Source organism: Lemur catta, chromosome 4, assembly GCF_020740605.2.
Source record: "Lemur catta isolate mLemCat1 chromosome 4, mLemCat1.pri, whole genome shotgun sequence".
NCBI classification, from domain to species: Eukaryota; Metazoa; Chordata; class Mammalia; order Primates; family Lemuridae; genus Lemur; species Lemur catta.
Genome location: NC_059131.1, coordinates 95,452,891 through 95,574,786, shown reverse-complemented (window position 1 = coordinate 95,574,786; position 121,896 = coordinate 95,452,891). Strand labels below are relative to the sequence as shown.

At 38.5% G+C, this 121,896-nt stretch overlaps 1 protein-coding gene and 1 non-coding gene across 9 annotated transcripts; one reads left to right on the top strand and one right to left on the bottom strand.

Moving 5' to 3' along the window:
• Positions 1-22,355: 22,355 nt before the first annotated feature.
• RBPJ (recombination signal binding protein for immunoglobulin kappa J region) lies at positions 22,356-117,845 on the bottom strand. Of its 8 annotated transcripts, XM_045550476.1 has the most exons (13): positions 77,937-78,053; positions 72,624-72,688; positions 71,723-71,770; positions 65,807-65,845; positions 49,684-49,779; positions 42,740-42,905; positions 38,487-38,661; positions 34,615-34,752; positions 34,349-34,461; positions 28,369-28,509; positions 27,193-27,348; positions 26,756-26,859; positions 22,356-26,586 (listed from the first exon to the last, which is right to left on the bottom strand). In XM_045550476.1, exons 3-13 carry the CDS (start codon positions 71,746-71,748, stop codon positions 26,271-26,273), a joined length of 1,470 nt encoding a protein of 489 aa, XP_045406432.1. In that variant the 5' UTR covers positions 71,749-71,770; positions 72,624-72,688; positions 77,937-78,053; the 3' UTR covers positions 22,356-26,270. The 8 variants fall into 8 exon arrangements, with proteins under 8 accessions (XP_045406432.1, XP_045406436.1, XP_045406433.1 ...); XM_045550480.1 differs by lacking the exons at positions 71,723-71,770; positions 72,624-72,688; positions 77,937-78,053 and adding exons at positions 83,038-83,220; positions 117,446-117,540; XM_045550477.1 differs by lacking the exon at positions 77,937-78,053 and having other exon boundaries at positions 72,624-72,911.
• LOC123637654 lies at positions 56,464-56,567 on the top strand. The gene has a single exon (XR_006735003.1). It is a non-coding gene; the product is annotated as a small nucleolar RNA U13 (small nucleolar RNA).
• Positions 117,846-121,896: the final 4,051 nt, after the last annotated feature.

Below are 121,896 nucleotides of genomic sequence, written 5' to 3'. Positions count from 1 at the left end.
AGCAATCCATGTAACCAAAAACATTTGTACCTTCATAATATTTTGAAATTAAAAATATATATATTTATAAAAAAGAAGAAGAATGACAGACACATGGGGCAGATCTGGACCTTACCTGCAGCTTGGAGCCAAGCCCAGTGGAGCCTAGAACATGTCAGCTAAACCCAAATTGACCAATAGACACAGAAGGAAAAAATAAATGCTTAATATGTGTCACTCAGGTTTGGATAATTTGTTACACAATATTACTGTAGCAATAGTTGACTGATGCACTGCCCTTTCTTTATTTCCTACCTCTATCCTTCCTGCCTTTATTTCCTACCTCTTTATTTCCTCTCTCTATCTCCTAATCTTCCTCCTCTTCCTTCTCCCTGTCAAAATCTTTCAACCTAAAAGTCTGGAGTCAAGCCCTTACTTCTTAGTCTGAATTTCAATTACAGACTTTGCCCTCCCAAACGTATGTGCTTGTCAAGTCACTTGTCTCTTTGCGGAAAGACTTTGCAATTAGAATTTCAGGAATCAGCAAGCAGGTGAGAACAGCATTTACAGGCTGAGGATATCTTTCTTGGATCTCCTGATTTCACAGTCCTAGCAGCCTAGAGAGAGGGAGACGCCAGCATATACCTGATTTTTCAGGAAGGCTCAAAATCCTGCAAGAAGGGCTCAGTAAAAGCCACGCATCTGTTTCATTCTCTCATTTGCTCAGAGAAAGTAGAATCCTATTGGCAATTCTAGCTGGGCATATGAAGACTTCTCCTTCTCTCCACCCCTCCCTCAGAGTTTGGCCAGATCCCCAGTCCAAATGGCAGTATGTGTTCAGGAAGATGATTAATGCTAGCAGAAGGCTCCAGAGAATCTCGCAGGGCCCTTTTGTTTATTAAATATAAAAACCCATGTTTAAATATAATGTCAAAGGTATGACACAGACCAGCATGATCCAATACAGACTGTTGGCTTTAACCTTCAATAACAAGAGGTTCTTCAAGTTTTGACTTCCAGGCTCAAAGCCTCTAAAGATTTTCTGGGAAGGCTCAGACTACTCAAGGCATAGATCAGAAGGGACCAACAGAGTCCATCCATTTCTTTCCGTCATCTGTTCTTAATGGCAGAAGCTGGGGCTTTCAGGTTGGGGTACAGCAGCACGTAGTTGGGTCAATATCACCTACTGTAGAAGGAAGCTGTTCCCTGACTGCCCAGCTACAGAACACAGCTATGTTTGCCCATAATACCCCAATTTCTCATGTTCATTCATTCATTACTTTACCAAGCAGTTATTGAGAACCTACTATGTGCCAGGACCAGCCCCAGAAGCTGGTGCAGGACAATGCCCAGCTTTCCTGGCTTAGATTCTGGAGGTAGAGAAAGAGACAACACAGAAGTAAACACATGGGGGGTTTGATAACAAGGACTATAAAGAAAATCCAATGATGTGATGTGAAACGCCTCAATTAAAGGGGGTGCATCACGCGTAGACAGGAACAGCAGAAGCAGAAGTTTCCCTGCTGCTCACAGTTTGACAGACACTATTCTAAGTACTTCACATACATTAACTCACTTAATCCTCCTCTTTTACAGAGGAGCAAACTGATGCCCAGAGAAGTGCAGTAACTCACCCTGCCTCACACAGCTAATAAGGAAAGGAGCAGGAACGCAGCTTCACGGAGCAGGTGAGGCTGGGGTTACAGGAAGGATCCAGCCACGTGAAGATCTGAGGAAAAGTATTCTAGACAAGAGGATGAGAAGGTCATTGCAGTCCTCTAGGCAAGTGATGAGGGAGGCATGGACCAGGCAGCAGCGAAGGATGCAGTGAGAAGTGGTAGATCTGGGATCGGTTTCTGCTCTCTGGTGTCATTTCTTGTTTAAGTGTCCACTATTCCTGCTAAGCTGGCAGATGCACGAGGGCCAGGGCCTCATGCAGGCCTTTTGTTTGCTCTGGGTCCCAAATGCCTAGTAAGATGTTTAGTTTATAGATTTCTTTATTTTATTTCAGCGTGTTACGGGGGTACAAATGTTTGGGTTACATATATTGCCCTTGCCCCACCTGAGTCAGAGCTTCAAGTGTGTCCATCTCCTGGTTGGTGCACACCGCACCCATTAGTTGTGTATATACCCATTCCTCCTCCCTGCTCCCATCTGCCCGACACCTGATGAATGTTATTACTATATATGCACTTAAGTGTTGATATAGATGTCTTAAATAATTCATTTAGTATTAATTAGTTGGTTAAATAATTAATTAATGAGCCTTGGGCCAGTTGGTTTGAATCCCAAATCCTTCACCTGTTAAGCAAGTACTTAACCTCTCTGATGCTCCTCTCTTTGATTTTATGTCCAGTGGGGACAATCAGACAAGCACAAAGTTGGGTGTGGAGAGGATTAAATGAGATAGACTTTGTAAAAAGTCAATAGCAAGGCCTCCACAAGCCAGGTCCTGCAGAAATGTTGGGACCCAACTTTCTTTCCCTACTACATATAACATCAGAGTTGTTCCTGTGACATGAACCCACTGTAGAATCAAGAGTTGAAAGGGACTCTAAGCCCTTGTTACTCAAAATGTGGTCCAAGGACGAGGCCCATCGGCATCCTGTGGGAGCTGTTAGAAATAAACTCAGGGCTGGGTATGGTGGCTCATGCCTGTAATCCTAGCACTCTGGGTGGGAGGTTGAGGCAGGAGGATCTCTTGAGGCCAGGAGTTCAAGACCAGCCTGAGCAAGAGCGAGACCCCATCTCTACAAAAAATAGACAAATTAGCCGGGCATGGTAGCACATGCCTGTAGTCCCAGCTACTCAAGAGGTTGAGGTAGGAGGATCGCTTCAGCTCAGGAGTTTGAGGTTGTAGTGAGCTATGATGATGCCACTGCACTCTAGTCTGGTCAACAGAGCGAGACCCTGTCAAAAAAAAGAAAAAGAAGAAAAAAAATAAAGAAGAAGGAAGGAAGGAAAGAGAGAGAGAGGAAGGAAGGGAGGGAGGGAGGGAGCAAAGGAGAGAGGGAAGGGGGGAGGGAGAGAGGGAGGGAGGAAGGAAGGAGAAGCAAAATGAAACTCTGGCCCCACCCCAGACCCACTGAAGCAGAATTTCTGAGGGAGAGGCCTGGTTATCTGTATATTTAGGAAGCACTTCCTCCACCCCTGGGTGATTATCATCAAAAACAAAGTTGGGATAGGTTGAGGCTGTTCTAGTCCAGGGTCCCATGTTTTTTGTACTATCCTAAATACTTGCATCACAACCCTCTACCTCCTTGGTGCTTGGTGCCTGAGCCTCCACACGTTGCTGCCGATCCATCAGCAGCCACTCAGACACCTGCCACTCCCAGCTGGGCTTCCAATGACTTGACAGCCACTGTATCAGATGCCACCCCGGACCAATCAGCTGGGTTTGTGGGGATCCAATAGCATCACACACAAGGGGAGCCTGAGCCTGGCTGGCTCACTGACCAGTGTCACAGAGCCCAGGGAGTAGTGCCCGCTTTCCTTTGCAATCCTCCGGGCCCACCTGCCATACCTGAGAAACATCACAAAACAGGATTCTGACTGTGGAAGGCGTCCTCCTTTCTGAACCATCAACCACATAAAGAACCCCTAGAGGTAGAAGTATAAGAGGGACAAATTCTTCCTCACCTACTAAACATTTTCCAGGCATGTCTATGTCCATTTATCAACTCTGAACCCAGGGTGTCATAAAAATGTATTTATTTTTTATTTATAATATATGATCCCACCTTCTGGAAACTAAATTTTCTTCTCAATTGGTGAAGTCATTTTTGGCATGGAACCTGCTCTTCATTGTTGGTGACTGTACCCATATGGTATTATTAGGAGAGCTGAAATAAGAACATCCTGCACACCTCTCTGTAATGACTCTGCTTTGCACCTCAATACACCTGCTTGAAAACATCATCTAGAGACCATTTGTATTGGGATGATAAACTAAGCGATGGTGCTAAAATGTAACTTCCATAATGGCAGCAATCCCATCTGCTATGACCACCCTGCCTGGCACAAAGTGTCCATTCAATACATATATTTCTCAATAAATGCCATATAGCATAGAGGTGCAAACGGACTTTACAAAGATGCTCATCATGAATAGCTTTTACTAAAAAGTTCCAAAACAATAAATGTTGGCGTGGATGCGGAGAGATAGGAACACTCATACTCTGCTGGAGGGACTGCAAACTAGTGCAACCTCTGTGGAAAGTAATGTGGAGATACCTTGAAGAACTAAAAGTAGAACTACCATTTGATCCAGCAATCCCACTACTGGACATTTACCCAAAGTAAAAAAGACATTCTATAAAACAGACATCTGCACTCAAATGTTTGTAGCAGCACAATTCACAATTGCAAAGAGGTGGAAACAACCCAAGTGCCCATAAATATATGAGTGGATTAATAAAATGTGGTATATGTATGTCATGGAGTTCTACTCAGCCATAAAAAAATGGTGAACTAATACCTCCTGTATTAACCTTAATGGAACTGGAACCTGTTCTTCTAAGTGAAGTATCACAAGAATGGAAAAACAAACACTACATGTACTCACCATTAAATTGGAACTAATTGATCAACACTTATGTGCACATATGGAAATAACATTTATCAGAAATCAAACAGATGGAAGGGGGAGGGGGCAGGGTAAATTCACACCTAACGGGTACAATGCACACTATCTGGTGACTCAAATGATACATGCAATTTATGTAACCAAAACGTTTGTACCCCTGCAATATTCTGAAATTAAAAAAAAACAAAATGCTCATCATGATGACAGTTGGTGGCCACATTTCAGTTCATGTGTTAGTGTGTATTTTGCTAGGGCTGACTTTTGTGCTCTGTTACATCAAGCTAGAGAAAATCTATTTCCCAGGCCAAGTTCAAACTTGCTGCCATCTACTGGCCAACACTTACCTGCACACATTTAAACTACCCATGTGAAACGTAAAACATTTGCAGAAAATTACAGAAACATAATCTATAAAGACTTGACAGTAGTATTCCATTTTCAAAAGTATTAATAAAAACTATTGTTTTGGCTTAATAGTGTTTTTAAAGCCTAGATTATAAATGAGAGCTCAGTGAAATTTCTAATCAATAAATTATGTTATATTCTCATTTGATGGATGTGTTGTTTCTGCTGGGTTTTATGGCTACTTCTTCACAGGCTGTGAGTCTGGGAGCAATCAAATTGGGTCTGAAAAATGGAGGAGGCCTCCTGAAGATGTTCGGGCCTAGAATGGAGAGATTCAGAAAAGCCTGGCAGGCGGGGCTGCCCACTCAGTAGGATATGCCAGAAGTTCACCTTCCACTCTCCCCACCAAAAAAATGTGTGTGTGCATGTGTGTTTGCTATACTGTTTTTTTTTTTTAGTATCTGCAACTGTCATGGGGGTGCTTGCAGAGGAAAACAACAGCTCCCTTCACACTGCCCCCCACAGCTGCATATCAAGGGAAAATCTGATCCAATAAGTTCAACTGCAGCAGAAAGAGAACACAGATGCACAGGTGCATACACGCAGCTTTAGTTTCAGAGATTCTTCCAAGACTCAGTGTGGCTCAGGAATGGCTATCAAGAAGTTGATGGTTCTGGAATGGGCCCTGATTTTTATATGCTCAAAGTTTGGCTGGTGGTTCTTTAGAGCTGTCACTGCCTCACAGAATCACAAAAAGCCCACTCTGGCCAGGGGCAGGCAGGCAGACTATGCTGTAGTCCAAGAAATGTTCTCTTTCCTTGAAAGTAGATCGAGAGTTTCTGAGAAGTAATGTTTGTCCTTGAGAACAGGTGTGGGTGTGTGTGGGGGGGGGGGGGTTTGATTTAATAGTTGACCCTTGAACAACCTCTTGCCCAGAGTGACCTGCTGGGAAGTCCCCATAGAACTCATTAATTCTATAAATTCATCCAATAAATATGTATGGGGATTTTTTTCCATCACAGTGAAGAAGTCAGACAATGTTCCCCTTCTCTTGGGTCTTGCCTTCTGGTTGGAGGGAAAGGCAATAATCAGAAAATATGCAAATGCAAGAACAGTAAGTGCTACATAGAAAAAAAAAATAGGGAATGAGATAAAGAATGAATGAGGTGGGGACTGGAAGAGAGAGAACTATTAGGGTGGTCATCTTTGAGAGCCGATATTTGAACAGACACCTGAATGAAGCAAGGGGAACAGCCATGCAGACATCCTGGGAAGAGCAATACAGGTGAAGGAACAGTCAGTACCAAGGCTCTGACATGTTCAAGGGCCCAGAGGAAAGCACTTCACACACATGACCTCAATTTATCTTCAAAAAGCTCCTAAGAAGCAAATACTGGTGCTTTTTTTTTTTTTTTTAGACAGAGTCTCACTCTGTTGCCCAGGCTAGAGTGCCGTGACATCACCCTAGCTCACAGCAACCTCAAATTCCTGGGCTCAAGCGATCCTCCTGCCTCAGCCTCCCGAGTAGCTGGGACTACAGGCATGCACCACCATGCCCGGCTAATTTTTTCTATATATATTTTTACTGTCCATATAATTTCTTTCTATTTTTAGTAGAGATGGGGTCTCGCTCTTGCTCAGGCTGGTCTTGAACTCCTGAGTTCAAACAATCCACCCACCTTGGCCTCCCAGAGTGCTAGGATTACAGGCGTGAGCTACCATGCCCAGCCTAAATACTATTATTATCCCCATTTTATAGATGAAGAAGTAGAAATTCAGAGAGGTTAAGTAACTTGTTCAAGGTCATCCAACAGGCAAATGGCAGAGCCATCAAGAACCCCAAACAATGTGGCTGTGGAGTCCAGGCTATTAAAGATTTGAGTTGATATGGTAAGTAACAAGTACCATGTATTACCTGGAAGAGTTGGGTGGAAGGGCGGGGAGGGGATCCCAGGACCAAACCAGTCTTTGTGGATAAAGGGTGGCTTTCCTTCCAATTGTGGAGACGTAGGGGAGAGAATCTCTCAGAAGCAGGCGTACCAGCTGACAAGGAAAATGAGGACCTGGAGTGTGTCTGTATGGGTCCCCAGGGAAGAGTGTGAGTGTATGTGTGTGTGTTTTCTCTTGGACTACAGGGACGGTCATACTTAGCATATTAGTTTAAATTCCTCCCCACCAGAGACCCATGTGCCCTAATTATGCAGCCCCTCTGTAGGGTCTGAGGGCTTTGTGCATGTGGCTCCATGTGGCATTGTCATGGCAGAGTGGAGCCTCCCTGAACCGGTGACAAGGTGGTCATGGGTGGGCGTGGTTCTGGGGTTCCAGACAGAGGGTGAAGGGAAAGAGTGTCATGGCCAGGAAGGACGGGCACCCGCGGTGAAAGTGAGACAAGCCTTCCTTGCCCTAATGTCCCAAACAAGGGTACCCTCTAGGGCAGAGGGTGGGACAGGGGAAGGTTCCTGAGAACAACGACAGCTTCTGTCCCGCACACTGTCCTCCCCAGCACCTCGTGGGCCGGCAGCAGGCGCTCATAGGTGTCGTGTGGATCTGTCTATTGGAATCTTTGGTTGAAAGGGCAGAAAATTTCTGGTTCAAGCCAAGAAAATGTATTGACTTGGTAATGGTAGGTCTGGGAACTGGATTTGGCTTTTCACCCAACTAGATATGCGGCTGCCTTGGTGACTCGGGAACTCCGCGCGTCTCTGTGCCCGAGCTCAGGTTCGCAGGACATTGGTCCCCCTCTCAACCAGGAGAGCAGCAGCTTCCACCCGCAGCCTTCTGCACGCAGGGCAAAGAGACAGCCAACTGGGCTACTGCGGGGACTCTGGGGATCGCTCTGATTGGACCAGCTTAGTCACGTTACCAGCCCTGAACCAATCACGGTGGTTGGGCAAATGCAGTGTTTTGATTGGCTTGGACCTGGATCATGCTCAACCCACGCTCCACCCTGGATTGCTGAAGTCGAGCCCCGCACTAACTAGGAGGAAGGGCAGGGAGGGAGGAGGGACCTGGACCCGCAGTGAATCGCAGGGGTTGTGTGTAAAGAAGGAAGGAAGAATGCTGGGTGAAATACAAATGATCTGGACCGTCACATTTGCAGAGGGCTAATTTCTACCAGGTACTGTTCTAAGCACTTTGCGGTGTATATTAGTGCAATCCTCATTACAATCCTATGGAAAGAAAGGTAGTGTCCTTGGACACCACTTTACAGAGGAAGAAGCACCGAGAAGTTAAATAACTTGCCCAAGTTTACAGAATCAAAAAAAAAAAAAAAAGGTGGAGCCAGGAATCAAACCCAAGTATGCAGCTACAAACTCTGTGTTCCTAACTACAGCACATGCAAATGTGCAGAAGCCGGAGGGAAAACTAATTAGTGGACAGCATCCCGCACTTGACACCTAGTGCCAAGTAGAGCCCCGACACAGGGGGTGCTCACTAAATATTTGTCAAATCAGAGGATAAAACATTGGTTTCACCCGTGTGCATTTCATATGCTCAGATGGCAAGTGGTTTGATTTCCAGGAAAGTGCTTTATAGTAATTCTATATTCTTCCAGGCTGGAAGTTCATAGTGGGTGCTCACAATCTTATTTTTAAGGGAAAAAGAGTAAGTGATGGTGATTGGAAAAAATATCCACTCCTCCCCACCTCAGGGAGGATTCTTATTCTTTCATCTACCTTAAATATTTACCCTGGGCAACAGTCCAGAAACTACTTTTCTGGGTAGTCTCAATCATGTTTCCCGCCTCTCCTTTTCTGGGACAGCGGGAAAGCTTCCTCATGAGACCAAATCTATGCCACTTGCCAAACACTGGACAGGGGCTGCCGGATCCCACGTGCTGTAGACCTGCAGGTCTAAGCAGGCACCTGCCCAACTGTGTGCAGAGGAGGGCCCTGGATCCTGAGGACCGCAGAGACGAGAAAGCACGGTGGCTTTCTGGCCCAAGTCCTCCCCTGGCCAGGGTGTCTATTGGGCACCAGGTGGGAAATGCCCAGGCTAGAAATTAGAAGCTGTGCTGGTTGGTGCTTTTCCATTAAGTAAACGCTGTGCGTGGGCCTGAGCTGTACTGCCGAGGGTGAGAGTAATACACACAGCATTCATTCATTCATTCACTCATTCCCTTATTCATAATTTCCCTGATACTGATTTGAAGACTTACCAAGTACAAGTCACTCTTTCAGGGGCTGGGAATCTGAGAAGAGAAGGACCAAGATTCTTCCCCCACACCCTTCTCCCACAAGATACCTGCTCATTCTCTCATGAAGCTGAGACTCTCAGGCATTAACCAAATAATCCCATGCATAACTGAAGGGACAGGGAGGTAAGAGAGCATCGGATGAAAGAGCTGGTAGAGTTTGGGTGGCAGTGGCGTTGGGGTGGCAGCAAAGGGCTTGCAGCAGAAGTGATATCAGGGCCAAGCTCAGTAGAATACATGGGACTTTATAGGACTTGTTGGGAACTTTGTCTTTCACGCTAGAACACTGACAATGCAGTAAGGGGTAACGTGTTTAAGAAAAGGAGATGGGATGCATTTTTTATTTTAGAAGATTCCATTGGCTTGTGTTGAAAATCCAAGTGGACAAGGGGAGAACTGTTAAGAGGCCACTGCAGAAATCCGTACAGGAGACGATGGAGGCTTGGACAAGAGCAATGGCCTTGGGAAAGGATAGCAGTGGATAGAGGCAAGAAATGTTTAGGACGCAAGTAAACAAGGTGGCTGTGTGACCAGAGCAGATCCAGAAATGTGTCTTCTACTTACTCCCCTCCCACCCAGGACAACTGTAAGACTGTCGTAGGCCCCAGGCACTTGCACTTCCCGGAGGCCACTCCCTGCATTCATATAAAATACCTGTATCCCCCATTAAATATAGTTTTGTTTGTAATTAAAAAAATCAAAAGGATTTCTGTAGTTTTGCCTTTCAAATTATTTAGCTACATGTATATTTTAAACATTTAACTTACAAATGGTTACAGTTTCTTGGCAATCTTTAGGCATACCCCGAAATCCTAGGCCAGTGAGAAACTCTAACATACAAATTGTTTTCAAATATAATGAAAATCTTTGAGTGTTCCACAGGACGATCAATAAAGCCAAACAAAGTAATATGTTATAAACAGTTTGCATCAGGCACCCCTTGTGCCTTGTCTCCCCTTCTCTCTGGCCACCTCTCTCCTCTGGACGTCGCTGTAGGGAGCAGCTGGCGCAGGTGTGACCTGACTGCACCTGGCCTCGGTGGCACCGTCCATGTCTCACTTTCTGCCCTGGGGTTTTTCTGCGGCATCTTTTGCAAAACTGAAAATGTGAGGGAATTAATACCCCAAGAGGAACCCTTTGGCCAGTGGGGGACAGATGGGTGGATAAAGGCTGCCCCCTTCCATTCCTCATGGGGTCAATCCTAGTTGCATTATTCATGGCCCCCAAGATGGTTCCCAGTGGGGTTGAGCCCCAGTTGCCCACAGGAGCAACCAGCTTGATAATGCACCTTTATGTAGCCTTTCTCCTTCCTTTCTACCCTGCTCCCAGTCTCCCGCTGTGTTTCTGAGGACCATTTCCCAAAATAAACTGCCTAGAAGCTGTGTCTCAGGCTCTGGTTTTTGAGGGAAATCAGGTTAAGACCATTGGTACCAAAGCAGATACTGTGGATGAGATTAGGGAATCTTGGTGACAGGTTGATTTCCCCAGATCTCCTTTACCGTGGAAGCGGTTGCAATTTGTCCTTTCTGGAATCAACACTTACACGGGATGTGTTTGCTTTTGCTGCCTGCAGTACCACTGTCAGCACAGCCTCACAGGACATGGGATCCCGAATGTCATTGCTTCAGAGTAAGGGATCCCACACATGGCCCCAATGTAGGCCTTTGACACGACTTCCAAATAAGGCAATATGGTGTCATTGTTTTTATTCTGGGTGTGGCAAAAATGTTGATTTGTTAAACACTAACATTTAAAATGTACCACAATTTTTGAGAAACCTGTTTTGGCATTCCTTCACCTTTTAGAAAAAAATTGGTTTATTGAGGTACCGTTTACATCTAGTAAAATTAAATCATTTTAGGTATGTAATTCTATGGGTTAGACACACATATATAGTTGTCTCATCATGACCACATTCAAGATATGGAATATTCCCCTTACCCCAAAAAGTTCTCTGGAGGCCCTTTGTACTCAGTCCTCTCCCCACCCCCCCCGTCCCTAGCAACCACGCTCTGATGCCTGACCCTAGAGTTTTGCCTTTCCTGGGTCATATGATGGAATCACAGAATTTATAGCCTTGCGTGGGGGCTTTTTTCACTTAGCTCAGTGCACTTGAGATCAATCCAGTTGCTGCATGTATTAGGTTATTGAATATGAAATGTCCAATTTCAGAGCAAAAGTGTAGTTTATTATATCACAAACAAGAAGCAGTACAATAAATCAAAGTATGTGCTTAAATGATCCACACAGTTTTGTCATCTTAATGGTAGCTTGTTTTTGCCCCAGCGAAGAAGCCTGGAGAGAGAGTGACGATGAAATTGTGAAAGGTGTTTTCCACAGCTTGTTCAGAATTGAATATTTTTCCTTGCAAGAAGTGGTCCAAAGCAAGAAGTGTTAGTTGGTGCAAGGTCTGGTGAATACGGTGGATGACAGAGAGTTTCCAAGTCCAACCTCTGTCGTTTGAGCAGCATTGTTTGTGTGACATGTGGTTGAGCATTGTCTTACAAGAGGATTGGTCTGTCTCTACTGACCAAACTTGGCTGCTTAATCGCGACCATTCTCATCATTTCATCCAAATGGCTTCAGTAGACATCCACTGTAATCAATTGACAAGGTTTCATGAAGCTGTGGTGGATAATACCAGCGCTGGACCACCAAACAGACACCATTAGCTTTTTTTGATGAACATTCGGTTTTGGACTGTGTTTCTGAACTTCATCTCTATGCAACCATTGTGCCAAATGCTTGTGATTGTCAAAAAGAATTCATTTTTCTCCACATGTAACAACACGGCATAAAAACGGTTCGCCTTTATGTCATGACAACAAAGAAAGGCAAGCTTCAAGATGATTCCTCTTCTGACGCTCATTTAATTCATGTGGAGCCCATCTATCCAGCTTCTTTACCTTGCCCATTTGTTTCAAATGGTCCATGTTGTTGGAATAGTAATGTCAAACCTTGCTGCTAATTCAGGCATAGGTTGAGATAGATTTGCTTCCACTACAGCTTTCGGCTCATCATTATCCACCTTGGTCTCAGGTCACCCACATGGCTTATTTTCAACATTAAAATCACCAGAACAGAACTTCTCAAACCATCAATGTACTGTGCGTTCATTAGCCACATCCTTCCAAACACTTCATTGATATTTTGAGCTGTCTGTGCTGCATTACTTCCACAACGGAACTCATATTCGAAAATAACATGAAATTTTGAATTATCCATGGTTTCACAAAAATTGCTCTAAAAAAAATCTGAAAGATAATCACAAGCCAAAATGTGCCTTTGAAAGACTGAGGATGTACCTTCACAATAAACATGAAACAACAAGTGTCAAAGTGAAATGTCAGCGATATCAACTGTCAATACTTAAGGAAATTGGACATTTCATACTCAATAACCGACTATTAGTAGTTTATTCCTTTTTGTTGCTGAGTAGCATTACATTGTGTGATGTATTACCACAAATCTGGTGGCCTAAAACAACAAAAATTTATTCTCCCACAGTTTTGGAGGGCAGAAGTTTGAAATCAAGGTGTCAGCCATGCCGTGCTCTCTCCAGAGGCTGCAGGGGAGACCCAGCTCCTCATCTCTTCCAGCTTCTAGTGGCTCCAGGTGTCCCTTGGCTTGTGGTTGCAATCACTCCAGTCACTGCCTCTGTCTTCACATGGCCTTCTTATCCTCTTCTCCCTTTGTGTCTCTCTTACGAGGACACTTGTCCTTGGATTTGGGGCCCACCCAGATAATCCAGGATGATTTCATCTCAAGAGCTTTAATTATATCTGCAAAGATCCCTTTTCCAAAAAAGGTCACATTCACAGGTTCCAAGAATTAGCACGTGGCTATACCTTTGCGGGCCACCACTACTCATGGATAGACCACAGTTTGTTTATTCTTTTCCCAGTTGACATATATTTGAGTTGTTTCCAGTTTGGGGACATTATAAATACAGCTGCTTTAAATAGCCACCGGTCTTTGCATGGAGCCATATTTCCATTTCTCTTGGGTGTGGGACTAGGAGGGCATTCCTTCCCTGTGAAATATACAAGGGAGGCACTTCAAAAAATAAAAGTGGCCCGTCCCTTCCTGTCCATCCCTGGTGGCCCTGTCCTGGGGCCTTGGTCCCCCAGCTCTTAGCACACTTCCCCCTGCCCTGGTTTCAGGTGTGGCCAGGTGCAGTCCTCTGCCCGGCGCCCCCGCTCCTGCACCCACACCCTGCACGTCCACAGTCGAGCGCCGAGTGGGCTCACAGATAGGCTTCCGCAGAGGAGCCCGAGCAGGGAACAGAGACCCAGTCTCGTTCCCCAGGGCCTCTTCCTGGAGACAGGCTGCAGGCTCAGCGTGGCAGTTTCTCCCTCTCACAGGCTCTCTCATGAGCCCTCCTGGTCTTGGGCAGTGACAGGCAGAGGAGTGTCATGCTGCCACGCCTGCCCCTGGCAGCCCACCCTCTGAGCACAGCCAGGCTGGCCCAGACAGGCTGGTGGGAGACAAAAAAAAAATCAAGGCACACCCGCTGAGATGCAATTTTATAATCAACCTCTAACTTGATTATCTCAAAAATAAATGGACAATCAATACTGCTAACCTCTGCGCTCTCCTGCCGAGGCAGGGAACTCACGCTGAGCCTGGCTTGTGTTCCGCTTCACACGTCCTCCTGATGGTTCAAAAGAGCCTTCTGCGTAGTGTCAACATTTGCTTTTGAACCTTTTTTGTTTATTTATTTCTCATTATTTGCTTCTGTTTGTCCTTGCCTTGTGTGAGAACAACCCAATGCACGGGCGCTTGTATTCTCACTCATTCCTTATCTGTGAGATCCCGCACACCTGTGTGACCCTCAAACACTGGCTTATCTCCCGCTGATTACGACGCCTCCCAACTCCAGGGGATGAAGGAGCCAGTGAGGTTGTTCAGAAAAATGGCTCGCTGATGACCACACCTGTCTGTTCCCCAGGGAAGGCTGCCTCCTACCGGGTCCACCCTTGGTCCCCATTACTGACTCAGGGGCTCTTGAAATTCTATGTCCTTGACCTCCTGGCTATATCACCAGCCCTAACCCAGCGTGTCACTGTGCTGTGTATCCTTGGAGGCTCCACTTCATCATTTTCCCTGCAGGATTCATTCCCTCCATTAAAAAGCCCCCCTCTCTAGCCATCTGCGGCTTGAAATGCTTCAGTGTTTTGCAGGAATTCAAATTCCTACCACAATTTCCCTTGAGCAGAGCATCTGTTTCTACAGCAGAGACAGAGATCTCTATCCTAACTTCCAGCTCAACTTGTATATCCTCTGCTGCTGCAGGGGCTTCCTCAATTTTGTGTAGCTTAATTTATGATGACAAATATGGTTTCTGGGAGGCTGAGAACAGGGAGCCTTCACCCTTCTCACTAGAGAATTCAGATGGCTTCACAGACACTGAGGAAGCCCCCTCGCCTCCTCCACTAAGTGACAAGGTGGGGTGAGAATTCATTTGGCTTCACAGACACAGCAGGTCTGCCTTCCACTGAACACCGCGGCCGCATTTCCACATGGCCCAGATCAAACCTAGCATCACACGAGGGCCTGCTTCATGCCAGGTACTTTCTATATTCAGCGTCATTTTTATGTGTATCAACAATCTCAATCAAGCAGATAGCATGACCCTCATTTTACAGATGAGGAAACCGAGGTGTAGAGAAGTAAAGTGAGTTATTCAAGACCACAGAGCTAGTAGGTAGTCCGTGATGAAGCCTGAACTGGAGCCCAAGTCTTTGTGCCTCTCAGGTCCATGTGCTTTTTGTGCACCACGCTACAGATGCGCCTGCAACGCTACAGCTCTGACATGACTGACAATCTGCCCTTAGACACATCACTTAGCCTCTCCGGGCCTCACTTTCCTCACCTGTGAGTGGGAGTATATTATTGTATACTCTCAAGAGTCAATAATAAAACATAATTGTAATAATGTAAGCAATAACGAATGATTTAAACGAAAATCTTATAACTACAGGTATATTAGGAGAAAAGGGAGAAAGACAGGAATGGGAACAAGGGTGTAGGCAAGCAAAATCCTCATCTACTGTAGCAGGAGGATGACAGATAAATAGAAGCGGATGCACATTATTTAGAAACATAGAGGTAAACACCAGCAGAGATAACTGAGTTGAAATTACTTAGATCAGGGGTGGTGGGAAGGGATGAGGAAGGGAAATGTTTTTATTTTATGTTTTTTAGTAATATTTGATTTTTGTAACCTTATGGTTGCAGTATTTTGTTAAATTTATTTTTTTTTAAGTAGGGAAAGACTCTGACTTTATTGAGCTAGAAATACTGGGTTAAACCAAAGAAATAAATTCTTATCCACAAGTGGTCCTATGTAAGTGGGCGAATGCGGAGGATCCCAAACTTCGACTCACAGCACCCTTAGTGTCTTGGTAATTTTTTTGTAGCCCCCCTAAGCCAAAAAGAAAATAATACTCAATAGTTCCGTTGATTAGGTAATTACATGCAAACTTAGCAGTAGTTTACATACAGTCTGACAGATGTCACCCTGTGTCCCAATTTCAAAATATTCAGTGGTGCCATTTGATAAGAAGTTCAACTGTGGTTTTTCCTACTTATTGGCTGTGTGACCTCGGGCACCAAGCCTCAGTTTCTCACCTGAAAAATGGGAGTAACAGTACCTTTGTCTTTGTGTTGCGGTGAGGATTCAAGAATACACACAGAACACTTAGCTGAGTACCTGGTAGGTGGTAACAAACACTCAGTGCCCATCAGGTATATGAGGGATAGAAAATTCTTGATTCTGTCACAAAATGAGGCTATCTGGTCATCTTCCTTGAAAATATTTACAAATCCTACCCCTGTCCCACATGAATTGGAAATTGTCTAAGAAAGAACTGGGGAAATGGACTATCCCTCCAGTCAGTGGGAGGTCCTGTCCACTTCGTTTCACTTAATAATAGAGAACTTCATTGCAAAACCCACCAGAGTGATTTTTTTACGATCCCATATTCTTGGCTGCCAAGAATCCCTTCACTCCCAATGTTTATATTCTTGTCTCTGCATCGTGTCTCTGGTCTCAGGTAGTTGCTGTTACGTTTAGACACTTCTGTCACTGCAGTGTTCCACAGTGAATTGCTCTTTCCCAAGTTTCTGAGTTGAAGCATGTTGTCATGGTAGATTGCCCACACCATTGGAAACAGTCATCCATCTGGCAAATATTTATTGAACACCTATCATGTGCTAGGCACTGTGCTATGGTCTGGGGACACAGCAAGGAACAAAACAAAGTCCCCAGTCTCAAGCAGCTTTCATGCTGGTTAAAGGAGACAAATAAACAAGTGGCCAAGTAAAAACACAAAATTGTCAGGTGATATGTCAACTGCTATGAAGAAAAACAAAGTGAGTCAAGGGTACGTGGGTCAAGGGTACAGAAAGTGATGGGAATAGAAATACAACTTTGCACAAGGTATTTAGAGATGGTAGCCTGCGGGGAGTGAGGGCACCCATCTTGGGGACACCAGAGGAAGTGTGTTCCAGACAGGGTACAGCAAATGCAAAGGCCCTGAGCTGAGAGCCTGTTTAATGAGCTCAAAGAAGCCAGTGTGTCTAGAGGGCAGTGACCCCAGGGATAGGGCAGAAGGTGAGGACTGAGAAGTAGGAAGGTGGAGGCGAGGGACTTGAGGAAGACCTTGGTGAGCAGGATAAAAGGTCCATGGAGGGCTTGAAGCAGCAGAGTGACACATTTTCAAATAATGGCTCTGAATAGACTCCAAGAGGGTGAGGGAGGAAGCTGTGGGAACAGTTAGAAAGCTACTCTCGTAATCCACGTGAGAGATATGCCCACTTGGCCTGGTGGTAGTGGTGGAGGTGAGAAGTGGTCAGAGTCTGAATATATTTTGCAGGAGGCAGTGACTGGCTGTGGGATGTGAGAGAACAGAGCGGATCAAGGCTGCCCTCAGGGTTCTTCCCTGAGCAACCAGAAGAAAGGAGGCACCACCTTAGCCAAAGGAGAAGCCTGGCTGGGACAGTGGAGTAGGCTGGGGTGCGGGAAAGGAAACTGTGGGTTAGTTTTGGCCTTCAGGTGTCAAGCAAGGAGTGACATCTGCATTTCTGGAGTTCAGGCGAGAAGTCTGGGCAGGAAATACGACTTCAGGAGTCATTTCCATGCAGACGGTGTTTCAACGCGTGAGGCAGGAAGAGATCACGGGGCGGCATAGCTGGGAAAATGGAAGGGATGAGGCTTTGTCCTGGGGCTGTCCGAGGCTTAAGGGTTGGGGAGGTGAGAAGGAACCAGCAGAGCAGACTGGGAAAGGGCAGCCAGAAAGCTTGGCGTCCAGGAAGCCAAGTGAAAACAGTTGCAAAAATGAGGAGTGATCAGCTGTGTCAAGTATTAATAAATGAGTAGAATCCCCGGGATGTACGTTTCAGAGCGACACTATAACGGAGTACTCTGCATCTAGTTAACAAAGTGTAGGTTTGCCATTTTGTAAAACAAAGTATTTTGTGTTTTCACACAGTGCTTTCAATCTTTTTTTCTTTTTGAGACAGAGTCTCGCTTTGTTGCCCGGGCTAGAGTGCCATGACATCAGCCTAGCTCACAGCAACCTCAAACTCCTAGGCTCAAGCGATCCTCCTGCCTCAGCCTCCCGAGTAGCTGGAACTACAGGCATGTGACACCATGCCCGGCTAATTTTTTTCTATATATATTTTTAGCTGTCCAGATCATTTCTTTCTATTTTTAGTAGAGACGAGGGTCTCACTCTAGCTCAGGCTGGTCTCGAACTCCTGACCTCGAGCAATCCTCCCACCTCGGCCTCCCAGAGTGCTAGGATTATAGGCATGAGCCACCACGCCTGGCCTGCTTTCAATCTTTTTAGACATCTTCACATTTATTACAAACATGAAAAAGGAAAAAATACAAAACAAAGCCTCAGGTTGCCCTGGGATCCTGTGCCTATGAAATCAAGTCTTCCTCGCTCCTGTCCACGGTGAACCAAACTCCAGCAAATGTGCCCAGAGCTCTGTTCTTTGCACACACTGGCCAGTGCTCAAATCACATGAGAGAAAATGTTAAACATCACATTCCAAAAAGAGACTCTTTGGTTTTGTTGAAATGTTTTCAGAGCAGGATGTTTGCAATGGGGTGTGTTTTTCTCCAACTCTCTCCTCATTAATGAGGGAAGAGCGCATCTCAGTTTTCCAACGATACATCTTTGGGCCCTTCTCTCTTCTGAAATCTCTCCCTCTATTTTGCTTCCTGCTCACCTTGCATCTACAGTCTCAACCCCTAAAAGGCACTTGTGTATTTGTTGGTTTCATTTAGATCTCAAATCACAGTGTGGAGAAGAAAACATGGCCTCCCCATTGCCAGGCCACAGGAAGGTTTCTCTACAGAGAAGCCCGGCCTGTGTGAGGGAGGACGCAGGCCCTGCACAGCTCTGAGGACCATCTCTGTGAATCTCAGCGCAGACGCCACTTGTTTGGGTTTCTGTGATAATTTAGTCTCTGAATTTGCGGAACTCTCATGAGTAAGGGAACCCAATTAAAACTGAGGTTTTCCCCCTAAAACCAAAGATTTTTAAAACACAGGAGTTGTTCCATGTTCCTCTAACTTTTGGGTACAGCAATTTCATCTTGGATACTAAAAGGCTCTGGGGTTTATGACGCATCATTAAGTAATGCAGGCCTTGCGTTGTGACTATAATTAGTGCAGGTGAACACTGAGATTTTTAGACACGCTGTTATCTATCACATTCTTCGACTAGCCCATTTGTGATGTGGTATATGGGCCTTCTCAAGTGTAAATAGAAATTTTAACTTTGTGCTTAAAAAAACAGGCTCATTCTAAAACTACTATTAATGAGTTATTTGGAAAACAATGACGTTAAGTAAAAGTAAGGACTTCTATGGAGCGAACAAAGCTCTTTACTCTCTTTGTTGATCGCTCTCATTTCTGTCTGGAGATACGCTAGGCCCTTGCTATTCCAAGTGAGGTCTGGGGACCGGCAGCACGAGTGTCACCTGGGAGACAGGGGCTCTAACCTGAAGCTGGAATTGGCTGTTACATCTATTTACAGATGAAGCTCCATTACCTTCACCTGAAGATGGGAATGTTTTTCATCTTCCTAGCCTTGTGTAATCTAGCACAATATGTGTAAGACTTGGCCAGGGGGACACTGAGGACACTAAGAAAGAGGTCAGGGCACTAAAATTAAAAAAACATGGGACCAGGATACATTTTGGAGTTTACAGAGCATTTCTAATCTGTAGTCACACTTGGGTTATTCAGCTTCTCTAGCCCTCAGTTGTCCTCACCTGTAAAATGTGATGGTTGAAACAGAAAGGCTGGTCTCTGTAAAGTCCCTGAAGAAGACATGAACCGTCACAGAGCCACTCCCTAGCACCCCCAAGTCCCTCGCTCCTCTGATGGTTGGGAAACCTAGCATGGCACTTAGCAGCGTGACTTCGACCACCTGGGTCCAAATCTGAATCCCAGCTCTGCTAAATTTAACTTATGACCTCGGGCAAGTTCCCTTGAATGTCCTGAGCCTGTCTCGTCTCTAAAATAGGCATATTAGCTCATAGGATTGTAGTGAGGACTGAATTAGGGCCGTAAAACAATTTTCAAGTAGTCGTCAAAGTGACCTCTCCCTCAGACTTGCCTCTCCCCCTGACTCTCAGCCCAAGTTCATTTAACATCTCAGCTAACTATTGAGAAACCCCGACTAGGCCTTACAATGCAGGAAACCACAATACTGCCATACAGACAGACATTCACAATGTAAACTGTATCTGGAAGATTTTCAGGAGCAGCTCAGTGCGACTGTGTCTGGAGATGCCGTCTTTAGGAAGCAGTTAAGGTTAGCTGAGGTCATACGGTGGGGTCCTAAGCCAATAACACTGTGGCCTCACAAGAAAACAGATTGCTCTCTTTCTCTCTGCCACGAGAGGGCGCAGTGAGAAGGTGCACACACCAGGAAGAGAGACTTCACCAGAACCTGACTGTGCTGGCACCCTCATTTTGGATTTCCAACCTCCAGAACTGCGAGAAAACCAATTTGTGTGTGTGTGTTTTTGTGTGCATGCGTTTAGCCACCCAGTCAAGGATATTTGTTATGGCAGCTGGAGTTGACTAATATGAGCCCACAGAGAAAATTTTCTGGAAATGGCCACACCCTAATGGAGTTCAGAGGCTGGAAGGTTACTGGACATTTAAAAATTCCTCGTTAAGTCTTAACCAATTCGTCTTCTGACACTAGGAGGTAAATGTCAGGGTTGGATGATCTTCATGCTTTCAAGCTGATAGCTGCTTATTCTATTACCCTTTAGCGGAAGTTCTTCCCAAAGACCACACCATTTCTACCTTTGACCCTATCAGCTACTAGCGTATTCCCAGCTAGTAACTTAGAGCTACTCGCTTAGGACAATCAATCCCAGGATTCTAAATTCAGTGACTACACTGAGTGTACAACTGTCCTCAAAGTCACAATTTTTTTTCTAAAATTTTTCATTGTATCATCTAAATACCTGAACACCACATTAAGAACTTGGTTGTGAAGATTTAAGGAGCAGGAGAAAACCAGAATCACTGACTGAGTTGTATGATGACCAAGAACAAAGGAGAGAGCAGCCTTGCAGGGAGAAAAAGTTCTAGCAAAAACAAAAAGCTGTCAAAGTCATCTCACGAGGCCAGGCAGGAACAATCCAGTCACAATTCTAAGTCTTCTATATGATGAAGGTGAGGGTGGTTCTGGATCAACAGTCTGGGATTTAAGTAAATACCAGTGCCCCTACTCTGCCCAGCACCAGTAGACATTATTAAACAGGTAAAAGAGCAAGAAATGACTGACTGGTTTGTTCATCTGCACCAAATGACAGGACAGTGGGCAGAAGATGAAAAGCAGGAACTGCAATCACTATGCTGGAAAGAACCTGGTATACCTACAACTCGTACTTACCTTTTAAAAAATTTTTCATAGCCACCTCCTCAAAGCAAAACATTCTATTATAAATTCCAACTGTTATAACCTATTTACATTTAGTATGAATGTTTCTCGTAGTTAAAACCCAGAGAATGTTTACCTGCATTTTCTACAAACCAAGATTAGTCATGATCATTACATATGTGAACATGACAGCTTTAGCTAAACTCTTTGTTGGGCATCTACGTGCCGGGCACAAAAAACCATGGGCATGTTGTCTAGTCGTATAGGTCCCGACAGGGCTTGTGGCTTTCAGTTCTGTCTCTTGGCCTGATGCTGTAGACTCATAACCTGAAGTCAAGATGAATGATCTCATTTGTATAATACTTTGTACACAACAGCTTCATCTGTCTCCCTCAACTGTTTCCTAATACTAAATATTTTTAAATAAGATTTCCTTTTTAGTGTACACCTTTCCAGATTTGTTTCTTTGTTTGTTTGAGGGGTGAGAAGGAAACATCCTTTTGTGGTCACCACTTTACTAGATTTGGAAACTGATACAGCTCACCTTCTGAATCGTTGTAACTGGTGGCCATCTAGGGGTTCGATGACAAAAAAAGACAATATATTTAATCTATCTTTGCTGAGATTGCTTAGAAAATGACCGTATACTATTTATAGCAAGGAGTACAAGCTTATTACTGTAAATTTTAAAAATCAAGTGACTGTCAATCTCAACCAACCTTTAGAGGTCTCACAATTTGAATTCCAACTAAATTGTTTCTTATTTATTTAACAATCAGTATTTTTACAGCAAGGTATCTTTAGCAAAATCCTCTTAACTTTAGATTCTTTCTTTGGGAAGGCAGATAAGAACTGAACTTGGTATGATTTAAAAATTATATAACTTCCCCCTTTAAATTTGTTTCGTATTAAAGAATACTCTGTCCTCACTTCTTAGGAACCTCCCCCAAAGACACAAACCATTATGTGTTCTTGTGCATACCAGACCAAATGGCAACCTTATATTGGAAAAGCAAGCTACTGCTCAATAATACTTTCTAATTTCGGTGAGATCAGCTTTAAACAATCCTAAGTTGGGAGATATCCCACTTGAGTGACAAAGCCCATTTCCCCAATATGGGAGAGGAAAAACAAAAAATGTATCTCTCTTTAAAGCACTACACAGTTAAAAACATTGAAAAGAAAATTAAATTTGCAGTTATCACTTTGATGTGATATACATGGCAAGGTAAGATTGTAAATAAACTGTAATATAGAATTTTATCTTTATGAAGTATTCTGAAATCGAAGACGTTAATACATGCATCAGGCACATCCAACAGAAGACTTTTACAATGGTTTACATTTCCTTTTTATTTATTCCTTGAAACTGCCCGTATTGCAGGTTTTTCATGGATGAAATATGGAACTGAGCAGATTCTTTTTTCTACAAAATTATGGTATAAACTTGCTCAATTTTCTATCTTATTGCTAATTAACCTTACAGGCGCACAGTTTGTAAAATAAACCCCTTAAGGACTGAATGCTCAGAGCATGCTGCAAGGTACAAGAAATAAGCTAAAAATGAGCACATAAACCTACATCTGGACCAACACAGTACTGAATGCTGGCAAACATTTACCACAACACAGGGAAAAATTAATAAAAGGAGATACAGTTCAGTCCTGAAAGGGTTAAATAGAAACCCTAATATATTATTGTTTCTAACCATCCATCCCACATTACAGTGCTTGAAAACAAAGTCAAAAGTCTGGCACAGAAAATTACACACATTTGTTCAGTACTCATCAGAAACACAGCTGCTTTTGAAATCAAAGTAAATAACTTGGTTAATAATTGAATAGCATTCTGTTTCAAAAAGGAATCCCCCCTCCAAAGATTTTCTGGTTAACATGACTAGTTAGGTTAATTCTCAAAAATGGCACTGGAAATTTTCTGAGGCTTGCAGTAAGAGAAAACCGCAATAAATTGGATTTAAAGCACAGATGGTACCAGTTTCCTTAAAAACAAAAACAAAAAAACTGACCAGTTGTGATCGAAATTAAGTCTGTGCAGTAAGAGTGACACATATTTCACTAATTAATTCACGTATGAGGGTGCCTTTAGTTGCCATGGTTTAAGAGAAGTCAGCAGCGGGTTAAATATTATAATAGTGTTCAACTCTGAAATCATTCAAAATATAAAGGGCATTTCTACATGTAAAGCCTTTAGTTTGCCTTCCCAATCTATGTGATAGATTCAACAGAACAAATAACAATGTATTGGATCAGAGGCTCAGCTTCTATGCATATGTTTTAGAAATTGCATAGAATCATGAGAGCATAATGATATACTTCCGAAACAGAATTTTTAAAAAAATCAAACATACTATAACTGAAGCATTCATTCACCATTCTAAGAAGAGAGTCTCTATGAGCATACATGACCAGCATCTTTAATAATGCCATCATTGGGGGAGGGACTATTCTACTATAATTGGAGAACAAGGTTCCTATAAATTATATACTACAAATGATTCACAAATCCATGAAAAAGATTTTTTTTAAGCAGCTGACAAAAGAACTACTGATAAACAATAAGCTACAATAGACACTCTTTAGTCTGTGGTGTGAGAATGGCATACAATAGGTGGGGGAAATGCCTGTATAAGTACATTCTTGCAGTTTTAAAAAAAAAAAAAAAACAAAACAGGAAAAGGGTTTTAGTCTAATATTTCAATTACCTTATTCAAAGAAACAAAGAACCAAAGATATGAACATTAAAAAAGCAAAAGTTCACTTTAATAAAGCCATGAACTTGAAAAATTATTTTTGAGTTACAAAGCTGGGTAAGGAATAGCTTGTTCTTCAAAAGCATCTCATTTGTTATCGGTTAATTTAGTATGATTTCTCAACTAAATACCAAACCTAGGAAGTGGAAGAAACTTGTGGCCCGTTAAATGTAGAGCAGCACTAAAAACATTTCCACACTCTGAACAAAAGAACTGTGTAATGACTTCTGCCATGACTCAACAGAGAGAATAAATACTACTCAGAAACAAGCAGGTTGGCAAGTAAGAGCCAGTGAATAGTCAACAAAGAAAGATAAGGCCACAATGAGTTCTGCCCTTGATCACTGAAACAGGTTTAAGGTGTGAGGCAGGATTAGTTTATAAGAGAGAAGTGAGCGACTGGAGCAGATTTGAAGAGAAAAGGCTATACAGAGTAAAATGCAGCCTGGGGGTGATTAAAAAGGCTTGCAGTAAGAGAAAACCGCAATAACTTGGATTTAATCACCTAACATGCTTTACAAATTACTTTCCCCTTGAAAACTGAGGAAAAGGCTATTTAAAGATGTTAGGAAGAGTATTTACAGTGGCATAGTCTGAGAGAAAGAGTGAGCGATGAAGACAGCAAAGCCAGGGGAAAAATGCTACTAACAATGATTTCTAAAAAGTCTATTGATGGAAACGTTTTCAAAATAGCCCAGGACACCAGAAAGACAGTGTTCTGTATGGAAACGCTATAGGAAGTTACAGTTTTGTATTCATAAGGTACTGTGGCTCCTGTTTTATGGGGCAGTAAAAGCTTACCACTATCTAGAGGTAGTTTTTACTCTAAGAAGGATGATTGTATTACTAGACTGTGTCCTATAACATACACATGTGGTTCTTGTACTAAATGTAGCCCAATGAGTCTGCTGCAATTTCCAAGAAACTGAACAAAGGCATAACCAAAGTGCAGGAACGAAAGTAATGTAAAACTGGTGAGATTAGCATGCAAGGCCAACACACAACCCTGAATGCAACCAAATCTCAAATGAAAGGAAAAGAAATGTTTTCCGAGTAGGAAACATTTGTGGAGATGCTCAGTACTGGGGAAGAGAAAACAAAAAAGGCAGAGAAAGAAATGGCAACATAAGTTACATTTGCATTTTTATAACCTTACAACTGTTTCTGTCTTCCAGCTATTTTAGTTGATCATCTAGTGAAAGCATCTTATGTTTTAAGATTACAATGATGTTCTGGCCTAGGCTACCAAAAAATAAAAAATAAAAAAAAATAAAGATAATAAAACATGCTTTTGCTGAGATTTTCTCCATTCTACCCTTAGGGCACCATCTACCAACTGGTAGCAAATACTTCTCATGATATTTTTTTGTCATTTGCCAACAAGGCAGAAAACACTCTGCTGAATGAAATCACTGGGAACATTCCAAGTTCAAAATAAATTGTTTAACTTACACATAATACAAGTTATGTACAAGATTAGGAAGAGGGAAAAAACCTGAAGAAATCCTGGAACACACAGTTGTGTTTACGTATGGGAAAAGGGGAGAGAACACTTCAAACACCAACATGTTCTGCACCATTTACTCATTAATGACTAAATGGCCACACTGAATTCCATGTAAATGTTAGAACCTCTTGGATAACCACTATAAATACATTTAACAAAAAAAAAAAAAAAAAAAGGAAAACACAGAAATAACTACCAACAGTGTCTGAGAATAGAGACTAAGTTAACATACATTGCATGTATTGCAGGCAAGGCAGAGGCATTTTTTTAAAGCTTTTGCACAGACTTCATATAATCTTAAAAAAAATATGCAGGCCTTTACAAGATTTGACTTGCTGAAATCAAAACAATTTCGACTCATGAAAAGTCATTAAGACTTCAGCTTAAAAAAAAATAGTTCCAGCCTTAGACCAAAAATACCTGGAAGAGTATGGTAATTAGATTAAACAAGCATGGTCAGGCTTGGAACCTGAATGTACTTTAGAGCAAAAGCTCAAAGGTGGGTAGGGAAGAGAACAACCTATTTGGTAACAAGGTGTACTATATACCATGATATTAAAAAAGGTATGGTGAAAATGTACCTTTTACTAAAGCTTATACAAGTTCCTTGGTCCATAAAAACTACGTTAGCTTTGTGTCTTCTAGTTTGCTTAACTTTTATTCCAGCCACATATTTATTTCTTGCCCATTTGAAAAAAAACCAAACAATAACCAACTGAACAAAAAACACAGCTGAGAAACTTGATTTCCAATAGTTTTTAAATTTTGATTTTTTGTGTGTGTTTGTTTTACTGTGGCTTCTGCATTTCAAATCAGCACTTGCAGGTAACGGATTTTGAATAGTATCACCCGGTATGAAAAGTTTTCCCAAGAAACCACAAAAGATTGTTCATTTATTTTTCCTCTTTTTTTGTCAACTTTTTGCCGCACTCAAGTCAGTTTAAGTCCTAGCAAAAAGACGGTAGTTAGGACACCACTGTTGCTGTAGACGATGCGACACTGGTGGAGTTTGTGCTGGCGTCTGTGTAGCTCCCCGCGCTGTTTGTGTTTGATTCGTTAGGGGGTACTTGGCTTGAATTGGCTCGAAGGATTGCTCCGGCTGCACTGCAGTGTGGCCGCGGCCCTGGTTCTGGTGTGTAGGTAAAGGTAAGGCTGGTGGAATAAATGATTCCATCATTACGGACCAAAGTTACTGGAACCTGGACTGGCTGCCGGACCCATCTCCAGCCTTCTCGGAATGCAGAAATGTCTGGGACGACACAGAGCATACTCTCTCCACATCTGAGAAGGAAACAGAAATCACTTAAAAGCACTTTAAAAAGCAAAGCACATTTTAGAAATGAGACTTAAAACAAGGTTGTTTAATACTTTAGAATCAATGTCAGGAAAGAATCTCAGGTACCCATACCCCTCACAACCTTTGGATGATGTAAAAAGTTTTATCAAGTACCTGTACATAGTTTCAGCTTCTACATCCCCAAACCACACTCGTAAATTTGGAGTGAAATTCTGTCCTGTGAGTTCAAGCATTGCTACGTCCCCACCGCCATTCAACTGCAATTCATGGAAAAATCACAACACTGAGAAAACTTTTCATTTTACATTAAAGTACACAAATTAGATTCCCAACTTTCATTTGTTAAAAAATGGGTAATTAAAATGTTCCTTTTAAATAACATGGTTACAAAGCTAGCTAAAAACATTTGAAGATAACATACAAGTTGATTTAAATTAAAATTTTCTTTCATATAAGTATGTTCCTCCTATTTTTGTATTTTATCAACATGTGATAACAGAATCAAAATTCCCATGAAACAAAATCAGGCCAAGTCACAGCTGAGAGCAGTTGAAAAGAGCCACAAGCCAACTGTGACTAAGAGGTCTCACCTGAAGACTCTCTACGACAGGCACAGGGGTGACGGGGGCCAGGACAGGGCCCATCCCCTCGTAAAACGTATACTCTGCCTTATCTGTGCTAATGATTGTCCAGGAAGCGCCATCATTTATCATCTCTTTATTTGGTTCTTTCGGGCATGGAGTGGCCTTATGAAGAAAGAATGTTTAGAAACTGAGTTTTATATTTTTTGTAATACAAGAGAATTTTACCAAAGTAACAGACTAGAGTTAACAAGGACAGAATTTAGTAAAAATTTATCAACTTCCTAAAGCATGATACTTTGCCAATTCCTAAATAAACACAAACAGAATATTAATATGGAAACTCCATAGACAGTTTTAATTATAATACAAAATATTTCAGTGACATATTAAGCAATTATACCTGTCAGAATAACCACTAAGAGTACACCAATATTGATATAGTTTCATTAATATGTAAACGGCTGTTTAAAACTCTTTAGAAATCCCTGAGAAAGAGAGAATGGGAGCCCCCAAAAGCTCTCCACTTTCACAAAGAGGCAACCAAGATCTGAACTGGCAAGTCCCTACCTCTACTGTCACACACCTAGACCAGGGACCCAGCACACTCATCAGAGCTGTGGATGGCCATTGCTCTGGAACGGGAGTTTACACAGGAGTTTCACATGAAACAATAACTATCCTATTAAATCATCTGTCCATGTCATAAATGTCTTCATAAAAGCCTTCTCAGTAGGTGTAATTAAAAATTAGCTTTTTAAGCACATTATCACTATCTTAGGAGACCCCAACATAAATCTGAAGAGATTTTGAACCCTCCCCTAGAAAAATGCTTCATCTGTACACAGTAAACAGTGTCTGCACACAATTTCAGAGGATTCAGCGAACATTGAAAATCTATTGCTGAACATTCTGAGGGGCTCTTTGTTCCCCAGATTAAGAACACTGGAACTAGATGTTAACTGTTTTTTCTCTGAGAACATTTTCCTAGTTTTCAGAGTTCTCCTCTGATGTAGGATTGCCACCATGTCTGAGGACATATATGTTAGAGACCCTTGGACCTGAGATAAACACAGCCACATGTATTTAGATACAATTAACAGCAAATAAGAATTGCATGTTTCTGTAAGCTGCTAACCTAATCGTTTACACGTTTTAGATTTCACCAGCAATTTAAAAACATACCTGAAATTGAATTATTCTCTCTTGAGAAAGGCACAAGTACATTCTTTCTGTATCCTTAAGGTAAAACGCACATTTATGGAGTTGTGACACAGGATCGTCTGCATCCAGCAGTGCAGTCTGCTTATCAACTTTCCTAATTATCTGTATTTCAACACAAGAAATAAAAGGTCATCCACACATGGAAAATACTATCAAAAGGACACAGAAAGTACATGTGCTATATAGTAATATATCACAGTTAGTTGTCCTATGCCTACATATACAAAAACATTTGCAAATAATAAGGCTAGGAATAAAAAATTCTTTTAGATTACAAGCATGTTAAAACGTGCAGATTGTTACCCTCTTCCATGAACATCTAAAAAAAATACTGGGCAGGCAGTCACTTGTTTTCTAGATCAGTGCTTTTAAAACTTTAATGTGTACACAAATCATCTGGGGCTCTTGTGAAAAATACAGGTTCTGATCTGGCAGAGCCTGTGTGGGGCTGGACATTCTGCATTTCTAACTAATTCTCAGGTGATGTTAATGCTGCTGACCTGTGGACCATATTTTGAGTAGCACATGTACAATGACAGACATTCCAACAGCAAAGGGAAAAGTCTCTAGAAGGCTACTGTGGGTGTGCCAGTCAGTGCAAACATCTTATATCCATTATCCAATTCTTATTTAAAAACAAAACAAAATTAAACTAGTTTTGCAGATTAGGAAATAGGCTTAGAGAGGTCAGGTAAATTGCTCAAAATAACCAGGTTAGTAGCTGAAGGACCAGAATACGATCCCAGGGCTGGTTGCCCTGCCAGCCTGACCTCTTTTCATTATACTCTAAAATCTCATTATCCAAATAGTCCACAAAGCACATAAGGATATCAGGAAACATAATACCACCAAACCTTATACTTGATACACAGAATGTAATCACTAAGTAGATGATGGTGAAGAAGAGCAAGATTTTATATAGTAAAACCTCTTTTACTCTCATTTTCTTTTTTTACTGATCACTCCCAACAACATATAAACATGTTATTAATTATTTCTCATCTTAAAATCAAAAGTAAAGGGAACGTTTCCTGGACTACATGTCCCTGTCCCTCCTCCTTGCTACCCACTTCTCTGCTCCTCTTCCTAGCAATCTCTGGCAATCTCTCCAGCCTTTTGTCTCAAAAACTCCACTACAACTGCTCGTCAAAGCCACCAGGACCTCCAGACAGATGACTTTCATGGTGCTTCTGTCCTCATCTTAACTTCATTTGCTGAAGCACATGACACAGACACTCTCTTTTTGGGGGCTACACCCACTCAAACTGACCATTAAGGTGCCCAGAGCCAAGTCCTCAGATCTCTTCTCCTCTCTTTATAACCTATATTCTCTACATGATGTAGAGGTTGACAACTCCCAGATTCATATCCCCAGCCTCATACTCTCTCCTACACTTACTGTGTATATTTAACTACCTATTCAATATTTCCACTTACTATGTCTAATAGGCACCTCAAACTTAACATATCCAAAACAGAATTTTGGATTTCCTCCTTAACTTGATCCTTCCCAACTCACAGTTCAATAAATGGCACCACCATTCACTCAATCCAAAAACCTTAGAGTCATCCTTGACACCTTGCTTGCTCTCATACCCAGCCACCCAGTCTGTCAGCAAATTCTGTTAGGTCCACTTTCAAACAAACCAGAAACCTCTCATCACCTGACCACTATAACCCTCGCCAAAAATACCATCAACTCTTGCCTGATTTATGACACCCATCTCTCTGCTTCCACTGCCACATCCCTATGCTCTCTTCTCCACACAGCAGCCAGAATTATCCTTCCTAAACACAAATCAGCCATCATGCCCTGCTTCAAACCCTCCAGTGGCCTTCTGCCACACACAGATGACATAAAGTCCTCGCCCTAGATACAAGAGCTTGCCCACGGCTACCCCGTGGCTTCAGTTCCTCTCCTCCCTCTGCTCCAGCTAGCCTGGCTTCCTTTACCATTCCTCACACACTCCCTGTCGGAAGTTCTTCAGGCCTCATTCTGTCTCCACAGAATGCTACTCACCCAGTTAGTTTCCTTGACTTCATGCTGGTCTCTGTTCAAATACCACCACTTCAAAAAGACTTCCCTGACTTAAGGACTCCCCAAATTCTCTATCTCTTTATCCAGTTTTAATTATGTCTTCTTACCACGACGTAAAATGTGTACTACATTATATGAGTATTTCTTTAGCTTTTTTTATTTTTTGTCTCTGTCCCTACCACAATGTAAACTCCATGAGAGGAACTCTGTTTTGCTCACCAGTGTGTCTACAGCATCTAGACAATGCCTGGCGCACAGAAGGTGTTAAGGAGTATCTGAAGAATGCATGCACACATGCATGAATGAATGCCCTGCTCCACAATCCTTCATAGCAACCTCTCACAACGTTTGGTAAAGATTAAATCCATCAATACATGTGAAAGTACTTAGAAATAGTACCACTGATATTATGCAATGTATGGCTTTTAATACCCGACTCATGCCTCACTTATGCTCAAAGATCATTTATCTTCAGCTAAGCCACAACTGTATAAAGCCCCAATCTTTGAAGTCAACATTCTTCATATTTACACTTTTTTTTTTTTTTTTTGAGACAGAGTCTCACTCTGTTGCCCAGGGCTAGAGTGCCGTGACATCAGCCTAGCTCACAGCAACCTCAAACTCCTGGGCTCAAGCTATTCTCTTGCCTCAGCCTCTCAAGTAGCTGGGACTACAGGGATGTGCCACCATGCCCGGCTAATTTTTTCTATATATTTTTAGTTGTCCAGCTAATTTCTTTCTATTTTTAGTAGAGATGGGATCTCGCTCTTGCTCAGGCTGGTCTCGAACTCCTGAACTCAAAGGATCTGCCTGCCTCGGCCTCCCAGAGTGCTAAGTTTATAGGCGTGAGCCACCACGCCCAGCCCATATTCACACATTTTTAGCTTTGCAGTTTATTAGAGTAAGTGTTACCCTACTAACACCATTAATTTTTGAGTTTAAAAGGCAGACATTACACTTTTAGCAATTATAGTTTCTAAGATAGTCTATGAGGCTAATTAAACTCAAGCAAAATGTTTCAGATCAATGCTAAAGTCTTATGGTTGTATTTAAATTCAATGAGGTTTGGATTTTAGAGAAATAACTGATTTTTTTAAAATGATCTAAAGGAAGTCTAAAGCTTCCTTAAATCTATAGCACTCCCTTATGAGTCTCCACCACATGAGTTATGAGTTGTTATAGAAATGTTATTTGTTTCTCCACTAATGTGCTTAGTAATAATAAGCACATTGGGAACATGGGCCATGTTTACCTTGTTTTTTATTTTCCACAACGTTCTTTGGATATAGACATTGCTGAATGACCTACCTCTCACCAATAAAGAAACCCAAGATGTCCAAAGATGGCACCAAAGGCTTGCTTTGATAATTTCTAACTATTAAGAAAGGGAGGAAAGAAATTTAAGAAAACAGGTAATACAAACTTGCTATGAGTTAAGCTATGTGTGCAATGGCTTATACATTCAGAAAACATCAGGGGTTATTCCAATCGGCTCTTTCTCTCCTCTAAGCTGGTTTTGTAGATTATTGGTACAATATTCACCATATGTCTGATGTTAAGTGGATACAGCCATTAAGGACAGGAAACATATCTTGTTCACAGTTCTAGCACTGTACCTGCTAAATGACCAATAAATGTTGGTGAAGTTTATGTTACTGGGTTGTTCACCAAATGAGAGTGATGTACTTTCTATGAAATATAGGGACAATGGTTATCAGTGCAATTCAATTGCACTGATGAAGCCTTAGGAGTGGAGCTATACTGGTGACAGAATCAATCCTGTATGATCCCTACCCTTGGGGTATCTGATAGCCTTGATGAGTACTTGCAGTAAACAGCCAGTGGTGGTTTCCTGTTACTTGGCTAGATCTGCATCAAATATGCCTGTTTTGAGAGAACCCTAAGAAACAGGACTTTTTACTAGAACATTTATCCCATTGAAACGTGGTCTTGGAGGGATAGTATTTTCTAAGCAAAGCTCTCTAATGATATTGTAGGAAGCATTAAAGGCCAACTTTCAGGCTAGGCATGGTGGCTCCTGCATATAATATGAACACTTCAGGAGGATAGCTTGAGACTAGCCTGGACAACATAGCAAGACCCTGTATCTAAAAAAAAAAAAAAATAGACAGGTATGGTGGCATGAACCTGTATTCCTAGCTCTCAGGAGGTTGAGGCAGGAGGATCACCTAAGCCTAGGAGATCGAGGTTACACAGTGAACTATAACCTTGCCACTGTACTCTAGCCTGTGCAACAGAACAAGACCCTGTCATTTAAAAGAAAAAAAGCCAGCTTTCAGATAATATGGTAGGATTACCATTTTAAAAAGCACATGAAAGCCATAGAACACCATCATTATTGAAAACCGTGTAAATGGAGGTCAAGGGGGGTTGGAAGTAGTATAGACATCTAAAATCCATCTATGATTTACTAGTCAAAATTCTTCAGTCATGGAACCTCTTTCTAGACATATTTATCAGCCTGCTAATGATGGCACTGCAACTTTCTCTAATACATTATCTATGTTAATTTTTTATTGCAACATTTTAATAATCAGAGCCACACAGTTTTGGATAAGAAAAATTCCATTAAAGACGACATTCAAGCAAGGCAGACTACTACACTTTACATGAAAGAGTGAAAAACAGTTTTAAGATTTGGGTCTGCTTTCTAAGTGGTCTATAAGCTGTTGCTGATCAGAGGCATAGGCTCTGAAGTTGTGCTTCTGTAGAACAAGCATCTAATAGCAAAGCAAACAAACATCATCTTTGGCATAGAGTAACACATAATGAATGAGAAGAGAAGAACTGAGTAATTGTTTTTGTTTGCTTCTGTCTTCCTTTCCATTTTTTACATCCTTTTTCCTTTCTTTACACCCTTTTGGGTAAGATTTATCCCAATTGCAAGGTTCTACAGATTGTTATTAATATTACTACAGTCGTGCATTTTAGTTTATTAAATTGAAATGGGAGAAAAATCACCCCATTACAATCATGAGATAGAAAAATAAAACAAAAATAAATACAAAGAAATGATACATTTGCTTAGACAGCTGTAGACCCACCCAATTTCTGCTGATATAGCCCCAGAAAATATAATGAAATATTTCACCAAAGTGATAAATATAAGCCATGCTCAGGAACAGTAATATTAACGTTATTAATAAACATTCTTCTGTTCACCCAATACCCCCCTAACCTGACCTTGAATCAAACATACTCATAAATCCCCTTCATCTTTACTATAACTAAATTGTATTGTTTCAGAAAACGAGGGGGGAAAATCGGAGGTGGGGGATTGGAGTTCTAAGGGACTTTTGTTTTCATTTTACTAAGAAAAGCAATTTTTACAGTTTCAAGATCTTCTAGTGAACAAAAGCACTAAACCCTGTTTCTCTCCCCCAAGTAAAAAATACTAATTTTATTTATATTTAATAAATCTATCTTCTTGTGAGAGTAAGCTAATAAAAATTATCCTTATATTTTCAAAGAAATAAGAATTTCTTCACTTTTAGAAACTTGGTACTACATTAGGATATAGTAGGTACCACAAAAAATGAATACATTATATCTGCATTAGTAAAGAAAAAAAACTTAATGCAATTTATAGTGCCCTCTATTGAACATGTTCAGGTATACAACCAAAAAGGAAACTGCCATCAAAATTTATTAGAAATACTATAAGAGGAAGACATTACAAATGCAGTTTTAATTGCTTTAAAGCATTTCTGAAATAAGGTAGAGTATAACAGTTATTATTAACAGCAGGGATTAATTGACATACCTTTCTGAATTAAAAGGCATGAAATTGAGATCTATTTTTTACATTTGAATGTTGTGATTTTTCTGTTTTAAGAATTAATTTCTACTTCACATATCATTCAAGCAAAAGTAGAGCCATACCAATCTTGGGAGTGCCATGCCAGTAACTGAACACACAAGTTTGACTGTTTGTCCATAATGGATGTACCCATCTCGGACTGTGAATTCTTCTCCTTCTGATTCATCATCATCCACTGCAGCAAGTGGAAAAAGAAATCAAATTATCACCTTTTAGAATTCATGATCTGCTTAGGAAAATAACAAAACAATATATCCATATATCTCATTATCAAAAAGAATTTAACAATTTCACACTAAAATCATCAAATGCCTATTTTCATACTCACAGAGATGAATGTAAAATGCTCCCCACTGTTGCGAACTGGCATGGAAATTACCTCCTTCTACATGCAAGTATCTGGTACTAACTGTCTGGGATCGAAGTCGATTAAACAGAGCCACCTTTGTTCCTGAGGCAATGCATACTGCAAAGGAAAAACAGCTCTTATGCGGACTGGGGCGCTGGGCACAAGAAGATAATTCCACTTGCTAAGATGTGACTGACTATTCTTGATTACAATTTAGTGTGTAATAGATATGACAAACATTTTAACCTTCCAAGAAAATACAGATACCAAAACAGCTTAATGTCAATAATGTCTTAATAATGTCAAGCTAATGATATCAAATATGTCCATAAAATAAAAATCATTTTAAAATGAGAGCTACACAGTATGCTTAGTGTAGTACTGATCTATGAAGAGGAAAAATTATTTTAAAAATAATAAATGTTCAACAGTAGGAATTTGATTAAATAAATTATAATACCATTCACCCATTTAAATGATGTGTATCTAAATACATTGAAAAGAAAACATCTCCCTGGAATATCACTGAATGGAAAAGCAGGCTATGAATCACCCTGTACACTGTGGTTCCATTAGCCAAACATACATTTATATGTGACTGCATATTTGTCTCCACGTGCTTGCATCCAATCCTATAAAATATATGCATAGAAAAGGGTCTAGAAGGATGTTTAACAAGGAGGCAATTGCCTCTTGTATGTTGTGATTTTAGAAAATTCTACTTCCTTCTAAATACCTTAAAATAAATACCTTAAAGTATTACATTGCATGAAATTTTTTGAAAAAAAAAACACATCTATGTAAGCAGGAAAATATTCTGGAAGTGAAATATGTTCTCTGCCATCAAGAAACTAATATTCAATACAAATACAAAGTTAAAGATGTTAAATAAAACCCTGTAATTGGGAATGTAATTAGCCTGAATACAAGATTAAATGCTTCCTGGTGCAGGAGAGCACACCACCATCTATGAAGTAGGCCTTGCCTTTCAGCAACAAAAAAAGAACCAAAGAACAGCAATTTTAAATCTGATCAAGCTTCTAGATTAACCACTGACAAAGATCCTCTCCTTCACCAAACTTTTAGTGTTTGTCCTTGTCCTTCTTTAGAAGATTGTTCTAAAGTTAACAACACTGCTGATGTTAAAGGATGAACATAAGAGGTTTCATTTTATTATGCAACTGTCTACTTTGCTGTCTTTGAAATTTTCCATAATATAAAGTAAATGACATTAATAAGGACTGAGTAGATTAAAATACATCCAATACACAAAAATCCATGAGTTCATAACACAACTAATCCTGTCATTAGTTCACTTGGCCCGGTTGTAGCAAGAATCCTGCTAAGTCATCCTCGTCCTTGACATACAATCACCTTGGCCTGCCTTTAGCTGGAATCCTGTTAAGTGGGGTAAGCAAGAATCCCCCTACCTGTGACGCCTCCTCTTGGTAATTTTCCATCCACTGACCCCCTCACTCTGCTCCTTGGCTATAAATTCCCACTTGTCTTTGTTGTATCTCAGAATTGAACTCACTTCTATACTTAAGTCTCTTTTCCCCTACTGCAATAGTACTAAATGAAATCTGTCTTTCTAACTTTAAGTAGAGTCCAGCTCTGTTTCTTTCTAACGCTACCAACTTACAGAAATTATATTAAACTACACCAAAGGAATGAAATTAGCAAAATCCAGTATATGGAGCTCTTTAAGGCCAAATAACTCAAGTCTCTTGAATAAATAAATTGCAGAAGGCGCTTCATAGATTAAAGATTATTCAAGGATTATATTAATATAATATATATTGTAAAATCTGATAGATTTGAATCCTGATTTGAACAAATTGATTTTTAAAATGATATTTTAGACAATTTAAATTTGAATACTGACTGGATATTTGATGATATCAAGAAAGTATTTCTTCTTATAGTTGCTTTACATGTTGCTTTTATGTAATCATGGTATTGTGAATACATTAAAAAGAGACTCTGTCTTTTAGACACACATAGACATATTTGCAGATGATATTATGTCTGGGATTTGCATCAAACCGAGGGCAGAGGAAAGGGAGGCTAGGGTAGGAGTATAAATGAAGATAAAATAAGATTGTTCTAAAGTTAACAACACTGCTGATGTTAAAGGATGAACATAAGAGGTTTCATTTTATTATGCAACTGTCTACTTTGCTGTCTTTGAAATTTTCCATAATATAAAGTAAATGACATTAATAAGGACTGAGTAGATTACAATACATCCAATACACAAAAATCCATGAGTTCATAATACAACAAAATAAAAAACAAGCAAATAAAACCCCTAAAACCTCACTGGCTACTTTCAATGAATATTATCATTATTCTACAAATGAGTAAACAGTCCAGCTAATTCCTGCCTTTTCTCAGCAGACTACCTTTGAAGCAAACAGCCAATAGGGCAAAGTCACTCTTTGTAGGAAAACTCCAGCCAACAAATGCAGAAGTTATGAATAAAAAATAAGAAAATCACCCATTTGCAGCCCTTAATGAATCGGATTTAAGCAGCCATCACCAATGGTTACAAAAGCATGAGGTTAAAGGTTGCTGGGGAACTTTATAGATGGATTAGAATCATTAGACTAACAACAACTGAACTTATTATAACCAATCTTAATATGAAAAAAAATGGGATAGCCAGATATATGACTTCTGATCCAATGGAAATGAATGTGTACAGGACCAGCTAATTCTAAGTCTTTAAGTCCAACCACCAGTTCGTGTAAAATATGAAAGAAACATATAATCAGCCAAATCCAGAATATAAAAATTTCACAGGAAAAATGACCTAGTTTCTTCAACAAATAAATGACATGGAAGGAAAAAAGGTGGGAGAGGGAGAAGAGAAGAAACTCTTACATATTAAAGTGTTTGGACCTTGTTGGAATCCGGGTTTGAATAAACCAACTATAAAATAAAACAAAAACAATTGTAACAAGACACTGGTGAGAAAATCTGATAAATCTGTACATGGAATGAATATTAGATGGCATTAAGGAACTACTATCGACTTTGATAGGTATAATGATGTTTAAAAAGAAAAGTCACGTTTTAGTCACCACTGCAGACATTTTGGTTGAAAGGACAGGATGGTTGAGATTTACATTATAATAGTCCAGCATTTGGAATAGGGAGAGGTGTTGGTAGTGATGGAAATAATGAAACAGAACTGGTTAAACCTGTTGGGGCTAGGTGGATGGTTACATTATACTTCTTTTCCCCTTTTATATAAATTTGAAAGTTTCTATAATAAAAAGCTGAATTTAAAAAAAAAGGAAAATGGGTGTGGAGGTTGAAATGTACAATTTAAAAACATAGTATGTATCATTGGTAGTCTAAAATTAATTTGCTGATGAGACAGTAGTCTCTGCTGGAGCAACCATCTTAAAAATCTTGTTTAGGTTCTCAGGATGGCTTCCAAAGCCCATTTGATATAATAGTGTTTTTCAAAGGGGTGCTTTGACATTCAAGGTAGATCAAGTCTTTGTGGGAATGGGAACTTTCTTGGGCATTGTAGGACATTTAGTAACAGTGGCTGAAGATATCCAATGCCAGTATCATCCTCTCCAGTCACTGTGACTACAGAAGAAAAACACCTCCCATTTCCTAAGTGCCCCTGGGCAGCACTAAGGAACCAATCTGGTTGAGAACCACTTCATTGGACCATTTTTAATTAAAAAAAAAAAATACAATAAAGAAGGCCACAAAAATATGAGTAAAGACTGAACTGGCTATTGAAAAAGCAATTTTAATTTGAAAAATAATTTGTGTTATTAATTCAAGGTGGGAGTTGAAGACAAATAAAAAAACTCAAGCATACATACAGTCAGCATTTTTCAATGACTGCTTCTTTTTGGAAGGTTTGGAGATGACCTTTATCCGCTTGCTGAGGAACACGCCAATGTCATCACTGTTGCCATAGAACATCTTTACAGACAACATGAAGTGCTTTCTCTTGTCTGAATCAGATATGTATAATGTTTTGGCTGTGCAGTAGTTCTGTGAAAGAAAAGAAAAGTTTTATGGCACCAAAACTTTGTTGGTTGTGTATCTATAACTCAGAATGGCCATAGTTAGGTTTGATCAGGTTTAAATGAAATAATTCCAATGGATAGCTGATACAAATTACCAACTGTAAAAATTACTCAAATTGATCTCTGAAGAAAGTAAAAAATCCTCCCTATCAAGTCTATAAGACACAAACATTGTGATACATTGTACCCTTTTTAAAAGACTGTTTTTAAAGTCTTTTCTTGTTTTACATAGCACTACATCTGCTTCACGGAATTAGCAGTGTCATAGTTATTTTTAAAAATACAAGTTTTACAGTTAAAAAAAGCTATGACTATCTTTCTGCAAAGAAAAGATATAAATAAGGTTATCAGAATTCAACAGAATTATGTAAAAGATTTCAGCAGTGGTCCTTCTCAAAATAGTGCATAGAATGTTTTTCTTTACATAGCTGAATGCTAGAGTAACCACTTATAAGTCTGAGGAAAACAATGCGGGACTAACTGGATGATTATAAAATATCTAAAACCAGAAAGAGATTATATGAGTATGGTTTAAAGAACTATTTTTGAAATGGTTAACTTTGCCCAATGGGATCATTCATATTGCATCACCAAAAGAACTAAATTTAAAGGTACTAGAGAAAATGTTCAAGGCATTATATAGTTTACCAGAGTACAAATTCTGGTAACTGAAAACACAGTATAAAAGAGTTATAACACTCAACAAACAACAAAGACACTTCAAAATGCTATGATTTCAATTACATGGCAATTCTAAAATCTTTCCTATTCCCCTGATCCCTGTGAATTAGGGAGGGGCCTAAATTATTGACCTTATTGACCTCCTTTTCCAGATAGGGTAAATGATGCCCAGATATTTATAGTGTAAATATATAAAATAACTGAACTATATTTTTTAAAAGATCAATACTCCACTTTAAAATTAGACTAAACAAATTTCTTCAACTACCTCTGCTGTGTGTTCCTTTACAAAAGCAGAGCAAATGCCACTCATTTAGGAAATAGTTAATGACTTTTATGTTTTAATCTTTAAAATTTTACTCATAGGCAGCCTTAGTAGCAGACAAAAATAGTGCAATAGTTTATTTCATTTCTCATAGCAAAGTTATTTAAGAAAATGTAGGTGCCATCTTGAATATTCTACACTCAATTAAGTTTTTAAAATTCAAAAGTTTGGTAAAAGCTTCAAGAGGCTTTGCTCTGCAGAAGGCAAAATAAGATAAAATTATTAATAATAGTAATAAGAAAAATAAAAACAACAGTACTTTGCAGTCACATAGCTTCTTTCACCCAAGGATCTCCAAAGCACTCAGAGATGGCATCTGTGAGCTGCTGTGTCCATGGGTCCGCCATACATTTTAAAATGACAGCACTGAAGGTCAAATTAAGCCTAAACAATGGAATTGTTCTGCAACATAAGATGAGGTCTATGAAAATGGGTATCAATGTACTAAAGATGACAGTAACAGGAAGCAAAAATGAAATGTGCATCTAAATGAAGGGAATTACATTCTAATGGGAAATCTTAAAAATGTTGAGATCACTTAATTTTTAGTGTTAAAATTAATGGATATAAACTATATCAGGAAAAAGAAAATACTGAAATGTAGCATAAATGGTAAGACACATGGGCAAACAGGTAAAGAAAAAATGTCAGAGAAGGTGGGATCCTAAGACCCACACACAAAGGACTTCATTTTCTTCAGAAAAAACAAACATGCACATCTCTTTGGAAAGAAAGGAAATAACCCTAATAACAATGAGTAGTTTGAATCCACAAAAATCATACCTGAGATAACTTTATTGGAACTATCACTTTTAAAAAACTGTAAGGCCACTGACCAAAAACAATTCAAATTCCATAACAAAAAAAGGAAAAAGTCACTCTTAGAAAATAAGCAAATAAAAGCTCAAATTACATTTACAATACTAAAAAGCTAAATTACTTAACAGAATTCTAGAAGAGAAAATGGCATAAAATAATCTCCCAAAAAACTCTTTGAAAATCTTTAGGCAATAAAAGCATTGCCCTGAAACAAAGAAATATCAACTCTAATGCTGTAAAAATAATATTGTAGAAATATTTGAATTATAAAAACAAAACCCTAGCAAGAATATGAAATTTTTTAGAATAAGAAAAATACAAGTGTGCTAATTAGGAAAGTATTCCTTGTTGCATAGCTTACCTAGCTGCAACTATATAAAATATAAAATTAAGGAAAAGACTACTTAACAAATTTAAAATAGCATTAAATAAAATCTCAGATCTAAAACATTACCAACATACAGTCAGATGTCATGACCATAAATTTAAAGGGCTACATATACTAGAATTTTGTTGTAATAAATATTTAAAACAAATACAAACACCAAATAATGCAAAATAAATATTCCTTATTTTTTAATAATGACTAATTATACCTAATTCAATAAATAGACTATTGAAAGAAAATAGTATTTCCTTACATGAATCAAGGGTAAGTGAGGCAGATAGGAGCAAAGTGCCTTATAGAAGCTTAGCGTCTTACTGCTCGGGACATCTTTGCGTACCTGGCCCTAAACCATGTTCTTATACCTTTATGCTCTGAGCACATGATTATGTTGCTCTTTCTGCCTGGCATGCTTTCTGCTGACTCTCACCAGTCTTGCTTTACATAAACTTCTCTAGTAACATTTTTTCATTAAAATTAAATATTAACGTATGTGTTTTGGCTTATAGACATTGTACTACCCTATTAGTAGGTGTTAAATAAACTACTAGTTAAATAATAATAAATACTAGTTAAAAGCTTAAATTCTCAGATATTCTATTCCTCTTCTGCCAATTTCTAGGCCTTAGGGAAAGGGTATAATGATAGAAATTTTAAAAAAGGTATGATACAAGATAGCAGGAAGATCTCCATGCTGAGGCAGCCCCTAAAGGTATAAAACTTGAACATGGCACTACTAAGCTACGATGCTGGGAAAGGCAAGCAGTGATGCTATTGGTTGATTTGTTTGGTATTACCTCACTTAAAATTACTGAAAGCTGGAATTCATTAAAGCAAACAGTCAAGTTCTATTAAACAGTTATAACACTGGTAGCTAGAATCCCTGGCTTCTCACTACCTATCTGATCCACTCATTCATAGTACTGAATGTCTAGATGTAGAGCTTGCAGGCATGTAACTCTGAGACTTTCTATATAACAAGAAAACAGATGAGACGTTGCTAAGATCTATTAGATCAATGCACCACTTAAATATACTCTTTACTCAAGGGTCATAATTTAGAAATGGTTTTTACTGATTTATTTTAAGATGAAATAATCTTCATTTTAGTAAGTATCATCCCAAACCTGATTTAAAATATATAGTCAACAAGTCTTACTGATAAAAACTGTAAAGCTATAAATAACATGCAAATAGCCAAATTTGAAGGAGGTTGACACTGAGGGTTCTTAGTACCCACAATCTGTAAAATTATTAAAATTGAAATTTTTTTTTTTTTTTTGAAGACAAGGTCTCAGTCTGTCACCCAGGCTAGTGTGCAATCATAGCTCATCATAACCACGAATTCCTGGACTCAAGTGATCCTCCTACCTCAGCCTCCCAAGTAGCTAGGACTACAGGTGCACGCCACCATGCGCAGCTCCATTTTTTTATAGAGACAGGGTCTTGCTATGTTGCCCAGGCTAGTCTCGAATTCCTAGCCTTGAGTAATCCCCCTGGCTCAGCCTTCCAAAGTGCTAGGATTACAGGTAATTACAGCCACCACACCCAGTCCTAAAATTGAATTTGAGAGTACAAATCCCCTAGCTCACCCCCCTCAACACTATCCTCCAACCCCTATCCCTAATGCCAAATAAAACAAACATTAAGATGTTCAATAAAGATTTATCAAGTAAGGGAATAGCTTTTTATGCACTATTTTAAAAGACATTCAATGTTCTGATTTCAGTGTAGTCATTAAATAGCCATTTAAAAAAATTCCTGCCACACGAATGAAAACTACATTCTGGTACCACGGTGCCCCTTAATGGGGAACTAGCAGTCCTAATTTACCTTTCCTTCCAAGTTTAGCTGCTGCATTTCCTGGTCACTATTCCCTATCCCAATAAATGCACATGGTTGAGACTCTTGTTCAGAACAACCATCACGCTCCATTTGTTCTTTTTTTTTCTTCCATCCACTGCCCATAAGATACACGCAAGGAGGAGGGCAAAAGAACCTACAGAATGGGAAAAGAACAAAAACACAAAGCAATTAGATTTAAGAAAGCATTTCCGTTTCTTTTTTCACTTTTTATTGATTCATAACATTTTACATATTTATAGGACACAAATGGTATTTTTTACATGTACAGAATATATAATGATTAATTCAGGATATCTGGGGTATCTATCACCTTGGCTGTTTATTTATCATTTCTATGTGTTGGGAACACTTCAAGTTCTCTCTTCTAGCTACTTTAAAATATACAATACGTTGTTGCTAACTGTAGTCACCCTATTGTGCTATGGACCGTGAGAACTTATACCTTTTATCTAACAATGTGTTTGTACCCATTGACTAACTTCTCTTCATTCCATTTACTTTTCTTGAACATTATATATACAAAATCTTATTGAAATCTACTCGGCGCCTAATGAAAAACATTTGGCAAGGCCTTCTGTAACACAAGTAATCGTATGTACTGAGGAGAAAGAATAAAGCAGGACAGGGGAACTTGAAATGGAGACGACCTGCGGTGGCCTGGGAAAGCTTCCTTAAGGAGGGGACTTCCAGTCATGACCCAAAGCCATGTGGATACCTGGGGCCAGGAGCATTTCAGCAGAGGGGAGAGCAAGAGCAAAGGCTCTGACAGGAAGAACTCTGACCAACAAATAGACCAGAGTGACTAGAGTAGAGAGGAGGGAGATCAACAGGGGGTGAAGCCAGAGGTAACGGGCTAGCAGACCAAGTAGGCCCCAGGGATGACCCTGAGCAAGGAGGGAAGCCTCTGCAGTCCTCTCTTATTTATTTAAACCAATAGAAAAGAAGAGCAGCTTTCATGCACGTGTACTCACACTGAGGGCATGGATATAAAGGTCACAGCCAAGGTAGTAGGCCCAGCTCCAGGTCACTCCAATTTTGGAGGGATGCCTGGATTAGCTGGGCTAGTTTTGGAGTTGGTTCAGTTCAAGTCTGTATCAGGGATCTTTCTGGCTTCTAATGCTGGGAGCCACCCAATGCTTTCCATGGCACTGACTCAAATACTTAGATTGGCATACTCTCAGGAGGTTGAGAAGGCATCAATTTTCGAAACATGTTTCCTGTTAGCATATTACCAAACTCTGATATTAAGACTCCTTACTAAATTGGTATGCCAACGATAAAATCCAAAGAGCTATTCTTTAAAATAGTACACAGTGAGTATCCCTTATCCAAAATGCTTGGGACCAGAAGTGTTTTAGATTTCAGATTTTGGGATATCTGCATTTACATTTACCAGTTGAACATCCCAAATCTGAAAAGTCAAAATCCAAAATGTTCCAATGAGCTTTTTGAGCATCATACTGACACTCAAAATGTTCAGATTTTGGAGCATTTTGGATGTTTGGATTTGAGATGCACAACCTGTATACCAACTGTAGTAGGCAAATCTCAACAAGTTATTATAAAAAGGTTTTTATTTCACATTTGAAAATCTAATGAGAGCTAAAACAATAAAAGAATGAGTAGTTCTGGTTTTCTCAATAGTACTGTGACAAAATGCATGAAACTAACAGGGTATAAACTTAAGACAGGTTGATGAGAAATTCTTTACTCAAAACACTGACCAAGGTTCTACCCCAAAAGTGGTTTTCCAATCATGTAATAAATGTAAGAAAAATGAAGACTCTCCAACAGGCTCTGAGCTAGCCTTGTTTTTTCTTTTTTTTTTTTTTTTTTATGTCAACTCTACAAATTATTCAAAAAAGGTGTGATGGAAGAAAACAGCAAATCTACTATAATCTAAACACTGAGGCTATTTCTATCAGGTGATGATGAAATCATATCTTGAGAACATCCCAATACTGTCACCCCCTAAAATGCAGCAAATAAATCAAATTTTCATTTCCATATACTTCAGTAATAATACAGTAATCGAACAGAGGATAAGCATATACACAAAAAAGGGAAGAATATAGGCAAAAGAAAGGAAACTAAAGGGAACAGGTTAAAATCATCCAAATTAATAGAAGAAAAACTAAACTACATCTCTACAGTGGTGTGTGAAACCAATGATTTTTTGAATTTGGACAGTAGGTCAACAGGTATCAAACACTCAGTGAAGAGTTTTACCAGTAAGTGGTTAGCTTACAGAGTTTAACAGCTGCTATAAATATATACTATGAAATAACGTTGCCTTTATTTTCTCATCTTTCCCAGTAGTTCTAAGCAACTATGATAAACAATGCTTTTCTCTGCCACTTGGTGGCAATGTGCACACATTTAAGATTTTATTCATTTCAAAGTTCAAATAATCAGTCTTTATTTTCAGAGAATGTTTTAATAACTTTTTCCTCAAATCCTGAGATTAGGTCTGAAAACTACCTTACAGAAATCAAAGGCTTTTTATTCATCCCAACATATATAGTAAGTTAGGTTAAACAAAATCCAAACTCACGTCATTTATATTATCTGACTACCATTGCAGAATCATTACCCTTAATCACCAATTATTCATTTTAAAAGGAGCATATTTAGGAACTTTTTGCATACTACAATTACTCCAATTAACACAATTCTCAGTGTGACTTCAGAATCACAGTGTAATTGCCTACCTGGCTTTACTGTTAATTTTCTCAACAGTATCATTATAACTACTGCTTAATTACTTCCTTCTAAAAAGTTGAATCTTATGTCAAATAGCATATTAACATTTTCTCTAGATAAAATAATCCTTTTAAAAGTTTACATTTTAACCTAGGAAGCCCTTCTTTAATGAAAAATTATTAGTCACTAACAAATGGGATCCTAGATGTGCTACACAAATAAGTATTAGTTAATATTAGGCATAATAGTTGATATCAAGAACAATTTTAAATTTTAGAATAAAATTTCCTGAGCAAATATTTTTAGCATCATTCACTGGAGTTATTTTATATGCCACAGGGACATGGCCAAGAAGACTGTGGTCATGTCCCCAGGTAACCTCATGCCTTATGCCTTTGCAGCTCCTCAAAAAGGCCTAAACCAGGATCAGTAAGAAGGCAGATCATCTTTCCACTGTGCACTCCACCAACAAGGGACCAAATTTCCTATTTTAACTGCGCTCCCCAACCTTTTTGGCACCAGGGACGGGTTTCAGGGAAGACAACGAGGGGGGAGGATTGGAGTGCCGTTGGTGGAGCTGGGATGCTGGTAGGGGTGGGATGCGGAGCTCAGGTGGTGATGCACTGGCCAGTTTCCTCACAGGCCACTGACCTTACCCGGCCTCGGCCGGGGGTTGAGAACAGCAGCCTTTTAACACATTAACTGCCATATGAGTTGTATTAAACTCAAGCTAGTTTTGAGCCTCGGGGCTTTGTGAAGCAAAACCCTATAGTTGGTTCATGACAATCTTACTGGTCCATGTTCTTATTATTACAATTAATATTGACAATTTAGGCCTGGTGGGGTGGCTAGGCTAGCACTCTGGGAGGCAGAGGCAGGAGGACTCTTGCCTCTGCCTCCCAGACTCGAGGTCTGGAGTTCAAGACCAGCCTGAGCAAGAGCAAGACCCCATATATCTACCAAAACCAGAAAAACTTAGCCAGGTTGTGGTAGTGCCCACCTGTAGTCTCAACTACTCAGGAGGCTGAGGCAGGAGGATGGCTTCAGCCCAGGAGTTGGAGGATGCAGTGAGCTATGTGATGACGCCCCTGCACTCTAGCCCAGGCGACAGAGTAAGACTCTGTCTCAAAAAAAAAAAAAAAACCTGACTCGGGGGTGGGGGTGGGGGGGTAAGGGCAAAATACGTAACCTAAACTTTTGTACCCCCACAATATGCTGAAATAAGAATTAAAAAAAGACAATTTAAACACATGGATTGTGTTGCATATAACTCACCCACAGAAAACAATATAAAATAACAAATTAGAAAGGATCATTTTAGTAAAACACCGTGGCCTCAGGGGAAAAAAAATTTTTTTTTCTAGTGTGGCAGTCAATGTGTTAACCCCCAAGCCAAAGCAGAGCTTGCCAGCTGTCCAGAGGGCTGGACTTGGACTTGAATTAGCAGTCCCTTACTACTAATACTTTTGTTTAAAAAAAAAAAAATCAAGTAAATAAGCTTTCTTGTGTCCGGAGTTTCAGACCAGCTAGGTCATATCCAATTAACAGAAAAAAAATTGAAAATAAAAGCTACTTCAATAAAAGATAACGGTTAAATTTCCTTTTTTAACTTGATAAGCCTCTACAGCTGTCTATTCATATATTTTTAACAGTAATGGATAAACAAAAACCTTATCTGGACTTTAACATAATTTTTTGAATAGCTCTTCCCCTTTTGTTATCTCCACTGGGCATGGGTTATCCATCCTAGTATTAAATGACATAGTGACTTTTAAAACTCACAGTAAAGATCCTTTTGTATATAACTTGGCTCCTAATAGGTGATCAGAAATAAGGAATAAATGAATCCAAATGTACTAAAATGCATCTTCAAAAATCCAGGGAAAGAAAAGCAGCCTGCCCAAGTTCGAAGCTATATGATAAACATGTGCCTATTCATAATTCAATCAGAGCCAGCCAGTCTCACCTAGCTAATAATAAAAGGGATGGTCCTGGGCAAAGTTTACAAAGTTTATACTCAAATATCTTTACTTCCAGGACCAGGCCCAGTGGCTCACACCTGTAATCCTAGCACTCTGGGAGGCTGATGTGGGGGGATCGCCTGAGCAAGAGCAAGACCCCAACTCTACAAAAAAAACAGAAAAATGAGTCAGGCGAGGTGCCATAGGCCTGGAATCCCAGCTACTCGGAGGCTGAGGCAGAAGGACTGCTTAAACCCAGGAGTTGGAGGTTGCAGTGAGCTTTCATGATGCCACTGTACTCTAACCTGGGCGACAGAGCAAGACTCTGTCTAGAATTTAAAAAAAGGAAAAAAACAACTTGACTTCCTCCATCCTCATCGAGCTCTGCTGTAGATAATACTCAAACAGAAAATGGATTTTTGAAGATACATTTTAGTACAATTCATTTAATCTTTATTTATTAACAAATAATTTATTTATGAATAAATGACAAATATTCATTTAATCTTTATTTTGATCACCTATTAGGTGCCAGGTACTGTGCAAAAGGACTTTTACTGGTAGTTTTTAAAGTCACTATGTCATTTAATACTAGGATAGATAACCAACAATTAGGGCAATAAAAAGAATAAGAAATTTGGAATTAGAGCCTCAGGAGCTACAATCCTAGCTCCATGGATTCCTAACTAATGTGAACCTAGGCATGTTTAAGATCTCTGACATTTAATTTCCTCACCTGCAGAACAGGTATTATAACATGCCTACTTTATTATAAGAGTACTCTGAGGATTAAAGTTTTCAAAATATTTATAAAGCATTTCAAAAACAATGTCTAGCTCATGATTGGAGCTGATATGAAAACTGTTTCTACTTCAGATTCACTATGTGGTGCACAGTTGGCCTTTTAGATTCTTCTTCAGTAATGAGGGTATTGACTTGTTTTGCTTAGAGAACAAATGACTAGCTATATATACACACACTAAATTTCATTATTAGAAAAAAATTTCTGAATTTCTATTATCAAGTTCACAAAAACAGATGTTATTCTATATCCCAAACCACAGATTGATACCAACCTCTTCCCATATGTAACCCTAAATCAGTGATTAAGTTTTATTAGTAAGATGAATAATCACAAATTTAACAAACCTGAATAACACTTATGAACCCTAAATATTGTTTTCACTTGTTCATATTTTTTAATAGCTTTACTTTTTCAGCTCAGATTTAGTTGGCTTTAAGTATGTAACCTTTTAATTTTCTTCTAGCATGTAAAATATTGTATACTTACATTTTCCCTTCTCTTCTGCATATGCTAAGGTTTCCTTTATGTCACAAACTTTAAGATTCTACTCATTCCTTCCAACCCAACTCCAAAACCTGACTTTTCATTCCTCCTCCCTTCAGTTTGGTACTTTTCCAGCCAATCCAAAAAAAACTTTGATCTTTTCCCATAAGCGAGCTATCTTTATCTATGAAATGATTAACCAAAAGATGCTGTCTGAAAGACAAAGACTTAAGAAACTATTCACAAGAAAATTTCAGGAACCAAGCAGAAAAACTAACAGTAACAGTCTACAATTATACACAAAAAATGCTGAAATTTATAGGATACCAGGAGAAATCATTTAAAGATCACTTTGTTCTAATTTAATTTTGGCTATTCTACTTTACAGACAATTTTTGTAGTACCTGCATTCAGGTGCTATAAGAGCATGAACACAGCTTTGCTGTTTTTTCTTAACAACCACCAGAATAGGCACAGGGTCAAGGAAGAGGGGGCCAGGAACTCTTTTCTTTATAATTGCTCCCTCCATAGCTCAATTCAAGCTGAGTTCAGGACAGTCTTAGGATCAGGGGTTTGTTTAGGCTTTTCCTTTTTAAAAATGCACTTTTGGGGTCACATTTGTTTATAAAATTACATTTTCCACCAAAAGGAAAGCTTCTTTTTGAACAAGCTACTGTATCATGGAAATACTCTGAGAACACGATCATGTGGCCCAAATGAAAAATTGTGGATTATTTCATTTTGTAAGATTAGGGATTTAGCCAGATGATCTTTACTATATTCTCCTTCTAGCTTGAGTATGCCACAATTCACTTTGTCTCTCCCCTCAAATCCTGGTTTTCATTTTGTACTAGGCAAATTAACCTAGTAACAGAAAGCATCATTTGACATGCATATTAATATATCATTTGCAAATTCACATAACTACAATTAACTATGCACCAGAAAAATAATCTTACCTTTTTTCATTTCCATATGACTTCTGTGCAACTTTTGCATGAAGAATAAGCACTGTTTGATCCCCTCGCTCTTTTAAATAATTTCGCATAGCTTCCCTAAAATCAAATATAAATATTACTATTACAAGGGTGAAATTTTTGATGAAATCTTTCTTTTTTATTATTATGCTCTGTAATGAAAGGAATGTTTATATATTTTTTAAATAAGCAAATCTAAATTCAAAAATAAAGCAAAACAAATTCATGAATTTGAAGATTATACAATGGGACAACAAATACTGCTCATTTTCAACTCTATACTTTATCCTTTACAAGAAGAAATTGTCCCTCATTCTTTGGAATATATGATGTAACTCAACTAAACCCCACTTACAACTTCAAGAATAACTAGAATCAACGTGTATACACTGCTAATGTAGATTTATAAAATTAATGAAATAAAATGCTTTTATAGCTTAATAATCTAGTACTTCCCCCCCCACCCCCGTTCCCCAGTTTCAGTATTTTTCATGAATACAAAAGGCACAAAAAATCATTAGGCTATCTAAATTTATTATTACCTGATCCTAAACTGACATTCCTATAAGGACTAAGAAAGGCCTATAATTTACATAAAATATATAATTTTCTAAAGGATGCTACCAAATAGATAGTATTTAATAAAGGCTACTTGAAATTAGAGAAAACTCAAATTTTGGAAAAAAATACAACATTAATTCCTTCAAGTACAAACAAACTACTATAACTACATGCTTACTAAGCAAATGTTCTATAGAAAGTTCAATATCTTAAATATATTTATATATCCAATTATTTTTATATGCAATATTATATATTACAAAGAAAGTAAGCTCTACACAGATCAAACTATAACAATTCTGAATCAGCAGAATCCCAATTTTTGAATTTTTTACACATCACAAAATAAAATGCTATTCTATTTTATTATAAATAAAGACAGATGTAAATAAGAGGACAGCTATACAACGGTAGTAAGTTATTAAATGTGGGAAATTTTAGATTTCTAGCACTTACACACTAAGGCCTGGGGCAAATCATTTAACCTTATCCAGCCTGTTTCCAGATCTGGAGACTGGACATAATAACACAGGGTGGCCATGGAGATTGAGCATTTTGTATTTATTGACTGAAAAAAACTGTTAGCTGCAAGACAGAGAAGGTAACACCAGGATATAAATACATTGAGTACTAATCTCTACCACTGAAAAGGACCTCAAAAGTCCACATTTTAATGAAATACAATTATCCAAAGAGTGGTATGTACAAAAAGCAAGATTAAGGGAAATCCTATGTGAAGGAGGGGGTGGACAATAAAGGACTACATGCTGGGAAACGTTTCTTACAAGAGCTGAATTCTGAAAGAGGAGGAGTAGACACAGGAAGTGGGAGGAGGAAAGACTAAGGCTTCCAGGGCTTGGGAGCAGTACAGACAAAGGCGTGACTAACCTTGCGCATTTGGGTATAGTGGGATTTGGGTTAAGGGAGTAAGGCAGCCACAACAATAAAACCACAGCAGCTAACATTTCTTGAGTACTTACTATGTGCCAGGTCCCGAACTAAGCACTTTCAGTGCCTTATTTAATTGAATCCTAATAACCCAACAAACTAAGTACTGTTAATACCATTTTGGCTGTCTTGCCCAAGGTCTTGCAGTGAATAATTGGCAGTCAGGAACTGAAAATTCTGGAAGAGTCCAAAGGGAACTATGGCGGTGAATAACGTTGACAAGATGGGTAGAGTCAAATTGGGAAGAGCATTCCTTGAAAACTAGACATTTGTACAATTAAGTACTAAGTATAGAAGTTTGAGCTAATTCAAATATCACCCCACAACAGATGATAAAAGCAGTAGCAGGCAATAAAATTTTAGGAAGTCAGGAAAAACTTAAAATGTTTCAAATAAAAAACTCATCCCTTTGTGAAGTAGGACAAGATCACCATTCAATTTTCTCTCAATCCCATTATAGAAAAACTATGCTGTAGAAACTGGATTTTCAATCAAAGCTAAAGGCAATGAGAGATCTTGGGTTTTTTTTTAAATATATTATTAATTTTCCTTTTTAGTTAATTCTAGAGAAAGGATTAGAAAGCACAGAGACAAAACAAACTTATAAAAAGGCTCTTACACTAAAAAGAATGTAACACAAAATAATAGGGGACAGGAAACGTTTAACCTGTTTTTGGAGAAGTGGGTATGTATTACTAGTAGGTTCTGCTGACAAATGACAACCCTGAAGTGCCCCGGGACCTCCAAGTTGAAAGTATTCAATAGGTTTTTGGAAATATCCATTATAGTCCAGCAGAGAGATCTGAGCTGCAAAAGTGAGGTTCACTGGTATGTAATTGGCAAACGGAGTCTTGGAAGTGAATGAAATTTCCCAGAAGGAAAATGCAGTGACAGGAGAGTTAATTAGAAAATGCAGAAAAGGAAAGGGAGGTACAATTAAAAGGTGAGATGCAGAAGTCAAGGTCAGTTTAATTTTAGCAAAAAGTCTAATAGATGCCAGCTGGGAACGGGTGAAAGGGAAGCTGAAAGTCTCTCTTTTATCTGTAAATGAGAGGCCATTGTGATATCTAATGGATAAGAAAAAGAGCAGTAAATACTTGGAAATATCTTCTAGGGAATGGAAAAGGAAGCTGACTGTAGACAAGTAAAATGACTGAAGATCCACGGTATCAAAGGACCAGCAAATGTTGGAATCCAAAATTAATGGTACCAATTCCCACCAGCATTCCAAGGGTGGGAACAGGAAGAGAAAGTTCTCAAACATACTGGGTATTAGAGATGTAACCTGGAAGAGGATGACAATGACAAGGGATTTGAGGTGTTGCTCAGTCAGGTAACTGGACCATAAAGTTCAGGGTGGATAAGAAAACAAAAGTAAATCCAGGATAAAGCCAATATCCTGAACACAAGTGGCACAAAAGTCCCTGGCATAAGACTTGAAAAGCTACTAGATACTTGAAAAGAAAAATTTTAAGCTGTAAATGTAGTTCCCCAAACTAAATTCTACTTACATTTGTAGTCTCTATTGTATCATTTAGCAATTACTTGATTATGTTTGTCAGGTTTCATATTTATTTTTCTTGTCTTCCCAAATAGATTACAAAGTCTTAAAGGGCAAGATTCGTATTTTATACTTCTATCTCTTTCATGACAACTCATGTAAAGCAAGACAAAGTTAGTATTTGATAATACCTGAGGCAGTCACAAGTCCTTTCTACAAAGAAGATATTAATTATAATCATTAAAAGAGTTAAATTAAGCAATCACTCTGTGCCAGTACTCTTCTAAGCATGTATTAACATCAACAACCTTGAGGGTAACACTGTTACCCACATTTTAGAAACAGGGGAGAGGTTAAATAACTTTCCCAAGACCATATTAAAGAACCAGGATTCAAACCTAGGCAGTTTGGTTCTTGAGGACAAAATTATACTGTCATAGATATCTTGTAGTGGTTAAGAGCACAGCTTTGGTATCAAACAGACTAGGGTTTGAATCTTAATTTTCACTAAGCCTGAGCCTTTTCACACTGTGAAAAAAACTTTAAATTCGGCCACAAACTGACATATGGTGTCTGTAAAGTCTAGCTATTACTATTACTTCTTTAGAAAGGGGACTTCAATCTTTTAATAGTTAATAACTGCATAGAGTGCAGGGGGAGGGGAAATGGGACTTCCACTGAAGCTTTGAAGAGCAAACTTGAAAATGACCAAGGGTGAATGATCAAGCATCTTATTCGACTTGCAGAGCATAAGTAATGTGAGCATACTAGGTAAGCTGCATACCTATCCACCTTCCTACTGAAGATTTATTGAGAGCCTACCACATCCTAGGCACTGGGCATTGTGCTGGTTTCCAGAACTGGAAGTAAGTGGTCACGATTAAGATCTCAAGGTGCTTATGATGAATGCAGGGTGACAGCTCCAGTTTTCTTTATCTTTTCCCTCCTTTTTAGAATACAAATTCCTGGAAAAGTAACTAGAGCCTCAAGGTAAATCATTAATAATGGTTGTCCTGTAATAATAATTTGCCAAATAGCTTCCTTTGACAAGAAATATAAACTTTGCTTTATTAAACAGAACATTAGACATAAAAAATGATGTTCTCTGGCTATTAAAGCTAGATCATTTACTTTCTGCACCTTAAGATGTCATTAAAAAAAAACAGTATACTCTAAAGAAACACAATTAAATAGTAAAGCTCACAGAATGATAGCCCATATTCTTTTCATCCAAATAGAGTAGGGTTTTATCAATAAATAGGATTTCTATCTCAGCACTGTTGACATCCTGGACAAAATAACTCTCTGTTGTGAAGAGATTGTCCTGTGCACTGTAGAATGTTCAGCAGCATCTCTAGTTTTCATCCAGCAGATGCCAAAGGGAGGGGTGGAATGGAGTATTGTCACCTGGGTTAAAAACCACCCGAATAAACAAAAAAGATTCCAATGGTAAGGTGCCACAATCATCCAATATCTTTTTAAGAAAAAATGGGGGGGCCGGGTGCGGTGGGTCACGCCTGTAATCCTAACACTCTGGGAGGCCGAGGTGGGCAGATCATTTGAGCTCAGGAGTTCGAGACCAGCCTGAGCAAGAGTGAGACCCCCATCTCTACTAAAAAAAATATAGAAAGAAATTAGCTAGACAACTAAAATATATATAGAAAAAATTAGCCGGGCATGGTGGCGCATGCCTGTAGTCCCAGTTACTCGGGAGGCTGAGGCAGGAGAATACCTTGAGCCCAGGAGTTTGAGGTTGCTGTGAGCTAGACTGATGCCACGGCACGCTAGCCCAGGCAACAGAGTGAGACTCTGTCTCAAAAAAAAGAAAAAGAAAAAATGGGGGAAACTTTATTATTGGAAAAACATAATGTAGGTACTGAAGAATCCTTACCACTAGAATTACTATGTTTTATTATTGAATTGTTAAAAAAATATTAATGACAAAGTTAAAACTCAACTTTTTTGGAATAGTTTCTTTAAAACACAATGTAAATTTTGAAGTATGTTTTTTACTAATTTCATTTAATGATTTCTTACATATTCATTCCAAATGAAAACCAATTAAGAATTCTTTGAAGAACACCACGGAGCCAATATTTCTGAAAGAGTTTTCTTACTTAAAACATAGAGAAGCTCAAATGATTGAAATGTAGAAGGTATTTTTATGAATAATTTTACTAACATGAAATCATGGCAAATGCCCTTCTAGCTTAACATGTTTAAACTGCCATTACCTTTGTTAATTTTTTGGCTGTGGCGTTATAAATTCCACGCATTTTCTACACTGCAAACAAAACTCACGAAAAGAATGCCAAAATGAAACGTCCACAAATGGTAAGATAAGCCCATGTGCTGCTATCTCCAGTGAGTCTATTTTACTAGTTACACCACAGGAGGCAACAGGAGCCTGTGAAAGAAATCAAGCAAACAGAAGAACTTGGTCCTGGCAATCAGGGTAAAAAGAGAACTTCAATTAAGGGAAAACAGCCAATGGTATTAAATACTACAGAGTCATTAAGTAAGATAAAGATCAGAAAGTGTTCATAAACTTAGCAATTAGTTCATAAATTGAACAGTTACAAAAAATCTTTTCAGCGAGTTGGTGGAAAGGAAATCCAACTGCAGTAAACTGCAAAAAGAATGGCAAAATGAATGGGAGATAAGGAAGCGCAAAGAACATAAACCACGCTTCTTGGCTATTAAAGGAGTGTGGGGAGGGGAATAACTATGGGTATGGTAGAAAGTTTGTCTCTTCACAGAATTTTTTAAAAATGTGGATAAAAAAGGAACTCTTTAATTACTAAGATTGTTAAAGCTAATAAAAAGCTAAGAAGAAAAAAGAGAACATAAAGAAGCAGAACAGAAAGACCTACTACCTATAAACTGGGTACCCTCTAAGTGGCTGAAGGACAACACATGTTGAATTCTGAAGGATGAGATTAGAAAGACAGGGTGGGGTGAGATTGGGTCAAGCCTTAAACACCATGTTAACGTTTCTCAAAGTAAATTCATGGAGGCACGATCCTCCTTAAAAAACAGAGTTCTAAGGACCAAGACATATGGAAAACACTACATACCACATCTCCCTCTAGGACATAAATTACAGCAGTTTTAGTTCAGTGTCTTTACGGTGCTAACCACCATTCTTCTGAAAACAGACCCCCCTTGCGCCTTCACCACACTCATACACACCTTTGTGATTGGTCCAAGGGGTGAATAAACGATTTAAAGCAGATCAGTGGGGGAAAAGTAGGGGGCAAGAGAGGGGGAGGAGGCATGTGAGTCGGAAGCTAATTATAGCTAGCTCCATTTATTCTAGGAGAGGAAATCAACCACAAAGGTGGGAGGTCCAGACAGTCACCCTTACCAATAGGCTCACTCCTCGGATTGTTGTCACTTGTAAAATCCAAATAATAAAAGTTATAAAATGAACTCTGTCTTCTAATGAAATCTATTTTTGTTATACCAAGAATTTTAAAAGTAATTACACACACACAACACCACACGTGCAAACATTTTAAGAGACTGTCAAGAAGCACTACTACCATACACCATGGGTTGGCAAACCATGCAGGAGCCTGTTTCTGTAACCCCTAGGAGCTAAGCAAGCCTTTTACATTTTTAAAGACTATAAAAAAGAAAAGATGAATGTGCAACAGAGGCAACATGTGGTCCTCAAAGCCTAAAATGTATCCTACCGACTCTTCACAGAAAATGTTTCCTGATCCCTGAAAACAATAAAAAAATGAAAGATCCTTTTGTAGTTCATAAGTGTGATGATTGAGTGTTAACACTCAGGTGTGAGATGTGCCTCCCTCAAACCTTTTTACAATGTCGACACATTACCTGTCTGACATGAAAAAAAAAATTTCAAATGAAAGATTTTAAAAGAAAAAACTCTTCCTCAAAATTGGACGTGGGGACAGTTGAGGGTTCAGAAAGCTCAGCTTGGATTCTTCTCACTTCTACTTCAGAATGTGGCCAAAAGCCATCCAGATTTACAAACATACAACCCACACCCCACTACCAAATAAAAACCTCAAGAACTGTCCTGTTTTTGTCAGATTCTAGCAGATTCATCTTTTACACTTAGACGACATTCTCAAGTGAGCTCCACAATAGTTGTGGTTTATAATGGAAGTGTCCCTATCAAAGAAGTTTTAACGAAAACTACATTTATTTAAAAAAGCAAAACAAAATCACTGTAGGACAACTCAGAGCCTTAAATCTTCAAGCGGGGCATATTTGTATGCTACATTTTCCAAACTATTAAATCAGACCAAGATCTCCTTGTTTTTTCCCCAAGAAAGCTTTCTGAGAACTACTGCTTCCCCTAAAAGCCAGTTTTGAAAATGACAATCTAGGTCCTAAGACCCTTATAATACTAATAAACTACCATTGCTACGGCAGATGTCTGTATCAGTGACCAAAGTCAAATAGTACAGGTCCTGTACCTAGGGAAATGCCTGCAAATCTAATTCCCTCTCTGTGATAAAAGAAAAAATGTCCCATAGTTCCAAAAAATTTTCAGTATACAGATAGCTAAACTGCTTCAAATCCTGTCACACAGCTATGACACACATACCCTTTTAAATTCTGACAAATTCTTCAGGTTTTCTCCCTCCCAAATAGCCATGGGCCATTACATTGTGAGCAATGAGTCATCAACACTCCCAAGTTCTTTGTTTTAAAAGTTTATTTTGAAAATAAGCCATTTTGCTGTTTAAGGCTTTATATCTGGTGTAGAGAAAAACTTGGGGCTGGGGGAATTTGAGAATAGTGTGATGTACTGATAATCAAAGGCAGGTCATCACCTTGGTCCTTGTATTTCCAACCCTGGTTCATGCAAACGTGGCTCTTAGAATTCCAGGGACCACACAGTCCCTTCTTATTCTACCCTGTTCTCTTCTTCCCCCAAGAAGCCCTACAAACATAAAATTAGTCTAAGTAAAGCTGAATATTATTTGCTGCAACCACTTTTACATGATTTACTATTTATCAATTAATTACCTGACTAATAACTACATAGAGCAAAGGTCATGTATTATTACTATTCATGCAGATCACCTTTATGGTTTTATTTTACTATAAATCTGAATTCATTTTATGTTTACCTAGTTTATATGGCATTTGTTACTCACAGGTGTCTTATTATAAAACAAAAGAACTCATGACTAAGTTGAAACATGAATATTGTACCTTGTGATGCAAAACATAAAGTAGCCTCTAGCTACTAGAAAAGGGCCAAAACAGATATTAATCTAAGTCAACAATAAAAAATGAATGATTCTCCTATCTCAAAGTGAGGGGATGAATTATAAGGAGCAACGAGCACAAAAAACATTAACTTTAGCCATAATAATCCAGGGTAGACAAGGAAAACACACTGTTTTAAGAGTTTCTCATTAGGCACTGGCAAAATGCTTTTTAAAATGCTATGGAGGCCGGGTGCGGTGGCTCCTGCCTGTAATCTTAGCACTCTGGGAGGCCAAGGCGGGCAGATCGTTTGAGCTCAGGAGTTCAAGACCAGCCTGAGCAAGAAAGAGACCTCGTCTCTACTAAAAATAGAAAAAAAAAAAAAAAAAAAACATTAGCCAGTCAACTAAAAATAGAAACAAAAAATCAGCCAGGCATGGTGGCTCCCAACTACTCGGGAGGCTGAGGCAGGAGGATCACTTGAACCCAGGAGTTTGAGGTTGCTGTGAGCTAGGCTGACACCACGGCACTCACTGTAGCCTGGGCAACAAAGTGAGGCTCTGTCTCAAAAAAAATAAAAAATAAAATAAAAATGAGTTGTTTACTTCCTATTATTGACTTTTAAGAGTTCTTTTCATCTTTATTCTTAATTTTGATGAAATAAAATTTATCAATTTCTTCCATACATTGTGTTTTTGGTCCTGTATCTAAGAAATCTTTGCCTAGTCCAAAGTCACAAATATTTTCCATGTTTTCTTCTAAAAGCTATATAAAGTTTTACACTTAAGTCTGTATTGAGCTAATTTCTGTACATGGTGCTATGTGTAGATTGTAGTTACTTTGTGTTAGAGGGGGGCAGGAGGTAGCATACGGATGTCCAATTGCTCCAGAATCAATTATTAACTATGAATCAACTATCTTCATCTAACTAAATTGCCTTTGCACCTTGATGGGAAAACAACTGACCGTGTATCTGAAGAACTACTTCTGGCCACCATTCTCTTGCAGATCTATTTAGCTAGCTTGATGTCAATACCATACTTATTACTGTAGCTTTATAAGTTCTGAAACCAGGCAGTATAAGTTCTTGTTGCTCTTTTCCAAGGTTGTTCTGGCTACTCTAGGTTGTTTGCATTTCCATATGAATTTCAGAAACAGCTTTTCAACAGCTACGAAAAAGCCTGCTGGAATTTTTACTAGGATTGTGTTGAGTCCGTACATCAATTTGGAAAGAACCGGTATCTTAACAATATTAAGTCTTCTGCCTAAAGAACATTTATTTAGGACTTCCAAGTTCTCCTAGCAGTGTTTGGTAGTTTTCAGGGTAGAGTTTTTGCACATCTTTTGTCAGATTTTCCTTAAGGATTAGGCCAGGCCCGGTGGCTCATGGCTGTAATCCTAGCACTCTGGGAGGCCGAGGTGGGAGGATTGCTCGAGGTCAGGAGTTCAATACCAGTCTGAGCAAGAGCGAGACCTGTCTCTACTAAAAAAAATAGAAAGAAATTAGCAGGCCAACTAAAAATATATAGAAAAAATTAGCCGGCACAGTCGCATATGCCTGTAGTCCCAGCTACTTGGGAGGCTGAGGCAGAAGGATTGCTTAAGCCCAGGAGTTAGAGGTTGCTGTGAGCTAGGCTGACACCAAGGCACTCTAGCCAGGGCAAAAGAGTGAGATTCTGTCTCCAAAGAAAAAAGAATTACCTATTTTTTGATACTACTGTAAATGGTACTACTTCAAAATTTCAATTTCTCATTGTTTATTGCTAGAGAATAGAAATACAATTTAGTTTTATATGTTGATCATGTATCCTAGTACCTTGTTAAATTCACTTATTAGTTGTAATAGTGTTTTTTAAAGATTCCATGAATTTTCTATATAAATGATCATGACATCTGTAAGTAAAGACAGTTTTACTTTTTTCTTTCCAATCTGGATATCTTTTATTTCATGTTCTGGCCTTATTATACTGATGAGAACCTCAAGTACAATACTGAATGAAAGTAGTGAGAGTAGACATTCATTCTTGTGTTGTTCCTGATGTTAGAGGAAAAGCATTCGGCACTTCATCAGCAAGTATGATGTTAAATGTAGTTTTTTATAGGTACCTTTTATCAGGATGAGAAAATTCCCTTTTATTCCTAGTTTGCTGAGAATTTCTATTAAGAATAAATGTCAAAAGCTTTTGCTAAAACCCTTGAGATAACTATATGATTTTCCTTTTTGTTAATATATTGAATTATGCTGTTTTCCATTCCTCAGATAAATCTCACTAGGTCATGATATATCATCCCTTTAATATATTGTTGGATTCCATTTGAAAATTTAAGACTTTTTACATCTATGTTCATATGGGATATTGGACTATAATTTTATTTTCTTGTAACGTCTTGTCTGCTTTTAGTAAGAAGGTAATGCTGTCTTCACAGAATGATTCGTAAAGTATGTCCTGCTCTCTAATTTTCTGGAAGAGTATATATAAATGTGGGATAATTTTTTTCTTAAATATATGGTAGAATTCAACAGTAAAGCCATGTGGGCCTGCAGTTTTCTCTGTCAGAAGGTTTGTAATTACAAATTCTATTTCTTTTGATATAGAGCTATTCAGGTTACTGTTTCTTCTTCAGTAAGTTTTGTTATAATAGTTTGCTAGTTTTAAGGAATTTATGCATTTCTTCAAAAGTTATTGAACGTATTGGCAATAGGTTATTTATAATATTCACTTACCTTTTAAATACCTTTAGAATCTGTAGTTATGTCATCTTTCTTGTTAACCCTAATAATTTCTACAGAATCAAATTTCTATCTGATATGATTGTCCTTCTGCTTGAAGAATTTCTTTTAGCATTGTAGCTCAGGCTTGTTTTTGATTAAAGCTTTCAGGGTTTTTTTTGTTTGTTTCAACTGTCACTTTATTGCAAGATGGTAGAATTATTTACAGATTTAAACTATAGCTTGGCGATCTTTAGTCAGGCAGCAAATTTTAACAAAAGCAAACCTCTTATTCAAAAGTGATCATGTAACAACCCCAAATGCAGAATAAGAAGGATGAGAAATATCTGACTGGTCAATAGATCTAGTTCTTTCACTATATGAAACTCAAACTTTTCATTTTTATGAAAGGTACACTTTAACTTCTGTAGACAGCAACATGGAAGGATTTTGTCACACTAAAGCTTTCAGTTTTTAATGTCTAAAAAAGTTTGTATCATCTGGGTATAGAATTCTAGGTTGACCAGTATTTTCCCCCCTCAACCACTTCAAAGCTCTTGCTCCTCTCTTATCCCTAGCAAGGTTTCAGATGAAAAATCTGCTTATCTGTCATCCTTACCTTTGCTCCTTGGTACATAATTTGTCTTTTGTCTCTGTTGCTTTTAAGATTTTCTCTTTATCACTGATTATAGTCAATTTGATTATGAAGTGTTTCTGTGTAGTTTTTGTACTTGGGATTCACCGATTTTCTACAATTTACACCAAAGAAATTTTTTAGCCATTATTACTCCATATATTGTTTTAGTTATACCCTCCCCTTCAATGACTCTAATTACATGTACATTAGAGGCTACCGACAATAAACCATACCTCACTAATGCTCACCCCTTTTTTCAGACTTTTTCTGTGTACTTCATTTTAGATAGTTTCTATTACTATGTCAAGTTCATTAATCAATTCTTTATCAATTCTAAAATTTATCCCATTAAGTGCATTTTTTTTTACCTTAAATATTGTAGTTTCCATCTTTAGAAATCTGATTTGGAGATATATATGTGTATATATATATATATATACACACATACACAAACACACACACACACATATATATATAATATTTTATTTTATTTTAACTTGTTCAGTCTCTCCTCTACTTCAGGTATCTACAAATTACAGCCTGTGGGCCAAATCCAACCTACCACCTACTTTAGAAATTAAACTGTACTAGTACGCAGATACACCAATTGTTTATACATTGTCTATGGCTGCTTTTTGTGCTACAACAGAGTTGAGTAGTATAACAGAGGCTATGTGGGCAAAAAAACCTAAAATATTTACCATCTGATCCTTTAAAGAAAAATTTTCCCAACTCTTGATCTTAGCATCTTGAACATACAGAAGACAAGTATAATAACTGTTTTAATGTTTTTATGAAGCTGGGTGTAGTGGCTACTGCCTGAAATTTGAGCACTTTGGGAAGCTGAGGCAGGAGGATCGTTTGAGGCCAGGAGTTCAAGACCAGCCTGGACAACACAGGAGTCCCTGTCTCTCTTTTTTTTCTTTTTAAGGGAGGGTGGGGGAAATGTCTTTATTTACTAATTCTATCATGTATGTCATTTCTGGGTTAGTTTTGATTGACTGACTTTTCTCCTCATTACGGACCATATTTTCCTACTTCATTGTATGACTGATATAATCTGATTTTGCCTTTCTGAGTGCTGGGTATTTTTCTATTAATATTACTCTACTCTTGAGCTTTGTCCTAGTACACAGTTAAGTTAGTTGGAACAAGTCTGATCCTTTCAATCCTACTTTGTCAGGTGAAACCAGAGCATCATTTAGTACGGACCCAATTTTACAGCATTACTGAAGCAAAACCAGAGCATCATTTAGTATGGACCCAATTTTACACCATTACAGGATGTTACAGTATAACATCCTGTAAATTATGAGCTTTACACTCTGGCTATTTTTAACAGGCACAATTTGTAGCCCTAAGTAAGCTTCAGGAATTACTTCCTCTAATTCTGTTGAGTGGTCCCTCTTTCTCCTCACCACCACCTCAAACATATGTGGCAGTTCTATCCAGTTCTCTGCCCTGCTAACTCTGACCTGTTGGCCTCCCTGAATCCACAGCTTCACGTGGGTTCCCTCCACCCTATACCATGTGCTAGAAACTCTCTCCAGGCACTAAGCTGGGACAATCACAAGGCTCATCTCATTTGTCTCCTGTTTCTGAGGAATCACTATACTTCCTTGGCTGATATTCAATATCTTGAAAAATCATTGTTTTATATAGATAGATACAGGTAGATAGATAAGAGTCCAGGATGTTAGTTTTTTCAGGCCAGAGAGTAATTCTAGTTCCTGTTATTCCATCTTGGCCAGAAGCAAAAGTCCTAAAAGCTGCTAAAATTTTCCAAACAAGGAAAACCGCTTAAAAAGCAAATAATGGAAAATCATGATAAAGCAGATAGAACCAAACTATATATTATTGTATTTATTTAGAGAATGAAAAGGAAAGTTTCCTATTAAGTTTATCATTGTCTTGACTGTTATTTTTATAGATTGCTATTCTACATTAAAGTGACTAACTTATTTATCAAAATATATCATTACATTAGAAGTCACTTCAACTAATTGCCACTGCTACTTAAATAAAAATATCTATTAAATTTTAAATTTCAAAATGCTGACACATGTGAATACAGCAATTCCATTTAATCAGAATTTAACAGATATGTAAAAATAATTGAAAATATATTTACATGGCCCTGTAAGACAAGTTATATTTTCTTAGACTACTTGATCTAGAATACGAAATGCTTTAAAATTTTTTTTTCTAATTTTAAAATAACTATAGGATTTCAGAAAAGTTGTAAGAGTACAAAGAATTCGTAGTCACCTTACACCCAGACTCTCCAAATGTCTGGCATTTTACCATATTCACATATTATCATATTGTTTAAACCATGTAAGAGCACATTGTAGACATAATATCACTTTCACCAAAACACTTCAGTATTTATTTCCTAAAAACAAAGACATTCTTTTATACAATCACGATGCAATTATCACTGATGATACTAACATCTAATCTACAGATTTATTCAAACTTTATCAATTGTCCCACTAACATCGTTTATGGGAAGGTGGGGGGTGGGTATCTTAGGAAACTTTTGCCCTCAGGCCAAATCACGATGGCCACTGGTTTTTGTAAATAAAGTTGTGCTGGAACACAGATATGCCATGCATTCACAGATTATCTAGGGCTCATTTGGAAATACAAAAATACAAGAGCAGAATTGAGAAGTCTCAACAAGACTCAGTGTGGCCCTTAAAGCATAATATGTTTATTATCTGATCCATTACAGAAAACATTTTACAACTCCATCTTTATAGCAAAAGAAAAAATATTTTCCTAGTTTAGGATTTGCTTGAAAATAGTTGTTATATCTCCTTTAATCTGGAGCAGTTCATCAGTCTTTGTTTTTCATGATCTTGACATTTCTGAAGAGTAAATATCACTTACTTTATAGAATGTCTCTCAATTTGTATCTGTCTGATATTTCCTTATTTTTAGATTTAGCTCATGCATTTTTGACAACAATACCACAAAAGTGACAATGTATCCTTCTTGGGATGCACATGATATCTGTCCATTACTGGTGATGTCAATTCAGATCATGTGATTAAGATGGTATCTGCCAGTTTTCTCTAATATGTTATTATTTTTTCCTTTATAATTAAAACATACTTTATGAGGACACATTTTGAGACTGTAAATATTTGGTTTCTCACAAAACTTTAATTCAATAAAGTATCCACTGATGATTTTTGCCTGAAACAATTACCACTACTGAGGTTATCAAATAGTTACTTCTTAATTTCATCATTCCTTCTACATTTATTATGTGGCATTCTTCTATTAGAAAAAGCTATCCCCTTTCCCACATTTATTAATTAATTTACATAAATAATATTTATATAAATAATATTTATACTGAGATTAATGACCTCAGTACAGACATCTATCTAAACTGTCACTTTAATACAAGTTTTAAACCATTATTACCATTTTTTATTTTGGTGATCTCAGTGGCTAACAGGAATCCCTTCAAACTGTCTCTTCTATCCTTCCAATAGGTCCCAATCATTCTTTAACTGCAAAGCTTTTGTAATAATAGCAATAATTTGGAAATTAGCTAAATGGCCATATATGTGAAATAGTAAATAAAAAGTGATACAAAGACAATGGAAAACCATGGAGCCATTAAAAAGAACTATCAAGATAGAAGATGTGCTGGTAAGAGGAGTTGAAAGATGCAGAACAATGGCAGCGTATGATACCAGTTGAGTTTAAATAGAAAAAAAAGACGAGAATATACACATATGCATACAATTGTCTTGAAAGATACAAAAGAGAAATTGCTAACAGTGCAGGATTTGTGTTAATTCCAGGACTATGACTGTGGAACTGGATGTCTTACAACCTTTGGCTGTTAGAAATTTTTAAAATCATTTTCAAGGCTAATACTTTTAAATTTAACATTTATAATTAAAAAATATATTGTAAAATTAATTTGTATAATAAGAACAGGGTATGATATTCTCATTAAAAACAGGTAAAAATCTTTTCTTTAAAATTCTTTTCTAAAAGCATTCATTAAATCTTTCAAGTCTCACCTGCAATCAACAAATTGTGATTGGCTAAACGGTGCTAGATACAGAAACTAGCTGTGCATGGCCACCAGTATTGCATTCACTATATCACATTCAAAATTAGGCCTGGTGTGGTGACTCATGCCTATAATCCCAGCACTTTGGGAAGTGGGAGGATTGCTTGACACCAGGGGTTAAGAGATTGCAGTGAGCTATGATGGGGCCACTGCACTCCAGCTTGGGTGACACAGCAAGACCTTGTCACTAAAAAAAATAACAATAAAAAATAAAAAAACCTCAAGACTAATTCTCAGGAAGGTTTTGTTTTTCCTTTTGAACTATATCCTCTCACTCCTCCTTGGGGGGAGAGAGGAAAAGGGGAGAAAAGAAAATGGGAATAAGTTTATGCTCTAGATACCACTATTTGAATGACTTCAAGAGCATCTAATATTGTTTCTAAAACAGCAGGATCTATACTTTTATGACATGTTTGCATGCAAGTCTGACTAATATTATGTAATGCTTACCTAGTGAGTCGTTTAGGTGGAGGCCGCTCACCAAATTTCCTGAAAAAGAACAAAAGAAAAAAAATTAAATAAGCTGTATGATACACTTCGCAGTAAGCTTTTTAGGCACCATGAAATCTCTGTTATGACATATTTCAACCTCACTGAAAACAGTAAAAAGAGAAATCCTCTAGTAAGCATCTGTACCCATAAATAACAAAATACACATTTAAAATGGTTCTTAAACAAAACCAACACACCCACTCTGATGAAGTAGCTTACTGATCAGACAGAGATGACAGGTATCTTTTAGAGACAGCTCACAAGAAAACAATTAATCAAAGACCCTTAGTCACACATAATCTGCAGACCTGAGGAAAACTCTCACAGCTGAAGAGATGATATAGAGCTCACAAGTGTTTATCATGTGTCAGGCACTATGCTATAAATTTTTTATTACTTGCCTTATTTAATCATTATAAAATAATTCTATAAGATATACATAGGCCTCATTTTAAAGATGTGAAAAACAACTTGCCCAGTGTCACAAAGTAAATTAAGTGCCAAGAAGAGCTAAAATTTAAACACAAATTTTGACAATTAGCCTATATGGTTTCTAGCCCTTTAGAAGTGAAACATGCTAAATAGCCTCTCATAGATGCATTTCAACTGGTTGGGAGAGAGCCACAACAGAAGCAGGTGCAGCAGGGCAGGTGGCTCACACCTATAATCCTAGTACTCCGGGAGGTCGAGGTGGAGGATCGCTTGAGCTCAGGAGTTGGACACCAGCCTGAGCAAGAGTGAGACCCCATCTCTACTAAAAATAGAAAAATTAGCTGGAGTCATGGCACATGCCTGTACCCCCAGCTACTCGGGATGCTGAGGCTAGAGGATCGATTGAGCCCAAGAGTTTTAAGTTGCAGTGAGCTACTATGATGGCATTGCATTCTACCCCAGGGCAATCCAGAGTGAGACTCTGTGGAAAAGGAAAGAAAGAAAAGCAGGTGCAAAGGCAAAAAAAAGCACAATTCAGGCTGGAATTAGAAAACAACATTCAAGTTATGAGAAAGGCTCTAGAGTAAGATTGGCTGGGCTCAAATCCATGATTCGGTATTTACTTACTGTGTAACCCTGAAGTTACTTGACTCTCTAGGTCTCAGTTTTGTCATCTGTAAAAAGGATGCAGCGAATGTACTTCCCTCAAGGAGTTGTTGAGGGAATTAAATGTTAATTAATGTATAGAAACATACAGAACAGTGCTCAGAACACAGTAAGTTAGTGGTCCCCAAGCCCCAGGGTCTCAGACCGCTACAGCAGGTGAGCGGCTACGGTAGGTGAGAGACTACAACAGGTGAGAGGCTACAGATGCTGAGCAGCAACGGGAGAGCAAGAGAAGCTTCATCTGTATTTACAGCCACTTAGCAGCAGCATTAGATTCTTATATAAACTTGATCCCTACTGTAAACTGCGCATGCGAGGGATCCAGGTTGTATGCTCCTTATGAGAATCTAATGCCTGATGATCTGAGATGGAACTGAGGCGGTGATGCTAGCGCTGGGGAGCGGCTGCAAATACAGATGATCATTAGCAGAGAGGTTTCACTGCAGAATAAATGTAATGTGTTTGAATCATCCCAAAACCATTTGCCTACCCCTGACCCCGGGCCATGGAAAAACTATCTTCCATGAAACTGGTCCCTGATGCCAAAAAGTTGGCGACTGCTGCAGTATGTGTTCCACAAATGCTAGTAATTATCACCATTTTTAGTTATAAATGGTTAACCCAAAACAACTAAAGGAACTAAGTACGATGCTCATGGAGATAAGTATGTGAGAAGAAACTAACTGTAGTTCCTATGTGATGACCTGTTATTTTCTCTAAAATAGGAAATGTAAACTTGTTCTGAAAGAGATGGTGAAGGCACAGCACTTGAAAAAGACCAATACACGCTGTTTTTTGTTTTGTTTTGAAGCAAGATTGTGGTTATAAACAGTTACTTGTTCACAGTCAGAGATTATGGAGCCTTATTTGACTTAAAGATTCCTCTACTACATTTGTGATGTTCCACAAGATCAACTTTGATGATAAAAGTTATAGGATCACACTTAGTTCATTTTGTTGAGTAAATGCCATATGATGACACTTTATGAACTGATAATTATAAGCAATGGGTATCTGTGACTGAATATTTGAATATTTCATTAACCCTGAAATACTGAAAAGTTTAATTAATAAAGCACACAAATGAGCAAATAATCCAACTTTTTGAAAGAATAGTTATGATTAGTTCTCCATGATTTTATCCTACAGGATATTCAATTTTTTTAAATCAAGAAACAAAACACAGTGTTTTAGTGGTAATATCAGCAAGGCGGCCGAAGATCACAGGTTCAAAACAATGAGCTACTGACTGACCCATGAATTGCAGCTATGAAATTAAATCTGCTCCTAAATCTTTTTCCACAAAAAAAAACCCCAAAAAACAAAAAAATCTTTCTTCCTTTTTTTTTTTTTAAAACAGACACTGTCTTGCACTGTTACCCAGGCTGGAATGCATTGGCCCAATCATAGCTCACTGTAACCTTTAACTCCTGGGCTCAAAAGATCCTCCTGCCTCACCCTCCCAAGCAGCTGGGACTACAGGCACATACAACCACACCAGGCTATTTTTTTTTAGATTTTGTAGTGTGTCAGGGTCTTGCTATGTTCCCCAGGGACTGGCCTCTTAATTTCTGGCTCAAGCAATTGTCCTGTTGTGACTACAAGATTGAGCCACCTGCCTGGCCACTTTTTGAACCTTTGAAACTGATTAAATGTATGATTACAATAAAACAGCCTTACTAGGTTAGATATGAATACTGTACAAAAACCAAGAAGTTTAAGATACTCTTTAAAATATTTCTTAAATAGATACAGAAACTTATACGTATATATATATATATATATATATATATATATGCAGAGTTATACTTTAAAAAGAGAAGCAAAGTGAGGTATGATCAAATTCTACCTAAGGGCTTACAATGGTAATTTGAGAGAGAGACAGAGTGAACACATGAGATAAAACATTTTAATGATGCTGCCACCCATCATACTAGTTACTAATACTATAACCAGCAAGTGCCATTTGGGATGTAACACAGGATCTAACATAGGTTTATTACGTGACTACTAAGAGATTCACTGCACTCAAAATTCAACTGTAAATTTTGCCCCTTGCTGCTCTGAAATTCTCTCAAAGTTAGGCTAACAAGTAAATGTTGATTAAAATATCTAAGTCCTTTTTTATACTCATTTGATCAAGTCAACAATTACAAAACATGCTTCTGCAACATCACTCCCGCTGCCACAGAAAACACGAATAAAAACACTCAATACATTTACCTGCTGAGCCTGGACAGCATTTTATACAAAACAATGCATTCTTCTAAATCTTATAAACATTATTGCAATCAAATTGTTTCTTCAGTAGGTAATAAAGCATCTCAAATAATTGTTGTGTGCAATCCTGATCCTCTATTTTTAATGCACATGCCATCACGTTCCTATTTATCTCATTAAGACTAATGGTTACTGTATTACTGGAGTGACAAAAGAATAAGAAAATGAGTTTTCTTATAAAGAATAAGAAAATGAGCTGGTTAATAATGCATAATTCTGAAGGTCACAATCAAACTAAATTTTAATTATTTACTAAATTTTCATAGGTCTACATATTAAAACTGTGTAGTTACACCAAGGCACTACATGTATCCTACACTTACCAAAATTCATCTACACCACTAATTTGATATACAACTAACACACAAAACTTCAAGAATTATCTAAAAAAGAAAGCCCATCTTTAAACATGGTGATTCAACAAAATTCGTGCCATAGGACTTATATTATGCAATCAAAATAATCACTTCTCAGCAGAATGACAACCGTCAGCTATCAATTACTCAGAGACTGATTATAATTTAAAGATTAGGCTCTGTCTTTCCCTCTTTAAATAGCAAACAGTGAGACAGGTAGGTAGACATTTTTATCTTTATTTGCAATCTTTTTTAAAAACAAGATGTCTGCTGACAGGATCTTTGTTGACAACTAAACCAGAAATAAGTTGGACCAATCACGTTTAGACCATTCTTGTGTAAAATATTGTTCCTAACAGGTATACGGTATATTTAACAATGCAAAAGGCCGGGATGAGTGGCTCATGCCTGTAATACAAGCACTCTGGGAGGCCGAGGTGAGGGGATCGTTTGAGGTCAGGAGTTCGAGACCAGCCTGACCAAGAGTGAGACCCCCATCTCTACTAAAAAGAGAAAAAATTAGCTGGGCGTGGTAGCACACACCTGTAGTCCCAGCTACTCAGGAGGGTGAGGCAGGAGGATTGCTCAAGCCCAGGAGTTTGAAGGTGCAGTGAGCTACTATGACACCACTGCACTCTAGCCGGGGCGAAAGAGTGAGAATTTGTCTCAAAAAATTAAATTAAAAAAAATAAAAAAGCAATAAAAACTAAATCCTTAAATTTCCTAGGAGCCCTTTTAATTTCATGAAATGAGTCGATCTATCACCATAACAAAGCATTGCCACTATCCAATTTATCTTTTTGCTAATTACAAACCATCAATACCTCATTTGCATGAGTAGGTTTCTCAAATTTTCTACATACTATATAAAATGTAGTTTTTGTTTGTTTGTTTGTTTGTTTCAAGTAGCTAGGACTACAAGCACACACCTCTACGTCTGACTAATTTTTTCTATTTTTAGTGGAGACTGGGTCTCACTCTAGCTCAGGCTGGTTTTGAACTCCTGACCTCAAACAAACTATCTTCCCGCCTCAGCCTCCTAGAGTGCTAGGATTACAGGCATGAGCCACCTACAGTTTTAATTAAATGTAATAATCAGTCCTGGTATACATTTAAAGGGAAAAAGTTATGATTCTGGGTTTTTGAAAAAAATAACAAAACAAGAATGAGCTAGTATGTAGTTAATTTCTACCATGCCCTTTCCTTCTGCTCTATGTTCCATATATTTTTCCCTCAGACTGTGAGTGGGAACGAAGAAAACATCTGCTGGTCATCATCACCTAGCAATGCTCATATCATACACACGATGGCTCAAGAAAATTTACATTCTGCAGCATATATATGTCATTACGTATAGCTTAAAACTAGCAAATTCCTTTTACTTCAACTTCACTAGCTTTCTTCTTTTAAGAAAACAATGATCTTATATCCAAAATACGAATAGCTAGGGAAACATGCTTGTATCTGGCCTCTTCAGGTAGAAAAATTTGCTCACTCTCTTATTACATATACCGTGTAGGAACATTTGAAAAGCACCACTTTCTTAATTTTAAAGTCCCTTTATTCTACCTTTTCTTTTCTGATTAAAAAAAAAAAACTTCTCGTTATAGCAGTCTGCAGGAGTGGTATAACGAAGCAGTAAGTGTAAAAAGACATAAATGAGGGCTGACTGAGAACATCACGTCCAGCTACCCTCAGCATTTGGATTTTTAGGTATCTCCAATATTATTTCCAGGTTTGCTTATGTTTTCTTTCTGAATGTCCCCATTTGGAGAGGGATTCCCCTGGGTTAAATCTGTAACAGCCTTAAGTCCCACTATCCAGATGGTACAATTGAGCTGTAAGAATACTGGTCTCTATTAATATGTCATATAAAGACCTTAAATAAAAAGTATGGCCTCAAAAAGGGAGAAGCAATCACACTCTGGGAAAACTACTCCAATTTCATGTATCAAGAGACTGAATAAGGCAAACTAACATCAAATGCATCTTGATATGATACAGTAAGAAGAACACAATGTCACTTCTGTGAGTTCTTGATTTTGGCAACTGTACAGTGGTTACAGAAGAGAACATCCTTACTTTTAGAAACACTCATTGTGGTATTTAGGGAGAAAAGGGTATGACGTCTACTTCTTACCTGCAAATGGTTAGGGGGGGTGCCATGTGTGTGCAGTTATGTGTAGACCTATGGAAGGATAATGGAAATGTGGTAAATGTTACCATTTGAGGTATCTGGGTAAACTTCCTTGTAATAATCTTGTAATTTTTCTATAAATTAGTGGTCACAAACCTACCAAAAAACATTCATGGGTGGTGGCACAGAAGAGACTGTGGCCAGCTTCCTGGTATAACTCTTATGTCATTAAGACAATTATTTACAAATTACTTGTTGTAAACTTAAAATTTGATAATACTCAGTGCTGGTGTATATGTAGAGAAACAGAAACTTGCATACACTGTTAGGAGTTTAAATTTACGCAACCTTTTGACATTTTGGCAATGTCTATTATAATTCAAGAGGTGCATTCTTTTGACCTAGCCATTTCAATTCTGGAAATTTATTATACAGGTAGATAATTTGTGACTATGCAAAAACATGCATACAAAGATGTTCAATAATGTATCATTTGCATTAACAAAAAAAATTTAAATCCTTATGTACAATGAGGAACAGACTGCCGGTTACATAGCACCTCCCAGTTATGCCTATATACAACACATGCAAAAAGCTATCCAGTTAGTAGAATTCTGAATGAGAAAATGAGATCTACATTTTTCATCCCCCCTCCCCAGTGTATACATAAAACACACACATGCCCTATACACAATTATTAGTGATAATGGTGGGCAGCAGCAAAAATTCCATTTTGCTTTAATACGCAATATATAATTTCACAAAAGAGGGTTTTTTCTTTACTAATTAAGTTTGGCTTAGTTAAACAGGAAGACAAAATTGCATTCTCTAGACCTGCGGTCCCCAACCCCTGGGCCACGGACCGGTACTGGGCCTGTGGCCTGTTAGGACCCATGCCACTCACAGGCCACAAAGCAGGAAGTGAGCAGCAGGCGAGCAAGACAACTGACGGCCACTCTAGCACCAACTCTAGAACACAAGAGGAGAAAGAATGGTATAATTAATTGTTGGTATAAATGTGTAATTAATTGGAACTATTAATGGTATAATTAATTGTTCTTCCAGATTCTGGTTCCTTTTTTCTTGCTTTCACCATTCTGCACACATTTAAGTGCCTATTACGTGTTAGACACTTGGATAGAGAGCAGCAAAAAGAAACATGGTTCCTAACCACAAGGAGTGTGTTACAATAGCAGCTCTTGGAGGGCAGGTATTATGTTACATACTTTGCATTCATATCTCACTTCATACCCACATCAATCTAGGTGCTACTATCCTCATTATACTGATGAGGAAACCAGCTCAGAAACTATCTTGCTTAAGTTCATATACTGGTAAATTTGGTTCAAAATGAAACTAGATTATATAACGTTCATGATTTTCCACATATTCTGCATTAGGATAAAATTTAATTGCAGTTCAATTCTGGGCACTAAAATGTGACAGGATATGCATTTGTATGATACAGTTGTAAAGTATACTAAGCGAACCTAAACTTTCTATGATATAGCACAGATTTGGTTTGCTGGTGGGAGGGAGGACAAAAAAATCTGAAAGGAAGTCTTTCGTTACCTTCTCAATCCTTCAGCTACTAACTAAATTTTATAAAGGTAAAGAGTAAATTTTTCTTTAGTATATGTTTTCTAAATCTGTAAATATAAAAAATTCAGAAAATCTAAAGACATCTGCTATGGGAACCATATCTTGCCTGTTATGCACACACACACAGACACTTGTGTGTCTGTGTGTGTGTGCCCAAATATATATATGTCATAAATCTGAGAATGCCTTTCTGAAACAATTATTCTTGCATTTTTCCTGCATAGGGAACTATGTTACAATTGCAGTGGGGACTGTGAGAGTCTCCTGAATTTAGTGTTTGTTTACACTATGAATCATAATTCTGCAAAGTATGTTTTTTTCTGAATTGAAAAAGACCATCAATCTACACAGACTACAGTTTAACAAGAGGTTTTTGCAGTCTTCTTTTTTCTGTTGGTGGAAATTATGCACACAGTACCAGCCCAATCTCCAGAAACCATGTCTGGTCAATTTCTTAAGTAGCCAAACCTCTGACACACAGTTTAGTACTTTAAAGTATTTGAATTCAGTAGTGCACCTGCCTTTTATTTTCCTTTTCCGTAACACAGACCAAAGTTACGGATGGGATAGCCAAAATAAGTCTCCCATAGTTTATGATTCAGGTTTATAAGGAGTTAAGTTATTTCAAAGAAGCCTGTCCCTAATGAAAACATAAAAGATAGCAATTCCCATTTTTAAACACATGTGAAACAGGACATTGTGGATACCCTACACATAATTTAAATGTACTCAATAAACTAAAATAAAATGATGAGAATCAAAATTCTTATGTTCAGAATAGGGAAGAAGATTTCCAAAATATTTATATAACACCACTGCATGAATAAAGAAATAACTTTGTGCTTGGGTGTAAAATACCCAAAATAATACATGTCTTTTAAATTGTAAATTAGTTTTCCGTTATCACATATCATATTATAATGATCAAATCTACATTTGTGGTAAAGTCAAAAACCATTCTGAAGACATGGTCTTAACCACAATTCAAATCTTAAGAAATTGCTTTCTGCCAAAGTATATCTGGGCAATTAACCTGTCACGCTGCCTTCATGCATTGCTAGGAACAAAAGAGCAGGCCCAGCAGCTAGTATCTGCTCACTCAAGCCACACAGGAGGCCAAGGGGCTCCGAAAGAGGAATAAGCAACATAGGAGCACAGTGGTTGATGGTACAAGACCTGACTGCAAGCTGCTTTGCCTTGGGTGGTCCTACTGGTAGCCTATTGCTTCTGCAAACATCTGAGGAGCCTCTGCTCAGCACAGGCAAAGGAAAGGTTTGGAACTGAGATTGGCCAGATCACAAAGCAGTAATTAAAAAGTATACTCCGTCAGTAACTTACAGAAACACTAGTTTAGGAAAGAAAGCGAGGGCACTCTAGCCCAGGTGACAGAGCAGACTGTCTGGGGGAAGGAGAAAAAAAAAAAAGAAAGCTGGGGGGTTCTGAGTTGGGGTTTAATGAGGGAGACAAAGATAAGGCCTCTAGTAGGTGTAGACTTAATTTTCACCATTTGGGTCATTCTTGTTATGTATTTATTTGGTACTTTGCTGTGCTGTGTGGTATTTTACTAGTTAACTGTCTAACATCAAATTGTTTCATTAGAAAATAGGAAACTAGTTTTTCTTTACAGATAAGCTCCACTGTAGCTGCTTAATTCTTAATATTGCTTGTCTCACCAACTTCTGCCCATGTATGTTCCCTAAAGACATGTAAAGTCTTCGTTCTCTACGGTGCTAGTACTACTGACCTCATTCTTGCCTTCTAAGATCACAAGGAATTCATTGATAAATGCCATTAATTGTATTTCCAAATTATCTTCTCTACCTCCATTCCCTGATTCCATAAGGTTAGATGAAGCTCTCATGACCACTTAAACCTGTAGCTTCCTAAACTGGCCTCATATACCAGAGTAAGCAAGAGATAGCAACAGACAGAATACACCTCCTTGTGTGTTCTCATGTAAGTCTCATTAACAACGCTGAGGTCAGCATTATTTCCATTTACAAGGGAAAAATGAAGGTCAGAAAGTCACAAAGTAGGGCTGTCCCCCACTTCTGATTCCACATTGATCAACTAAGGTTAAAGATAATGAGCCCCATATATAAACAAGGAAGTCATATTTTATTCCATAAACCACCTATCTTCCTTGCCTTCCCCAAATAATGACTTCCCCCCATAGATAATGTCCATTCTCTTTTCCCAGTAAACAAATTACCTATTGTTATTTCATGTTTCAGAAAAATCACTTCTTAACCTGTACACTACTTTTCAGCAAACCAAAACTGTTGAATACTGAGGATGAAATACTGTAATAATCCAACTAGAGATTATAAAGCAATGCCATAAAGTTTAAAAAAAACCAGGAAGATCTGTGTTAACAGCTCTACAGAGTAGTCAAATCCAGACTCTTAAAGAATTACAGCTAAGTAACATAGCGATGAAGAAAAATGTTTGTTTCTATGATAAACTGGAGATGCACAGCGTATATGTTAGGCTATAATTTTTAAGCTGGCCAATATTTTTTAAAATGGTAGGCATGCACATTAAAGAAATATGGCCAAAGTTACAAGCTTGTATTATTCACACTTTAGTTGACTCAAGTGCATATAATGTTTTTTTTTTTTGCATACAATGTTAACATCAAGTTTTCAAATACAAGTTTACATGCAGGAGGTGTACACTAAATGAATGAACCATAATAATAACAAGTCATCTGTTAAAAAGAAAAAAACAAAAATTATTATGGAATCTTAGTTCTTACTTAATGGGAGGTGGCGGGGGACACAGCTTCGGTGTCAAATGAAGGTTGTCCACTTTGGGAGGGGTGGAGATGCAGCCTTCAGTGCATTCTCTATACTATTTAGATCAACTATGACTTAACAATGATTAGACCACAGTTGAATTAAATGATATGTCTAAGTCAATTTCCACAATGGAGGAAAAAATTGTAAATGAGCCAATATTAACTTTTCAAATTTTACAATGGCAAGAATAGGCAACTATTTTACCAAGTTCAGATAGCTACAATGACGGTTAATTTCCTCAATTTAATGAAACAATTTTTCCCCATGAAGAATACTCTACGAAGATACAATGCTATATGTTACTCTTGTTACTTGCTCAACAATAGCAATGTTCTTTAAAGAGGCAGCATGTTGACACTTAAAAAGTGATAATCCACATTTTTGACAGATTCTATGAAGAACTGTTGTTAGGATCTAAACAGGACTCTCAATACACCTAACAAGTTCCTTCACATAGTTTTGTTGAGTTTAAAACTAATTGACAGGAATACTTGCATATATCACTTGCAGGTCTCCAGCAATTTCACCCAAGTAATTATTTATTATAACAGCAATAATCTGACATTATGTTTAAGCCAATAATAATGATGCTCTAAAATTAGCCACCTGTGCTTTTAAATGTAAACAGCTCAAGGTGTAAAGGAAAGTTTAAGATTGAAAAGAAATTCTTAATTCTAAGTAAAAATTTGAACTTGGAGGGAGAAATTGAAGTTGAAGGGGACTCATTCTAACTGTTAATTTTTTCCTTTTATCCATCAGTGCTTTGATTTGGTTCTAGTATTTCTCCAAAATTAATTCTAATGGTCTGGTAATTATACTCAATAAGCTCTTTATTCTGAAAGCAAAATACTATTAATACTTGTCCTGGGTCAGCTCTCTTAACTTCTAGACAACCTCATAGGCCCTAAGATTTATGCTGTTTTCACAGCATCCTTCTGACTTGAGCCTTGTTGGTCAGATCACTTCTCACTTGACCTGCCCAGTTGGCTGACTCAAAAGCACTGTTCACGTATTCTTCTTTCACAGGCACAGTGCAGAGCAAATTCTTTTGTTTGTTCAGGTTGCATGTAAATGAGGGAGGGAAAAGGAGAGGGAAGGAAAAAGAGAGAAGAGAGAAAAAGGGGATTGGAATGAGAGAGAGGGAAGAAAGCAGAGAGAGAATACTTGAGCGCATAAGAACAGGAAGAAAAAAAAAAAAGAAAAGACAAAGATTGCTTGAGGGAGTGTCAGAGCTACCAAGTTGAAGAGAAATAAAAGAGAGCAATGGAATATCTAGCAGCCATAAAAGGGCAACTGTCCACCTCCTAACAAACCAAATCTGGTCAATCCCAAATATGGAAATGTTTTAGTTGAAATACAAAGCTTTTCATCTGTGAGATATGAGCATAAATCACAATCAGTCTTTCCCTATAAATAATCTCACACTTGGATTAACTACCATTGTGAGAAAAATCTGTTGAATTATTATGTAAACTATTTCCAAGTTATGTTCCCTCAAAGTCCAGGTAGTCCTTAAAAATAAAATTAACATGAAAAAAGTTTAACAATAAAAAACACTCCAGCACTTTCATCGTTATTCTATAGCTTCAGTCTCTAAAATAGAAATAAATGTTTAATTTTAATAACCTGGAAAGCTGTTGTGAAAACTGGGTTAATCACTAGGTGAGGGACACTTTGTAAGTACAATGCTCATTAAATGTTAGCATAACAACACACTCAGATTTTCTCAGCCTTTAGATTTACCAATCCCCAACTCACAAGAGTTCAGTGATGACAAATTTGTAGAAATTATGATCATTTCAAAATAAGATTACCTCCTTATATATCTGGTTATTCTCTCCACTTGTATATTAAAAGGTTGGTAAATAAGTGTATGGTCTTTTCTGCCATGACAGGATAGATGCGTGTCTTAAAAACCCAGTATTATCAAAATCTCATTCATTTGACAAATATTTACTTAGTACTTGCTATGAGTATTCACTGTCCCAGGAGCTGGGGATACAGAAGTCAACAAAATAAACAAAATCTGTTAATGGGGATGGGGGGAGGACTAGGTTTGGGGGTTACAGCAAGCATTGAAAATTGGCTCACTACAGAGCAAGGACCAGTGTTTATTTCAAATGTGAATGCTTTCGGTGGGTCTTACCTGTTCCAAATCATAATATATTATAAGAGTATAGTATACTTATGTTACTTGTGTCTGGACTGCTCCTGTCCCTGGGCTAGAATTTCTCACTCACAAGGCTAGTTTTTCCACAGGAATTTCAACAATAAACGAGTTTTAATAAAGTTAAATTCCTAGCTGCTTAGTTGCTACCACACCAACACCTTCTATATACACTTTTAATCCCTCCATTAATCACCCTTGTGGTGTCGCCCCTGGGCAATGATCTCAGTCTGGGACCAACTAAACTAGAATGTAGCTTAGCTTCCTTCTAAAGTACACCCTAGAAGGAGAAATCTACCAAAGAAAAAGGATACAAGTTGCTATCAAGCATGATGGATAACCAAAGGAAAGAGACACAGATTTGAAGAAACAAAAGCCACAAAGAAACAACATGAAATCTTGTGCTTCCATCAGGATAACCAGTATGAGGTGGAAAGTGGTGATGTAAGAAGATAAAAAGAATCAATCTCCTTATAATGACAAAAGGCCAAACAATGCTTTTGAAAAGTACAGGAAGAACTGGATAATCTGGGAGAAGATGAAGGATTGGGTGGAATGGGGGAGAATTTGGGGAAACAAAGTGACAGAAAAAAGGAATTCAACTCTTCTATACCCTAAATCCTTATGTTCTCATTCACTGCCTCCACCACTAACAACACCTCCACCACCAATAACGTGTGTCTGCACACAGCTGTACAAAGACAGGCAACCATCATCAGGGTAGTTAACCCACTGATTGGGAGATTACTGCTTTATCTTCTGCAATTTCAAAACCTGTTTTCTAAGGAGCGTATCGTGCCCAATCCAGAGAACTAAACTATGTACTTGAACTAAATTTCCAAGAACTTGCAGAAAAAGATGAATTATGCTTATTATCTTTTGTCCTCCTCTTCTGGCAAAGAATTCTTCCGTTTTCCAAATCCCAAGTGTAGAAAACTAATGTACAAATTCCATTGCTATGAAACAATTTACCAGAAGTCTTCATCCTCTTACTGTTTTCTAGGGAAGAAGAAACTATATTTTAGACACAAACTCAAAACATCCATACTCGAATACTGCCCTACTTTAAAGCCTTATTTATTTTAAAATATTCACTAGAAACTCTGTGATCATCCTCAATAAATCTGTAAAGCAAATATTAATATCTGCTATTTTGAGGACACTGCAGCAGGCACAGGCACTAATCCAAGTAAAATAAAATTTTAAATGGTATTGAAATCCTCACAAAAACAGAAGTTCTAACATTTGAACATTTAACTACCTTAAATATTTGTAATACATCTGATTTATGCTTAATTTTTTTGCCACATTAAACTTTACTTTTACCTTCTAAATTAAAGAAGTGCCTATTATATGACCAGGTCCTAACATACAAAGAATGAAAAATGAATTGAGTGAGGTTTAGTGTGGGTCATCATGTTTTTTGTATTTTTTTTTAAATGCATGAGTCTCTTCCATCAGTATAAAGCAAGAGTAAATTCCTCCACAACTATGAAATATTGTAAACTTCTCACCTATGAAGCTTTAAATATTTACCAGGGCAAACAAAAACACACATACACCTTCACAAAACAATAAAGCAAAAAACTAAAAACAAGCCGTTTCACAGCTAATCAACCATTCCTCACCATCAGAGATAAGACTATTGACCTGATAATACTTTCCTTAGATATATCTGAAGGCTTTTGTGGTTGAGGTCAGTTTGGCAGTAAGGATTTGTAAGACTGAGTTACATATAGTTTCCCAGTTGATCATTACTAGAACTTAGGTCTCTGCAATCCAGTACCTAAACACACCATTGACACAAACGTCTTATAAAACTATATTGTATGATACATTCATGACATTTTCTATTTTTTCTGTTTCATTTAATTAGAGGGGGGAAAGAGAACAACTTCTTAAATTGATTCCAGAATGCGCTACCACTGGCAGTTTGAAAACCACTGATCTATGAGTTGATAAACACCAGAAAGTATGCCAAGGGGCAGGATATGAGATCACTCTACTTAATAAAACAGCCTTGGTCAATGCCATTCAAAAGCTACTGCTGTTAAGTTCTCCTGTTCTCTTCTACTCCATAGATAGTCTCCTCTAATAAATTTTACTTCAAAGAAAAAGGATGGCAAGGGGAACCTTGGAGGTGATGTAGGGGATATGGCATACCCCTAAGAAGCCACAGACTGGAACTTATCCTGGTCACTACTTTTCAGCAAGGCAAAACAAAAGACAATATCACTTCTCAGGGACATTTGTGACTAAGAGAGGGCATACTCTTAGTGGAACTAAACCCAATTGACAGCCACATAAACATGTACATATTTTGTTTATTTCAATCTTTTTTAAAAACTGAAACATAAGTTTAAAAAAAACACATTATTTTTTACATTCAGTGTACTGACATTTTTCTATTCTAATACATGTTTTAAGGCTGGTCATAATCCACTTAATTGATTTCTTAATTGATTAGTGGTAATGAATGTGCTGAAACCTGCAATTTGAAAAAAAAAAACAGCTTTAGAGAACATACAAATCAACCTAGCAGGATAAGAGGATCACAGATAAAGAAGCAGTCTCCAGTGGCCACCTTCTTTCACTGATGAGAAAAGGCCCAAATGACTGAAAACATCAGTCAAATAGTGATGGCTTCTTTTATTCTAAGAAGAGCATAGGAAAAAGTACAAGACTCAGGATAAAAAAAAAGTAAAGCACCACCCCTCCCACCAAAATGAGGTCCTGATCTGGCATTTAATAATCATCACCACTGAATATTTAAGAGTGACTTCTAAATGCCCAAACCTGCACTAAGTGCATGTGTACCATTATCTATATATCTCTAATATATAAATTATATGATTATACAATAATATGCTTGTAATTATCATTTTAATATATAAATTTACCGCTTTTTCCAGGTCATTCTTACAACTGGTCACGATAACAAGGTAAGCATTATATTTGAAACACAAGTCAGGTGACCCCAGAGTCTAAGCACTTAACCACAAAGCTATAAACTCTTCCAAACAGAACAGGAGTTCGTTCCCAACTCTAGCTGTGCATCAAAAAATCTCTGTGAAGACTAAAAAAATAAATGGATGCTCAAGTGCTACTCACAAAAAGAAATGCTAAAGTTGAAGTAGCAAGTATTATAGAGGAACGTATTTTGTAAACAATGCACTGAACACTATCTTGAAACCATTATGTCCAAGAATATCTTTTTGGAGGACAGATATTATTCTGTGCCACCAGACATAAAATTCCTGATTGAGGCTGGGCACGGTGGCTCACGCCTGTAATCCTAGCACTCTGGGAGGCTGAGGCAGGAGGATTGCTCACGGTTGGGAGTTCGAGACCAGCCTGAGCAAGAGTGAGACCCTGTCTCTACCAAAAAATAGAAATGATCTGGACAGCTAAAAATATATATAGAAAAAAATTAGCTGGGCATGGTAGCACATGCCTGTAGTCCCAGCTATTCGGGAGGGTGAGGCAGAAGGATCACTTGAGCTCAGGAGTTTGAGGTTACTGTGAGCTAGGCTGATGCCACGACATTCTAGCCCAGGCAACAGAGCAAGACTCTGTCTCAAAAAAAAAAAATAAATAAATAATAATGAAAAAAAAATTCCTGATTGAACTGAATGATTGCCTTGGCTAATAAGCAGATGACTCCACCTTGGAACTTGAGTAGATGACTATCATTAGGGACTAGAATTTAATATAAAACAGTTTTATCCTAGCTTTAATAACTAAATTCCATTAAGAATTTAACTGCTGACATGCCAGAAGGATCTTAGCATAAGATAGCATAAATGATAAAAATTATGGACTGCTCTAGTGTATTTCTATTAAATTTATCTACCCATGATTTAAACCTCTGCCTTCCCAATATACTTTCCTTCATTGCCTAAAAGATAAAGAATTCTGAACCTCATGTGACATTAATGAGTTCAGTATTCTGAGTTGGTTCACTTCTACCATCCTATAAAAAAATTTAATAGCAAACACACAGTACAAAAATTAGTAGGGTTCCAAGACTTCAAATAATCAAGAAATAGTTTTGACTACATTACTCAAAATTTTATGAATATAAAAACCTCAAAGATTTTTGATGGCTAAGTGGGTATTATGAAGCCTAGAATTACCTCTACTAGTAATCACAAATGATACCAAACTACATACCACAAACAGAAGAATGATTAAATGTGTACATACATTCATGAACAGACAACAATCACAATATTAATTTTAAAAATTACTCATTTTCCTCTAAGTGAAAATTCTTAAACTTTGTCTTAAAAGACAAAATTGTACTATAAATGGCCCAAATAAGAATTGTTTCGATTGGTTAAATTAATGTCCCAACTGAAGAATTTACCCAACTATTTCCTCTTCAGGCTACGAAGAAATGAGAGTACTGCAGAGAACTAGTCTATGATGTAAACCAGAAAGATAATTACAGACTAACACATGTATAACCTCTAAACTATTTGGTGAAAAAGATTATAGCCCATTACTATTAAAACCTAGGGAAAATATCTACCCCAGTATCTTCTATACCCATGTCTCAAAAAAGGAAAAAGAAAATTCACTCAAAAAGTTTGTGATTTTCTAACAAAAAATATTAACATAAATCCATAACCACATCTGCAATCTAAATATTAAAATATCTTAAAATATGCAATAATTAAATATAGAATCATGAGCATTCATTCTACCCATGACCTTGGGGTCACTGGGAGATTTCCAAAGCATACCTTTTAATCCACGCCATGGTACTTCAAGAACATGTTAAGGTAAGTCCCAGCTTGGAACACTTCGATGCACCTCAAAACACCTCAGCCAGTGTATCTGTATCATTCTCCTTTCCTTTTGAGATCATAATGGTTCCGAAGAACTATAATGCTTCCATTTGAATGATAGTTTCATAATTTCAATGACTTAAAAACAAAAACAAAAAATAAGGACTTAAGTGTTGGTATGTTAAGCCACTAGTGCATTGTGTTAACTGCTGCCTTATGACTAAGAAAAACAAAAAAGTTGCTGCTACTATTATGTAACACTGTCATTTTTAATGTGAACCCTCACATGAGTGAGGAATGTAAGTTAGTGGCCCAAGTGACAGCCCTTGCTTTATCGAGATCTTTCCAGTAAAATGCCACAGATCTGTTTGCCCCAACTGTTTCTTCAGTTTTCTTTTCCAGGAACAAAAATAACTTAAAAGACAGGTATGAAGACTTGCTAGGTGCCAGGTGCACTCCTGAATGACCAGTATTCTGTTCTGTGTTGAATGAGAGAGGAAATCACCCACACACCTGTCTAAAAGGGAATTAAAATTGGTTAACAGACAGGACAGGGGTCCCTTTAAACAATGCTTCTCCTGATGTTAACAATACTGCATCATGTTCATTCCATGGAAGTCATTAAATTGAAAAGAGCTCTAGTTTCTAAAGCTTACTTTCTATAAATAGCATCCCCATGCATATAAATGAACAGACACATGGCTAACCACCAAGTTTTACTACTGCTCTGTGATTGCCTTGGCAGGTATCTGTCCTTCTTTCCTCCTTACCCCACCTTTCTTACATAAAAACATTAAAAAATTTCATTATGAAAATGTACAGTAAGAAGTGTATGCATCACATTTTAAATCTGCTAAGAATTCCCACTGCTTTTGCTACAATTTTGGCACCATGTATCAATAGCTACAAGAAAGAATAGTCCAGCTACACTAAGAAAGTAAAACTGATAACTTATCAATAAATACATACATTTACTGTCATAAAGCAATTAAAATTACTTTAGGATGACTGATCAGGAAATTTTTAATAAAGGTAAGCCATAAAAAGGGCTTCCAAGGAAAGCAATAGGCAAGAAAGGTTCTGTTATACTCTAGGTATGTGGAACAGCTCCTGTAAAGAATGGAAGATGACAAAGTTTTCCTGCTAGGATTAAATAGCATGTGCTGAGAAAGTGAAACTACTGCCTGTTTGAAAGGGTAGATTTAACTGATGAAAATCTTTCAATTCACTGTCAGAAAATTACATATTTCTAAGATTTAGATTTATTGCAGGTTGTGGGGAATGCAGATTATGAAATGTAGGTCATCCTTCAGAAAGCTGATAATTATGGTAGAATTACATATAGGAAAGAACTCTTACAGAGTAGGTGGGAAGAAACTAATGAAGAACAGAAACAAGTGACCTGGTCCATTGAAACCCCTCTCTGCAGCCACAACCATCTTTTCAAATGGATGATTTTACCACAATAGTCCAACACTCTTGCCCTTCCCCGCCCCTCCTTAAAACCACTTAATGGCTGAATGTGTACACACACACACACACAGACAACCTCCTGGAAGGACATCACATTGTTTCCTACATTCCGCTCTGCCAAATAAATGTATCCAACATGCAACTACTAGGTTAATGCTCTTGAAGCACAATTCTTTCCTTGCACAGAAAAAATATCATTCATCACTGGGAAATAAAGCAGGATATAAATGAGATGGATAACAAAGAATAAAAGCCTAGGTCTGAAACACTTACTCATTACCTCATTTAATTTTCAGAAACCCATTTTATGAGGAGAAAACTGAACCTGACTCATGAAAACATAGGTAGTAACACAAAAGGGATAAGACTTAAATCTAGATCTTCTAGCTGGAATTTCAGCATTTTTTTAGACCATAATATTGTTACAGAATATTGCTGTGGGAGGCGGTACTGGCCCTAACATATGTTGACAATATGTCAAGTACCCTGCTAAGCACTTGTGGGCATTTTGCTTCATCCTGATCTCCTTTTTACAGGTGAAGACTCTGAGGCTCAGAGATTTAAGGAAGCTATCCAGTATCACACATAAAAGTGACAGAACAGATATTGGGCCCCACAATGTCCAAATCGAAAACCCGCACTTGTATTGTTACACTAATCTTTTTTCCAGGAACAAACAGAAGAAATCGAACCTAACATGTAAGCTTATTTCTTAACCTGGCTGATAGTGCAATAATCTATAGTAATTATATATGTAAATGTTTCTTACAAAAAACCTAATTTTATAATTCAAAATTATATAAATGGGTTTTTTAGCTATGTTTCAGCAAAAGACTAAACATTTACTAAAACCACTAAAATGATCAAAATATTTAATCACTCAAATTAGAAATTTCATTTGATTCCTACAAATGAAATCCCACTTTCTCAAGAAGTGACATACTTCATGAAGTTATGCATTTGACAATCTTTTAAGGTTTACTTAAATTATAGTAGTTATCAATATAAATTTTAGTTGACAAAACAAAAATAAACATGAAAACTATTTTCCTTAAGAGAGTACACTGCCACATTTTCCCAGTTTGGTGCTGGTTTCATGGTATGCTACCAAACAAATGAGAAGAGAAATCATTTATTAGCTGACAGAGGTAAAGCCATTCAGTCAGGTTATCAGTGACAATAAACACAGAAAAGCAAATGGACAGCTCTCTACAATGCTTCAAACATGATTTAACTGAAAGAGTAACAAAAATCCCCCAAATTAAGGACAGGAAGCTCTTTAGTAACTTCAAGATTTGAACAGAAACCATGTCCTCACACTGCATTCAATTCAACTAACTGCAGAAGTGATAAATTGAACTATCCAGTGTTTGGTAACAAGTTAGATTAATCAAACAACAAAACAACTTGACACCATGTTTTAAATTGCTGAAACAAATAATTTTGTAGAATTACTACGTTTCAGGGTACAAAAACTGTTATAGTAAGAAACTTAAATGGTTGTTTTTAAAATATCTTCACCAATAACAGCATAACTCTTCTGTGTAATTCACTGTAAAAGTATTACTGTCTAAAATAGATTATAAATAGTAATGCCCATCAGGAGTTCTGACACCCAACTACATTTCTTTTAGTTACACAATTAATGTATATCAAAAATCTTGTAGTCATACAGTCATATGATGAGTGCCAGGTGCACTGTCGGGAGAATGAGAACGGACGCGCTTGGGACTCTGACTCGGGGGGATGGGTGGGACATGGAAAATGTATATAACCTAAACTTATGTACCCCCATGATGAGCTGAAATAAAAAAAATATATATATATAAAAAAAAAAAAAAAAAAAAAAAAAAAATCTTATGCAGCCAGGCATGGTGATGCTCACCTGTAATCCCAGCTACTTGGGAAGCTGAGGCAGGAAGATCGCTTGAGCCTAAGAGCTCAAGACCAGCCTGGGAAACACAGCCACACCCCGCATAAAAAAAAAAAAAAAAAAGGAAGAAGAAGAAGAAAAACAAAAACCACTTATGAGACTGAGCAAGAGCAAGACTCTCATCTCTTCAAAAAAAAAAAAAAAATAGAAAAAAATTAGCTAGGCATGGTGGCACATGCCTGTAGTCCCAGCTACTCAGGAGGCTGTGGCAGGAGGACCGCTTGAGCCCAGGAGTTAAAGGTTGCTGTGAGCTATGATCATGCCACTATACTCTAGCCCAGGCAACAGAGACTGCCTCCCCTCCTAAAAAAAAATAGATTAACTTGGTAAGAACACTTAAGAAAATTCCTAATTATAGAGACTAAAATTATTATTCCATATTCTAACAGTATATGGTTAAAACAATAAAGGTGATTTCAGCTATGAACAGTAATTACCTGATGCTCTCTCATCACAAAAATACCTGTCTCAAACCTATAGATTAGAAACAATATATTTAATAGACAGCATTAATGGAGAGTTTTCTACAAACTAAGGATCTCATTTAAACTACCAAGTACATTCTATTAGTTTATCTTTTAAGATGAGGCTGAAAAAAATTAATAAAGCTAAACAGCTGTCCCATAACTTTAGCCATCATAGAAAGAACAACTTTAAGAAGTCTCCCAGGACTTCTTTGGATGCATTGTGTTAATTTTCCATTACCTTTCTTCATACATATTTTGTATTCTCTTCATGCTTTCCAATTTTCAAATGCCAACTATTATAAAAGTTTCATATGTAGCATTTTGTGTGTATGTTTTAATAGGAAAGGAACATCAAGGAAAATCTTATGTTGATGAGTTCTAAAACATAACATATTTTGCTGAGGTAGAATTCTGCTAAAATTAATAGAAGTCACAATTTCAGGCTGTGGGCCTACAATTATATACAACACTAATAAATAGAAATTGACTGCAGAGAACTTGAAAAGTGAATATGTTTTCTAGTAGTAATTAATTTTTCAACAAGATAAAGGAACCTCCCTGATATAACTATTCTCATCTCATTGTTCTCATTTTAACTTAAATTAGAAATTTTGACTACCACAAAATTATCAGGATTTTGGAGACAGTTTCACAACTGACAAGTAACACCAACTTGAGGACAACTCACTTATCCCCTATTTTACGATACCCTACATCACTTAAATTATTTCACCAGATGCAGAGGTTGTTATATTTCATTTATCCAATAATTCAATTTCTTTCCAAAGAGTTCTTCAGCCAACCAGACTAGGACCTGTATTACACCTTCTCTGTATTTTGTACATATTACTTAATCTTCACAATAATCCAATGACTATATGTTAAAAGCTTCAGGTCTTCTAAATCCTGTTAACTACACCCTTGACCATTATGATATCTACCTCTAGCAGTATACACAATTTATGCCATTTTTCCAATAGTGATTATATTTGCATTGTATAATTTAAGATCTTCTGTAATCATCCTTGTAACAATAAATACTATTTTCTAACAATGGATCTACACAAGAGTACAATGGTTTGTAGAGTTTCATCAAACTCAATTTTATTGTATATACTCTTCAAAAACTAGGCAATTCCCCCCCCCCTCACTAAAAAAACCTAAGAACCCTCTCCCCCAAAAGAAACAACCCAAAATCACCTGAGTATAAGAAACCCAAGTGTCCACCTATGGACGAACGAACTTTAAAATGTGGTATATGCGTACAATGGAATATTATTCCACTTTAAGAAGAAAGGAAATTATGACATGTGCTACAACACAGATAAACCTTGAAGACATTATGGTAAGTAAAGCCAGTCAAAAAAGACTAATAGTTTATGACTCCACTTATGAGGCTAGAGTAGTAGTCAAATTCTTAGACACAGAAAGAATGGTTGTTACCAGGGACATGAGGGAGGAGGATATGAGAAATTACTGTTTAATGGGTTTGGAATTTCAGTTTGGGCAGATGAAAAAAGTTGTGGAGACAGATGGGAGGGATGGGTGCACAGCAATGTGAATGTACATAATGCCACTCAACTGTACAGTTTTAAATGGTTAAAATGGCAAAATTTTATATTATGTATATTTTACCACAATAAAAAAGTGAATATACCTGATGAAATACATACATTTTCTAAATTTTTCCCTTGTTTTACAAACCCAAACCTATTTTTCCTCCCATTTTTGTTACCTACCTAAGTGGTACTATCTATCCACACAGACAACCAAAACATTCAACCTTTTTCCTTCCCATACTAAGCCAAGTCTTACAAATTGATTTTAACTCTAACACTACTTGAGTCTGATGCCTTTCTTTCCTTTCTAATGCTACTACCCTCATGAAGTTCTTCCTTATGGCATACAATCATTGTAACAGCCCCATAGCCAATTCCCTATCCTCCAAAGCCTAGCCGTCACAATTATCACCAGCTGCTCTCTTGAAATAAAGCTCCTGCATAAAACCTTTAGAAAGGCCCCCATTGTCTACTCAAATTTAGAAGTTCTAAGCAACACATTAAAAAATACTTTGTTATCTCATCCAACCTACCTTTCTGGACTCACCTTCCACAAGACCCTTCTGGTTCCTATACCTCCCTCTCTCCTCACCACACCTCCCAGGCTCTCCTGCCTCCATGCTTGTGTGTACACTTCCCCATCTGTGCAGAATCCCCTTCCTTTCAACTTCTATTGAAATCTGTTCAACTCTCAGAAACTGCTATATATGGGTGTAAGTTAACTAAGCTTTTGGAGAAAAATTTGGCAGCATTTATTAAAAGGATAAATGTACATATCCTTGCAGCCAGCAATTCTAAGCATATGTCCTACAAAAATACTCACACATATGTGGTACACAAAGATATTCACTACAGTGTTGTTTCTAAAAAAGGAAAACATCTAGTTGGACACCAAATGGGAATTGGCTAAATATATTATTACATCTATATTATGGATATGGAATACTATGCAAAATTATTAGAGAGGTAATCCTAAATGTATACTGATAAGGACTCAAGAAGAATTGTAAATTTTAACAGTAAATATAATACATAATATACAAATACAATATAAGCTCATCTGCCCTGAAGAAAACCCAAACTATATTTATATACTTTTATGTGTATTTATGTACATGGAAAATGGTTTGGAAGAATTTTTAACAGTGGTTATCTCTCGGGAAGGGAGTAGAATTTGAGCGACATTTCACATGGGTTACACATAGGCAGGAAGAGGCCACACAGACACACCCTCTTGCTTTCTCACTCCTGATCTGTTTGTTCCTGCTCTGCTCAGCCAACAGTACAGAACCTCGCTGAATGGCAGCGGCTACGCAGAGCAGAAGCGCACGCACAGCCTATCTTGGCACAGACCTACTCTAGCCACAAGCTTCCCAAGAGTACTCACAGCTGCCAGCGACACACTCTGCAGGTCCAGCTCTGGCAGAGGTGAAAAAAAGTCACATTTCTTACTGGGTCTCTACTCGGGCTTACCTTTCTACCAATATTGCTTTCTTCTATTTAAAAAATGTCTACAAACATTTGGCATTCGTGGTTTTTGAACAAACTCCTCTCCAACAAGAAACACAGCCTGACTTTGCAGGACGGGCAGAGGAGAGGCAGTATTCCTGGACAAAATTTCCTGCCTCTAGATTTCCAGAATTCATCTTCTTCTAACATAATTAAAAAGCTTAAAAATAAGAAGAGGAAGAAGTCCTTTATGAAGCTTTCCTCAGACCCCTCAGTCTGAATTATTCATTCCCTCTTCTTCTATACCTCAATGCTCCTTGTGAAATGCCTCTATTAAACAAGCCATCATGTTCTTTAGATTACAGTTAAAAATGAGAGTACGTGGATCCCCCAGTAAGGCACAAACTACCAAGGACCAAACTGTCTCTGCTTATCTTTTATATAACTTAAGGTGTTTAAAGTTCTCGTCCATAATAGGTTTTTAAGAAATGTCTCCTGAATAGAATTTGTTGAAAATAGTTCAGTGCAGGATGCTATGTAAGTTCATAGATATGGGATGTGTTTAACTTTAGAATTAAAATGTCAATAGGCAATATTGAATCAAGTAAGAAAGACCTGTAAGTTTTAAATAAAGTTCTATTTCAATTTATTTGGTTAAATGAAAGTTTAGAGCTGGAAGAGAATTTAAGCCTCAAAAACCACTACATGTCAAGGGCAAAAGCAGAAAAGTATAAAAACTTTTCATGGTATTTGAACAGAATTAAATAATCCATCTTTATTGTACCCTAAGGAAAAAAGTCTGTTTGTATTCCCTTTACATCACAAAAAACCAACACAATTATAGCTTCTGCATAATTATTTCATCAGTTTCTTGTGTAAAATCTTTGCCTAAAAATATGAATTTTTCATTTATCACATTTTGTATGTATTCCTTGTGATCTGTATTTGATAGTAAAACAAAACTGCTTTCTAGTAAATATTTTATATTTAACTAAAACTGACAAAAACATAAAAATAATTTGAAAACATTAAACTTGCTGAAAACATTCCTTAGTGGTGGTATATATCATGCTCTAAAGAATACTGTGAATTATAAATGATAACTGCAAATAACATCTTTTTTTTTTTTTGAGGCAGAGTCTCACTCTTTTTGCCCTGGCTAGAGTGCTGTGGCATCAGCCTAGCTCACAGCAACCTCAAACTCCTGGGCTCAAGCGATCCTACTGCCTCAGCCTCCCGAGTAGCTAGGACTACAAGCATGCGCCACCATGCCCAACTAATTTTTTCTCTATATATTTTTAGTTGTCCAGATAATTTCTTTCTATTTTTTTAGTAGAGACGGGGTCTCACCCTTGCTCAGGCTGGCCTCAAACTCCTGACCTCGAACAATCCTCCCACCTCAGCCTCCCAGAGTGCTAGGATTACAGGCGTGAGCCACCGTGCCTGGCCCAAATAACATCTTGATTAGTAAATTTGCAGTATAAAAAGATTGTCTAACACTTTAAATGTATTTAAGTGTACCTTATTTACTACCATCGTATGGGATAGGTATGATAATTATTAATAATTCCGTTTTACAGATACAGAAACTGAAGCTTAAAGAAGTAATTTTCAGGAAGTGACATTTAAGTGGCAGAACCAGAATTCAAAGTCTTGTCTTTCTAATTCCAAAACTAACATTCACCTGCCACCCCATTTGTTGAACAAATCAAATCAAAACAAAAGGTCTGTTCTCATATAATGTATGTTTCTTTGTTTTGAACTGCTTCGTAGGCAACTAGTAATAGGGCAGTGATGCTGGTGTATAATGAAGTCATGTTACCTCATAGATAATTTTTCCTAGCATATTAACGTTCTCAAGCAACTGAAAACTTTTCACAACTAAAGAAAAAACCTTAGCAGTAGATAAGTATTTTAAGGAAAAAAAGCTGAAAATATACAAAAGTGCCTTTCTTTGTTGTAAGTAGTGGCTGATTTAGTGGCTTCAGTGCTACACTTTCCACTGAGTTAGTCTATTTACCAAAGCTATCAGTGCAGATGGAGGTGCTGCAAAAATTAAATAAATAAAATTTCCCCTGTATTAAAACAATGGATTAATGATGAAGACTACATACTGGATTAGATTTTAATGAAAATAGTCTCTGAGAAGCAATGCCAGGACTTACATATGGCACTATGGCAGATGTCTGTGTGCATTAGACAAAACAATCCCTGTGAACCTTCAGTACTCATGGTCCTACTAGAATGCCATGGATAGTTCTTGTTTGGTTTTGTTTTGGGGTTTTTTAATCATATGAGTGCTACAGTCTGAATATTTGTGTCCCCCCAAAATTCATATGGTAAAATCCTAATCCCAAAAGTTATAATATCAGGGGCAACCTTTGGGAGGTGATTAGGTCATGTGAGTGTAGCTCTCATGAATGGAATTAGTGTCCTTATAAAAGAGGCCTGAGAGAAACCCCTCACCCCTCTACTGAGTGAGGACACAGCTAAGGCACCATCTATGAACCAGAGAACAGGGCCCTCACCAGGCAATGAATCGACGCTGATCTTGGACTTCCAACCTCCAGAACCATGAGAAATAAATTTCTGTTGTTTATAAGCTACCCATTTCATGGTGTTTTGTTATAGCAGCCCAAATAGACAAAGACAGTGAGGTAAACTCCAATTCTACAGAGAAAAATAGTGAATGTATGCTAAAACTGCTACCATTAAGACAAAGATACAGGAATAGAGATTAATGCTACTTTGAATTTAAAATGTACACACAAAGATCAATGCCAACTCATTGTGATCCCAGAGTGAGTATGAGAGTGTACCCCCACCACCACTACACACACAACCCGAAGCAGCTCTTAGCACACATGGCCTCTTAATAGGCAGAAGTTAACACCTATGGAGAGTGACCCTACTGTGTAATCTACTGTACAAATTAGCAATGAGCCTATCTAGCATGCATATATTTACAAATATATAAACATACTATCAAAACAGAAAGCTCACGTAGAAAAGATATACATGGTTTACAGAGAAAATAGGCCATATAAAGCAGCTATTTTGAATAGATACTGTTGCCCTTTACTAATTGTTCATAACATAAAAGGCATTCTGGGAAAAATCCTCTCAAGTGATGCCTAGAGACCTAAGTGTGTGAGCAAACACTTCTGTGTCTTCCGCCTATTAGTTTTAATATTGGTCTTCATGCCTCCCTAATTTCCTTTTCCTATCTAAAAACTCCAAGTACTTACGTTCCTCATGTGTCAGAGATGATACACTAATCTATACAATGCTATCACATTTACTCTTTAAAACAGGATGAGGGGAGTTATATATACTGACAGAATCAAGCAAAATATTTTCAAGTAATTTATTTAGGTAATCCAAAATTAATGCATAAAATATTCCATTTACTCCAGGAATGTTCTCTTCCTTATGTTTGGCTTGAGCAAACAAATTAGTTCAATTTCCTTAAGTATCATCAATTCAAAATAAAACAGTTATTCAAAATCACGTTTCTTACCATGAGTTGGCTAGCCTGAGGTTTTTTAATCTGTTACCATGCAAAACTCAGAAGCCATAAAAGCAAATCATACATTTGGATACATCCTCATATCACAATCTCATCACCAAAACCTGTTTCCCATATTAAATAATGGCAAGCCTATTCAGGCCAAAACCCATGGAGTCACCTTCCAATCTTGTTTTTTACATACCACATCTAATCCAGGCACACTCTGCCTCAGGGTCTTACAGCTGCTGTTTCTTCTTGCTGGAATGTCCTTCCCCCACATAAATACATGCCTCCCATCCTGACCTTCTTAAGGGGCTCAACTGTCACCAGTTGACTAGGTCTCAGTGAGACTTCACGTAAGTACTTTATCTAGAGTTGCAACCTCTTCCTGACACCACTCCCTATCCTATTCCCAACTTCCCTATTATTCTGAAGTCCTTATCTCAATTGCTATTTTATTTATCTGTGTTTTTTGTCTGTCTCTCCCACTAGAAAGTAACCTCCACATGGCTTTGTCTAAGTAGTTGTTCATTTAGTAGCTTCAGGAATTCCACTCTAACACAGTGGAAAGTGATGAGATTTTTCAATCTGCTTTGTTCACTACTATATGCTAGTGCCTGGAACATAGCTGGTCCTCAAAAATACTTGAATCTATCACTAAGGTTCAATCAGTCTATGTCAGATGATCACAAGCTCAGATGAGAGGTGTCTCAGAATGTGAAAGCTTGATAATGGTGCTCTGTCTGACTTGTTTCAGCATATCACACATGTGCACCTGGTTAGATTTATAGAAATTACCTAGTTTAATAACCTGAGCCCTCAGAAAATGAGTAAAGATCTTAATATGATTTCTGCAATAAAAGAAGTATTAGAGATAATAGCAATAATTCAAGCACACTAAATAAATAGCCTAACATTATAAGACAATCAAAAAGAACATAGAAATAACTAAGATGGACCAGGCATAATGGCTCACACCTGTAATCTGACTAGCACTTTGGGAGGCTGAGGTGAGAGCATCCCTTGAGGGCAGGAGTTCAAGACCAGCCTGGGCAACATAGCAAGACATGCCCCGCCCCCTGCCAAATCTCTACAAAAAGATTTTAAAAATTAGCCAGCCATGGCTGAGGTAGGAGAATAGCTTGAGTCCAGGAGTTTGAGGTTGCAATGAGCTATGATGGCAGCACTGCATCCTAACCCAGACAACAGAGCAAGACCCTACCTCAAGAAAGAAAGAAGAAAAGAGAGAGGAAAGAAAGAGAAGGGAAGGGAAAGGGGAGGAGAGGGGAGGGGAGGGGAGGGGAAGAGAAAAAGGAAGGAAGGAAGGAAGGAAGGAAGGAAGGAAGGAAGGAAGGAAGGAAGGAAGGAAGGAAGGAAGGAAGGGAGGGAGGGAGGGAGGGAGGGAGGGAGGGAGGGAAGAAAGACCAAAATTACTAAAGATGTAGATTTACATCTACTATCAACAATAACCTCAACATACATATAAATTATGCTCTGAAATTAGCAAATGACAGTACAAAGCAATCATAATTAGCAGGATACTTAAAAAATTAAATATCTAAAACATGCATCATATCTGCAAGTTGTGGGTGTTTTCTCCTAAGCAAGGTTTAAAGTCATGATTTTTCAATTCAATACCTTGGAAAATTTCACTGAATTTAACTATTTGTTTAAATGCCTCTTTTAAGCTTTCATATATAACAGTTAAGGTAAGAAGCCACATACCACGAGGAAAGACTTGTTCTTCCCATCAAGGTAGAAACAGCTGAAATATAACTTGGGAAATAATATGGATATAAACCAAAATGTATTTCTCTGTCAGCAAGTTACTGTATAAATATGCATGGGAAATACTGTTGAAGATCATGGGGCAAAGGGGGGAAACTAGTATTATAAAAATTACCTAGTGTGGAAAATGTCCCATAAAAGTTAGTACAGATAGGTTTTCTAATATACCTTAGTTTATCCTCTTTGCTGGCTTCCTAATGAAATGCAAAAACTTCTAAGAAAATACCTACAGGAAAACACATTTTCAACTGCAAATTCATTCCACAGTTAAATATTTATTGAGTATGTTCTATGTGACAGGCACTCTTCTACGTGTGAGGGATAGGGCACCGAACAAAAAAACAAGGTATCTGTCTTCATAGAGCTTCTTTGACTTCTTTAATAAAAGCATTTTATAGAAAAATAGTGAAACCATTATCTCCTACAAGTGGCTGCGTTAACCAAAATAAAACAAGACCTCTGTAGAAAGCATACTGAAATTCCATTGCACAAGACATTCATTCATTCCATCTTTCATGAGCAGGCTAAGAAACTGAAGACAGAATAGCACAAAGTACTACCAGATGTCATAGATATGGTTAGTTTTATAAAACAATATGTTTTCATGAGATAGAGAGTAATAACCATGAAAATCTCTTGTACCACATAGAGGTTTGCCATTTATCTCGTGGCAAAGCTATTAAAAGAGTTGTGAAACTTGACGAGTTATTCACTTTCTTTATACAAAAGGTCCTCAAATTGATTACTTTTCCTGTGAAGACAAGTAGCTTCCTGTAGTGTGCTACCTAGCAGATATTTTGGTAAATTAAAAACACTTAAGTGTGACATTTAAACAATGGCTTTTGGGCCATGAAAATCACTTATTTGTATCAAAATAAAATGAACTTGGAACCAGTCACCTTTGAATGACTCTATCATAAAGTATTAACCAAGATTTAAAAAAACAATGAAGTATATTATGTATATTTTACAATAAAAATGTGATATTCAAACACATTGCTCTCACTAAAAAATACTTGTGAAGATAAAATAGGTTTCTACTATTACCTATTAAAAGTATCTTTAATACTTTGCCTACTCTTTATCACATTATTTTTTAGCAATTCAAATTTATGTATGTATTTCAGTATATTAGTACAGTACAGTATTTCACTATAATTAATACATAACACATATTGGGGTAGATGTTAACTTTCTACTTACTGATAAGAGTGAACAATCAAAAGTCTAGAGACAATAGTAAAAGAAAGAAAGAAAGAAAAAAAAGAAACTGATGCATGTAGCACATAGCTCTTGTAGTATATGGTTAAAGATCCCAAAGATAGGCAAATTTCTTTGGCTTCAAAGGAATTAACCAAATCTATCACCTCAGTTAATCAACAGAGGGACTGAGCAAAAATATGAAAGAATCAAAGCATAAACATCACCCCTCCAGGAGAAAAACAACACAAAATATTTTTCCTGATAAAATGAGATAGATGGGCCAGGCGTGGTAGCTCACGCCTGCAATCCTAGCACTCAGGGAGGCTGAGGCAGGAGGATCACTTGAGCTCATGAGTTCCAGACCAACCTGAGCAAAAAAAAAGCGAGACCCCATTTCTATCGAAAATAGAAAGAATTAGCTGGGCGTGATGGCGCAAGCCTGTAGTCCCAGCTACTCAGGAGGCTGAGGCAGGACGATTGCTTGAGCCCAAGAGTTTGAGGTTGCAATGAACTATGATGATGCCACTGTACTCTACCCAGGGTGACAGATGGAGACACTGTCTCAAAAAAAAAAAAAAAAAAAAGAGCTGAAGAAATCCTGGAGAGGACAGCTGAGGCAGAAAGAACATCCTGGGACTGGTTATAAGTAAAGTATTGACTACTAAGTGATTACTCTGCTTGGGACAGACTACCCCTCCCCAGGTGTGTGGGAACTATACACACTTCCAACTTTAGAAAGCTCTCAAGTTCACTAAGTCATTTTAATGTGTACCTCATATTCTGTTAGCAGGTGTGATCTTCCAAAAGTATAATGAATTGGTGTGATTAGGAAATCATCCAACATAAACATAAACCTCAGGAAGGGCTATAAAGGACCAGTGCTATGAAAGCCATCTGTTTGATGGAAATAATATTTCTACTTCCCTAGTGATCACAGCTATCTATGACAAATGGGAAATCCCAAGAGAAGAAATGAAATTTTAACTGCCTCAAAACTTTAATTATTCATATATACTGGCCAAGAAATTAAAGTTAAATGTTACACAAAGGGATCTCTAACCCCCTAATATTTTTTGGCTAATTATTCCACTGGTAGTCTACATCTGCTCTGCTAAAATTTGGTTATGAATCAGAAGTAACTCACTGGGAATGCTTTTATATCTAAAAGTGACTGTGAATAATAACTACAATTCACAAAAACTGTTATTTTTAACATGCATAAAAATCCTCCTGAAAACACATCCCAAACAAAAGAACAGATGTTACTGTCAAAGTTTAAACTCTTAACCACTAGGAAGAATGAAACTAAATTTAACAAATTTTTAAAATTTAGAAAAATAAAGCAGGAGCTAATTTTAAACAGTACATTCAACCTATATTTTTTGAATGTTTTCAGTAGTCAAATGTTTTCGATTAGGAGGCATATTAAGCATTGCCTTTAAAAAGAAAGGCAATCTGGCCGGGCATGGTGGCTCTCACCTCTAATCCTAGCACTCAGGGAGGCCGAGGCGGGAGGATAGCTTGAGGTCAGGATTTCAAGACCAGCCTGAGCAAGAGCAAGACCCCGTCCCTACTAAAAATAGAAAAAAATTAGATGGGCAACTAAAAAAAAAAAAAAAAAAGCAACCAGCCCAACATGGTGGCACATGCCTATAGTCCCAGCTACTTGGGAGGCCGAGGCAAAGGATCGCTTAAGCCCAGGAGTTTGAGGTTGCTGTGAGCTAGGCTGATGCCTGGGCACTTCTAAGCCCTGGCAGCAGAGCAAGATTCTGTCTCAAAAAAAAAAAAAGTGAATCCATTATGATGATTTAAACATATAAATAGTTCAGAGATTTACAAATATATACTCTAACACCAGAAATACTGACCATAATCCCACATATACAGTCGGTACTTTGGGAGGTTTGGGGGTCAGGGATCCTCATTTATTTCAACTATTGGCATTCTACCTTTTTTTAAAATAAACATTTTTTAAAATTCTTTTCAGAAAATTATCTTCTAGTTATTTTTATATAACTATTTTGATAACTATAAAATACCATAGCTCCCTTATTTTTTCTAGGTCACCTCCAGGTGATCTCTTTAATGTATCAGAGGAAAACCACTTTTAATAATTATAGTTAACCATTTGTCTCAATAACATATTAAAATCATATTCTTTTGAAACAAAGTGGGTATATGCACTGTGCCTAAAACTATTCATATGTATGAGCTTATGATACCAGTAGGAAATATTTAGCTCCAAGCAACCCAAGATTTATAGCTTTAGACAGCAGACGCAGGTAAAGCATCATCCGTAAGTGCTAATACACACACTAGTTCCTATGAGCAAAACTATGACAGAAACCATATTCATAAAACATCTTAAACTTACGATTTACCTTCACACAAATCTAAATAATGTTTAGAGAAACAATTATTAAAATAGTCAAGCAAAGATATTCCAAATTCCTTCAAAGTCTTAAGAAGGAAAGAGGATCAGAATAGAAACACTCTCAGTTTGTACCATCCTAACTCATCCCCCCACCCCCAGCAAAAAACATTCACCCTTAGGGATGTACAAACAACAAACACAGAATTCATTGCAACTGTGGCTACAATTTGTAAGCAGCCTTTCATTGCTCCATAAAAGCTCATCATTGTAGATACTCATCAGTTTTTAAGCCACATCCACAGCTGCTGTCTTAGAAAATAACAAAATTTGATAGCAAAGACTTTTAAATGACATTTATAGAACAGTTTTCCATAAAACAAAAAGTACTCCAGCATAACAGAAAGAATGAATGATCTAGAATCTTGTCATTTTTTTAGACATTGTCCCGCTCTGTCACCCTGGCGTCATCAGAGCTCACTACAACCTTAAACTCCTGGGCTCAAGAGATCCTCCTGCCTCAGCCTCCTGAGCAGCTGGGACTACAGACATGGACCACCAGGCCCAACTACTTTTTTCTATTTTTGGTAGAGACAGGGTCTCCCTCTTGGTCAGGTTGGTCTGGAACTCCTGAGCTCAAGTGATCCTCCTGCCTTGGCCACCCAGAGTGCTAGGATTACAGGCATGAGACACCGTGCCTGGTCTTTGAGTCATTCTTGACAGTAATACCTTTCATTTATATGGTGTTAGCATCATTTTCTAAGCTCCCTGGCATATCACAAATACCATTTACGCTGAAAAAAGTGAAGTAAAGATAGCACCAAATTAATGGATGGTGAACAGAATGTGTTTCATGACCACCTGCCTGTGTTCTTTCCACAAACCTTTCTTCCAAAATCACATACTGAAATGCAGAGTCAAAAAAAATCTCACCTAAACCAATTTCCTGTTCAACTTTACTCTCCTGCCTCAGATCTATTACATAATCTATCTGGACTAAAAGGAGAGGCTCCTAAAGTTAGAGAGCACAGCCAATCACGTATTGTCAGATGACTAAGAGTGAAGCATGCATAGGGGAAAGGAGGTGCCCAGTAGCATCATCACATACCAAATTATACTATCACTAGCAGATGTTCATACTACAAAAGGGCAATGGAATTGGAATCCAGACACATGGGTTTTAATTTCAACTCTCCCGCCAACTAGCAGGTGAACTTGGTTAAGCTTCTGTAAAAAGATAATACTACCTTCCCACGTAGACTATGGCAAGGTCTAAATGCAACCACAGAGCTCCTGGCTACTCAACACCACATTCAGGTAACAGATTATATATAAAACACACTAGATAAATCTGAATTCATACCATTAAAACATTACAGCATACAGTGGTAAAAGTAGCATTCAAATCAGTGAGAAAAGTGCATTCAAAAAGTGATATTAGAACATTTGATTCATTCAGCAAATAATTATTGAGTACCTACTATGTACTAAGTACTCTATTCTAGTGAGGAACACAAAATTTAAAAAGGAATTAACATATTATGTTAGAAGGTGATACATGCAATTGAGAAAAATAAAACGGGGAAGCAGCATAGAATGTGGGATAAAAGGCAGGCCAGAGGGTCAGGGGAAGGCCTCACAGAGGTGGTGTCTGAGAAAGATCTGAAAGAGAGGGAGAGATTGCTGTGGGTATGTGGCATAACAGCATTCTAGGCAAAAGGAACAGCACCCGGCCTGGATGGAGTAGAGTAGTAAGAGGAGGAACAGTAAGAGATGAAGTCAAAGATAAAATGGGGTCCAGAATGTACAAGGTCTTTAAAGGAAGAAGTTAGCTTTTATTTTGAGATGGGTGGCCACTGCAGGATCTTGACAAGGATCCCTCAAGCAGCTTCACTGAAAACAAGTGCAGAGCTCAAGACAAGTTAGAAAGATCCTGCAACAATTCAAGCTAGAGATGACGGTGGTAGTGAAAAACGTGGCACATGTGAGAGGAGGAATGATGCCATGGTTTTGCCTAGAGCAAATGGAAAGATAGACTTTTCTAACTGAGATGGGAAAGCCTAGGAGTAGTGGTGTAAAGGAAAAAAATCACATATTTCATTTTACATGTGTTAAGGGGAAATGTCTTTTTAGGCAGCTGGACATAAAGACTGGGGTTTAGAAGACAGGTCAAGGCTGGAGGTAAAACTTTGGGAGTCATCAGCACTACTTATAGTAGTTAAAGCCATAATCAATGAGAGATCTATGTTGGTGGCAAAGTAATGTTAAAATCCAAGATGTGGCCGGGCGCAGTGCCTCACGCCTGTAATCCTAGCCCTCTGGGAGGCCGAGGCGGGTGGATCGCTCGAGGTCAGGAGTTCGAGACCAGCCTGAGCGAGACCTCGTCTCTACTAAAAATAGAAATAAAAATTATCTGAACAACTAAAAATATATATAGAAAAAATTAGCCAGGCATGGTGGCGCATGCCTGTAGTCCCAGCTACTCGGGAGGCTGAGGCAGGAGGATCACTTGAGCCCAGGAGTTTGAGGCTGCTGTGAGCGAGGCTGACGCCACGGCACTCTAGCCTGGGCAACAGAGTGAGACTGTCTCAAAAAAAAAAAAAAAAAAAAAAATCCAAGATGTCAGCCAGGCGCAGTGGCTCACGCCTGTAATCCTAGCACTCTGGGAGGCCAAGCAGGTGGATGATTTGAGCTCAGGAGTTCGAGACCAGTCTGAGCAACAGCGAGACCCCGTCTCTACTAAAAATAGAAAGAAATTATATGGCCAACTAAAAATCTATATAGAAAAAATTAGCCGGGCATAGTGGCACATGCTTGTAGTCCCAGCTACTCGGGAGGCTGAAGCAGGAGGATCGCTTAAGCCCAGGAGTTTGAGGTTGCTGTGAGCTAGGCTGACGCCACGGCACTCATTCTAGCCTGGGCAACAAAGCGAGATTCTGTCTCATAAAAAAAAAAAAAAAAAGAGTTCTCTCAGTGGTCTGCAAACTTTCAACAAGCATCAGAATCACTTGAAGGGCTTGCTGAAGCAGAGATTGCTGGACTCTCCACCTCCAGAGTTTCTGATACAGAAGGTCTGGGGTGAAGCCCTCAAAATTTACATTTCTAACAAGTTCCCAGATGATCCTATTGCTACTGGTCCAGAGACCTCATTGTGAGAACCACTGCTCTATATCAGACAGGAAAACAGAAAAGATAAATGCTGTACACTTGGGTTACCCATTAAGGAAAAAAATTAGGTTAGAGCCTACATCTTGTAATATACATCAAAACAAACAAGCAAACAAAAAAATCAGACTCTCAGAAGAGTTAAAGGGATAAATCTGTTTTTAAATTATAAAAGAATATATAGAAGGGGTGGGGAGGGGAGGAAAAAAAAAGAATATGTACAAGAAAAACACATACAAGAATGCTTTCATAATCTTAGGGTGAGAAAGATAAGCAAAACATAAAGCCACAAGAAGAACTACAAATTTGATTACATAAAAATTTTAAACTCCTGGATGGAAATAAATAAATAAAACTGAATGACAAATAAAAAACTAGGAACATAATATTTAATACATAGATTTGACAAAAAATAATATGGAAAATAAAAAGTTCTTACACAAAATGAGAAAAGACTTATTTCAACAGAAAAATGGATAGCTATAAATACATAATTCGCAAGGAAAATATAAATGGCCAGATGAAAAAAACAGTGATTCCAGGCGGGCATGGTGGCCCATACCTATAATCCCAGCACTTTGGGAGGCCAAGGCCAGAGGATTGTTTGAGGCCAGGAGTTCAAGACCAGCCCAGGCAACATAGCAAGACCTCATCTCTACTAAAGATAGAAAAATTAGCCAGGCATGGTGGTGCATACCTATTGTCCCAGCTACTTGGGAGGCTGAGGCAGGAGGACTGCTTGAGCCCAGGAGTTTGAGGTTGCAGTGAACTATAATAATGCCACTGCACTTCTTGCCCAGACGAGACCCTGTCCCCAACCACCAAAAAAAAAAGAAAAAGAAAAAACAGTGATTCCACTTAAAAGTATCCAGACATTAGTTATCTTTACATATGCACAGGTGTGTTAGTGGCAGCAATCAATGTAAAAAAAAAAATTGAAAGTTAGAAATAACCTCAAAGCAGCCATTAAGAATAGGGAGCCACACCTAATGACACTCAGAGCTACACAAGAAATACTGCTTAATGACCCAAGCAAGTTGAAGAACCATATGCTATTTAATTGGTATGATTCAATTTACACGGAGAAGGGAGGACCAATGTGAGGAAGGACAGACAGAAGAACAGAATAAAAAAAGATTACATATGCATTAACATGCATTCAATAGACATTTACAAAATGCTACACATCAAACATCAAACAAAGACCATCTCTGGGACAGATACAAGGAAGCACTTCCACTTTACGTTTATTGTTTGGGCTTCTTAACAATATATTTATGTATTACTTTTAGGGGGGTGATAAATCATTTTTTAAAAAAGAAAAGTTTAAAAGGACAAATATACATTAATGTGTTACTTGTGTTTCATTTGGCAGAATTATGATTTTTTTCCTTTTTATATTTTGTTACTTTTGTTATGATGAGAAAAAATATATATAGCATTTTAAAGAACAAATTCTACTCACAGTCAATACTAAAAGCATTGATTCTATCCTTTAATGTAAACAAAAAAGCCAAAAGTTTACTTAGATTTCTAAAGAATCTTTCATAAAAATAGTAAACATGAGAAACAGACACAAGTATGTCAAGAAAATAATTAATTCAAGTTTGGAAGGAAACTCACCCCATTGTAAATAAACATGCACATGCCTGGGGACTGGGGATTTAGGTATGTAGAGGAACTATCTTTATTCACTTTGTATCAATTTAGTTTACAATTAATGTATATCTGTCTGATTATACTTTTTTACAAAAACTCAGACAGGATTTTAGCATAGAAGGGGCAGCAGAATAGTTTCCACATAAAAGAGCAGTAACTAGACAGCAAAATCAAAATCCACGGACACCATTTACAACAAAACTAGGTCACCAGGTATCCCCACAAACCCCAAAATACTAACAGGTGGGACAAACTACCAATAGTCATAGACTAAAGGAGGAAGCAAACGGTAGGGGTGGGGGTTGGGGGGAACAACACAGTGACAACAGTCCAACTATGAGATGAAGCAGGGCTGCAGAATAAGGCAATGGCAGTGAGCAAGGAGAGGAGAGCCCAGATATCACATGGAGGCAGACAGGAAAGATTTGATCGACAAATAAGAAAAAATGAGAGTGCGAGGAAATGAGGAAGATACTGAAGTTAATGTTTACCCGTGTGGCACCTAGATGGGCAATCACCATTAACGGATATCAAGTCTATTTTATAAATAGATCTAGGTGGTGAAAAGAACAAGTTGTTTTGGAAAAATCAAGTTTGGTGGGCCTGCAGAACAACCAGCAGGAGTTTTAGAAACACAGATCTAAACATCCGAGCTAATGACATAGACATAAAGTCAAAGGATAAATGAGACAAGAAGAGGAACACAAAACTTGCAAACTACAGTACTTAACACTGGGAGAGTAAGTAGCAAAGAAAAGATGGGAATGTTCAAGAGAGAGAGATGATGGCTTTTTAGTCAAAAATAAAGACGTAATCCTAGCACTCTGGGAGGCCAAGGCCGGCAGATTATTTGAGCTCAGGAGTTCAAGAACAGCCTGAGTAAGAGCAAGACCCTGTCTCTACTAAAAATAGAAAGAAATTATATGGACAGCTAAAAATATATATAGAAAAATTAGTCGGGCATGGTGGCACATGCCTGTAGTCCCAGCTACTTGGAAGACTGAGGCAGTAGGATTGCTTAAGCCCAGGAGTTTGAGGTTGCTGTGAGCTAGGCTGATGCCACAGCACTCTAGCCCAGGCAACAGAGCGAGACTCTGTCTCAAAAAAAATAAATAAATAAAAAATAAAGACATCATGGTCAACAAAAATAAAAGATGCAGAAAAATGAAATAGACTGAAGACTGAAATAAGGTTTAGGGATCCGGTCAGAGGAGGTTATTTCAATTGTTGATGGCCTGGGGTGAAAATCAGATTTTAACATGTAACACAAAGGACTATAAAAAGCAAGACCACATTAAGTGGTGAAGACATGGCAGTGGCTTGAATGAGAGGTAAGAAAGGAAATGGACATTAAGCAATTCTTACAGACCAGGCCTAGTCTTGCAGCCCAGTTGCATACAGACATTGGATCCTCACAAGCTCTGAAGTATACTCTCCATTTTACAAATGAGGAAACTTAAGTTACGATGCAATTAAGTAACTTTCCCAAGGCCATACAGGATGTATACAGAATAAAAGATCTGAAAATTGGTCTATAGGAAGAAAAGGAATATTAAGAAAAAACTGAAAATACGGAAGAGGATTAGCTCATGGGGCAACATCCCAGCAATGCCTTACAAGATTATTTTTAAATTAAATAGAAAATTTTACTTAAAAATAAATGCTGCTTCAGAGAACTTACGAATTCAACGACTAGTCTAATTAAGTGTTTGAAAGCATTTCTAGGAAACAGACTCATTTTTAGAGTAATCTAATAGAGAATATAATGTCCACTTCCTTAAAGCCTTGTTTTACACTTGCTTTTATCTGGGACTGTCTTGCCATGTAGCAGTGAGCTTGAAAGTGTTCAAGTGAGGAGACAAAGAAAAGCTCTATGAGTCCCAGGTAGTAAATACAATGGCGAAGGCAGAAACAAAGATGTATGAACTTTAAATCACTAAATCTCTGACTTTCAGACTTATCTATAAGATGGAGATGCCACCTCACCTCCCTCCCAATGTAGGTGAGGACTGAGTAGATAGATATTCAACAAAATATGAGTTTCCTGATCCCTTTAACATTGTTTGTGAAACTGTTGACATTTCTAATATAAAACAGAATGCTAGCAATTCCATTTTTAAAAAATTAAGGAATATACAGTGGTCCCTGGTATCTATGGAGAACTGGGCCCCTCTCCCCTGTATATACCAAAATCCGTGCATATTCAAGATACACAGTTGGCCCTTCACGTAGGCAGATTTCGCATCCCTCAAATATTGTATTTTCCATCCAAGTTTGGTTGAAAAATATCTGAGTACAAGTGGATCCACTCAATTCAAATCCCTTTTGTTCAAAGGTCAACTGTACTCCCAATCGTTAACAGTAGTCATTTCCTTATATAAGACCACAGTGGCTCACTTTACATGATACATTTAAATAACTTCTGAATTTCTCATAATATTTTCCAAAATAAGAATAATCAAGATACATGTATACAGATGTGACATTAATTAATCCTTAAGAAAAATTTCTATATTAAGATAGTCACTTTCCTGAAATGCTATGAAAACAAGCTAAAAATTAAATATAAAAATAAATCAAGAAACATCCATGGATGCTAAACCTAGTACATGAGAGTCGAATAAGGAATGGTATATTTACAGACTGTTAAAGTATCTCCACACAAATTACTTATTACAGAAGAAAAAAAGGAACTTCATAGTAGAGAATTCTGGCAGGCACCATCTTGCTCAAGTAACCAAGGTTAACATCATCTGTGATGGGACAAAGAAACATCGTGGGCTACCCAAGAGAATGCAAGGATAAAAAAGACATCACTTCTGTGGTCACCCTGCCAAAGATGCAGATGTTGAATCTAATCCTGAGGAAGACTGGACAAACCCAAGTTAAGGGGCATTCTATGAAATGACTGCCCTGTTATCTTCGGGGCATGGAACACAAGGAGAGACTGGGGAGCTGTTCTAAGTCAAGGGAGAACAGAACATGGCAAGTGGGTGTAGCTTGTGATCCCAAATTAGATCATCACTGGGACACTTGGTGAAATTGGATGGGGATCTCTGGGTGAAGGGTGTATGGAGATTCTTGAAACTTTTCTATGAGTTTGAAATTGTTTCAAAATAAAATTGTTTTTAAAAAGAAAAACAATAAATAAATAAACAATAAATAAATAAATCAACTACACACCTAAACTACCATATAAATTTAAATTTAAACTCAAATGTAATTTAAAAGCCATTTCATTTACCAACTGACGATTTCCAGGAGTTAAAGCTAAGAAAGTATAGATTTAAGTAAATGGCATGTCACTAAATCCTGTGTGCAAAATGTACATATCACATTGAATAAAGTGGGAGAAGGCCAGGACAAAGAATGGTTTTCTTACCAATAATAATGAAATAAGCTTTGAGAGTTACAGCTATCCAGGTTTGTTTTTTTTTTTTTAAATGTCACAATAGTGAAGCAGCAACTCCTATTAGGTCAGCGTTATTCATTTAATCAAATAATGACACTCATTACTATAAGCTGTAAGTAAATTACCAAATACTATCACTACTATCTTTGGAATGCTGAAATGGATTCAATTCACTTCCTTGACATGAAGGATAAGCACTAATGACAGTTACAACCAATGTAATGAATTCCATAGCAGAGAGTAATATTGCTTTGCCATATACACTAGGAAAATCACTGCATGTACATCATCAAGTTCAAAAACCGGATCATCTTTCAGTATAAAGATTTGAGTTGTGGCCTCTCTTCCCTGTATGACAGCCTTTTTTCTTCTCACTCTCTCCTCTGTCCTTGCATCGTCTCATCAAGAGGCTCTAGAAACAGCCAGCTGCAATTTAGTGCAGATGGCAGAACCAAGAAGCTAGAGAGACAAGAGGCACAGACTGGAGTGAGCCGGGGTAACTGACCCAACCAGTTGAGTAGGAGGAACTAAAGTACAGTGGGCGAGGAGGTGTGCATTGAGGACAACTATGTTCCTAAAGAGGCCACCCTGGTCACTTAGAAACACAAGATAAAGATCATAAGCAACATCAAGAACAGGAAAACAGCAAAGAAGAAAAAAGCAAGCAGCATCAAAGCTGAGCATTTATGAAGCAACAGTGACGGCAGCACTCTACCAACCAGGCTTGACAGCTGAGAGATTTGCATTCTTCGTCTAAGTCCGCACATATAGGGAAAAGGGATATTTTTTTAAAAAATGCATGACATTAAAAGGCAGCGCAGTGAGATAAATAGAAAAAAGACCAACATAAGTCTCCTCCCTCCCCCAAAAACAAACCAGGAACAAGCTCAGTCAATGAATGTATCTCAGTCATTGGCCAACTGTAAAGTATCTAAACTGTCTGTGCCTGCATTTAAATGAGTAGATACTTTAGAATATAATTAGTAAGGTCTTCTCCAACTCTGAAATTTGCTGAACCTAATGGATTCATAATATGTGTAAACATGTGTCCAACAAAATGTAGTTACCATTCTATGGTTTGCTACTCTTCAGCAGGAAGAGTACAATATAAACAAGAGAACATAACACAGCATCAGTACAGACCACACTTCACCATCATCTTTCTTCAAATCCTCTAAGAACCAAATTTCGACAATATCCTCCTTTAAAGCAATCCACACATTCTAAACAACTGAAGACACTGCCTAAAATCAAACCACCACGCTTCACTTAAAGCACATTCAGAGATGGGGAATTTGTTCAATTGTGAATTTCATCGTGCTTCCCCTCAGGTTCTTTCTACAGGACATATTCTAATGTCATCACACTTTTCTATTTTTTAACACCCTAAATGAATTTTTTATTTGACAGATGTTTCATATTCCACTTCAAATAGTACAGAAAAGGCAGAAAAATGAATATAATTGAGGGAGTCAGTTTCTACATGGGTTCTAGGTAGAAAAACCAATCTGTGCTGAATGTCAGGCCTTATCACTTAGACTAAGTGCCACCTAGTGGCAAGTGTTATATATTATTAAATCTGTTCAAGTCCTATTCATCCTGCAAGTAACATTCTCATAGATAGACGGTAGCTGCTTCGTAATTACGCAAGATAAATAAAATACTACTCTTATCCTTATGAAGCTCACTGACAAACTAGACAGATAATCAATACAGATAAATTTATATAATTGCAGAACAATGCTAAGTGTAACAGCAGAGTTATGGAAAAATAAATATTCAACATTTATTTATTTATTTTTTGAGACAGTTTCACTCTGTTGCCTGCGCTAGAGTGCCGTGGCATCACCCTAGCTCACAGCAACCTCAAACTCCTGGGCTCAAGCAATCCTCCTGCCTCAGCCTCCCCAGTAGCTGGGACTATAGGGATGTGCCACCATGCCCGGCTAATTTTTTTTTCTATATATTTTTAGTTGTCCAAATCATTTATTTCTATTTTTAGTAGAGATGGGGTCTTGCTCTTGCTCACGCTGGTCTCAAACACCTGAGCTCAAACAATCCACCCGCCTCGGCCTCCCAGAGTGCTAGGATTACAGGTGTGAGCCACCGCGCCCGGCCTCAACATTTATTAATAACAAAATAAATCCAACATTTTGTTAATATGCTTACCTCACCCAAACTTCTCCTTTTCTAATTATTTAATATTTCATTACCCAGGTTTCAACTGTTCAGGTTTCTTCCCCACTTTTCCTTTTGGTGTGAGTGCACCCCACACCCATCTTATCCTTTAGATTCTACACTTCACAAAAAGGAGGAAGAAGAGCCTATTTATTGAGACCTACTATTTCCAGAACTATGCTAGGCATTTTATATGCCTTATCTTGTTTAATCAATACCAAGAAGTATTATTCTCTCCCATTTTTTAGATAAGGGGCAAGGCTTAACTGACATGCTCATAGCCATAGGCCTATTTTAGTGACAGTACAGTCATTCCAAAGAGCCTCAAAAAGAGTTGTTTTGCCTATCCATTCCTAGGCCTATCACCAAGATCAGATCTTGATCATATTTCTCTTATGGTCTCCAGCAATTCCAAACTATTTTACACTGTTTACATCCAGCCTCACCTCACCAATGCCTTACCCCCATCCTCTGCATCCATGATTATATTCAAATACTTAGCTTAGCATTCAAGGTCCTCCAGGAGGCCTCCAACCACTTCTCCAGTTTAATCTCCCACCACTCTACAAATTCCTACCTTTTCTATGCACTTCCTTCCAACTGGAGATAATCATTCACACCTGCGTTCCCACCAACACTAACTAAACACCTGTTGCGGCACTTACAATTTCCCTTATACTATAATTATCTGTGTACTTTCCATTAAATCATGAGTTTCATCAAACCATTTCCTAGCCATCTTCATAGGCCCAGGACACAGCAGTGTCTTATACCTAATAAGTCCTCAACAACTGTTTCTCTAATAAATATATTATTAAAACAATACTAGGTGGCTCACGCCTGTAATCCTAGCACTCTGGGAGGCTGAGGCGAGAGGATCGTTTAAGCTCAGGAGTTCCAGACCAGCCTGAGCAAGAGCGAGACCTCATCTCTATTAAAAAATAGAAAGAAATGAGCTGGATGACTAAAAATTATATAGAAAAAAATTAGCCGCGCATGGTGTCACATGCCTGTAGTCCCAGCTACTCGGGAGGCTGAGGCAGAAGGATTGCTTGAGCCCAGGAGTTTGAGGTTGCTGTGAGCTAGGCTGATGCCACGGTACCCTAGCCCGGGCAACAGAGTGAGACTCTGTCTCAAAAAAAAAAAAAAAAAAAAGGAAAGAAAGAAAGAAAAAGTATGCTCGCAAAATCTTAGTGGGTCTGCAGCTTTCCAAAAAGGTAATAAATACCTTTGTTCCAATTTTGCAAGCCAGTCTAAGGCTAGTTATATTCTGGGGCAAATTAAACTATGTCCAAAATAAGCTGTTCATAATATTAAAAAAAAAAAACCTACAACATTGGTTTTATATTTCCTCAGGCAATGCTATACTTATATAACACAATATTTACCATACTTATAAAAAATCATGGTTTTATTGAGTGATAGACACTTTTCTGGTTATATAAACTTTTTATAAGAAATGGTTCTTATTCACTTACAATTTTCACTGTCATCTAATTAACAATGCACAAATACACTTAACCCTCAGGCTAAGTTAAGACTATTGAATATAGGAAAAGAACAGTGGAAGGGGAATTAAAAAGGGTCAACTTGACTTTCTAGTGTATTCCACCTGACATCCAACAGGTGCAGTTTTCGCTGTAAGGCTCTTGCAACTTAGGATGCATAAGAGGCAGTGTTCTCTATCTCTTCTTTTTTTAAACTTAAAATAGTATAAATATTCCCAAGACTGCCACGAACCTCACCAATCTGACCGAAAAGCTGCCACACTTATTACTACTACGCATTGTCTCAACACAACAAAATTACACAAATATGTATACAGGCAGGCAATTACTACCACTTACAGTGCCTCTGATGCTTGCCCCCCCCCACACACACATACATGTTAAGTCTGATATGTTTGGGAAATAATTTACCCTTTTTAGACGATTAGGATAACATTTCGTTCCCTGAAGCAGAAGCAGGGCCTAATGAGGCGTAAGCAACATCATGATGTTGTGCCAGGGCTAAGAGACATCCAGAACCGTGGGCAGGGTGTCTGAGAGAGAGCAGCTGGGCATGCAACATTCCTACATTGTTACGGCTGCCCAAGCAGAGGAGAGTGCAGTAAGTAGACCCCCAAAATTTGGGGGTGACTCAGTAACAACACCCGTGGTCAAGCAGTAATTTACCAAATATGTCTGCTCAAAATGCCAAGGCACAAACTTCAAGGGTTGTGGTCCTTTGCACTAAATATACTGATGCCTTCCTAAAACATTACCCACAAACCACAAGTTGCAGTATAAAAAGTCCATCTTGAACCCTGATGGTGAAAGATTACCAGAAGAAACTGTTATAATAATTACAATATTTATATAGAGAACGTTACTATTTACAATTCACTTGCACATTCATTGTTTCACTTGACATTGTATTGTAATTATAATTTATAATTATTTTCTTTCTTTCTTTCTTTTTTTTTTTTTTGAGACAAAGTCTCACTCTGTTGCCCAGGCTAGAGTGCCGTGGCATCAGCCTAGCTCACAGCAACCTCAAACTCCTAAGTTCGAGCGATCCTACTGTCTCAGCCTCTCGAATAGCTGGGACTACAAGCATGCGTCACCATGCTTGGCTAATTTTTTCTATATATTTTTTAGTCGTCCAGCTAATTTCTTTCTATTTTTTAGTAGAGATGGGGTCTCACTCTTGCTCAGGCTGGTCTGGAATTCCTGAGCTCAAATGATCCTCCAGTCTCAGCCTCCCAGAGTGCTAGGATTACCAGCATGAGCCACCGCGCCCAGCCACAATTGATAATTATAATTTCACATATTTTACCTTACTTGATAGTCACAATATGCCTGACAGATAAAATACAAGTGAATTATTATTCTCCATGTTATATAAAGGTAGAACCTGAAGCTTAAAGAAAGTACCTAAAAGTAATCTGTCCACAAGACCTGAGTCTCCCTGTAGACTATCAATTCATTATTTGGTTCTATGTCATGGATCCCAAAAAAAAGCAGTATATAGTGTGCTAAGGTTTAACGCACACCCCTATGTACCTAGGAACTTGCACTTAAAAATAATGAAACCTTTTGAAAAACACTTGAGAGCCAATCATACAAAATACAAAAACTTAAGCTTGTCAGTTTTGTACAGACAATGTAACAGCATGTTCTAACAATCCAAAAAGAACTTTTGCCGAAGAGCCTTACTATAATATAATGTTGTTCTTAAGGGTTATAAGGCTGCCTGTGGCTAAAAATATCGATTCCTCTGGGCACGTCAGCAATTGCTCCCTATAGAATCAAAATCAAATATAAATTTTATATATATATACACATATACACTGTATATAGATACACACACGTATATAAAATTTTGCATACATGAACCACATTGCATCAAGGTTTCAAAGTACTAGGAGTCCTTTGTTCAAAAAATCTTTTTGCTGAGTCTCTATCATGTGCTAGGCACTCTTCTAAGTGTAATATATAAGTGATATCTGCCACCAAGTAATTAACAACATTTGGGTGTGGTAGATAATCACAATTTAGTATCACACTTCCAAGAGAATTATACACAGTATTTAATAACATACAGCAAGGGCAAAGAATCTAGCCTACTGGATCTGGTTAGAATATTCCCTCACTTTAGTCCTAAATAACAACCTACTAAGAACGAGTACTCTTCATGCAGAAGACGTCATTAAACTGCCAAGCCCATGCAGCGAACAAGTTCTTAAATATGACTGGAGCACTGATTATGGAGAGAAAAAGGTAAACAATTCAGCTGGAGAAGACGTAAATGAAATAATTATGGAAGACTATATGCCACATGAGCTAACATTTTTGAGCACTTGCTATGTGCCAAGCATTTTAAATGATTTCATGCACTATCACTGAATCTTCACAACAACCCTTTGAGTTAGGAATAATTATCTTGCAATTGAGGGAGAGGGTAACTTCTCAATATTATAGGGGTTTAAAGTAACAGACAGAATTGGAACCCAGTTCAGATTAAATCCTAAATGTGAGCTCATAACCCTCCACTTTGTTGCCTCTCTTAATGAAGGCTGCTAGAGGGAGCCATTGAAAGGTTTTTAGACTAAGGAGTGAAATGATCAGATTTGCTTTTTAGAAAGACTGCACTGCGACTATGTGGAAGCTGGATAAAGGGGGTGAGTCTAGATGCAGAAAAAGCCTACCAATATGTCTGCAGTAATCCAGGTGAGAAATGATGAGAGCCTGAACTGTGGCAGTGAGGATGAAAAAAGCAGATTCAAAAGATTTTTTAGGAGGAAAAATTATTAGTTCTTAGTGATTAAATGTTAAGGGTTGATGAGAGAGGAATCCAGAATCCTGGCTTGGGGAACCAGATGGGACATGATATTATCTACCAAGAACAGAGAAGCAACAGGTTTCATTTGTTCAATAAATATCTATATAGTGTCCCCCAAACAGAAAACACTTTCCTAAGGCCAAGAGTCAAGTCTGAAATTATAGTCCTGGTTGTTAGAGAATATTCTTAAGAGCAAATAACAAACCATTAAACATAAGGCATATTTAAAAGTAGGCATTACTACTAACAGACTTGGCTTATAGTCTGGTGAAAACATGTTGTGCTATCATTTTTTACTATTACTATTATACATGCAGTAAACAAATCAATAGAGGAAAGGCATCCCATAATTTTATGTGTTATTACATTTGACTTTGACAGCTCTTCAATCTCTTACACAACACACACAATACCCTGTAACTTGTTTTACTTGTCTATCTCCCTGCAAGTTTATAGGAAAAAAAGTATGTTTTATTACACAGACTATAATACGTATTTGGTTTTTTTTCATTCCACTATCATTGCTGTGATTTGCCAAGAACTGAGTTCAAAACCACCTACTTGACTTCCTATAAAATATGGCCTACTTCACATTAGCTTATTTCAGTAACAATTCCTAGACCTTAGCCACACCTTTCATCCAAGGATGCTCTCTGAACATCTTAAGGCACAGCAATCCTATGCAGATGCAGCAAGTTATTACAATTCCCATTTTACTACACAATTAGGAAATTGGCCCAGGGGAAGTAGAGTAACTTGGAAATAATCACAAAGCCAGATGCCAAAAATAACAACTTTTAGTCAATTCATGAGAAAATACTGCCCCCAGTTGAAATAACATGAAATTTAGTATTAGGAGGATGCAAAATGCAAAATAATGCTTTAGAGCCAAGTCTTATGACTTAATTTCTAAAAATGACTGAATACCAGAATTAAGAAGATTTATAAGAACTTTCAAACAAAACATTTTTTTTCCCTAATGCCTTATCCATCTAGGATGCCAAAGATTATTTAATAAATTACATCTGGCAAGAATGGCCTTTTTCCCAAAGCAATTTTTATCTTACCCACTTAAAAGACAGTAATAGAAATCTGTTGGTATAGGGCAATAGGTAACTTTTTAACAAACTTAACTGCATAAAATCTAATACCTAGAAGCATATATTAGAACAAATCTGAAAATACTGCAAAAGTGAGCCTCTTATATTCTTTTCCTGAAAATATATCCTCCACAGACCCCTCTGCAATATGCATAGATAATAAATTAAAAGTTTTAACAGTCAATATTCAGAATGAAAGTTTCCCAACACAATTCATCCTGTAACAAATGATGCCATTTGTTACAATTAGTCAAAGGCACTGTTTTATTTGGTCACAAAATAAAAGTCTTACATGATTTAGAAACAAAAAACACAACTCAAATTGTAAAAGCACTTTTATGATCATTCTATCATTCCTGTATGTTCAAGTCAGAGCAAAATACCTTCCATTATTACACAGTATTTACAGTTTGCTTCCAGTTAGAACCAGTATGCTCAAGATTTTACCTTCAGAAGAATGATTATGTACTGAGAACAAGCAAGGGAGACAAATGATTATTAGTAAAACCCACTCCTGGAACCCAGACTGCAAATTTTCACAGAAACTTCTTGTATCAATCATGAAACCATGGTTTTCCATTAATTAAAATTCAAACTAATTCTAATCACAGCCAAAAAAGAAAAACAAAAAAGGCTTTCCAATGCACCAACATTTCTTACAGATCTTGTATATCCTTTGTCAGTAACACTTTATGCAGAACTTCAGTCGTAAACCAAATGACACTCCAAATGATTTTATGAGTAACATAGCTTCTAGAAGTAGTAATCAAGTAGTAGGAAAAAAACAAATTCCTGAAAAATACATTCAGTAAAGTAATACTGGTAAATCTAATACCTCTTATTCCTAGCACCAGAACAACCGGGCTCATTACAATACACCACACCTCACACACACACCCACTCCCACCCATAACCCCAAGCTTTTACCATTACCATAACAATAAGAACACAAGAAGAACAAGTTAACAGTCCTTCAACGTAAAGAAGAGTCTTTAAAAGAACCTCACTACTAAAGGCTATTATTTATTTGTATCTTATATACATATTATATACATCTTATATGTATCTTATATACATATTATACACATCTTATATGTATCTTATATACATATATACATATAATATACATCTTATGTATATCTCACATACACATTATATACAACTTATATGTATATTATATACATATTATATACATCTTATATGTATACATGGTTTTTAACTGTATTTGAGTAATATAATCCACAGAGGTCCTAGAAGCAGTATCCATCAACTAGAAACGGCACTCTTCACGGCTTTTGCTCATTTCAACCCCAAAGATGGGACAGAAGGGTTGTGGCTGTCATACATCTACAGAGTGAAAAGCAAATAATTGTAAACTACGTACTGAAAAAATAAAACATTTATATAAAAAATTCCCAAGCAGGATGCTTCTCCTTTTCCTTATGATGCAGGAGCTACTGGTAAAATACTAAACTCTACATCTGGATTCTAGAAAATGCTGAAATTCTTCACCCCAACAGTCACAAGTTTATAACATCAAAATTCACTCAACTTCTCACACAACCAAATGAATATCCACCGTGGCTATCGAAACTATTCTCAAACACCAACAGAAAAAAAAAAATACCTGAATCTCCTACACGTCCTACAATACCCTCTACTCATCTTCAGGTAACCTAGAAGCAAAGCGACGACAGCTGCCCTTGGCCTAGGCCGTCAGAAACCACTGAAAGGGAGGGGGGGCGCAATAACCACCAAGAGACCAGATCTTTTTCCAAGGCTACCGTTTCCAAGCAAAACAACCACGGGCCTAAAGAGACGGCTATGAAAATCAGAGACGCTTTAATTCCGAGAGGAAAGAGGTGGGGGTAATGCGTAAAATCCCAGGAGAAAGAGGTGCGGGGGAGAACAGAGGTGCGGAGGCAACTAAGTATCCCATGCATCTTTCAGACCCACAAAACAACAACAAACCGTAGAGTCTGAAGCACCAGATGGAGTCCCTGAGGCTGAGACAGTTCGGCAGACACACGCCGTGGGTAGTGGATAAATCAACCGACGATGGAAGGGGAAGGGGCTGCTGAGAGAATAAGCCACTGGATGGGGGAGACAAAGCCTCTGGGGGTAATCAAGGACCAAAGAGAAAAATGAGAGAGGATACACACGAGAAAGACAATGGAAGAAACATTAAGGCAGGAATCTGGTGCCGGGGCCGTGGCAGGTCACTGGACTACCGACAAGCGAGGGGCACAACAAAGGGGCACGGGAGGACCGCGGAGGAGAGGAGGTGGGGAAGGGACGCGGGGCGCGACCGGTCGGACAAAGCGCCTAAGGCGGCGAAACAAAGGGCCGGGGGTAGAGAGTCGCGGGGGGCAGCGGGGAAAGACAAAGCGCCCGGGGCCGCGGACACCCGCGGGGCTGGGGGGCGACGGCGGCCGCGAGGAACAAAGCTGTGCGAGCCCCGAGGCAGGGCCCGCGGGCGGCGGCGCGGGAGGCGCGCGGCAGGCACGGCGCCCGCGGGCCCCGCGCGCCCGGCCGCACTCTCGCCCGCACCCGCTGTCCCCGCCGCCGCCGCCCGCCCTCACGCGTCGGAGCCCGAGCCACGGAGGCGCAGAGCGGCAGCGCACAGCCCCACGCCGCCGCCGCGCTCCGAGCACGCGACGCCGCCCCCACGGCGCCCGGACGCCAAGCGCGCCGCGGCCCCCGAACCCGCCGCGGGCTGCCAGCCGCCCGCAACTTTCCCAATTCCCAGCGCTCTGGTTCCCCCAGACTTACCCTGTCACAACAGGCGCCATCTTCCACAAACTCTCGCCAAAACTCCAACCCTCGCGAGATTCCCCCCGACGCCTTCCCTGGTCCCTCTCCCCCGCCCCTTCCTTTTTCCCTCGCTCCTCGATTCCACCCGGCCCCCGCGCTGCTTTTCCCCTCGCGGCCGCCGCGAAGAGCCAGACGCCTCGCGCCGCCCGCGGTGTAGGGGATCCTGCTCGCTGCCTTCCCTGGAACCTACCCGAGCGATGGAGCATGCGCAGGCTGCTCCTCCGCGGGCGAGCCCACGGTGTGGTCCATGGGGAGGGCTCCGGTTATCCGGGTTTTGGGACGCGCCCTGAGGGACGTACGTGGAGACTGAGGAAAACCGGAGGGGATTACTACGGGCCGCGGAATGGAGGGCCAGGAGGCGGGGCCGAGGGGACAGGAGGAGGGGTCCTGGGAAAATCTGCGGCGTTTCACGGGCCTAGATGAAACACCTCCTCGAATGGGTGTTTTCCAAGTGGCTTCCCGCTCACTCCGGGTTCCCAGCTCTTTTCATTCATTCAAAACGTTCACTGGGCGCCTCCTTTATGCTAATCTCGGCGTTAGGTGCAGGAGCTACGGAAGTGCCTGGGATTTGGACGAGTGACATGCCAGGAATTATCTTCATTCCTTCGACCCCCATGCTAGTGAGGAGACCCTTCCAGAGCTCCGTAAACGGAAAACTTCCGCAGTTGAGCTCTGTCGCCTTAGCTTTGTATTTGGGTGCGAGATGAGGTGAGGACAAGGCCTCTGGCAACGACACCCCTACTGTCCCCCTCGCATACACGCGCCAGAGCGCCGAAGAGTTTTCTCCAGAAGTGCAAACTGCGCTGGAATTGAGTGCCACGTTCTCCCACCCGGCTCGATGCAGGCAGCCGCCTGCGGCGTGAGCCTCCCTAGGACCGCAGCGCAGCCGCCAGCCTTCTGAGCCCAGGTGTATGTAGGGGCGGACTATTGCACAGGGAACCGGTCCTCCCGTGGGCCTGGCACAACCGAGGGCACTGCTAGCTGCCCAAAACGTACTTCGGGCGGCCTAAGCCCAGAAGCACCCCAGTAAACCTGGCCCGTCTGGGCATTTAATAGCAAGGTGCAGGGTCCGAGCTCCGCCCCCTCCCCTCTACCTGCAGCCCCCCTTTTCCCCGTCCCTTGCGCTTCCTTTTCCTAGAGATTCCCAGATTCAGGGCTGCCTCCCGCAGGGAGCCCCAAAACCCGGACAACTGGAATTCGCCGCCCGAAACCTGCTGAAGGCGCTGCAGGATCGGCGCGGCACGCGCGAGCGGCACTGCGCATGTGCCCAATGCGGGCAGCCCAGTCTCACGCTACACCTCCTTCCCACCGCCTTCCACTACTCGGCTCAGACACAACACGGGCCGTGGGAAATTTCCTAAACCTCGCGAGAACGCGCCCTCTGTTGCCCATGCTTTCGCCTCAAGTCTCGCGGAACCTTGGCGGGACAGGTGTTTGTCTAGCGCAGCTCGGGGCGCTGTTCGTGCCGCGCGTGCCCAGGCGGCGGGCGGCAGGCGCGGGCGGGGTGGGAAGGGAGCGGCTCGCCGCGGAGGCGGGGCGGGTGGGCGCGTGGCTGGGAGCGCTGGGCGGAGGGCGGCGGGGGAGGAGATCGTCGTCTTGCACACACGCACACGCCCGGGGACGCTCGGGGGAAGAAACGGGGTGGGGGAAACCTCTAAAAGAAGGGGAAACCAAGACATTAGAAACTGCTGCAGGTTGGGAGGGTAAGAGGTCAGGCTCTAGGGCAGATCTCTTGGGGAGATTTCCTGTCGGCCTCCTCTAGCCTGGTACTTTCCTAAAATGTGTTAGACGCTGCGCCCCCCGCCTCCGGGAGCTGACAGACAGCCCCCAGTGTCGGGTTTGAGTCATGCCTCTGAGTCACCTAGTCTGGCCACCGCTTCCCTTGCTTTAAAACAAGTTTTGATTTCCTTAGCCACTGTCTTCTAGCAGTTGGTTTTCTTTCTAATCTGCCCTCTGGCCTTGTGAGTTGGGTAGAAGGAAAAAAAAACATGCTGCTATGCACTCTGGCACTGTCGCCCTGTAAAGATTCTGCCTCCTGTTCAAGGGCACGATTTTTAAATTTCTTTTCTCCAACCTATTCCCAGCCTTTTAAAGTAATCCTTTTTTTCAGTTTCTGTTCTTTTTTTCCCTCCCACAATATGACTTAAAATATTGCTTTTGCTTTCATTCACTTATCCACATTTTTGTTGAAATATCCCGTTTTAGGTATTGTTGGCGTCAGGTGCTTCAGTGACTACTTTTTAAATGCATCCCTTCTTTTTGGATTATTTATCTGCCCAATGAGTTCCTGGTCACATTTTTCTATCAGCCGTGTTTCAGATTGTTCCTGGTGTGGTTTCTATACCATCCTAGCCTAGCATAGAAACTGGTGTCTTGCTGACATCATAGACCCGCAAATGTAGAATTGAATTGCATTTTGATATTTGCAACACAATGAGTCCTCTACTAGGAGTAAATCCAAGTTTTTGAGTTGTTTTCAAGGTTTTTAGGGGTGTGCGCGCACGTATGTACGTGTGTGTGTGCGCGCGCTCGTGCCTATTCCTCTGATTATATTTTTCATACAGAAAAGAATGTAAGAACATTGAATATAATATCTCAACGCAAGTCTGGTTTGGAACAAGATGGCTTAGGAGCAGGACAATGTCCTTGGAGCCTTAATGCCAAGAAGTTATTTCAGTCATGGTCTAGTTATGGCCACTGATCTCATTTGGAACCATGGCCTTCTGAGAGCCCCAGGTCCTTGGAAAGCCTTAGTAGCCACAAGTGTAATCACAACTCCTCATTTTCACCCTAAAAATGCTTTGCCTGTAGCCTTTCCCCATCTCAGTAAAGGGCAACTCCATTCTTGCATTTACTTAAGCCAAGAACCTTGGAATCATTCTTGCCTGCTTTCTCTGTCACACTCAGGATCCAATCAGAAAATCATGCTGGCTCTACCTTCAAAATATACCACGATCCAAATATTTCACACATCTTTGGCTACCCGCCCAGTCTAACCCATCTCATTTCCCACTTGGTTTAAGGAAGTCCCCTAACCTGTCCTCCCTTCCATCCTTGCCTTTCCTCAGTCTGTTTTCAGTGGAGCATTCTGAGTAACCCTCTAGAACTCTCCAATGGTTTTCTCGTTTCATTATGAGGACCCACAGAATTTGGCCTGCTGCCAACTCCCCACGACCACCACCACCTCGCTGCCCTCACCTTCTCCTCCTCTTCCCCTCACTCACTGAGCTCTGACCAGCTGCCTTCCTTACTGTTCCTGGGACACACCAAGACACCCTTTGCTCTTTCCACTACCTAGAATGCTCTTCCCTCAAGGCATCTTCTGGCTCATTCCCTCACTCCTTTCAGGTCTTTGCTCAAATGTCACCTCCTCAATGAGGCCTTCCCTGAATATACTTCACGAAAGTGACTCCCATATTTTTTATCTCCTTTTCTGCTTAATTTTTCCCATGACACCATAACTTATCGTACCATATATCATACTTGTATACTGTGTTTACTATGTGCCTCCTCCCATGATAATGTAATCTGAATGAGGGCAGGGACTTTTGTCTGTTTTGTTCATTATTCAAGCCTTAGCCACTAGAATGATGCCTGGTGCATTGTAAGTATGTATAGGATGAATGTAGAATGTCTTCCACTTTAGGACATAGCAGAAATGATTCTGAAGACTCATTCACTAAGCCTTCTAGGGTGCAAAACAATATTGGGGTTAGACCAGCAGTGAGAACCCTAGTACCAACCTGCCTGGAGAGGAGAAAAAAAGCCTATAGAAAAACCACCTGTGTTGGCTTTCTGCAAAAAACAATCCTTTCTTCTGGGTTAGACCCATATATGAGGCTACAGTTACTTAGAGTTTCCTTTACTCTCCATTCTAGACCCTCAGAAAAGAAAACACTGTTAGCAGGATATACACAAATATTTTCATGGGTTGCAAGTGGAAGTGAAAATGGATGTAATCTTTATGGAAGCCATTTTTGGCAAAATTTATCACTACCTGTTAATCCTACAGTTCCATTTGTAGAAGTTTGTCCTACAAATATACTCACACATATGAAATTACCTATAATTTCCAGCATCATCAGTGGTACAAAATACTGGTAACAACCTAAATGTCAAGAGATGTCTTATTTTTAAAAATCATGATATATTCATAGAAGGGAATAGTATGCATCTGTTAATAAGCAGAGGCTGCTTTTTATGTACTTATATGGAAGGACCAAAAAGTTTCAAAAGCAGTGTAAAACAGTTATAGATAAATATATACTTATTTGTATGTGTCTAAAATGGCTGTGGAGGGACACACTAAATACTGTAATGGTGATGCCTCCCTGTAAAAGACTGAACGGTTGGAGGACATAGGTGAAGAGAAGGCTTGTCTCACAGTATGCTGTCTTGGATCCTTTGAA

What these genes read in the sequence shown, in the direction of transcription:
- RBPJ (XM_045550474.1), bottom strand. Translation starts at nt 117,736, where the DNA reads ATGGACCACACCGTGGGCTCGCCCGCGGAGGAGCAGCCTGCGCATGCT. An exon ending in CCACCTAAACGACTCACTAG is followed by an intron (nt 49,780 to 65,806) that starts GTAAGCATTACA and finishes ATTTGATTTTAG; the next exon opens with GGAAGCTATGCGAAATTATT. An exon ending in GCATGGCACTCCCAAGATTG is followed by an intron (nt 28,510 to 34,348) that starts GTATGGCTCTAC and finishes GTTGAAATACAG; the next exon opens with ATAATTAGGAAAGTTGATAA.